At 40.2% G+C, this 139,690-nt stretch overlaps 16 protein-coding genes across 20 annotated transcripts in view; 6 read left to right on the forward strand and 10 right to left on the reverse strand.

Moving 5' to 3' along the window:
- Positions 1-1,971, reverse strand: part of dgcr2 (DiGeorge syndrome critical region gene 2) — a 14,977-nt gene extending 13,006 nt beyond the window's left edge. For both annotated transcript variants that reach the window (XM_022762179.1, XM_022762178.1), the window contains exon 1: positions 1,631-1,971. In XM_022762179.1, coding sequence (XP_022617900.1) covers positions 1,631-1,712 — 82 coding nt within the window. In that variant the 5' untranslated portion in view covers positions 1,713-1,971. The remainder of the gene's footprint in view (positions 1-1,630) is intronic.
- A 1,999-nt stretch (positions 1,972-3,970) lies between these two features.
- Positions 3,971-8,208, reverse strand: ess2 (ess-2 splicing factor homolog). The gene is made up of 10 exons (XM_022762109.1): positions 7,863-8,208; positions 7,072-7,240; positions 6,846-6,929; positions 6,417-6,586; positions 5,943-6,060; positions 5,710-5,843; positions 5,445-5,547; positions 5,222-5,331; positions 5,002-5,117; positions 3,971-4,779 (listed from the first exon to the last, which is right to left on the reverse strand). The coding sequence occupies exons 1-10, from the start codon at positions 8,007-8,009 to the stop codon at positions 4,500-4,502; spliced, it is 1,431 nt and encodes a 476-aa protein (XP_022617830.1). The 5' UTR covers positions 8,010-8,208; the 3' UTR covers positions 3,971-4,499.
- Positions 8,209-14,166: 5,958 nt separating this feature from the next.
- On the forward strand, positions 14,167-16,545 carry LOC111234163. The gene is made up of 2 exons (XM_022762110.1): positions 14,167-14,399; positions 15,828-16,545. Exons 1-2 carry the CDS (start codon positions 14,270-14,272, stop codon positions 16,538-16,540), a joined length of 843 nt encoding a protein of 280 aa, XP_022617831.1. The 5' UTR covers positions 14,167-14,269; the 3' UTR covers positions 16,541-16,545.
- Positions 16,546-16,567: 22 nt separating this feature from the next.
- rnf185 (ring finger protein 185) lies at positions 16,568-20,348 on the reverse strand. 2 transcript variants are annotated; one of them, XM_022762112.1, is made up of 6 exons: positions 19,781-20,348; positions 18,941-18,959; positions 18,729-18,841; positions 18,465-18,519; positions 17,930-18,047; positions 16,568-17,835 (listed from the first exon to the last, which is right to left on the reverse strand). In XM_022762112.1, exons 1-6 carry the CDS (start codon positions 19,957-19,959, stop codon positions 17,741-17,743), a joined length of 579 nt encoding a protein of 192 aa, XP_022617833.1. In that variant the 5' UTR covers positions 19,960-20,348; the 3' UTR covers positions 16,568-17,740. The 2 variants fall into 2 exon arrangements, with proteins under 2 accessions (XP_022617833.1, XP_022617832.1); XM_022762111.1 differs by having other exon boundaries at positions 16,568-17,838.
- Positions 20,349-20,858: 510 nt separating this feature from the next.
- Positions 20,859-23,658, reverse strand: LOC111234212 (chemokine-like receptor 1). Its single transcript, XM_022762177.1, has 3 exons — positions 23,605-23,658; positions 22,669-22,766; positions 20,859-22,557 (listed from the first exon to the last, which is right to left on the reverse strand). Exon 3 carries the CDS (start codon positions 22,541-22,543, stop codon positions 21,533-21,535), a length of 1,011 nt encoding a protein of 336 aa, XP_022617898.1. The 5' UTR covers positions 22,544-22,557; positions 22,669-22,766; positions 23,605-23,658; the 3' UTR covers positions 20,859-21,532.
- A 4,532-nt stretch (positions 23,659-28,190) lies between these two features.
- LOC111234215 (transmembrane protein 119-like) lies at positions 28,191-31,362 on the reverse strand. The gene is made up of 2 exons (XM_022762181.1): positions 31,249-31,362; positions 28,191-29,702 (listed from the first exon to the last, which is right to left on the reverse strand). Exon 2 carries the CDS (start codon positions 29,684-29,686, stop codon positions 28,805-28,807), a length of 882 nt encoding a protein of 293 aa, XP_022617902.1. The 5' UTR covers positions 29,687-29,702; positions 31,249-31,362; the 3' UTR covers positions 28,191-28,804.
- Positions 31,363-32,817: 1,455 nt separating this feature from the next.
- Positions 32,818-36,137, reverse strand: selplg (selectin P ligand). Its single transcript, XM_022762169.1, has 3 exons — positions 35,872-36,137; positions 35,477-35,598; positions 32,818-34,924 (listed from the first exon to the last, which is right to left on the reverse strand). The coding sequence occupies exon 3, from the start codon at positions 34,907-34,909 to the stop codon at positions 33,518-33,520; it is 1,392 nt and encodes a 463-aa protein (XP_022617890.1). The 5' UTR covers positions 34,910-34,924; positions 35,477-35,598; positions 35,872-36,137; the 3' UTR covers positions 32,818-33,517.
- A 1,300-nt stretch (positions 36,138-37,437) lies between these two features.
- On the reverse strand, positions 37,438-50,749 carry LOC111234231 (coronin-1C-like). 2 transcript variants are annotated; one of them, XM_022762199.1, is made up of 11 exons: positions 50,703-50,749; positions 44,896-45,095; positions 42,684-42,806; positions 42,224-42,353; positions 41,821-42,002; positions 41,578-41,697; positions 40,984-41,088; positions 40,020-40,165; positions 39,134-39,191; positions 38,740-38,991; positions 37,438-38,200 (listed from the first exon to the last, which is right to left on the reverse strand). In XM_022762199.1, exons 2-11 carry the CDS (start codon positions 45,091-45,093, stop codon positions 38,081-38,083), a joined length of 1,434 nt encoding a protein of 477 aa, XP_022617920.1. In that variant the 5' UTR covers positions 45,094-45,095; positions 50,703-50,749; the 3' UTR covers positions 37,438-38,080. The 2 variants fall into 2 exon arrangements, with proteins under 2 accessions (XP_022617920.1, XP_022617919.1); XM_022762198.1 differs by lacking the exon at positions 50,703-50,749 and adding an exon at positions 47,935-48,169.
- A 9,675-nt stretch (positions 50,750-60,424) lies between these two features.
- LOC111234154 (protein phosphatase Slingshot homolog 1-like) lies at positions 60,425-73,553 on the reverse strand. Its single transcript, XM_022762094.1, has 15 exons — positions 73,340-73,553; positions 72,014-72,051; positions 68,069-68,169; positions 66,776-66,840; positions 66,517-66,638; positions 66,363-66,431; positions 65,873-65,938; positions 64,534-64,728; positions 64,163-64,256; positions 63,775-63,903; positions 63,528-63,574; positions 62,832-62,978; positions 62,068-62,268; positions 61,233-61,875; positions 60,425-61,069 (listed from the first exon to the last, which is right to left on the reverse strand). The coding sequence occupies exons 1-15, from the start codon at positions 73,418-73,420 to the stop codon at positions 60,425-60,427; spliced, it is 2,643 nt and encodes an 880-aa protein (XP_022617815.1). The 5' UTR covers positions 73,421-73,553.
- Positions 73,554-74,573: 1,020 nt separating this feature from the next.
- LOC111234155 (synaptic vesicle 2-related protein-like) lies at positions 74,574-80,389 on the reverse strand. The gene is made up of 16 exons (XM_022762096.1): positions 80,328-80,389; positions 80,005-80,138; positions 79,192-79,277; positions 79,003-79,101; positions 78,838-78,909; positions 78,605-78,729; positions 78,462-78,525; positions 78,217-78,342; positions 78,009-78,137; positions 77,840-77,913; positions 77,182-77,258; positions 76,986-77,090; positions 76,275-76,386; positions 76,090-76,171; positions 75,912-76,001; positions 74,574-75,210 (listed from the first exon to the last, which is right to left on the reverse strand). The coding sequence occupies exons 1-16, from the start codon at positions 80,387-80,389 to the stop codon at positions 75,010-75,012; spliced, it is 1,638 nt and encodes a 545-aa protein (XP_022617817.1). The 3' UTR covers positions 74,574-75,009.
- A 6,793-nt stretch (positions 80,390-87,182) lies between these two features.
- On the forward strand, positions 87,183-96,781 carry LOC111234171 (unconventional myosin-Ih-like). Its single transcript, XM_022762122.1, has 32 exons — positions 87,183-87,207; positions 88,079-88,240; positions 88,640-88,755; positions 89,425-89,623; positions 89,734-89,814; positions 89,950-90,129; positions 90,226-90,324; positions 90,444-90,557; positions 90,652-90,723; positions 90,815-90,934; positions 91,116-91,183; positions 91,273-91,378; positions 91,496-91,576; positions 91,667-91,758; positions 91,885-91,979; positions 92,287-92,333; positions 92,622-92,702; positions 92,802-92,907; positions 93,062-93,179; positions 93,353-93,466; positions 93,571-93,647; positions 93,738-93,806; positions 93,924-94,008; positions 94,133-94,295; positions 94,442-94,525; positions 94,839-94,932; positions 95,345-95,400; positions 95,477-95,612; positions 95,730-95,800; positions 95,879-95,976; positions 96,083-96,182; positions 96,259-96,781. Exons 2-32 carry the CDS (start codon positions 88,115-88,117, stop codon positions 96,283-96,285), a joined length of 3,075 nt encoding a protein of 1,024 aa, XP_022617843.1. The 5' UTR covers positions 87,183-87,207; positions 88,079-88,114; the 3' UTR covers positions 96,286-96,781.
- Positions 96,782-97,536: 755 nt separating this feature from the next.
- Positions 97,537-107,853, forward strand: LOC111234172 (sushi domain-containing protein 2-like). Its single transcript, XM_022762123.1, has 16 exons — positions 97,537-97,612; positions 98,040-98,238; positions 98,528-98,679; positions 98,783-98,950; positions 99,046-99,220; positions 99,440-99,641; positions 100,703-100,788; positions 101,802-102,070; positions 102,160-102,294; positions 102,429-102,584; positions 103,529-103,777; positions 104,425-104,608; positions 105,275-105,369; positions 105,472-105,651; positions 107,125-107,221; positions 107,378-107,853. Exons 1-16 carry the CDS (start codon positions 97,552-97,554, stop codon positions 107,409-107,411), a joined length of 2,442 nt encoding a protein of 813 aa, XP_022617844.1. The 5' UTR covers positions 97,537-97,551; the 3' UTR covers positions 107,412-107,853.
- Positions 107,854-109,975: 2,122 nt separating this feature from the next.
- Positions 109,976-112,813, forward strand: LOC111234199 (heat shock protein beta-1-like). The gene is made up of 4 exons (XM_022762161.1): positions 109,976-110,079; positions 110,340-111,270; positions 111,415-111,478; positions 111,801-112,813. Exons 2-4 carry the CDS (start codon positions 110,880-110,882, stop codon positions 111,958-111,960), a joined length of 615 nt encoding a protein of 204 aa, XP_022617882.1. The 5' UTR covers positions 109,976-110,079; positions 110,340-110,879; the 3' UTR covers positions 111,961-112,813.
- A 2,713-nt stretch (positions 112,814-115,526) lies between these two features.
- On the forward strand, positions 115,527-124,181 carry LOC111234170 (serine/threonine-protein kinase TAO3-like). Its single transcript, XM_022762121.1, has 8 exons — positions 115,527-115,768; positions 116,628-116,864; positions 117,000-117,128; positions 117,272-117,475; positions 118,270-118,509; positions 119,257-119,469; positions 119,767-119,949; positions 121,680-124,181. Exons 2-8 carry the CDS (start codon positions 116,679-116,681, stop codon positions 121,839-121,841), a joined length of 1,317 nt encoding a protein of 438 aa, XP_022617842.1. The 5' UTR covers positions 115,527-115,768; positions 116,628-116,678; the 3' UTR covers positions 121,842-124,181.
- Positions 124,182-126,185: 2,004 nt separating this feature from the next.
- Positions 126,186-127,794, forward strand: LOC111234238. Its single transcript, XM_022762205.1, has 3 exons — positions 126,186-126,264; positions 126,760-126,908; positions 127,051-127,794. The coding sequence occupies exons 1-3, from the start codon at positions 126,210-126,212 to the stop codon at positions 127,516-127,518; spliced, it is 672 nt and encodes a 223-aa protein (XP_022617926.1). The 5' UTR covers positions 126,186-126,209; the 3' UTR covers positions 127,519-127,794.
- A 1,503-nt stretch (positions 127,795-129,297) lies between these two features.
- Positions 129,298-134,218, reverse strand: LOC111234203 (calcineurin B homologous protein 3-like). 2 transcript variants are annotated; one of them, XM_022762167.1, is made up of 8 exons: positions 134,032-134,218; positions 133,408-133,477; positions 133,061-133,141; positions 132,723-132,862; positions 132,565-132,626; positions 132,029-132,136; positions 131,436-131,483; positions 129,298-131,334 (listed from the first exon to the last, which is right to left on the reverse strand). In XM_022762167.1, exons 1-8 carry the CDS (start codon positions 134,093-134,095, stop codon positions 131,257-131,259), a joined length of 651 nt encoding a protein of 216 aa, XP_022617888.1. In that variant the 5' UTR covers positions 134,096-134,218; the 3' UTR covers positions 129,298-131,256. The 2 variants fall into 2 exon arrangements, with proteins under 2 accessions (XP_022617888.1, XP_022617887.1); XM_022762166.1 differs by having other exon boundaries at positions 133,408-133,507.
- Between the last annotated feature and the right edge of the window lie 5,472 nt (positions 134,219-139,690).

Raw genomic sequence — 139,690 nt, forward strand, 5'->3', positions numbered from 1 at the left:
AGGATTATTCTTTTGCTGAATGTCCTACCCATTTGGGCATCAAGATTTGGAAAACCAGCACTTTATGTGCACCAGCATGCTCTACAAACACACACCCTCCCTGAAAAAACATGTGCAAGAAAACAGGTAGTCCCCTGCAGGATCCCCAGCATGAAGGCCACAGCATCACCCAAACAAGCAGTGGTTTCAAAACGCACTAAGAGAAGGCCAGCCAACACAGACAGCACCCTTCACTTTCAGATTAGTCACTCAAGTTCTATAAACAAAAAGGTCTTATGTTCACTCTTGAACGTTAGCGCAAACACTGAATTTGCCTTTGACAAAAATGAATAATTACAGTTGAAAACACTCAAATGAACCACAAAGAGCCTCCTAATATGGACTTAATGTACACCCAGGAACCAAACCTCTACAAAAATAAAAAATAAGGGGCATGCAGTGGTGGTGAGTGTAATGCATTTTCTTGGCAAGCGATTGCTCCTTTAGATTGAGCCAAACAATACATTTATCCATGAGTTGGACTGATAACAGTTTATCTAATCTACACAACTGTCAGGATCACAAGACTAGACCTAGAGACCACAAGATGCATTTGTCCCCTTGTTGCTTAAATGTATCTGGAGCGCTATTCAAGTGTCTGCATTCAAAGCAAAACAACTGAGACAAGTGACCTAAAAATCATTTGATTTTTTGGTTCATAAATCACTGGCCTTTTGTGACAATTGTGATACCTGAAGAGAACTTTAGTGCGGCAGTATTGTATTCGTAGTTAGATTATTTTAACAGATATGTGCACTATTTGTTTACTTACTAGGGATTTTCTGTTGTTCTAGTAAGTCATCAGTTGTGTTTCCAGTACCTTTGCACTTGTGACACATTTTTATCCTGAGATACAAAAAAAAATAATCTCGATTTATCAGTTTAGAAGTTACATAAACATAGTCCAAAAAATCCTCAGACAGTGTCATGACAGTAACATTATTGTGTAGTTTATCAGTTTGATATGTTTAACTGTGTAGCTACAGGTTGAGTAAAAGACAGCCAGTTTTAGTGATGCAGGAGCCGAGTCTCTGACATGCATTTCAAATTACAGATTCACGGCTGAAGCAGTGACTAACCGAGGGATGTAGTGGAGGGTAAACAGACCTTTTTGGAGAAGATACCCACCTTTTATAAGTCGAAATAAGTATTTCAGCATAATTCCCCAATACAGCTGTATTAAGAAGTGTCAAAGCTATCCAATTATTTAAGAGAAGCAAAGGTCTGTATTTGGAAAAACATGAATGGCGTTAAGAGATTTTTCTGAAAATGAAGTGGCTGTGTGGACTGTGCAGTTAAATCGTAAAGTGTTTGTTGAATAAAGATTGCCAACTGGTGGTTTTAGTTGGCCTATTTTTATTACAATTTACTGCTTCAGCGCCGACTAGCAAGGCGGTCGTCCACACTTCCCGGCGCCAGCAGCAGTAGCACAGCAGCGGTTGTAAAACCATCAGAGTACGTGGTTTATAAAGGAGGCCTCACCGCCTGACCCGCTGCTCTATGCTTCCAGCTGTAATCCCTGTTTCTCCCACTTCCCTGACCAGCCCGCGGTAATGTAAGCAAAGGAAAAACACAACTTGGATTTATTTACCTGTCCGGGGTGGGTCCGTTAACGTGAGGACGAAGAGAAGAGAGAAGAGGACGAAACTGCTGCTGTCAGCCTTAGGCAACATTTATCCTCCATTCATAGTAACTCCTCTATCCAGAAATTTAAAAAATATACCGAGGATCTGCACCGCCGCCGCCGCCCTCTTTGGACTTATAACGTTAAACGCTTTACACAGTTTATACCCATTTCTTATGCATTCAAAACGGCAGCTAACGAAGAAAAAAAACAAAAGTCAAACATAGTCGCGTCGCACAGGGAAACAGATTGTGGTTAATCTGGCCGAGCAGCTAACGTTAGCTAACTGGCTCTACAGTTAACGTCGTCCGTCCGTCCTCTCCCCCCGCTGCTCGGTGTGGAGCGGCGCTGATCCAAGATGGCTGCGGCCTTTCATCACAACAATCCCAAACATGCAGCACACAGGCTATCAGCTGGAGGAGCTGCCAGGGGCGGAGTTAGTCAGATTAAACCCCGGGTGACACATGATTACCAATGTGTATGTGTACCCGATTATGTGATAAATCCAACACAAGATAATGTCACTGGTTGTACGTAGCGGATACACGCTGATGGCTGACGCAGTTTATTATATTACGTGACCCTATGTCATTCATCACTCAAAAACCAATACAACTTGAAGCAGGCATCAAACTAGATTCAGCCTTTTCCATTTGGGATAATTGAGAAACCTTTGTAATAAAAAGGCATAAATGTGCATTTCTACTAATAGGCCACTATATAATTAGCTCTATATTTATGTCTTTTCTTCCCTTTTTGAGACAGTCTGACCTGTTTGACCTTGTGAGACTGCCCATGGGTCAAACTCTCAGACTGCAATTATCATAATGGGTGAGTCAGTGAGGAAACTTTACAGCCTGCTTTTCTAATCATACTGGAAAAGACATATAAATGTCTTGAACAGCAGATTTTGGGACTAAATGTACAACAACAATGTGCACATGATTTCTGTGCAGTGTCCCAATTCATACAACCACTGGACCTCATCTCCTACTTGTATAAATCCTACAAATGCAGTTTATAACTTCTATTACAGTCTAACGCAGTAGCATTTAAACCTTCCTCATTGGCTCACTAATTCACCACAGATATATTGGCATCATATCCAGGGTGCTTCAGCTGCTGTGACAAGTCTACAGGCTGACAGCTCTTGCGTAAACATATTAATGGAGAAACGTTTCACAATAATGATACACATATTCATCCCCACCATTTGTCAATAATCTGACAGTGCCGTTAAATTTTCATTCTTACACAGCTTTGAAACTGGCTTTGAGTCTTTTAAAAGGATGAGTTTTTTTCTGCCTTAAAACAATACTCATATGCCAATATGGACAACATCTATAGTCCTTGTGTACAAAAAGTACACTCTAAAGTTCAGCTGAAGTTAATATAAAGCTTTAGCTGTCTGAGTGCAGCTCGGCAAGGAAACACCATCTGGGGAAACACAGAGAGGGAATTTAGTGCTAAAAAGCCTGTACTGTCAGATGATACCCACTTGACTCAGACTGCTGAAGCCTCATATTAGCCTCCGCTGAGGTTTGAAATACATTTTTTCACAAGAGCACTGTACAGTTTATCCCCCAACTCTTACACTGGTGTTGCACGAAGCTTCATTGTCATAATTTGACCAGTAATTCTTTCACTGTACATATGCGCTTACAAGTTCTGTTTTAAGACTGACTTAACAAGAGATGTGACTTCACCACATAACAGAGAAACCTCATTTGATAAAAAAGATTTGACCTTTTGGAGTTAGGGTACCCTGTAACCTCTAATGTTCCAAAAAAACAGATCGAGTACATGTTGGGGTATTTCTGGCTGTACCTCAAACACAGAGCAGTATGACTTTACATTTTTTTTACTTTTACAAGCTTGCGTGAGAAAAAGAAGAGAGGTATAAAGTTATTATTCACAGTTCTGTTCCACCACCAGCAGGAGGTGGAACAGAACTATTGACGAGGATGTCATCAGGTGAAACATTTAGTATATTCTTTTGCAGACAATTCTTAGTCAAATATGTCCAATTTAATTATAGATATTAAGAAAAAGATTGTAAAGTTTTATAATGCTAACCAGGCTTTGCCTGTAAATTTTTCAACTTTAAATTAAAAAGATGTAGGTCATCCCCTCTCTCTCTCTCATTAGCTTTCCTGTCTATCTCTCACTGTGACTATCGCAAAAAAGACAAATATGCCCCAAAAAATAACATGAAGGGGTAAAAAGACACATTCATCATTTACACTGATAATCAGTGAGTTGTCTAACTGAAGCCCTGTTGGGTTTTTTTTTTTTTTTTTTTTTTTTATTTCTAACACCAACACAAAAATTTTACGATGGGGAAACCGGTTTTAATGTAACACAACATGTACTTCTGAGCAATTTCTATGATGCAGAGACACACACTGAAATGTCATGGCTACATGTTGAGTGAGTTAAAATGTAATTTGTATGTGTGATCCTCTGTGACAATTACTGGGTTATAATCATATTAAAAATCAGTTAAGCATGGGTATGTGGCAAGGATAGCAGAAGTTTAACTGGAAACAACTGTATGTAAATCTATGAAACAAAATATAAAAAATAAGAAACAAATAATTACATAGAATTTGGACACTATATTTCACCGGGATCTACATTAACCCATCTGCGCAAAATAGTAACAAATAAACCCTCAAAAATTCTTCAGTCCACTGTACATTTCTTTATCCAGTCACCCAGCTGGAAGTTGTGCTCTTTAATCTGAGAAAACAGGGTCTGGAGATCTTATAGTGAAGTTATCCACGTTATGATGAGTCTATTTTGTACAATCCCAGCAGAGCGCAGCTTCTCTTGCTTAGAAAAAGTCTGAGGCTTTCCGTCTCTTGGGAAGTTGCAGCAGATTGTCCGTGAGTGACGTAAGGTCCTGAGAGCTTGGGGTCTTGGCTTTGTTTGGTGTTGGTGTTCCTGACGGAGTGGATGGGCCACCGAAGGGAGACTTGCAGCCGACGACTCTGTGTGAGGGAGATGGGGTGTAACTTGCTCTTAGTGCTTTGTCCGTGTATTTGCTAGATGTCCGATTTACAAGCCTCTGCAGGGCTGGGGTGAGGGCTGGGCTCAGACCTTTAGGCGTAAGACTGCAAGACAAAGGATGAGGTGCTCAGTTAGTTTGTGACTGCAATAATTTCTTCAAGATTGCACTAACAAATACAGTGGAAGACTAGTGGTGTTAAATACATTGTTTAAAATTTCAGCTGAACTTTCCCTCTGATAGAAAGGAGTCTGACAGATGCGGTGAAGTGTTGTTACCTGAAGAAGCAGATAAAATAAAGAGTGTACAAAGTCAAAAATGTCTTTACCTTGCAAGGTTCTCTGTGACCTTTCGCAATGCCTCCTGTTTCTTTGCACGGTTTTTAGCTGCAGCTTCATTGGCCATCTTTAAACCCAGCCTCTCTCGTCGTCCCGGTTCTGGAATCTTTTTGAAACAATATGAAGTGTCCATATTTTACAACTTAACAAATAATAAAAAAAAAAAATGTGATTAACAAAGCCTTGCAGCTACCACTTAATGTTCAGTACCTTAAATGATGGACCGTGATTCCTCTCAACATATGGGGTGTCTGATCCATCCAGACGAAATGGGGTACTCTCGATCTCACCCCAGGTCATCAGAGGTGACTCAGATACACCTTAGGAGACAAAAACAGCTTTCAGAAAACTACGCCGCGTTGAATCAGCCATTCAAGGCAACATTTATTGTCATCTGTCATCTATGTGGAGGAGGACTGTAAAACCAACTTACCAGGTGCAGGGGAAGGTGTTCTTTCAAAACCATATCCATTCACTGTCGGGGATTCATGGGGGATGAGCTCTTTCCCATCGGGGCCTACTTTACCCTGTTTGAACTGGACAAATAAAAAAAAAAAGGTTATACATCAGCTGTATCATTCATTCATTTATTCAACTGAAGAATAGACTGCCATGCAGAAACACTTCAATCAAGAGTATGGAGCACATTCAGGCAAAAACAAAATTACCCTAATGCAACATCATGCTTTATTTATTACCTGTGCATTTAGAGCTGCAGCCTGTTGAATCTGGCTTTTGTTTAGAGCTTTGCTGAATGGGTCCCCAACAAAGCGTGTATTCTTGTGAACCACCTCCCTTGGCTTCTTAAAGACAGCATCATCGTCTTTAACACCTTAATTGGAAAAATGTGAAAAGCACATTACATTAAATTTTTTTTCACAGCTAAATGTGATCAATATTGAGGATTCATGTTTTTAAAAAATGATCTTACCCTCTGGATAATACATCAAGGCATTCTTTGCTTTGTATTCCCATGTCTCCAATCCAGCTTTGACACATTCAAGTGCTGCCTTCTCCATCGATGGTAAAGCTAGGTTCTCCTCATGGCGCTGAAAAATATCAGTGTTTATGAATGTTTTCACTGTAGTCTTGGGGTGTGCAAAATAATCATCTGTCTGACAGTGATCAACTGCGACTGAAAACTAAGCCATGAAACCCTCATACCCGTCAGGGATGCAGTTTTCGTGCAGGAACAAGCTACAAACTTTTCAGAGCCACATTTGAGGTTTTTGGGTGGTGATTGTTTGATTTAAGTATTTCAGTAATAAGCTATTCAATAAGTTCTGCTAATCAACAATTTGGTCACAGACAATTTACTCAAAATCAATCTATGATCAGAACACTTGTAATGTAAGAAATCATATTTCATATGCTTTGAATTCAAGTAAAACCTGCACATGCGTACCTGTTTGAATTCAGCCTCGGCCTCATATAACCAGGCATGCTTCAGTTTCTCCTTGTCTTTTGCCAGATCCATTATCTGTTCAAATGATGCATTATCCTCACTGGTATTTTTAGCAAGGAAACGATCCAGAGAGGGCAGCTCTTTCTCCTCCTTGTCATCATCTTTGCTCTCTATAAATAAAACATAGATAGATACAGGGTTAAATTACTGTTCCTTCTCTAAGTCCATTTGTAACAGTATTACTGCCAAATATGTCCACTGATAGGACCAAATGAAGAAGAGAATGATACACAGCATGGGAAATGATTTATGTAAGATGGAAAAAAGGGAGTTTAAAGTGGGATACAGATCTGTGGGTTCATGTAAACACAAAGCTCAGAACAGTCTCTTAAATTATCTGAACTTCAAATTAAAACATGAAATACTTACCCGTATCTAAACATTTATTGCCATGAGTAGAGGAGGGAGACCCCGTGCGGCCCACTGGTGTCTCAAAGCTAGCTGGAGTAACATCTTACACACGAAGAGGACAAAAGGAGAAAAATTGTCATTTTCATGGAGCAGCAAAACAAACAAAAGCTATTCTTTCTCTCTCTAAGAGAAGGAGAAAAACATGGAAATACAGGGTCTAAATTCACTTTCTAATAATACTCACAGGGTGCAGAAGATCGTGGGGTAGATTTTGTCAATGATGATCCATATCGGATGGATATCTCTCTCATTCGTTCCAGGTCTCCATTTTCCTCTGCTTCCAGGTAATCCTTCTGCGCTTGTAATTTTGTCACATCTGGGAAGAAATCCCTCTGTATGATCTTCTCTAAACTCTGTTGGAAGTACACAGGAAGGTACATTTGACTTTGAAAAAAAGAGGATAATGACATACTACACCACAACAACAACAACAACAACAAACAGTTATAGAACTGACCTGTATTTCTCTCACTTTCACTCTGATATACAGAAAAATTTCTTATTTCTTACTAGTGCTCAAAACAAAAAAGGATGGTAAGGCTGCACTATCATTTCAATAAACAATTCATCTGCTGATTATGATGATTATGATTAATCTTTCAGTCTGTGAAATGTCAGAATAGATATAAAGATGCCCACATCCCAATAAAACGTCATATAATTGCTCTTTGTACTGACCAACAGTTCAAAACTCAGAGACAATTAATTAACAATGATATAAAAAGAGAAAAAGCTGCACAATTCATCACATATGAAAAGCTGTTACCAGGGTGCTTTTGCCTTTTTTGTTTAGCAATTTATCAAACTGAGTATTAGATTATCAATACTGTCGCCTGTTTTTTCTATAAATCGACTTAATTATTAATTAAACCAATACCTCCATAACAAACTTCCCAATAATATCAAACCATAAAATACCACAATACCACAGTACTGACACATAAAACGACACATGGTTGTCTATAGCTTAACTACCTCAATGTATTCCTCTTCATCCAGGACCTTTCTGTTCAGTGCCCCGTGCTCTGTCTCCTCGGGTTGCTGCCGGAGAGCCACTGTTGTTACCGTTGAAGGAACGAGGGTCCCGGACAGCGCTTTCCTCACGCTAGCGCTGCCCTCCATTGTGAATCGGCTAACGGCGATCGTTCAACCACAAACGTCGACTGGATGGAAACGCAAGGTGGCTTTTCTACTTGAAGAGCACCATTTAAAAAATGTAAATAGTATCGTAGACACCGTAGATAGGAATAGCTGCGAACGAGACCAGCTGTAACGCGTTAGCTAAGTTTTGGGCAACACACCGCTGCGGCGTACGAACGACGTATTTCCGTACAGTCTGAAATGTTACGTCACAGGAAGTTTATGGACGCTCAGGAAACTTCCAGCATTTGTGTTTATAAGCTTCACTTGATACGTAAAAACAGTTTGTTGTCATTTCTCATTTTGAAAATTGGAATATAGTGCTTAATTCAGCATACCAAAAGAGTGCCGCAGGAATTAGACCTACACCCCCGAAATTAGTTAGCATTTTAGCACTTCCGGGTGTTTTTTAATGGGCTTTTGGAGTGGTGACTAAAATAAGGTTTGTGGTGAACACATTATTAGTTTTTTTCTTTACGACTGGTGGTTGTATTTAGACTTCAAAAATTATTAAAGTGGTGGTTCATTAGTGAAGATTTGTGAAGAAGGTGATGCTAACTTCCAAGTTGATCCCTGCGGCACACTATTGTAACTCTTGTTATAACTTAAAGATAAGACATTGTGTTTTGTGATCAGTGTAATTAATATCTGTTTGTAGAATGTGCATTAGTGTTGTTAGGTAAGATCTACTTGCTTGACAAAAACATGCATCTGAAATTACAGCCCCCCAAAAACGTCTTGTTATATTTAACGTGACAGATATAATGAATTTATAGGCTACCAATTGTACCGTAATTACATTGCTTGTTTAGACAACAAAAATTACGTCATTGCTGATTAGTCCACTGTCACCATTACTTAACATGCTGAGTGTGCAGGAAAGACCCTTTAGAGGAGAGGAGTCACTCTGACTTCTGTTATCTTCCCACCTACAGAATAAATGCTATATACAATATTGTAATGCCTGAGCCACAGGGGGGTTCCTGATACCTAAACTGACTAACAGCTGGTTAGTGAATTGACTGATTGATATGGAGAGCTCAGTTGCTGGACAATTTCCACATGTTCTTTCCTGAACACAGACCCAAAGCTGAAAAAACAGAGTAAAATATTTCAATTATAATTTGAAGTGTTCACTGCATGTCATGTGTTAAATTGGTATGATGTTTTATTGATGAATTGCAATTGCAATGATGGATTGTGTAAAAATGAAGTTCCTCCATCTATGTCAAAAGAACTTTATTTGTTATCAAGGGCACTTTTTCCACAACTGGTGCAAACTAGAACAATCCATTTACAGACTCGAGGTTTACTTTTCAGGATTAGTGTTAGTATATGCTGCCAGTACTTCTATCATACTCAACCAACCAGCTTCACAAATAGGTTACAAAACTGTCTACAGTCACATGATTTGACTGACACAAAAAGCTCCATGTCTGTTTATTTTGTGGAAAAACAAAGATTTTTTTCTGGCTATTATATTTGATAACAATAGCAAGCAAAATTCCTTGCATGTGACTCTCCCACACACACACACACACACACACACACACACACACACACACACACACACACACACACTTCCTCCTTTTCAGTGCTGTCTTCCATATATCCAGTACAAAATTTAGTTTTCTGTGTTTCCCACACCAAATGATAGTCTTTTCTGACGTCTCCACTTTGCTCTTCGGTTTTTAAACCAAACCTAGCAGAAAAGGTAGTTGTAATTTATTTTTTTCAGTTTTTCACATACTGTACTTACAATATTTGACAACTTATTCACCATTATCAAACATAATAACCAACACAGACATTTAATAAAAAACAGCAAATTGACAAAATCCAGTGCTATTATATCCTTTTTAAAATACAGTATTTAAAATTTCATACATTCGTTACTCCTCATTCACATTCAGCAGTTTGTGGCTTACTAAACCTTATTTTACTGTGTAAACAGCGCTATTGTTTATTGATTATTGAGTCATTCCATGTCAATTCAGCACATCAGCACTATCTTAGATTTGGCTCAAAGCCAAAACTAAGGCCTGTAAATGATCCTACTAGGTACCACACATACTATCTTGGTCCTATCAAACTAACCAAAATATGCTACCACATCTTGTTTTCGTCATAATATCTTCATGTCGATTGGAGATAGAAACCTCAAAAATTGGAACAAAATTAATAAAAGATTGTATTTGCAGAAAAAATAATGATCAATATCATATCGGTGCAAAAATATGGATTTGTAGTACCCTAAATCTCACTCGCGTTGACGAATTTTGCACTTTTTTCTCAATCTAGGGCCTTATAAAGATAAAATGACATGCAGTACATGCTTTCAAATGTTTTGGAATACAAAAACATGTTTGTCTTCCATGCTACGAAGTTTGGTGAGGCTGGGAGAAAAACCTGTCAAGATATTAATGCCCAAACATGGCTTGCCAGAGTTTATACAAAATAATAAAATAATATGAAGGCCTGGAAAAATTTAAAAACATAGAATTTGAACAGAAACATTTTTACAGGCCTTGGTTTTGGGACTTATTCATGATATAGAAAAGGTTTGAACAAAATCTGAGACAGTGCCACAACAACCTTATCTTTGACATGGAGTGACCTGAAAGGCTGAATGTGACAGCACTCTTACCTCTACTCTTTCTTCTCTTAAGTGAGTGCGCTGTGCCAATTTCTCCCTTGTGTTCACATCTGGATACTGGTTCTGCAGAAACAGCTCCTCCAGTGCGTCCAGCTGCTCCTCTGTGAAGATAGTGCGGTGACGTCTGGTCCGTCTCTGCACCTGACCGGGTGACTGCTCCTCTCTGTGAGCCTCTCCCAGCCTACATGAGTTTGAGAGCATCGCTGGGGGCCATCCATACTGACAGGCTGCAGGGGGGAAGTCTGATTTGAGGTTAAGGAGAATAAGTGATACTGATGACAAAACCAACAGAGCTGCCAACAGAGCTGACTGTTTGGTCTTACCTTCATGAATGAAATCAGCTCTGAATATGTCTCCACAGTGGGAGCAGTAGCAGCAGCATACACAGGCATGATGAACAGTCTCTGTCTGGTCTCCAACAGGACTCTTCTCTTGTAGTCCAGCACCACTTGTCTCACATGTCCGTCTGTCTCCATTACTGTTTGGATATTTGCTCAATATGTTTTCAATAGTGAAAGGAAACTTTTGTCTCTCCATCCTTATCAGTCCATCCATCTCCAAAGAAATTCCAATATAACACAAGGAACGATGATCACAGGATATTGACACACAGCACTTTTCGATTGCTCAGGCTCAGCTGCTCTTCTACTTCTCCTCTCTCTACAACAGTGTGTCAGACCCTTATAGTGAAATTGGGAGGCAAAAAAATAGTAAAACTATAATCCCCCCTATGGACCAGACACATAAAACGGTTGAAACTTAATTCCTAGCTAATCTGGGCAGTTTTGTGAAGAGGTTAGGGAGGACGGCAGATTCAGTTAATCTTGCCTCATTCCTTTCTCCAAAAGAAATCAGATTTCACTGCATAAAATGAGAAGTGGAGAGCTCCTAAGATCCTTATTGTTGAGGTTTTAGAGAAAAGGGGATTGCTTGGTATTAGAAACCTGGATTTAAAGATGAACGTTTTTGGTGTGGCCAAAGACTTGTGTATGCTGAACTTGAGGATTAGCTCCTAAATTTATTTCATAATGTCAGTTTCCTATTTAGCTTTATCAGCAAATGATCTTGTGCAAATTTGTAGACATGTTCAGTAAATTACACAAGTTGAGGCTCCACTGACAACAATAACAACGCATACTAATTACACCCAATAATTAGGGAGTTGCAGATGAATGAATGACTCATTTTGCCAGTGGTGTGTGTGGTGACACTAATAGATTTGTATGTACTACTCAATACAGATGAGCACAAACGGCAAGGGTAAATCCAGAAAAGAGAAGGCGTCCCTCCATGTGATCTGTATTCACAATCATGCATCGTGTGTATTATCTGTACGGTGCAGTCTTTTCAGTCAGACTTCTCTGACAATGTGCACAGCTGAGGTAAAGCTATTACAGGTTAAATTCATCCCCCCCCCAACAAATCCTGTGATTTCATACAAGGCAATACACGAATTAATGGATTTCTACAATCTGTCTTAAGCTCCTCTTATAAGGGCTTTTGAAAACAGATAACAATAAACACCATCCCATCCTTTTCACCTGGGTTTAATAGCGTCCAGATTGTTGACATATAGTTTGAGGAGCATGTGAGATCATTATCTGCAGTTATTGTGGTTCTCAAAAGAAGGAATTGTGCCACATCCACGTTGGTTCAAACAGTTCAAAATTCATTACTGGGGATTAGAATGATAAAGGTTCATTTTGTTGTTGTAAAAGCAATATTTGGTACAAGAAGTAAAGCAAAGGAAAGCACCGGCGCCCCATGGTTGTTACAGTTTTCTGGATTTTTGAGGAGCTGCTTGGGCTGCTCTCTTCAATTAATTTGGTTTTCACCCGCAAACATTATCAACAGTAGTGGTGCACCAGAAATGGTTCTATTCATCACCACATGATTTTATGATGTCCACGACTATACTTCAAAAACAACACGCTGAAGTGATATAAAAATAAAAACTTACAATACTTGGCAACTAATTTAATTTACTCTCTCACAGAAACAAAAGTCAGCCAAACACCAGTTCCGATATACCGACACAAAAGCATGATCCACACCAGGACGAGGCTGAAAAAGAAATTGCAATTACGTTTCTGTCTCATTGTGTTGTGATGCTGAGTGTTGAAGACAGTTATCTCTGGAGAATATGACATGGTTATCACGCAATTGTTCTGATGGTGCTGCCGTGTGAGATTCTTTTCAGTATAATAATCAGTAACTAATATGCCCACTAGGTTATGTTTTGATATCAGATATATCAGCAACTCAAATAGCAGGTCAGTGGGATATATGAATAATAAAGTACACAAATCAAATCAGCATAAATCAAATAGTAGACACAGGATTATAAAATGTACCCAGACACTGACGATTTGGTAAATGAGCAGAGAACCCTGGCATGAGGCATGAGGCTATTCACATGTAAAAACGCTCAGTGTCTCTGCTTACTGCTGGACCAGAGCCCAAAACCTCCTGGGAAATTGGAGATTGCAGCGGTGTGACCAGGAAATGCAGTGAATCAACCTTCCTCTATGGGGTTTTCAGACTTATGCAGGGAAACACAGTAACTGTTGAAGGTTCAGAAAACACTTGCCAGATAGCAAAACCCTGGGGAGTGGAGAGGAATTGACAAAACCATTCTGTGGATTCAGCAGCTACACAAACACAAACATGTTTCTCTTCTTTCCTAATATCTTTTCCATGAAATCTTAAAATGAGCTCTGGATCTGTCTTGCTTCAACATCACCCTGCAGGTTTTCTGAACTGAGGTGGTATGAACTCACTGTGACCATATGTTTTTTTATTTATATGGGTTTATGTTACCGAAATTGAACTATAGTATTCTCAGCAGTAAGGAGAAAGACAAATCATTCCCATGTGCCAATACATATTGACTCAATCCACTTTTCTAGGCCCTGTTTTTTCAACAGCTTTTGTTACAGTTAAATATAATAATCAATCATTTATATTACACTAAAAAATGCTGGGTTGTTTAAAACACATTGTTGGGTTGCTCATGCTGCGTCAATGGTGTTTGGTTCATCCACAGCTGACCAGATGGTTGGGTTACTTTGATCCCGCTGCTATTCATTTTCCCACTCGTCCAATGTAGAACTGTCTCCTTTCATTCTCAGAGTGTATTTGTTCTTGGTTTACTTTTTGATTTTGTCATTTATAGATTTTGTTTTACACTCAGTTTGGTATTGTTATTGTGTGTTTTAATGACAATGTCAACATTAAGGTAATATTAACAATAATAAAAGTATTAGTCCAAACCGCTATTTCAGAATAACTTTTACATTTAGATTACATTTAAATCTAGAATTGAATAATAACAAAATGTTAATTGTAATTTCTTTTTTTCTCCCACTGTAGAGCAGAGCGGTAATGGAGGCCAGTACACATGTCGTGCGCCCCCCTGTGACAAAAGACTACAATGGCCACCGGTGAACGGCAGAGCGACACAGCGCGGCAGACAGCTCGCCACTCGCGATAACTCGCGTTGCGTTGAAGCAGCAGCTGGGCGGAAAAGGCGGGAGAAGACTGCCGCTTCCGCGTCCGCGCAGCACAGACACAACGGTAGGGCAAAATGGACGATAAGTTAATATTGGCCGTATTTAATTTCCCAGAGCTGTACAATGTCACTTTGCCGAATTACCGCTGCACGGAAAGTCGGGCAAATGCCTGGAGAAACATCAGCATCCTACTGGGTTTCCCATGTGAGTATTGGGTTGTTTTATTTGTTAATCATAACTTTACTGTCAGTTATTATTTGCTGATCTGATATTGGCGTGGACGACTAAACATAAATAAATTAGAAAACACACGTGTAACTAGCAGATAGGGGTGTTTCACGTGTCTCTTCCGGGCAGTTTGTAGTTTTTTTTAATATTTTTTTTTTATCCGCGCGAGTGCAGCCCGGTGGTGTGACTGCAACCGCGCGTACCGTGCTAGCGGTAGCCGCAGCTCGCACGCCTAGGCCGCGCTGCACCGTACGGCATGGTCCAGCTCTGCTACTCCATACTACTGCGCCGCCAGCCGCGTGTCCAACACGGCACGGCGGAGGAGCAAATATGCTCTGAGCGCCGCGGAATCGCTGTTTACCCAGCCGCGTGCCTTCGTCACGCTCCTTAACACGGCGAAGTCCATACAAACTGAAAGCTTCTCGAAGTCTCGTGGAAGCGGCGGCGACACCACGGTGTGTTGGATAAAATGTGTCAGAGCCAGGACACGGAGGCCCTTAGTCTGAAATGTAATCAGGTGCACGAACCCAGGTCAATGATGGAGGCGCATAAAACACGGCTGAACTAACCGTGACCTTCAGACACGGCGCATCAACACCAATATAAAGAAAAATAAGCAGAATAACCTTCAGCCTATCTCTGTGTAACTTTATAGTCTCATATTGAAGCCTTTTTTACTTGGAAAAAGAAAGTTTTGCTATATTTTAATACCCCCTTATAGTTTACACTGGAAATACATCAGGCTGTTCACTCCCTGCCCATTTTATTAGGTACATGTACTATTTAATGTAACAAAGATTATTTTTCAGTTTTTGTTAAAACTGTCCAAGAGGTGTTATTTCAACGGTATGATTTCACTAAGTGTATTGTTTGCAGTCTAAAACCAAATAAACATATAGTGTAATCAACACTAGAGCTGAAATGAGAAGTTGATTAATTTGTGGATGGAAAATTAATTTGCAGCTATTTAGATAAGCAGTTAATCATTTTAAATAAGTCATTTTCAAGGCAAAACCTAAAACATTCCTCTGTTCCAATGTCTTAGTTTTGAGGTTTTTCTGTATTTTTTTCCAACTTATTGTAAAGTAAGTAGAATATAGTTGAGTTTTGGACCATCAAAACAAGCAATCTGAAGATGTTGCCTTTGGCTTAAGGCAATAATGTAATTTCATTTGGCATTTTTGACAGTTTTATTATATTTTATACAGGAAGCCATTAATCCATTAAGGGAGGGAGAGAAAATAATTGAACCAATAATTAACATAATCGTAAATTGCATCTATATTAGACACTTGAGTCCAGGTAGCTTTGTCTTTGTTAATATAATTTTTCTTCACTCCTTGCTAATAATCAGGAGAATCATGTGATTTCTTGCTTCTTACACTCTGATATTTTACTTTCTAGCTGAGGAGTGTAAAAGAAAATGGAAGAACATGAGAGACCGGTACTTGAAGGAAGTCCGAATGGAGATCAAAAGCAAGAAGCAAGGGGAGATCGTACAGAGTAGATGGAAATACAGACAACTTATGAATTTTATCGCACCCTTCACTGGATCAAGAAGTGGGGTGGCAGACATCTGTGGCAACAATGATGAAGACCACGACAATCCTGACAATGAATCTGGCAGTGCGGAGGGAGAAACTGCATCGTCTGAGGCAGTCAAAACGCCACAGTCCATCATGAAGGCCCCTGTAAGTCAACCTGACCTCAAACCTCAAGTAGCATTTGTGACACAGCTTCCTTCAATGTCTCAAGACACACAGATGGCGCAGCTGGCTGTTATGGCCAAGTTGCCATCAAGCCCACAGATCACCCCTGTCAGCAAAACTGGACGGAAACGGCGCCTGATGCAAGAGTCACTTTCACCACCTTCTTCTCAAAGTACAACATCCCCTACAAAATGGCTGGTCAAAGACAATGGCACCTCATTTCCCTCCAGGCCACGGGATGAAGATGAACTGTTTCTGCTGAGCTTTGTCCCCGCTCTGAAACGACTTGCTCCACAGAAAAGGTGCGAGACAAAAATAAAGATCCAGCAGATCATGTATGAAGCAGAGTTCAACATTGCACAGTCAGAATCCCAAGAGAAACAGACAGAGCCAGAAACACAGGACTAAGCCAAACAGACTTTTTTTGTACTTTATTCTCTTTTCTATAAATCTCTTCCATAAAATGGCCAAAATATCTATTTTTCTTTTCTTTTCTTTTTTTTTTACAGCACAAAGTGGTTGAAGTACATCCTTTTTTCATGTGAAATAATTAAGAATCAAAAACAACAAAACTATTTCTCAACAGATCTCAGTATTGTGCAAGTCATTTAAATTTTTCACACCACTTTGGTTTGGTGTGTCTTTATTTGCATATTAATTGGACAAATAAGGCCTATGCGAGAATGAAGCCCTAATAGATTTACAGTTTTATAGGAAAACAAACAGATGATGATTAACTTCTTTACTTACATAACTTTACCATCAATAGAGTGAATTCACATTAAGAGAAATGGTTTCATGTTAATCAACCAATCTCCATTTTAACTCTGTAATACAGTATTTTACATTTAAGTACAGTGACATATGATAAACTGAGCAAAATAAGATGTTGCAATTTGGAGAGGAACACTGTTTCATAAATTAATCTTTCAGCTGCTTATACAATATGCATCAATACAGTTCTTTTAAAAATATTTTTAAAATAAAGAGACAATGTCTGACATTGTTTTGATTCCACAAAGCATGTGAACAATTTTGGTGAATTTTGATGAGTTGCGAAATTTGTAAGCTCAGATAGAGCTAGATAAAAACAAAGAGCAACATTGTCAGTACATTAGTGAACAGAGAGACAACATGCAGGAAGCACATGCTCGTATTCAGTGTGTAACTCAGTAGGATTCTTTGCAACAATTTAAAGATGCCTGTTTCATTTCGGCATTTGACATGTCACAGTAGGAAAAACACAGGTGTAGATCATAAAATTAACTTAAATAATTGGTTTATACAACAGAGTCAGTAATATTATTAGTCCTGTACTTTTGCTACTAAGACAAGTCAAAATATCTTGTGTGACAAAGGCCTAATGACAATGGAAACCAAGGTTAAGTGTTAGGTTAAAGCTACTTTTCTTACATTACATCTTTATTTTATATCAAACCTGCTTCATTCAAATCTCACATAGCTTGGTAAAAATAACAAACAAAAAAAAAAACAAGAAACCAAAACATGTATGGAGGCAGAATCACATTGTCACAAACACATTGTGTGTCAGTGTCTCATCTTTGCTGAATCTTTTGGCTTAACCCAAGTTGTTGTCTTTCAATACATTTATGCAATCAGCAGCCAAAACATTATCACCAGAGCGACAAAAAGGAAGAGTCGAGACAGAAACTGTTCATCCATGTGCTGTGGCGTCCCAGGGGCTGCTGTTTGGGAAATTGTTTAACAGAGGTTATTTGATATGTTGTTGATAAAAGAGACAGAGTGGTCAAGGTGAAATGTGTTAAACACATGTACCTGGTGGAGGTCTTCCATCGTTGATGTTAAAAGCTGTAGCAAAAATGCCAAATGGAAAGGCACCAATTCCAAATGACATTTGGAAACCCCCATCTCCAAAGCCAAATCCTTGAAATCCCTGTAAAACATGAAAATGTGTGCACATTCTTTTAATGTTTAACCACATCTTCACAATATCTGAGGTACAGTTTAACATACAGTTAGTCAGATGTGACGCAACGGGCAGTGCAATTTGAGGTCATTCTCAAGAGACACCTCTGCAACTCAGAGCTTAGCATCTAATAGATCCCAGTGGGAAATATCCTTTTGTTAATGAATAAAACACAGGGGTTGCACCACAGCACCTGCATCATTCTATGTAATGTTTCATCATGAATGCATAATGTTACCTAACAGCTGACATTGCACTGAGAAAATACATACAGCTGCCTAACATGTTTGGAATCAAGAAAACTAAAAGTACTGATCTGGCACAAAATCATGAAATCATATACTTTGTTATTACCATGGATGTATACTTGTGCATAGTACTTACGCCACGGTTTTCTGGTTCAGGCCTTTGCCCTTGTGGTCGAGGGGGTGTTCTTTCTCTATAAAACAAAGCCACAGTTAGTAAAAGCCAGTATAAACACAGTTTAAAAATGCAGTTAAAGTTGTGACTCTAAATTAGAAGTATTGCACTACAAAATGTGAATCGGACATATTTACCACTGTAGTATTATGGGGAGGAGGATTGAGATTACATAGTATGTGAAGTTTAGAGTCAGCCTGAAGTTTAATACTACACAAAACTACCAACCTGGGGTCCTGTTGACCTGTGCTTCCCCGCCCATATAAGGGGATAACTTTGTCTCGACTAATGCCAGCTTTACACACTGGACATACTTGTCTGTTGGGTCTGGTCTCCAACCACTGCATCAAGACAAAGAAATATTAAGATGCTACCTACTTCAGTTATAAAGCATTAATAAAAATACCCTGTTATAAATGGGATTAAAGGGTTCAACTTACCTGATGCAAACAAGGCCAACTGATTAAGAGGAGATGCAAAGGAAGATGAGAGTTGACATGATGGGACAGAGAAGAGATTTGATTAGTGAAATATTACATATGTCCTAGAAATACCTTACTGTGCAAAGAATATAGCATTTACTAAAAATGGCATCCACATCTGAAGTGAAAGATGTGGGTGGGCTCAGCTACTAGAGAGGCAGGGAAAATGGAAGAAAGTGGCATCCAGCTTTGGGATTGCTTTCTCTTTCAAAATGAGTAAATAAACAGTCACCATTGAAATGAGAACAGAAGCTCAAGACCTGACCTGAAAGGTTGGCCAGAGTTATATTTAAAGAAGTGGACCTAGCTGCATAGACTGGAAATTTTCCATGAAACCAACCAAGGTGATACCATCAAAACCTGTTTGCGTACACATGGACTATGTTACATTGGTAGCCCTGTGATTGTATTTAGACTATTTAAGACATTAATCCCACAATATTACTCTTCCCCAAATAAAATGGAAAGCCGGACAAACTGAACAGAGCCCAATTTACCTTTACAGGTTGCTGTTTGAATAAAGATAACACGCAAATTTCAAAAATTGGCCTGATATCAGCAGCCAACTCATGATGGTTGTTGGTGTCAAATGTTTTTCACAACTGATACTGGCCAGCACGATGTGTGCCAATAAACTGGTGTACTTCTTGTTTATTAAAATTAACTCACTCATTAACCACTAACAGTCTCACTAAAGCTGGGGATCTGGACTCCCTCTCATTCGCCGTTGGCCTTAATACCCTGACTTAGGTGGGTTATAATGCAAAACTAAGACACGAGTCACAGACATCAACATACCAGAAGAGGTGTCCACACAGGCTGATCACTGCATCCTTGGCGGTGTCCAAACATATGTTACACTCGAAGGTACTGTCCTGGTTGCCGCTATCGGCCGCAGTCGAGCTGCTGGATCCGGGACTGGGGTTTTCAGTGGCCGCAGTAGAGCCAGGGGCTGGAGGGGGGGCAGCGGTTGCCATTTAAAAATGGATCCGAAAACAAGGAGGGACAGGTGGGGGAAACTCCGCCGGCACCCAGAGCTTCAAAAGAGGCACATGGGGAGGCCCAATGTTTGGGATCTGTGGCTTACGAATGTGAGAAGACGAGAGAGAGAACTTGAAGCGAATAATCCTTCAAAAGAGGAGTGAAATCAGACAAACCCCATCGGCTGCTAGCACGTTACGGAGATGCTAACTTTAGCAAGCGAAGAAGACTGAAACCAAATACACATCAGCGAAAAGAAAAGAAAGTCGTTTGTACAAATTGTGGCTAAACACTTAGTTTTCTTGCTGAAGATAGTAACTTGTTTTGAGGAGTTAGGAAAATATCTTTACAGCTCGTTGCATCACACATCCGTAGCACAAACCGGTAGTAGTTCCCGAGGTGGGGGCAGGGGGCGTGGCTATAGTCATGGGATTTTGTTGCCCTCCGTTTTGCCTGTCAGGAGCACACAGTAAAAAGTTCCACAAATCATTTAGAGATGTGTAAAAATGTAAAAAAAATAATAATTTTGCGATGATTTTGGCTGATATTGCGATTTGAGAATATCATTTGTTGATCGGGCATCTCTGTAGTACCACAATGCTTAATTTATGGTATGTTGTGACACATCTTACCTTCATCAAAAAATTTCAGCTCCTGCGATTTGGATATTGCTCTTGGCCATATCAATAAAATTTCAATTAATTATTCTGCCCTATTCACTTTTTAACTGTGTTTTAGCCTGCACTAACTCTGTCTACTGTTTGGTGCAGGGGAGGTAGTACATTGCATCACAGCTGCAGAAAAAAAACAAAACATGGTGGACATATGAGAACCAACCATTAAAACTAAACAGTAAAACTAAAAGAATTAACTTAAAAACACTAAGAGCATGTTGAATATTTTTATTTGCCTTTGAATTAATGAATTATTATTAATGAATTAAAATAACAGAAAATACAAAGATACACAACAGTACTGCTTGCTAGTAGGGTTACATTTGTAGTACGTATTTTGTTTACTTTCCTTCATAAATTTTAAGCTAGCATCAATTTCAAATAACAAGATTAATAATTAAGACATTTGTTTTTCCAGAACGATTCATAGACGATGGTCACATGAATGTTTCACTTCAGGTATGTTTTACTTAAAGTTAGGTCAACCAAATTATAATGTGTTGCAAATAATACATTTAATTTAATTTAAAAAAACTCAATTTGTTCCACAAGGGGCAATTTGAAGCCCTAAACATAACAACACAAAAGCAATTCATTCACAGACATAAAAACAATCTAAAAATACAAGATATCTGAATGTAAAGTTTTTTTAAGTTGAAAGTAACAAAAATGTATGTCAGTGGCCAATCCACTCTCTAAAAGTGAGTGAGGTTTTATCATTGATAAATAAATCATCAATACATACTGTACATGTATAAGTAGACTGTATAACCCATACTTATCTGAGTTGAAATATGCCATAACATATGATTTTGTTGATATCACCCAGCTCAATAATCATGATCTATACTTTGTAATACTCCATATCATTGATGACAAAGGTTTGAGTTTCATTTTACATAATTTCCATTGACTTAGACCTTGAGTGATTGAGAGCACCTGTACGAAAGTCCTCCGCCATTGCATCCTCTATCCTTGATGTCAAAGACCGCTTTAGAGTTTGTTTAAAGTCATTACCAATGAAGACATATAGAACTGGGGATATGAAGCTGTTTGCTGCGGCCAGGGTGGCTCCCACCTTCAGCCCAGTTTGAAGTACATCCACACGGTGGTTCTTCAAATCTAATTCTAGAAGCACAAAGGTATGGTAGGGGACCCAGCAGAAGAAAAATGATAAGATGAGTGCCGCCATGACCTTGTAAGGCTTTGTTGACTTGATGGTCAAACTTCGAAGCTTCACACCAAGCACAGAGCAGCAGTAAAGAATAATTAGGATAGGAATTAGGAACCCGCAGATGAATCGAGTCAGTGCCACTACCTTGTGACCAGAATGGCCCTTGTAATCTGTGTAGCACTGAGTGACTGAGCCATGGACTATGGTTTGTCTGAAGATCAGTGAGGGCAACGTTAAGAGTGCAGAAAGGAGCCACATGAGAACAACAACTCCAAATGCTTTCCGCACTGTCCGGTGGTTATGTGACCAGACAGGAAATGAAATCATTATACAGCGATCAGTGCTGATCAAAACCAACAGAAACACACTGCTGTACATGTTGAGAAACAGGGCGGAGGAGGTCAATTTGCACAAGACCAGTCCAAAAGGCCAATGTGAGGTTATCATGTAGAATACTTCCAGGGGCAGAAACGCACAGAACAAAAAGTCTGAAATGGCCAGACTGATATACCAGGTGGTGATGACCGTTCTTTTCATTTTCCATCCACAGATCCAGATCACTAATGAATTTCCTCCAAGGCCAATAACAGTTATAAGGATATTGACTGTCACCAGAACATGGGTCACAGCAGACCGAGAACTGCTGAAATTCAGTAGTTCAGCTGTGGTGGTGTTGCTCTCGGTGTCATTGCCTGGAGTGTAATCTTCATATTCAACATAATCCACATCCATGCTTGTTTCTTTTCCTATAATGTTACAATAGTACATATGAACACAGATAATTGTAACAGTTCACAGTTTGATCAGGAAAATATATTTTAGTTTATCATATAAAACACATGAACTTAGGTACTCACGTTTGTCTAGATGTGGAAGCAATAACTGTAAAGTCCGTTTTTACTGAGTCTCTTGCTGTTGGATGCAACTTCTCATTTCTGTTTCCTGGGCAGTGTTTCTGACGAAAATGACGAGAAAAATCAGAAGTGATACGTAATGGAACAAGAGAAAGTCTGCTGTCTGTGATTCACTCATGAAAAAATATTTGTGTTTTTGGCTGACAGAACAGAAAACTGTTGTGTGTTTTTCTGATGCTTTTTGATGGGTGTTTCTGGAATTACAACAGCCTGTTGCGGTCTAACAAAGGGGCTCTCCATTATACAACCACACAGCTCACATCAATCACCCAAAGGTGTGCCTATAGAACATTTTCTGTAGTGAAAAATAAATGAATAAATAATTTCAGATCAAAAACTGCCATCATACATTCGATCACTAATATCACACATCATAAAACAAGCACACACATAGAAATAACAGTTGAGTCAACATCTCCCATTACCATTTACCAATGTCTTATTACTGCTAATATCTGTCAGGAGACATAAACCACAATTGTTTGTGGTAGAGACCACAAAGTTTACCTCATATCTGTACGCAGCCTGCTTTTAAATCCAAATTGCCCATTTGTGAAGAAACATTTGTTGTGGTTTAGTTTTGTGTTCGTTTTGTTTTGCTTTTGTATCTGTGTTCTCTCTTTCCTGCAGTGTTTGTGTGTGTGTGTGTGTGTGTGTGTGTGTGTGTGTGTGTGTGTGTGTGTGTGTGTGTGTGGCAAGAGGCGTGGCTGGTCAACTCTGTCTCCCTGGTCTCTGACAGATGAGCCACACCTGGGTTTAATCTTCTGCATCACCTTCACCATATAAGCCAGGTCATGACTCCTGTGCCAGATAATTCTGTCTCATTTTTGCTTGTGATTTTTTGCTGTGTTTATGTAGCGCTGCTTCAGTGCCAGTTACCATTGTAGCTTTCCTGTTTTTCTTTGTGCTTTTGTAGTGTGTGCCTCACTGCCACCCCAGCTATGTGGTCCAGTGTTCACCAGCGTTCGTCTCCTGTGCTGTGGTAAAGATAATTGTAAGATCCTATATCTAAAATTTGTTCCATGATTTATTAGCATTGGTTAAAGAAGTACTTAGATCATTCTATTGGGTAAAGATACAATATACAAAATATTAAAGTTGCAACTAAATGTTCTACACATACAGTTTTACTTTAGTAAAAGTACAGAATTAATACCACAAAATTACTTAAGCATCAAAAGTAAAAATACAATTTATGCAGATTGGGCCCTTCACTCTCATAATGCATGTAATGGTGTTGTGTTATCATCACTGAAACCTTAACGTGCAAATCTTAGGTCGAACTCATTTTAAGTGCTTTAAATTATTGTTTGATAGTGTACAGAGGTGAAAGGTATTTGCTCAAGACTGTACTTCACAACTGTATTGCTTAATACTTAGTACTCCACGACCATTCAGAAAGGAATATTGCACTCCACTACATTTATCAGATAGCTGCAGTTATTAGTTACTTTGCAGAATAAAGTTTTAGGTAAACCTCTATTCTACATGTCCACAGGTATTTACAAGAAAGAACTATAAACGGCTTGAACTAAAATAAATAAGTATTAATCGATTATTCATTCTTATTGGAAACTTTTAGACACATTTTGCATTTTTGCTGAAACAATAAGCTGATTAATCGATAAGTTTATTGACAGAAAAATAATTAACAACTTGATTATTGTGATGGGTATTTTTTCGTTATTTTTCTGACATTTCCAAGACTCAACAATGAGTCGTTTAATTAAAAGGTGTTGTTTGATTAATTGATAATTAAAATGATAATAATAATCTTTATTTATAGAGCTCTTTTCAAAGCTAAAGTAACAAAGTGCTTCACAAAATCCAGCAAATTAAAAACTAACTCTTAAATAAGAGATAAAACAATTCAGTGATGTAAGATACTGTAAGTGACATAAAAATACAAAAAAATGGTAAAAAAAATCTCTGCTCTCTGATAAAAGTATGTTTTGAGAAGCGATTTGGAGTCCATGAATATGCCTACTCACTGTATGACAAAAAGATGTTTATATAAACCGGACATGCGCAGATATCATTACTTTAGCCCCGCCCCATGGTAGTGACGTGTTGCCTGCCGGGGCTAGATCTACAAAGCTCGAGCTGCTCTTCTCTTTCAAACTGCGTCAGTTCTGCTGTCTCTCAACATGGCGGGTACCGTTGCGAACAAGTGTCTCAGTCCTCTGGCTTTCATCACCAGGAGGGTCTCTGCTCCGGAGTTCATCACCCAGTGCTGTTACCACAAGAAGGTAAAACATCCAGTTTATTTCAGCTTTACTAAAAGATGGCGGACGACAGCGTTTACTCGCTGCTGTTTGGTCTATGTTTACAAATATTACAGTTACAGTTTGATAGTGTCTTCCTGGGTCAGGTAATGAGATGGAGCTAATTAACCACAGCTGTTTGGGTCTTAAAATAATTCAATTCAGTTCTCTTAAAAAACAAAACAAGGGGCTTCTTTAAGTATTAAGAAGTATTAAATCTCATTTGATCGTAAAAGGTGATGACGTTTATCATTAGTTAATCCATATATCTATATTATGACGTTTATCTGAGTATAGTTTGCAATATATAAATTAATTAAAAAAAATTGGCATTAATGTTACATACAAGTACTGAAAAGGGGTTATATTGCTGTTAATGATAAATAATTCCAGTATGTAGCCTATCATCTCGACTGGTTTCCCATAACATTTTCATACCTCTATAAATAGGTCTTTTGTGAATCCTGCAGAAACCCTGTACATAACTGCCTTTTTAAAATGTCCCAGGTGAGGTTACATCAGCCTGCTTCCATGTGGGTTACATATACTGAGCCGAGTGTGACAGAAACAGATAAATTGTTATTTATGATACACCTGAAAGCTTACTAAAATGACAAACATTATTTGTTTCATGTCATAGCTAGTTAGCAAGTTGAAGACTAGAATAACGTCACTAATCTTCCTCCCAGCTGGCACTGCCAAAGCTTTGATACTTGAATCACATCCGATTAATAAGCTTTAAGGGCTGTCAGTATGTTGAAGAAGCACAGTGTGCCACACAACTTGTACATGTTCTGTAACACCTGCGGAAGTGTAGAACAGTCACATTCAGATATTTGATTTTCATTGTGCGACATGAGTGTCTGATGCAACAGGGAGACACAGGGCTGTAGACATCAGAATCACAGAAACATTCAAGTTAAGTTGGTTTATGCTTGTAAACAGAGATGGTTTGTGTTGAAATATAATATAGCTACTAATATATACTATATATTATTATAATTATATATATACACACATAGCTGCTATATATAGTTATTGAAAGGCTTTTTGTAGCTTTGAAGTACTGTAACTATGAGCCATGGCTTTTAAGTCAACATCCCATGTTGATTTAAAAGCCCAAAGAATGATGTGCTCAAAAAAGGTCCTTATAAAGCTCTAACATTATAAGATGTCATTTAACTAGTGTTATTCTACTCCATAAAACATGCTATAAAAAGCTGAAAGATCATAAATATGTGAATAGCTGTAGACAGTTTTGAGAGCAAACAAAAATGCAGAAATCTCAAATCACATGAAATTTTGTGTATGAAATGCAGTACTAATCAGGACATGCACTGCAATACAAGCTCAGGCAGTTTGTGTTGGTCAGAATGACTCAGCAGAAACTATGGGAAGAGGGCAGGATGCAGGAGTTTATATAGAGGACAATGAGATCCGGTCCTAATCTGTTTATTTCAGTGTCCCTTATGTAATGGCGGAAACGTGTCATTGTATAACAGTGATACACCAAATTTATAGACATTTGTTTTCTGATTGTGGTAGAATGGAAAAAGCATTCCAGGATGCTACTGTCATGTGGGTTATAATTTATTTAAGTTTTATGAAATATTGTCAACAACTTTTTCCTATCACGGTGTTTCCTTTCTCTGTTGTCTGAAGGTGGTGGATCACTATGAGAACCCAAGAAATGTGGGATCACTGGACAAAAACTCCAAGAGTGTTGGGACTGGCTTGGTGGGAGCTCCAGCCTGTGGAGATGTAATGAAGCTCCAGGTATGTTTGTCACTAAGCATGGATAGATTATAGCCTTTTGTATGCACACAGAGAACCATCAGGGCTGAATTGTTATAACACAGCAAAAGTGGAAGAAACACACAGAGAGCACTGATATGTTACATTCTTGTTTTAACAAGTAGATGGCGCTAAGTCTTAAATTATTTAGTTTGGCATTGCTGTGAAGCATTTCCTGTGTTTTTTTCTTTTATTTCTTTTAGTAAACACACAGGAGCGATTATTTTAATCAATGATCACTTGTAGTTTCTTCCCCCCTTTGGCATGTGAGTAAAACTCTAATTTGACAGATTGAGGTGGATGACATGGGGAAGATTGTGGATGCCAGGTTCAAAACCTTTGGCTGTGGCTCTGCTATTGCCTCAAGCTCTCTGGCCACTGAGTGGGTGAAGGGCAAATCTGTAAGTGAACTTGTTACAATCATGAAACTGCTTTCGCACTTTCATTCTTCCTCTTTATTCTGCTCTGCTCATGTGTCATCATTGACTGGTAATGGTTGTGTGGTTACTGGAGCTAAAGTGTGTGTTTTCTTTTCAGGTGGATGAAGCTTTGACCATAAAGAATACTGACATTGCCAAAGAGCTCAGTCTTCCACCGGTTAAACTTCACTGCTCCAGTAAGTCTTCAGTGAATCCGTCTAATGAGTTTCTTCTTTTCCAAACTGTCCCACGTATCTGTGTATATTCAACCTTTAATTCCTGTTCCTCCCCAGTGCTTGCGGAGGATGCCATCAAGGCTGCTCTGGCTGACTATCGCCTCAAGCAAGACGATGGCCAGCAGGAGGCAGTCAGGGCCAGCAATTAAACGGAGCACTTCCACTCTTGAGCTGGACACCACTGCTTGCTTCCTGCTGCCAGGAGGAGAAATAGCAGTACTCCACATTCCTGCAGTATTGATAACGCACACCTAATCTGTTGATGACAAGTACAATCGTCAACCCTCTGTAGCAGTGTTACACCAGGCTTAGTCTGTGGTCCTCTAACCCTGCATACTCTGTCTTTTAGCCTGTCACGTAAACGCACAATGTAAGCACTGTTTGGGTTGTTGGTACAAAGTTGAGCCTTATTTTTGAGATTGCGATATATTTCAAGATTTTGAGCTTGAGGAGTGTACATGTGGAATGGTGTGATGGAGATATTGATTAAAGCTAGGAGCTGTTGAAGTATCCTGTCTGCACCCTAAAGCACTGACCTTTTGATATGCAATGAAGCAAAGTGGCTTGAAAAAATGAAAGGGTCCACTGGTTTTTAGTGTCATTTCTAATTATTTAGTAATGCTTCCTTGAAAATCTGCAATAAAACTATCCCAAATCATGTCTTGTGTTTGTTTTTGCTTGCAATTTACTACTTTGAACATGAATAAAAGACGTTTTTCATGTTATGCAGTTTGACACATCATAAATGGAAAAGCACGGTGTATCTAATTTTGGTAATGATGGACAATGCACAATTTAATGGTTATGGAACTTGATTACCTAAATTACATGCATTTGTTCTAAAAACTTATATACACCAGTGCTTCTCCTGCTATTACGTGTCAAGATGGGGTCTATGATTAAAAAGGGTCTGTAATTCAGGAGATGAACTGAAGATATATGAATTTTATTGTGCTTACATAAAACCAAAACTCATCTGTGAAAGGCTGTCAGTGCTCAATGTTTTTGCACAGAAATACAAGGTAACTGGGACCATACCACTACATGTCTACTGAAGTGGCCGCTATGCAGGAATGCTCAAGGATTAAAGCAGACAACAACAACAACAAAGAAAAATAACCCCATAAAAGGAAATATTTTTGTACCAGACATTAGTGCATGAGACATGTTTATAAAATGTCATAATATCCAGTTAGAGGAAAGCTCTGCTGTATGTGCACTTTCCTGCATAGGATCAAATATTGATTGATTGGAACTTTTTTTTTTTACATTTTCCTCTGTAATTGTAAAAATATTTGAGGTTTACTGGACAAATCGCCAACAATGGATTCAAGAGAATAAACTCAGGTCACAGCGTTCAGAGTGGCTAGAAGGCAGTTTTCTCTCCTGCGATCAGCTGAAGTGTAGCAGAGTCATTGTGAATATGCAGAGAGGAGGGCCGGAGACTCCGGCCAATCAAAGGCTCCTGTGCGTCATCTTTGTCTGGATGAGGCTGCTCTGAATCATCTTCGTCTGGATGAGGCTGCTCCAGAGGACTCAGCTCTGAGCTGCCTCCTGCGGTAGCTGCTTCACTGTGAAGGAGCTCGCCTGGCTCCTTTTCCTCAGGGAGAATTGGTAGTGGCAGCTGCTGATCTAGGATGCTGCCATCTGGTTTAGAGCTGTCCTCAGGACTGTGGTCTGCTGCTTTCTGACTGTGGTCATTTTCCTCCACAGCTTCAACAGATTTATTTGGTGTGCGCAGGCTCTTGGCAGCCCTCATGATGTCGGCCTGGAGCTGCTTGTGAGAGTCCACTGGCTCACTTTCCTGTTCAGGAGCTGGCTTTTCTGGCACTTCATTAAAGGGTTTAGTGCCGCCGGTTTTGTCCCTGTGGTCCACATACATTTTTGAGGGGAAGGAGGAAGGGTAGTAGGCGTTAACCTTTCGCCTGCAGCTCATGAAAATTGCCCCACAGATAATAAGGAAGACAAGAAAGATCAAAGTGGCTGCAACAAGGATGAGGAGCATGTTCTGGTCCAGAAAGTTCACAACCTGACTCAAAAAGTCAGTTTTCACATGGTTGGGGCCAACAGGTGTGGTTTGGTACTCAGAGAATGGGTAGCTGGTGGGCATGGAGGAAGTTAAGTTACTGAGTTCTTCCTCATCTGTACTTCCCTCCAGAGCACTGTAAAAAGGTATAGGTGTGGCCAAACTGCTGCTGATGCAAAACACCACACACACACCAATCTGTTGGAGGGCCATCGGCAGCATCGTTTCCCTTCAGGATCTGTAAATAACAGTAAATGTCAGTAACTGAAATGCCAGTGCCATATGTGAAGATAGTTTAGAGCTAAGCATCTGTTTTTCTGAAAAATAAATGATCTTTGAAAAACCTTGTAAGTTGTTTAACAATGTTTATCACTGGTCTGAAGGTATTTCCAGAATCCTCAAAGACTCTTCTGAACATCTGGATGAAAAAATATTCAGTCCACTGTAGGATTAAAAAAAAAAAAATTCTTTTGTTCATCTTTCAAGTTGTGCCCCTGTTGTCTGCCAGAAGAAGATGGTGGCCGGAAATGACACGTGTGCTCAATTTGTATGTGAAACATAACTATAAATAGATTTTATTATCAGTTATATTTGTCTATCTCTGTGTTTCATTGTATTTTCTATATTTAATGCAGGCACAATATGGGACATGAGGTCAAAGTCATATTTATTTTACAGCGGACTGATTATTTTTTCATCCACAAGCTAAGAAGAGTCTGTGAGGATTCTGGAAATACCTTCACAACAGCGGTTAAGTGCTTTTAAATGTTCTGCTTTTGGCAAAAACACACTCTGTAGCTCAAGTAATACATGAGAGGCACAAACTGGGCCTCGTACATAATTATACAGAGAAGCAAGGATCCATTTGTTAAAAACATCCATGTAAACTGAACCAAACCTCCAATATTTCTACATCATAGAAGGGTTCTGCATATTAAATGTAATTCTCATGTACAATGAGCAGTCCCTAGATATGATCATTTTGTATGAAGGTGTAATATGAAGGTGACATACACTATAAGTTCACTGGATTGTACCAAAACAACAACTAAACCAGTCGTTAGTCTTTGCTGATCGCCACAAAGTTAAATACACTCCAGCGCGGCCTGAACTTTTTTACTCGTTCGGATGAGATCAGATGAGTCTACTGAACATACATGCTGTATAATAGCAGAATTCAAAATGTTAGGTAAAAGGTCAAATAAGACAGAAACGTCTGCATGGCATAAGGGGTATATAGGATGGTACAGTTTTTTGGATCACAGCCAGCTCTCTGCTCAGTCTGTGTGTCAACTGGCAGCAGCTCCCACACTTTCATCCTTATTCTACTGCATCTGTGTACAAGCTGGGCCACATGAAACTCTGCTCTCATCTGGAGGATGACCATTTTTGTTTTTTTCAAAATTAATCACCTCCTCACCCCAGACCAAATATACATGACCTCGCATGCCTGTGCAAGCAGATGCATAAACATATGCACATAAGGCAGGCATATGCACATGGATACACACATGAAATGACTCTTCACTCAGCAGATTTTTGTGCAAGTTTTTTGTCCATTTTAATGTGTAAAACTGACAGAAAATATTGTCTTTAACTTTTCAAAGTCATGTTCTTTCTCCCTGAGGCTGGATGTTGCTCTGAAGGCATCATGATGCTGTCAAACACTTGAGCTAATATGATGCAAAGAAACCCAAATTCTGCTTTACAGTGTAACATTCAATGAAAAAAAAAAAGAATTAGTATAATAAAAACTATATGAAATGACAGAACATTTTACTCACCATCCACAGTAGGAGAAGAAGTGTCTCTGTTGGACTCACCTCTGATGGAGGATGAGTGAAACTAGTCTGGAAAAAGTGAACTGAGACAGCAAAGAGTAGCGAATGCTCGGCGAGCCACGCCACTTCTGCAGTTTCAGATTTCAGACTGGAGGTTTGTCTGGATAGTGCAAAAAAAAAAAAAAATGTTGTTAACCATGAGGACAAATCCCTCCTTCTGCCTTTCCTCTGTTCACCTCCCCCTTCAGTTTCCCTCAGAGTGTCTGAGTTCTCCGGCCTGCACACAGATTGTTCTTGTTAGGTAGGAGTTTATAATGTGCTGTGGGGGCAGGGTCTTCTCCTGTACTCTCCTGTGCGGCAAACTGGATGTGCCAGGACAACAAAAAATAAATACTTTATAGCTATATAAACCAACCCTCAAACATCATTATCATCAGCAACATCTCATCTAATATATCTCTCCATGATTGACAGCCTGGCCTTTCCTTTAACCATTTATCTTCTGACACCAATGACTAACAGCAGACCTCTTGGGGGTAAAAAAAGAGTCAGAGAGCAGCTCGTATGAGTGACCGGCTAATGCAGGAAGAGGTTAATGTTTCCTGTGTAACGGCCAGGAGGAGGGGGGAGACTGCCAGAAACAATGCTGTGTTTTTTTTCCCTCCAGAGGCAAGCAATTAAACTCATACGGTGTGTGTGACCACTTTAGGGAACGAGTGTGACTTGGTATGAGTGAGCCTGCAAGTGATTGTGTGTGCGTGTGAATGCATTTTTGGCAAGTCTTGTGTGTTTGCGATCAGTCAAGGCAAGACTTAGCTTTATATGGTCAGCAGGAGCATGAGATGAGGTCCGGCATCCTCCAGGTTTACATTTGTCTCAGCTCTGTTGATAGTCACCGGTATCTGTTTCAACTGCACATTGCTAAACGTTAAAAAAAAAAGGGAAGAAAGAGAAAAAAACAAAAAAAACAAGGCTTCATATCCCTTATAAGCAGTCAGGGCTGTTTTCTTTTCAGAGGAAGGGAAGTGAATATGAAATCAAGTCCAGGGTAGAAAGAAAAGCCTTTTATAAAGTCCACAGAGCGCTCAGAGACACATTAGGACATGGAATAAAAACTATAACTTGTTTTATCCTGTATGTTTTTGTAATTTGAACTCTTATTTTGGACATTTTTAGCACAAATTTTGGATTATGAGGAGTGAACAGCTCTCAAAAAAAACAACTTTTGATGGATTATTTTATGGATGTGTAACGTCTAATCATTTTCTAATAATTTCCTTGGAAGGTTCCTGGAAAGAAATATGTAATATGGGATTAATCATAGTTAAAATACAGAATGTTTTCAACTGGTAAACTGTCAAATAATCACTTCCAATTAATAGTGTAACCTAGACTGCTTTTGAATGAATCTTTTCTTGGGTTTAAATGGAGAAGTTCTTTCAAAATCAACAAATGCTTTTAAAGTCAACACAACTAACTACACTAAAAGTGTTAAAATGTTAAAAGAACGTTGTTCTTTCCAGGAAACTTGCAAGAAATAATAAGGCAAAAAAAAAAAAAAAAAGTCATAACTAAATGTTAAAAAGAAACTTGTTTAATAAATTATCCCAAGACAGAAACTGCAACTCTACACAAGCACCCTTATAAGCAGAGTCACATAAAGTTTATCATCGCTCAAAATACTCAATTACATATACAATACAATTATACAATTAAGCCTCACAGCTGCTAGAATGGCACTTGTAAACTGAACAGTGTCTGTGAAGAACAGTAATCCCTTGACATAATAAGCCTTCCTGTCTCCTGTTGCTAAGTGAAACACCATCAGGGCTCAGTTCAGGATGTTTGAAAAAAAATCTTTGATCATGCTCCGCATCCTGGCTCACAGTCTCCAGAGGAAGGCACGTGTAAAATTATGGAAAACATGTTCATTCTTGCTTAAAATACAAATTTGATGACCCCACTGCATCAAATACCAGATAAGGTTCAATCAAACACCAGATACGGTTTAATCAAACACCAGATATGGTTCATGGTACGTCAAGATGAAACAGAAACTGTTTCTGTTTTTTTTGTGTTTTTCTTTTTTTGCGTGTGTGTGTGTTTGTGGTTTCTATGTCTGCTCCTGCACAAGAGTAGGGTGTGCATTGAAGCTAAACCAACAACATCAAAGAGGAAGCATTGGTTTATTAAAACAGCAACAGTTTCCACATCACTGGCATCAGCCAGATCAGTCCGGCTGATGAAAACATGTCAATACTGATAAATTAACTTAAACAAAACGGTCGTTTTCTGGGAGGAAGCTGCTGAGAGTGAGGTTATCTCCTCCGTCCTCCTCGCTGTCTCCAGCGCTGGGGATCACCAGGACTCCGTTAGTGATTGGATTGTGTTGCCTTGTGTAGGAGTAATTCCTCTCAGGAAGCAGGGCAGAGATGCACATCATCTCAGTTGCCTGCTGAGGTCTCCTGACCCTGTACTTCCTTGCTGACAGCCTGGCGCATAGGATAACGGTAGAGACCATGAAGATGGTGGCCAATCCGGCCAGGGAGGCGACGGCGATGAGGCAGTGCTTCACCACTCCTCGGGTAGAGCAGGGTTGGACCTCAGTGCTGGGTGGGCTCTTTGAGACTTCACGAGTCGCTGCTGTAGGTGCTGCAGTTGATCTGGTGGTTGGAATTGGCAACCTCTTGGGAACGTGAGGGATGAAGATTCCTGCTGCACTGGTAGAGACAGCAGAGGTAGAGGCAGAAGTGGAGAAAGAGGAGTCATTTGAAGCTGTGGTGGCAGGAGACTCGGGGGTAGAGTTCAACCCTGTTGTGTCAGGAAACTGTGATGTGGAGATGTGGGTTCTCGTGCGGGAAATGGGCTGAGATGTAGAAGAAAGCTCAGCGCTGGCGGTGGGTGTCTCAGTTGTTGTTACGGGTAAAAACGTGGGGTGAAACACAGGCGTTGCCTCAGAGGCAGGGCTTGCTGTCAGTGTGGTTGCAGAAGCTGAGGGACTGCTGATTAAGTGTGAAGCCTTATCAGTGGAATTAGCAGAGGTGGTGCTGGATGATAACTCGGATGTAACATCAGGTGTAGCTGTGGATGTGGGCTGCAGTGGAAACGTGGGCACTGTTGCTGAGGATGCCCTAGAAGTTATTGCAGGAGCTGTCATGTGAGTAGAAGTGTTGAACGACTGTTGTTGTAACTGATCTTTAGGTGTAGCTGTTTCTGTCGATGTCGTATCACGGGTGTGTTGTGCATCATCTGCAGCTGGGGTCACCACTGCGGAGGTATGACGCGTTCGTGGACCCAAGCTGCCTGCAGCTGTTGTCACACCGGTCACAGCAAACAAACTGAGAGTTGTGCTGCCGTTTGAGATGTCACCTCTGGTACTGACGACTACCTCCTCTGCTTCCCTTGTGGGTGACACGACGGTGTCTGCTGTTGCAGTAACAGCAACTTCTGCAGGTTTGTGAGTTGGATCCAACATCGCAGACTGCACCTCTGTTTCATTATGAGGTGCGTGTGCAGTGGATAGCGGCCTGTTTGCCTTGTTTGGTTCAGCAGTTGAGTTGCCGCTGCTGGTTTCTGGGATGGAAGCACTCTCCGTCTCAACAGAAAACAAAACAGATATTCCCCACAGGAGTGTCAGACACGCCTTCACGCTGAGGAGAATCATGGTTGAACAAAAGATCTGAAACGACAGGAAAGATTCAAGTTTACAGGCTGCAGTGCAAGAGGGAGGTTGTATATGAAAAGTAGTAAACAGTTGTAGTAAAAAGACACACACATGGGGAAAAATCAATGTGTCATGTGTCTGTTAGTGACACCTTATGATGAAACAGTCATGAGTCTTTCACCACACCCTTTGCTACATTTTCACAGAAAAATACAGAGAACCACTGCATTTGTAGAGTGAATCTAAAACTCACTTAAAAGGAGTCTATACAGAAAAAATAAATCACATTTAATGTTTTTTTTTTTTTTTTAATAAAAAATGTTTAAACTTTTTTTCTAAACTTTAACTTTTGTTGCCAAAGTTAAGAATACAACCTGCGTTTAAGGTAGAAGGTAGACAACACAGATACATTTCCTCTGGTAACACAACGGGAAATTTTTGGAGAGCATTTTTTAAAAAAAAAAAGAAAGTTTATCTTTATCCTATTCTACTATACAAGGAAACAGTTGTCCCCAAGAGCAAAAAGATTCAACCAGAACAAAGATCTTAAATGCGTCAGGGTCTTACCTCGCCGCTGGAGAAGCAGATGGAAGGATGTGAAGATAAAAACTAATAAAAGTCGCCTTCAGCTCATTTCAGTCTCTGTGGAAGAACATCATTGGAGCACTGTTGTGGTGACTGTGACACCGCTTGATAGAAGAAACAGGAAATGTTCACACTCTTTAAAAAAAACAAAAAACAAAAAAAAAACAAAAAAAAGAAGCAGCACTATCTAACATTTTCAGATAAGTCAGATACAGACACACTTCCTTTGAACGCACAGCTTTAGTTTGAATCAGTGAGGAAGTCAAATTTTATCAGAATCTTCTTTTTGTTGCTGAAGACAAAATGAAACTCTACATTGGGTTGGCTACAATGTTTGAAGATCTTATATGTATTTATTGGCAGATAAAGAGTCTTACCTTGCAGATGGAGAGGTTCAGGAGCGGTGTTCAGGTGCAGAGCATGTTTGCTCTGTGTAACTGATGTTCTGATTACTACTCTACGAAGTAGCAGGAAGTACTCAGTTCTGTAAACTGCACGTCAACTTCTGATCAGACTTCTGTCTAAGATTTAAAGCTGTAAGTCATGTGGGGGAAAAAGAGAGGATCTTCAAGGCTTTCATAGTTACCCACAGTGATAGACAATCAGCTACACAAGGTCAACATTATGTCAACTATAACACATGAAGAAATAAAATAAGCTGAAATGACGTGATCAATCAGTCTGAAGCGTGGTGGTTTGTTACCCTGGCGATTAAAGAGTGGTATACAACAATAGTCCAAACACTTTAAGTTTGGACTCTAACATTTGTACCCTGTGACAGAAACGTTTTTTAGTCTGAAACCATAACTGTCACTTCCTGTCCTGATGAGTCATACTGAGATGTAGTCTTCAAAAAAACACTACCAAGATTTGATGAAAAAAATAAACAAAAAAACCCCTCAAAAATTACACAAACTTTGTTTTCAATGTTTTGAACATTTTTCCAGGCTGTAAAAAAAAAAAGACTGACTGGTGTTGCTGCTCTTTCCTATGGAAATTCATTTGGCAGTTTATTAGGTACACCTAGCAAGTGTAACTTCAGTGCTAAATGAGACCAATATAGGTCAAGTGCACATGTCAAAAAATAAATGACTCCCACGTTATGTAAATTCTATGAGTATGAAAAGGGAAAATATACTTTACTATCATTCAACATATTATTGACCTCATGGACTGAAGCCTTAGCACCATCATCAGGCAAGAGAAGTAACAGCTACTCAGGTTGAGCTGGAGCTTAAATAGAAGAACAATTTTGATAATTGATTCATCTTTTTCTTTTTTTAAATCATTTTGGAAACAAATATCTCACAAATAGTGTCCAGCCTCTCGAAAGTGAATATTTGCTGGTTTACTTTGTCTTCTATCAAAGTGAACCGAGTATCTTTTGAGTTCTGGCCCTGACCTTTTATTTGAAGACGTCAATCAAGGCTCTGGGAAACTGGGACGCACATTTTTCACCATTTATGATGTTTTAATAGCCTAACACATTAATGAATAATTAAAATAATGTTTTTTGTTTTGCAGCCATAGATTGAGTGCTTTCTTGTTTGATATTAAGTGCAACCAGTACCCACCTTCTTCTCATAGGATCATAAAATAATGGAAGTATTCTGATCCATAAAAGCAGGAATACCACCCTTCCATATCTGATGGCAGAAGAGAAAGTTGGTAAATCTTAAGCCAAAAAGAGATAGAGAAATAGAGAAAGAGGTTTTCATGTGTAAAATCTTTATTATGTGCACAGAACTGTTTGTCAGGGGTTCAGTGAAACACAAGCTGGGTGAGTGGTCCCTTCCCAACACCAAATATGCACTGGAGAGGGCGACTTTAGTTTGACCCTTAACAGTGACAAGAGGCACCACTACATTTGCACAACATTTACACCAGAGAAATGCACCCCCCCCCCCCCCGCCCCCCCCCCCCCCCCCCCATTAAAACCCAATGTTAAATTTCAATCCCAGAAGAACAAGAACAAAATGTTTTAGAAGGAATTCTTCCACATTCATAAATCTGATGGTTATCAATGAGCAAACTGGTGGGAGGAAAAAAAAAAAAAAGTTTAACAGCTATTGTTTAAAAAAAATCCAGCTTGACTAACTTATTCTACCAGGTTGTGACTGGAATGTACAACAGGAGAGAAAATAAGTGTAAAAGCAGTGCATGAAACCGCACACAATTATATTTGGCAAAACAAACAAAAAAAAAAAGGACAATGGAAATACTGGATGCTACATACAGTTTTTGAGTAGTAAGTACAAACTTCACATAAGAATGTTTTACCACAATCAGAAAATAAAAGTTAAGACTGTTCCTTCAACAAAAATGTCTTTTCTTCAAATGTGTACATGAGCTGCAAGAGTTTTTCCTTTTCTCTGTGTGTGTCAGGGCGAAGTGTGAAACCGGAGGCTTGATGAGGAAAAATAAAGTTCATCTTGGAATGTGGGCCTGGACTCGTCGCAGGGACGATGCCAAGCTGAAGGGATCCGAATCTTGAGAATCTGGGCGTGGCTGACCCCCCCCTCCCCCCCCTCCCCGTCCATTCGATTCTCTCCAAAGCAACGAACGGTCCTGGGAAGGGGCCGCGTCTTACATGGCAACCTTGGCAACCTGCTCTTCCAGTCTGGCGATTCGACGGTCTTGAAGGATGACGCGGTCCCTGAGTGACTTGAACTCTCGGAGTACCTCTTCCAGTTTGTCTTCCATTTTCTGGTCAAAAATGGAAATGCAAATTAGCTTGACAAAAATACTTTAGATTTTTCATTTGGCACTTGAGAGGCTAGAGAACTGCTTAGAGAAGATTTTGAAGGCGATAGCTGTTTACTTTTCTACTTCAAAACAAATTTTGTTGTTAATCTTGGCAAAACAAATAGAGGCTTCACAGGGAATGAAGCTCTAGAGCTGTTAACATTTTCCTTTGCTGCTCCACTGAATTGTGACCCAGTTACCAAAGTATGTGCTGATCCATAACTTCTGTGAATTGTTCCAACCATAATAATTACTCTGAATGGGAGAATCCAAATGTCAGCGAAAAAAAGTGTTGTGCAATGCAACTTTAAAATATTACACATCAGTTTTACTAAAAGGAAACAGAATCTCTTTTTAAGAGGCTAGCTATAATAACACAAGTAAAAATAGACAAAACATAAAATCAACAGTTAAAGGAAAAATAATTTTGAGCAAGAACCTCAGCAGTATGACATGTTTATACAGTACTGCGCAGGTGTTTTCCATCGCTCAACACTCACTACTGAGGGCTGTGAGGCATGCTGAGAGGCAAGCTTCTGGACAGTCGAGATGTTCTCTGCTTTTGTGGCCGGCTTGGTCTCCAGGACGTTCGTCTTGACCACTTTGAGATCGCGGTTCTTTGTGGAGACGTAGCCGTCTTTGAGGGAAATAAGGATGGGGCCTCCGTTCTTGCCAGCAAACCACTCCTCTGCCTCCAGGGCGGGATCGGGGCCGGCTGTGTCCGGATACAGGTCGTCCTGGAACAGATCCGACTGGACAGGTGGAGAGAGGAAAGGTCACGCAGGAAATGTCATAAGGAAAATGGTGAAAAGGTATGGATGGAGGAAAACGACATGGTCTATAAAACAGCAATGAAGGAACAGCATATTTATTACAAGATATAAATGGACTTACCTTACGTGGGACTGTCATGATGATTGGTTCACATTTTCTCTCATGCAATTTGTAAAACCTATAGAGACAACAGGAAGAGTAGTTACATTCATTTAAACTTACAATAGCACACCAGGATATTACTTAAATGGATATATTAGCAGGATTCATCATTATTATTATCATTGTTATTTTTAAGTAATCAGAGAATTTATGTTTATTTAAAGGACCAAAAAAACTATGAAAAAAATACATAAATGACTTGCCGATTTAAACAACTCTGTAGTTTAACCATTTGTTTGTTTTTTTTAAAAAACCTAATTAGACTCCAAGTCATAAAATCAGCTTTTTTCCCCCAATGTTTTCTTTTCTCTATATCAGTAAAAGAAACTGGTTCATAGTTAAGTATAGTCATGTCCAGAGCTGAAATAATTAGGTGATTAATCACTTAGACTGCTGACATTTCATAATCTTCAGTGATACCAGACTGAATATCTTTGGGTTTTGACTTGCTGGATGGAAAAACACAAAAAAAAAAACTACTAAATATGGTACTTGGGTTTCTAGCACTATTAAAAGCCCATGTTCCTTGGAGCTACTTAGGCTATCGCTCACTATTTTCATTTAACATTTTAGAGACCAAAAGATCAATTGTGAAAATAATCAGTAGATTTATTGACAAAGAAAATAAATTGCAGTCTTTGTTATTCCCCCCAGCTGCAACTTCTGGCTGTGTGAATATATGAAATCTAGGCAGAAACTGTTTAAACTGATCTGCTTGTCTAGAAATATGGGCATTTTCCAACAAATTTGGTAATGACCCCGATACTGTATATTACCTGCAGAATCCACAGGATCACATGCTAACTGAACAGCATTAAAAAAAAAAATAGAATTGGTGTGCTACCTCGCAATTTCACATTTGTTGACGTCCAGGCCTCTTTTGGGCATGTATCCCATTCCCCTCTGGGGCTCCTTGGTGGAAAAGGTGTTGAGGTAGTGAACAAACGGTGCCTCATCTGTGATCTCAAAGTACCGAATGCTGCTGTCACCCTGAGGACACACAGTCATAGCTGTAAGTGAGTTTGTGAATGTAACCTAACTATAAATGGAGGAATCTCTACCTGTCTATGTGTTTGTATTTCGATTTTCTCGACATCCCATTGACATTAAACTTCGTGGGCGTATTGCTGAGGACACAAGGAAGTGCAATGTTGACTGTGAAGTTTTTTGGATGAGCAGTTCTTGAGAAAGCTTCTAACATCATTTTTCTAAATGTTACTTAAAGAGAAGAAAAAGGCGGAATGACACAATGAGGGCAGTGGAGCACCCGGACAGTTTACAGGGTGCACATGCCAGAAACTCAACTGCACACTATATTCTGTTGTGCATTGGACATTTCACCCGTGCAACTTTGTATTTACTGTGGTTTCCACATTTAAACCACGTCATGTGGTAGCGCAAGATTTCCAGGTAGATTTAATGCTGTATTGTGCTGTGCATTGGACGTTTCACAGCTTTCAATGTTGTATTTATTGTGCTTCTCACTTTCAAACCAAGTTGTTTGCATCGTTGGATCCGAGGACACAGTTTATAAAATCTGTGGGCACCGACTATGAATCTGAAAGCACGGCTCATAAAGTGTGCACACAGATTCCTAAACCCAGAGCCTACACATTTACACATGGATCTTTTTTTACGTACCTCTAAATTCAGTTGGTTTCTGTAACGGGTAATTTTGCATGCTGAGGCTTGACTGACACAGGCCAAGCAGGAAACTCCTACCAACAGGCACATTTTGAACGAGCACTGCACTAATTATTAAAAACTGGGAAACAAAACAGGAATATCGCTATGATAAGGCTTCTCACCTTTCCACACAGGTAGACTACATTGGTGTCAGAGTCATAGAAGGGCAGCAGAACTCCATTACTGGTGTCCATCTCTTGAACACATATTGGCTCATCCATGTTGTCCTGGTAACACAAAATTCAGCATTTTAAGTAATGGTACAGTTTGGGGGAACCTTGATCATTTACTGCCCATGGTAAATGCTTAAAATCAAATTATTGCCGATTGACTGGATGAGTTGCCCCTGTGTTTAATACATGGCAAACTCTCACATTTTGACAACAATGAACGGGAATAAAATTACATTCTCACAATATTTTAAATTTTCTTTACACAGGGTTTTCTCTTTGTATTCACCGCCCCCTGCTGGAGCTGAGAAGTTACAGACACAAACCGTTCAGAGAAAGAAGCAAAAAGTGAGAGCATGTTCACCACACACGAGCCACTGATGAAGACAACATTTTGACATATATCATGGGCAGGAAACTGTACAACCAAAGCTCTATAAAAAAGTTCACCGTGACTGTAAAAGCTGCAGGTGTCGTATAGAGAGCAGTGTTTCTGTGATGTGTCAGAGTGTGGAGGACTGAATGACATTTTCTATGGTGACGTACACTTTTCCACAGGGCTAGCTGGCGCTCGCTCATGCGGCTGAATCCAGTGGTGAAAATGTTTCCATCTGCTAAAAAGATCGCTCTCATTGGTCGAGCTCCCTCATGGGCCTTGTCCTTCTCCTGAAAAGAGACAAAAATACCTGTCAGATTGGACAGCCATGTTTGTAGGCTTGGTCAGTGATTCTGGAAAACATTATTTCACACTTCAAGCATCCCTCACATCCCCTCAGCGTTTCCACTTACCGCCACAATCTTTTTCTTACGGGGGTCGATGACGCGGACCTTCTTGTCCTTGCAGGCGGTGCAGATTAGGCTGCCATTGCGGCTCCAGCTGACACTAAAGATAACATCAGGGTGCATGTCCTCCAGGTTGATCATGGCCTCTCCTGTGCCCACATTCCAGATGATGATCTGGTTGTCACACCCTAAAATGGACACACACACACACACAGCACAGCCTGACTGCACACACCTCTGTGTCAAAGTCTATTTTCGGCACTTTACATCACACAAAGCAGCGCAACAGAGGGGCAGCCCCCTGAGATAATTGGTCAGATTTGGAGTTCAGCTGTGGACAAATGGCAGACCGGTTACACGTTTCAGGTTGAGGCCAGAGGCCGTACCAGAGGCTTCAGTCAAAGGTTACCTGCGCTGAGGAGAACGTTGCGAGCGGTGGGATGCCAAGACACGATGCCAACCCTCTTAGAGTGGCCCTCTAACACGACCACAGGGTCTGAGAGGGGAGTCTCCAGCCCGTTCTCAGGGATCTGCCAGACCTAAACCAGAAAAATACAAAACAGACGCAGAAAATTAGAAGCTGCAGAGAGAAAATCTGTCAAGTCAATTATTTTTTCATGGTACTAATACTGAAATGGAGAAATAGAGTAGACCAGTCAGACCAAACACAAATGTTTTATATGCCCAGGGAAACTGGTCGTAACTGCTGCTGATAATATTTGCCAAATACAGAGAAACACCACTGGCAAAAAAACATTTAATAATATAATATTTTTAATTTCACTTAACACAGCACATCATGTCCAAGAAATCACAAGCTGTAGGGTTAATTGTTCATGTGATGCTTCGGAGATTAACTGTGTCTTTACCATGACCGTGCAGTCCTCCGAGCCGCTCGCAATGACATGGTCATTATGAGGACACCAGTCGATGTCCAACACTGGGCCCGTGTGACCGCATACTGTCGGGTAGACCTTGTCTATGCGGCCAGTCTACAAGACAAGAAGACAACTGTGTTACAAAGAGGTTAAAGACTGTGACCTGACGTAGAGCAATAAAGTTCGGTAAGCTGATACCTGTCAGAGAGATATGAAAATGAGCAACATACAGGGATAACACAAGTATTCTTTATATAATCCTGCATGACTACACAAGTTTTATTGAGCAACTGACATTGTGAGCTAAAACAATCATTTTACACTTTCAGAACTTGCACTCAGACGTCAACTCAAGTTTATTTATTCTCATATCAAACAACATCTAGTTCTGTAAAACCAGCAAAAAAGAGGACCTGACATGCCAATCAATATTTCACAAAAATTCAATAAACTGTGGTGGTCGACCCTGAGAGAGGAGGGAGGTTTCAATTCGCACTGAACTTTAATTTTAAGCTGCAAAACCTGAAACCTGAATTCACAGGGGACAGGAGACCAGAAGGTTAGTGCCATAAAGACATTCGATCCTCTGGCGAATAATTCTCAGTAAACACGTTTTTACCGCAGTGACCTCATCCATTCTCATCGTGGATGGACATCTGTGATTTCTACCTGAATGTCCTGAAGTTACGGCAGCTTCTCCACAGGCAGGACATTATCCTGTGACTATAAATGAATTAACCCAGTGGCATAAAATAATGACAGAGCACCCAATCCCCTCTGTGAGTATCATGTGCTCAATGAGGCAACTGTAACAGTATATGTATCAAATGCCTTTACTATCGGGCAGATTTAAACATTGATTATCTACGTTTTTTAGTACAGATATGGGCCTCAGGGAACAGCAGGACAGGGTCACAGCAAACGGCCTATAGAATTGATTCACCACATGGTCTGAGGGCTATAATATGACAGCGCACTGCACTACAACCTCTGGATGAGCCTTAAACCCTATGTATCCAATTTTGGTCCTGAAGGACCAGTGTCACACAGATATTTTTATCCCTACCTGTTAGTTAAAGCCTCTGTGTGTAGGATTAGAGAATTTCTGACTCTGGTGTTCAGATGAAAAACATGCCATCAGAATAATTACAAAAAAGCTTCAATCGCATAACAGGACACAGAGTCCTCATGGCAATCCCTGCAAAAGTTAAAGAAACATTCCACTCAAAATCACAAATCAACCTCACGGTGGTGCCGGAGGAAAAGCAAGGGGGTCGTTAAAGTTATTAGGATTCATTGTCTGTGGAACATGACTGTCTGCACAAAATTTCATTACAATCCTTCCAATAACTGTTGAGATATGTCAGTGAGGATCAAAGAGGCGGACAGACACTGCATTCCCATGCTGCTAACATGGCTAAGATTACATACAACATGGAAGGTAGAAATGGGACAGAATCCCAGTGTTATGACTTTCTCTCATTAGCATTACTAGATTGCTCAATATGGAAACTGCCAGTGTTAAATTAATAACACAGTAATGTAATTTGCACAGTGACTTAACACTCTCTCTGGCGTTATCTTGTGGTAAGTGCTGGATGTATTCAGAGGCGCACTGACAAGCACAGCACAGCCAAGGACCACATTAAGTGGATCAGCCCGTGCTTGGCTACCAAACAGTCATTCATGCTGCTGCTGCTGTGAGTAGTAAACTATTATATATAGAGACTACATGAATGTCTATTCATAAAGTAAGTGCCATAGATTTAGCACCGTAGTTCAATATCCTGTACTGGAGCTTCATGAAAAATGCTAATTCAGAGGAGTAATTTCCACTAGGATATTGAACTGTATTTATAAGTTGGAGAAAGTGAGCTTCAATATGATAAACTCTGACTGAGCCATAGACTGAGCAGTTGTGGCTCGTTACCCACCAGAACAGAAAAAAAACAAAACATCAACCTTTACAGGACCAGAATTGAAGAGCACTGCTTTAAACCATGCTACGCTACTCCGTGTAGGATATGGCAACATCGCAGATGCTGTACTTGGACCGTACTTGGACTTTCAGAAACTCCTTCCTATTTAAATTGTATATTTTTGGATACTTCATGCAAATTTGGACCTCACAGCTCTTCTGTAATGGACCTAAAAATAATTTTTTTCATCTCTTGATGCAAACACGAGTAGCAGAGCATCTCACCTTTTGTAGAGGAAGGACAAGAAAAGCTCCTCCCCCACTGGCCTCTATGATGATGGCAACAAACTTGGGGTTGACGGCACAGAAGGAGCTGTCCCACGTGACCCTGGAGACACGGATGTCATCGTAGCACTGGTCGTTCCTCACGGCCTGACCAAACACGTGACGGAACTTGCTCTGTCGCACAACTCGCCGCAACATATCTGCAGAGAGAAATAAGAGAGCGGTAAGCCAAGAGCTCCTGAGTGGCTCTCCCCACAAATAATCTTGTTGAATACATTTTTGCATTACATGTATAAGCACTGTCGAAAGTGGCCATTTTTTCCACAGAAACTGATGCTATAAAATCTAAAAATGAGCATCCTTCTGTCACCACTGAGCATGCTGAGGGTTAAGTTTGGCTTACTGCCAGCACAGTCTGTCTGATCTGAGATTACCTTTATTAACTGTGACTTAGTTTCTTCCTTTGCATGCAACGTAAATAAAATCAGCTCTACCTAAGGTAAAACATGAGGATTTTTTTTTCTTCAGCTGTGTTTACCTCCTTATTTCAGTGTAATTTCTCAGACTTCTGAGAGGAAAAAGTTCAAGTTCTGTAAAGGCTGTCAACTAATAGGTAGACTTAGGTGGGTTTTAGTGAATTTTGGCCTACTGTGTTAATATATGATTCATATCAAGCAATATTTTGCTTTTCTTCCTGCCAGAACATGGGGCCAACTTCTGTAGCTCGGGGTTTACAAACTGGGTAAGACTAAGAACAGAAGTCACTCATCAAGTGCAGACAAACGTTCCCAGAGCAGATTCCATTGTTTGGCATCTTGAGATGGTTAGATCTGCAGCCAGAATATGAAAACCAAACAAAGTGGAAATTCTGCAGAAACTTGACTCGTCTTAGCATTGTCTATTATAACTCTAAAAAACTCTCTTTTTGATACCCGAGGGAGATTTTTCATAATTCTAGTGACATGCTTCGCTATGTAATTAAGTGGAAAATATAGCGCCTCAGGTCGGTAATTAAGCTGCCAGTCTGAAGCAACATACTGAGCTGTTGTACATGATGCTGCAGGATTTTTCTCCAGTTATCCACAGGTCTGTCATCACACCAAACCACCTGCTTCTTCACATTCAACCACAGATTATGAAAATGGAAAAGATGAATCACAGCCTTCTGTATCTTATATAGAAACTTGGATTTTTCCAAAATGGCATTCAGCAACAGAAGAGCATATTTTACAGTTTTGCAAAGTACTGAACAAAACTTGCATCTTTGATTTAAAAAGCTGTCGTTTTTAAAATAGCTTTGTTGCTCAGACTAAGTTTATTTTTATTATATCCACATAAATGTATTTATATACTGTATACACACAGCATAAGGCTGCCTGTAGCCTTAAAACACTTCCATCTGTTACTATTATTATCAGCCGAGACAGAGATAGGAGAGAAAAAAAACAGTTTCAAGGTGGATTACTGGACATGACTCTTTTTATGAATCAAATACTATTCCTGGAAAGGCCTTGATTCACGGAGTAATGTCCAACAGTGCCATACACATTGATCATGTTCTTGCAAGGCTGCATAATGCCTGGACAGCACAGGACAACAGTTTACACTGACCAGAACAGCGTGTTCCCTCAGCTAATATTAGTGCTCCATTCAGGAGAAGCCCCCCTCACTTTAAATATGCATTTGACAAGATGACCTGCTTCAGCCCCTGCCGGGTTTTAGTTGATGCCATCATGCCATACATTACAACATGCTGCTCTCTACAACATATCACCACATCACCACTCAGCACACAGCAGGGCATTGCTGAGCATCATGATGGTGGCCTGGCTGATAGTACACTCAATGAAAGGCCTTGTTACAGCAGTTACACACTCGTGCTAAGATATTAAAGTCCGAGAGGATAAGCTGAATGAGAATTTAATGGCTTCTCTGATATTAATAAAATATAGTCAGCAGCCCTGCGGGGGTCTGCCCCCCTCCCCCGTCTGTTATTTCACTGTCTGGACAATGCGACTAAATGGGTGTGCACAACACAACCGAAGATCCAATCACTATCACTTGAAGTCACTCTAAGCTTATCACAATACCGTGCTGTTACGTTTTTAAATGCATGTGCTAAATACACCGACTGATCTTATTCACCGGAGGTGCAAACAGCTGCACGGTTAAACAATGGTTGCTGGCTAACGTTAGCTGATGTTACCACAAAGCTCGGTGTGCCCCCTCCTCCCCATTGAAACAAGTAGCTACAAACTAGAATATCAAGGTGATAGTGAGATATTTTTAAGCTATCTTTTTCAGTTATTTCAAACCCGTTAATGTTGTGCGGAAGCTTTGGTTAGAGATTACTTAGCTATTCTTGCTAACGTAACATTACCGTTGCCGAAACAAGGGGGTGGACAGAGTATGCAGATTTATATTTTGAAGAGCACGCCCCAGATGTGACTCTCACTTGAAAACGCCAAAGTATGATCTTTAATTTAAGTTTTTTGATTCACGAACATGCAGAATCTTTATTAGCGTAAGGTATAACGTTATAGGAGGCGTATAATAGTCGTAGACCGGGTTCCGCCGCACTGCCCCGGCCGGCAGCTCGGCAGCTGTGCCGGGGCTGGTCCCGTCTCAACAGCCGCCGACACATAGCAACACCGCGAACGAGGATGAAGCAAGCCGAGTGGGGTGTTTTTTTAATTAACATTTTCTTTAAAATATTACACCGGCAGCCGTACGACTTGTGTGTTATGTCCGTGCATAGCTGTCCACTCGGACTACAACGTTTATTTTTTTCTCCTCTAGCCTGCCAGTGTGTTTTGCATCCACGCTTCAGTTAAGCTAGGATAGCGACCTAGCCTAGCTGCTAACCGTTAGCTGCGGTGGACCGCTGCCAGCTGACGCAAGTGCAGATATTTCCACCCAAGGTTTTTGGCTGCTCCCGTTCTCAAACCCATCTAGCGATCTAAGTGGATGCTGCACAGCCCCGACCGATAGATCACATGGAAAATGCACAATGCTAAGAGACTTTTTAGCGTTTCTTACCTCCTAAATCTATGCAAGATTTTCGTAAGCACGGGGGTAATCAATCACAACACATGAATCTGGTAGTTTAGGCGCGCCCTTATCCTGCAGGACGTTGCTCTAGTATCCCTTGTCTCCACAAAAAAGCCCAGCCGCTTTGCTCTTATTCCCCCTCCTGTCTGCAAATGTGTGGCCAGGAGTCAGTGTTTTAAATCTACTGGTATTTCAGGATGCCAGTTGACGAATAGAGCATCTCCTGCCCGCTCCTCACCTGCGGAAGACTAGCAATCGTCTATTCTCATCGTTATTAAATTCAATAGGACACGGTGACGACCGACTACGGCACATGCGCAAACGAAAAGCCAGATTTCATTTCCCAAGGCTGTGATTTGGGATGGGGCTGCAGGAAAACTGTGTTTCTCCCCATGTCATCCGCATGTCTTTTGATGTCGACCAACTAAATCAGTTCATTTTGTTCAGCTGTGTAAAACTGTGAAAATCATAGCCAGCAGCATCTTTTGTGTCAGGGTCCCTCCCCTCCCCCCTGTCCCATCCCATCCCACCCCATCCCACCCCAGCCTGTCCTGTCCAAACACAATAACTCCCCAATACATCACAGGTATTCAGGAGAATCAGCTGTCAGTCATTCCCTCTGTTTGCCTTTTCAAACTGGCCTTGAGTGTACAAGCAACAGTTCCTCAATTCATAGTTCAATTATTCACTTAAATTCATCATACATCCACTATCCATGTAAATCTGAGAACATGCCCACTCATACACAACATAAAAACGCTGCAGTTAAGGCTCCTTTTTAACCACTAGCACAAAGGACATGTCATGGCTTTGCGAACAGAATTTCCTTTTGGATATTTTTAAGAAATAAACTTTATTGTAATGCTAAGTAGAGTTCTCTGTCTTTGGCAACTGATATTGTGACTAGAAATTAAACAAAGAAAACAAAAAACTATGTTGTGAGTGAATGCCAACCTTTCTTCAACAAAGGGGCTTAGCACATAGTAACTGAGGGAGATGGTGCTCCCTAACAATTATGATGAAAGTCTGCAGAATCTGAGAGTGACTGGAAAACCATTGTCAAGCAAGCATGGAAGTTGATTCTTGACCTTGGAAACAGTAGTATGACAAGACAATCTGAACTCAAAGTCCAATTACTAGCTTTTTCCAATGCTGCCAACCATATAGTCTTCATCAAGTCCAAGAGGTAACTTTCATTTGTAACTTTTAGTTAGCTACTGAGCTCACATGTCAACAGATCCATCTCCATGACAGCTGAGAAGACATTTTGGTGCGGTTAAAAACACTGCAAAGCTAGTAAGTGGACCTTGAGTTACAATTTTTTTTAATGAATTGGTCGGCACCTTGATGATGTATAATTTAAACAGGTAAGAGTTCCTGAGTAATTAAGTATTGTAATTCAATCTATACTAATTTTAAGAGAATGTTGTTTGAATTGTAAATGAATGGATGGGAGATGTAGAAGAAAGAAAGAGGATTCATTTGCTTCTTTCATAACCTGCTTACTTCTTTAAGGGCAAGGGCCTTGGAGCCTATCCCAGTATGAATCTGCAGGAGGTGGGGAAACACCATGGCCAGTTTCCCGAGGGATTATTAAGGTAGATAAACATTAATACTCACATTTACACCTAGTGGTGAATTAGAGTCTACAGTTCGCCCCGAGCTGCATGTGTTTGGAGTGTGGGAGAAATCAGATGTGAACAGGGGCTGAGATTAAAAAGAGGAGGTCCTTGGTGACAGGATTAACTTGGTCACTGATTGACTTAAAGGAATATGAACATGAATATGAAACTTGGACAAGCATGTATATACTAAGTCAGTTCAGCCACTTGAAAAGCTGTCTGGGGAAACTTAATTTTTTTTATTAAATTATTCTCCCAACTAGACATGAAAAAGAAGACTGGTAAAAGAATTAGGTATAAAAGTTTAGATGTTGGATATTATATAACTGTTATGCCATTACTGGCAGAGTTGTTGACTTTGTTCACTGAGCATGAATGCATCAGCTGCTTTGAATTAAATGTGTGTTTTAGGGAAAACAAAAAACCAAACATGACGACTATGTTAGCAAACAGTTGCTTAATTACACATCCAGCAGATATCAAGCTGCTAGGTGTTCACCATCTAGTTGATAATTTGGTCTCTCTGTTGTTCAGTGCTGGACAGGAAGCAAACTGTGGGTTTATCCAAGCTTTTTAGCTGAGAGCAGGAGTAAAACCAAAATGATAAACTTAAAGTGGCCAAAATCCCCCTCAGAGCCGAGGGAGAACTTGTTGGAGTTTTGGGTGAAAAAAGTTTTTTTTTTTTACAACAAGCAACACCTTTCACATTACACATCAACATCGTCATATACTTTGATCCTCTGATAAAACAAAATTTGACTAGAACAATTATAATCTGATTTTTGAATATTTTTTTTATTTCAATAACTGCCAGTCAGTCAGTTTCAGAGGGTCAAGGGTCAAAGTCAAGACATCTACTTTGTATCTTCAAAATATGGACATGTCACTATAAAAGTCACTTCTTAACTTGGCCGTGTTTAGAGTTCATCAAATTAGTTTTGTAACTGGTTTCATAAACCAATGGAGAATTGTTTTAACCACAAGTGAAGAAGGAATCCTTCAACTGATGTTAAAGTGTAGAGTTTTTCACATGACAGTGAATGGTATGCAGTCTGGAAAGCGCTCTCTCGTCCTAACATAGCACACATGCTTATATGTGTATAAATGCTTTGATAAACCACAAAAACACCTTACCTTTCTTTGGAGATGGTTGGACTTCTGGTGGTCTCTCTTTGGATTTCTTTGGGACGTCGAAGGCGTTCTTCATTTGGGAGACTTTCACACTTGGACTCTGCTCTGCCACTCGAACCTGAGCTTTGGCCCCCTCAGGTTTTACCCGACCCTGGTGTCTCTGCATTTGATTTGTTTCCTTGATAATTTCTGCCACGGGCTTGTAGGAACCCACCTCACTGCCATTTCCTGCGTCCCTGTCACTACTGTGATCAGTCACATCTTTACGGTAACCGTAGGTAGCATAGTCATTGCCGACCTGTGTGCTGACTCTCTCAGATAGGAGCTCATGGTAGATTTCTCTTTTCCCTAAACATGCAGGTTCTTGTCTTTGGATTTCTACGTCCGACATGACCTCTGGTATGTGTAGAGTCTCTGTGGATGGAAAAGGATCATGGGGCTTTTTCGCAAGAGGAGGAGGTGAGCTTTTATATCTGGACTGTCTCTCTAGGAATACCCGTCTCTGCAACATGTCCAGGTTGTTTGGCTCTTCATCATCTGGAGACAGTTTTGCTATGCGCACACAGTAGTCATAGTCGATCATATCTCCGTACCGTTCATCCATGTCTCCGAGTGAAAGGTGTTGCCAAGGGCCGAGGTCAACTGACAGCCGTCGTATGTTGGCTGGCACGGTGTAAGTGCCTTTTTCATCCCACAGCAAGCACATGTCCTGATTAGTCGGAGCGTTGCGTGGAAGATCTTTGTTAAAATGAAAAGTGTGTCTCCTCTTGACCTTCTCCTCAGAACGCAGATGATCTTTGTTTCTTCTTTGCACATCGGTAGACATTAATTGCGCAGTTTTAAGCTTTATAAATGGGTTTTTAGGTTTTTTGGGGACAGGTGGAGGTGGACCTTTAACTTTGGGCTTTTCTTTTGGCACGGACTCATCTTTAGAATCGCATGAGGTGGACATGGCGTCTGGCGCCATCTGTGAATTAGCCATACTTGTATCGAGTTGTCTTGCCATTGTCGTGCCTTTCTCAGGCAACAGATGAGTTAAAGGTGGAGGTGTGATGACGGCAGAGAAGCAAACAAACTCACTCTCCTTCTTTAAGCTTGCTACCTGTAGCTTTCCATCTAAGCCTTCATTCCCCGGCGGAGGAGGAGAAGGGATCAAATCGCATTGTTCCAATGAAAATGAGAAATTGTCTTGCAGTTGTGGTGTTTCAGAGCGAGGAGACTTGGCCTTTTGGGTGTGAGAGTCTGCTGCTCTATCTAATGCTTGGCTGTCCTCTTTCTTGGTGCATGAACTAAGAGTACCTGCTTTAGCTCTCTTAGAGACAGCACCAGCAAACCTGTTCTGATTCGACTGATCAACTTGTGTTTTTTGTGCAATAAATCCTGAATTGTAGCTTTCCTTATCTTGATTTTGTGATTGTCTCAAAGAAAGATTTACTTTCTTCAAGCATGGTTCCCAGTCTGCTCTCTCTGCACCCCCCTCCTCCTGCGTAATCAAACGGCCTGCCTCATCAAACACGTTTTCCAAATCATTACTGCTGTTGCTTTGTGTTGACAGGTGCTCCTTTTTGATGTGAGTGGAAACTTGCCCCTTGCGGTGGTCATTTGAGTTTTGCTTTTCTCTCCCAGTTGTCTCAGTGTGGGCAGCTCCAACATGACTGACTCCTTTTAGCTGACACCTGCTGCCTGTCACTTCAGCCAAATGTTGACCCATTTCGCCCTCAAGACAGGCAGCGGGTGAACTCTTCGCACGTGCTTTCACACTGTCAGCCGTGACTGAAAGTGTGTCAGATGGTCTTCTGCTTTTATTCTCCAATACTTTTTCTTGCGGGGTGTTCCCGGAAGGTTGTGGACGGTTATTATCACGGCGAGAGGAGTCTTCCTCAACTCTTCTTTTGATACATGATTGACGACTCTCTGTTTTTATCCTGTTGCCGAACGGATTATTTGCTCCATCAGGAGACATCCAAGTTTCATCCTTCTCGAGCACCACAAAGTCCTCGTCATTAGTGGGATCACACGCGGCTGTTAGACCCAACTTGCCACAGCCAGCTTCAGATTTCTTCCTATTTTCCTGCTCCTCCATAGCTGTAGTCCAAGTAAAGGCCACAGCCTTACTCTCAGAGCCTTGCCTTTTGTTTAAAGTTTGTCTGGTGTCCGTAGGGCTCAGGACAGTTTTTGACTTCTCTACAGTTTGAGTGACATGCCGGCTTTCCCTGTCTCCACCCACCCACTCTCTCCTGGTGTTCAGAGGCTGACATAGAGGTCTGATTGGCTGCCCAGTTTGGGGGTCTGTACGTGCAGAAGTGACTGTGTGCTCCTCTGCACGCCCAGCCGCCGGGCCACTGACACTGATCCCACTAATCCCACCAATCTTCTGTGGGGTCACAAAGCTGCCATCGTCCTGATCTCTGCTCTCAACTTGTTCCGATGTCTCCGACTGTTGTGTCTCTGCAGTTTGCTCAGACCAATCTGAATTGTCAAGTGACTCCTCGTCTTTTTCTGACAGCTTCTCCAGCTTCTGGCCCATGGCTGTTGTTCTGTCTTAGCATGAGGAAAAGAGATAGACAAATGTCAAGACACAGCAGCGGATTTATAAGCAAATCACAGTGGCGTAATGAGGATGGCTTGCCTCCTCATCCCAATGAAATGAAATCACACAACAGACACTGCTGTCTATCTTTGACCATCGTGAATCTTTCTCTATTTTTGTATATTCTTCTATACGGCTCACATTTGCCCTCCCAAGGCCTCTCTGTCTATCTCTCCCTATTCTGTTGGAAAGGAATGCTGTGGTGGCTATAATTAAAGTTGGTCCGACTGCTGCCAGTGAGTCAGGAGGCCAAAAAGGAAACAAGACAAGTGAGATAAGAGGTCAGCTGCCAGGTCCCAAGGTCAAATAAAATGTCCAGAGAAATTGTGATCTATTAAATACCGCCAAATGATCTATAAATGATTTCAATCACATCAAAGCCTCTTTTAGTGTGATTTGTAGGTTTAATAACTCATTTTGGGCAAACATGTCCCTTTAGAGCCAGCACAGTGTGAGACATCATGCACAGTCAATTACTGGTTTGGAGACAAGGCGTGTTTGTGCCGCGTGTGCCTCCCATCCAACTATCTGAATGTTTATGATTGTTTTGGTTACGGGGTCTATAGAAAGGTCACCTGGAATACGTGATGCAAGTCACAAGTGCTTTGACTTCTGAACTGAATTGTTTGTCTGGAGCTTGATGAGAGTTTAACCACTGACATGATGGATGGTGGAATAGAGATTATTACAAAGGGAAAACAGCTCAGCCGGCTTTGAAGCGGCATCTGGAGTATTTTTAGGTGGCAAATAAGCAGCTAATGTACAGGACGCATCCACAATAGTTGTTACATTAAGTTGTGTTGCACAAACGCACACTTAAGTTTATCTTGATCGAGCACTTACTTGAGGTATATATGTTAAATTCTAAGATGCAAACACTTTTCTTCCTAAATATTCTTTGATTTTGTCAGCTGAGAGGTCAGTGAGAGAAGAGAGGTGACTGAACCTCTTCACCCTGCGTCTGCAATCATGCGCTCTGCTGCTTAAGCTATTTCAAGCCTGAGAGGTGCTGAGTGACACCTCATTTTTTCATGCCTGTCTATTTAACGAACATGCTTGTCCACGGCACGTAAATAAAACTATTCCCCTTGAAGCATATTGGATCCTTTTTTTTTAATCTATAAATGATGTCTCTTGTTCTTCACACCTCTACCGATGGTTAGCTAAACGTGATGGATAAATGGTTGAAATACATAACTATAAGCAATTAATCACAGCTCAAATTGTTACATAAAAGTAATCAATAAATGGTTAAATGTATAGCTAGCAATGGGTAAACACTTTGAATAGTTCGCTAAAAGTCATGGATGAACAGTTGAAGTTAGCTAAAATGAAAAGAAATGGTTCAAATATATAGCTTAAATAACTGGTAACATGTTCATAGGTAGCTAAAAGTAAAGATAAATGGTTGAAATAAATGGATTTGTCAATACTTGAGTTCTTCTGACAGTACAGTTGTTGCACTTCTGCTTTACATTCACGCGAATAGAATTAGCAGAATTTATTTTAGTATAGTATTTTGCATGGCCTGCCTTTGACTGAATTATCATGATGTGCAGCCAGATCGTCTGATTTTTCACATAAGTACTGCTTAGTTTGTCATGGCACATACTCTCTCCTGCACCTGGTTCCTTTACTTGTAATAGAGCTTTCATCCTTTAACCAGCTGACATTGTTTAACCACAGCTCTGGTTTTCTGGTGTGATGTGGCTCCCAATAATCCATTGCTTGACAGATGCATGCACTTGCAGCTTTAGTGCATCTAAAGTGTTATTTTGGGATGGATGCAATTCAATGGCAGCAGTGGGAGGCATCTGTGACACTGGCTTGTGAAACCCCCCGCCCTCATTCTCCCTCTATCTCTTTCCATTTCCTATTCTTGTGTATCTCATGATTCCAATACTAAGCACACAGTTTATAAGAGACTTGTGACTCAGAGTACACAAATTATTAGCCCGGTCTTAGGATAGACTTTGTTTTTTCCAAAAAACACTCTGCCGGGCCTTCAGAGCAGTAAGTGTATGACATAATATAGCTCAAATTCAAATGGTCAGCACAACAGGATGATATTCAGACGCATAATCTAGTCTGACAGTAAAATTTTCATAGCTTTCTGTAAGGCAGGTCATAAAAAAAGATGACGGTAGATGTTGCTTTAAAATGGGTCGATGGATTTATGCAATATAAAGAGTCATAATAAGAAATTTCTGTGGCTTGTTTAACATAGTTCAATTTACTTAACCACAGATGTAAACAGTATTACTATATACAATACAGGCATGGCTGTGTTTAAAAATTCATCTGTCATTGATGTTAAAATATGAACTTTTTACTCACTTTTAACATTTAAGTTCTCCTCCTGACCTGTTGTTACTGCAGCATTTACTATGACAATCAATACCGACTATTCTTATTAATACTTCCCTTCAAAAACTTGACTGTTTGCAGTTTTAGAAGTTATCTGATAAACAGTATAGTCACACTGATATAAAATCTGAGGGGTAATGCATTAGAATAGGTAGATACTTACTGAGGTTGATGTGTAAAAATGATGCCCTGTCTGCCTCTCGTCCTGTTAGACTTTGGTCTTTCTGGGAGATCTTATCCTTCGGCCGTCACCTGCCCCATGATGTCAGACAGACTTCATTTGCCTAACTCAATAAAATCGCTCCCTGCCCTGTCCGTTTCATTAAAAAGCAAGTCGAAGCCAGAGGCAGACGGAGACGCTTCAAGTCATCAAAGATGTATGTAAGATGTGGATTCTCTCGTGATATTTTTTCACTTATAGAATCTCTAGTCTCATCAAACATCAATCATTATCAGCTGTCCATGTTTTGATGCACGCACAACAATTAAACAGATTATGCAGAGGAAATGGTTTATTTCCATGATAAACATTAGACTGGACATCATTTTAACAAAATGTAAAAAAAAGTGCATTACACATGAACATTGGCAATGTACAGTACAGTACACAAAAGTTAACAAAAAACAATCAACGTAATAAAATCTTACTCCCAGGTAGGTTTATCATGTTCTATAGTTTTCACTCATCTCATACTCACATGCTTTGGGGCAGACTTGTGCTCTTTGAATACACTCTATAAATGCCTGCCCCTCCCCCTTGAAATTACAATATGTCATAATGTCCTCTCTCACACAAAGTCCTCCTCTTCTGGCCCTTAAGTAGGATTGTCAGTTTGATGTCTGCTGCCTGGGAATAATGCAATAAAAAAAACAATCATTGCCATTTTTAATAGAGCCTGAAGACATCTGCCTAAATTAGAGATGGCCCAAAATACTTTTTTTGCTGTGGTGCAAACACGAGAACTTAATTAGAAGTATTTCTCAATACACAGTAGCATTATCAGTGCTTTTCTTAATATTGACCACATCTGCAAGCTAATGTACTCAATAGCAAATTGTAGAGAAAACTATATACAGACTGGTAAATTTCAGAGACTTAAATCCTTCTTATCTAATGTTTTAATGTAAATGATAGTTCTCATTCCAGCAAGTAAGGTTCTTCAGCCAGCTATTGAACCAATACAGTGTACCACAAGTTTCAACAATATCAAACAAATACAATATTATTATAGGCTATTAATAAATGGAAGTCCATCAAGTATGTGTGTATTGAGGGAGAGGAGGCTGCTGTGCATGAGCTTATGTGTGTTTGCATACATTATATTATGTGCCAAGTTATACATTGCAAGGAGCATGGTTATTATTGGGAGTGAGGGTAAGTAATGTACAAAAAAACCAGACCATCAACACACTCACAGAAACTTTGCAAAGCCTGTGATGCTTTATGACAGAGCTAAGGCCGAGGTTAAGGCACTTAAATGCAAAAACAAATTCAACAGATGAAGCAAACAACCAAACATAGTGCTGTGGTCTGGGAACACAAACACAAGGATTTAGTGCGCATAACATCACACGAATGTCAAGCGCCCTCATCAGGCCCACCTGTCAAGAGCGTTAACATACTGAGAACAACTGGCTTAAGTTAGAGTCAATTTAAGAATATATTAAAGGAATTGCTTGAGATTTTGGGAAGTAGGCGTATTTACTTTCTTGCCAAGAGTAAGATGAGAAAACCATTATCACCCTCTTGTTTGTATGGTAGATATGAAGCTGCAGCTGTTTAGCTTAGCATAAGGACTAGAAATGGAGAAATAACTTGCCTCAGTTTGTCCAAAAGCAAAACAAAATCTGCGTAACAGCACCGCTACATCTCACAGTTAGAGGTGCAAAAATGACTAGATGTTGTTTTACACTGGTTTTTGTGCGAATTAAACAAATGAGATATAATGTGTTAAACACCTCACTTCAGTTGTGCTAGTCGGTGGATGTCTTTATGTTATGCTCAGCTAACTGGCAGCTAGCAGTAGCCACGTATTTACCATACAGACAGGACAGTCGTATCAATCTTGACATTTATCTTTTGGCAAGAAAGCAAATCAGCATATTTCCCAAAATGCCAAACTATTTCTTTAATTCTTCTTTCACAGCCTTTAGCACGCTCTCCACTTTGTAACATTTGTTTAAGCCGAAATATTCATGAACTACCTTTTGGTAACTGCAACTTTTTTTCCGTTCGTTTTTTCCGTTTGAAATGGATCTATTTCAGATGTTTGTGGCATCAGATGCTGTCAACAACTTTCTGTAAGTGCCTTATGTTACATCATGCTCAAATGGCCACATGAGGGAAAGAACAGGTTAAAGGCAAAACCTAATTACTTAAATCTAACTAGTGGAGCAAACCTGCAGCTCCCTGGGATCCAGTTAAGGAACAGAGGATGCATTATTGTTGTTTGTCTAAGTTTCTACTGATCTAATGAAAGAAAAGCAAAATCTACAAAAAGATACAATAAAACCCCATGATTAAAGATGATTAAATAATTTGCATTCATTCTTTGCACAGTTTTCGTTTTCTTCTGAAGCACCCAGGTCATTAAACACAGTCATAACACTTGCATGTGCTTTTCCTGCAAACAAACAGGCATCATTCAGTACCATTCTAGCACACCCAGCGTGCCAAAAACAGTAGGAACACAACATCAACCAAACAGAGGAATTTGCAGAGTAACACCCTGTGGCACAGCAACTTTGGATTGAACTTTAACGAAACAGTTTAAAAAATTTGCCTCAAGCTTTTCTGAGCATGTACAAAATGAAAAGTTTAAATAACAAATGAGGAAAAGACTTGAATTAACCGACAGTAGGGATAGAAGAGTTGAGCTGTAAAGCTTAGGCTCTGTGGTTGTCTTGATAGGTTACTTGTTCTGTATTTAAAATAAAGGAAATCTAGTCTTGCCAATTGATTTCACTTTCACAGTGTCAAAGGAAGTTTTTCATTTGGCAATTTCAAAGTCAGAATAACTGGATTTTTATTTTATTTCCCCAAAAACAATAAATTATCAACAAGATTTGCTGCTATTGACTATAACTGTCTGATGATTATTAGATCAAATGATATTATTCTTACAGCGATGAACTCGTAGATTTTTCATTTCTGAGTTCTCTATTTCTGCTTTAGTGTTCTTAAATGGATTCTGACTGAACGTAGCTATAGATCTGACATATGTCTGTGCACTGTGTGAATGGATATTAGAGTTGTGCTCAAGTGCTATATCTATATATGATTGGTGTGCCTTTGCAAATATTTGTGGGTTTAGGGAAAGGTAGTCTAAGGTTTTTCAACAAATTACCAAAAAGTTAACACCTAGATAAATGACCACCCACATTCAGACTGGCTACGAAGGTAAGAAAAGTATGTTGGTCAAAGGAAACTGAGCCGAGCTTCTTTGTCGACTATAATAATGAAGGTGATAAACTGGACCTGGCAACATGATATGGCTTTGGTTACATCATAAATCATCTGACTGAGAGCGATGTTTAAGTTTATGAATGTTTCTTGACGCCTGAATGTTTTAATGTCTCCCAACGAAAGAAAAATATTCCTTCTGTCATTCTTTCAGGCATAAGAAAAAGAGTAAGGATCAATTCAGTCAATTTGCTGATGCCATTTGTTCTTAAACTGAATCACGACTCATTTGAATCCTTTCAGTATTTCAAAAACTCTTGACTCCGACTTTAATATGTTTTCTGCCTAAGCATGTTGAGGATATGTTTTGTGATACTGCAGAGTCATGCATGGCTGAACCAAACACTTAAAGGACATGATTACTTTGGGGTGGGGTGGGGGTCGGGTGGGGTGGGGTCAGGGTGAACCAACCACTGAGCAGAGACAAAAGTCTTTGACCAAAACAGTCTGAGATGCTTGTGGTCCGAGGTACGACGCTTTTCAAAGAGGCATAAAAAGGCTCACATATGCTCACATCCTTTTTAAAAAATGATTATGCTTTCACATGAAATGCCCTCTAGTGATGCAAAAGCAGCTGCAGCAGGGAAAATATAAGTGATGTTAAATGAGGATTCAGTTATCAGTGGTAACATGAGGGATGCAATCAAACAGGCTCAACGGCAAACATTCATTGAGCTCCTTTTGATACTATTGATGAGTTGGATTGAAAAACATACAGTACACTGACAGAAGCATGTTGCTCCAGGTATTTTTCTTTCCATCAACATCAAAGTGTTAACTGTAGCTCTCTCAGGAGTCAGAAAGGGACAACAACTAGATCTTATAAACCTCCATCGTCTCCTGTTTCGGGAATACACCAAACCTGTCTGTTGAGGGTAAAATGGCAGCATAACGCTAATCTCCACTGAGGAAGATGTGGGGAAGTGTGAAGATCCTGTATGTGTGGTGGGGCGGGCAGGTTCGGAAGAGACCGGACAGGTCTGAGGGAAAACAAGAGGGACAGAAGAAAGTCCTAAGTCCCAATTCAGCCAGAAGCATTTAAGCCTTTAGCATATGTTGAAAACAACCAGCCTCATCTGGATCTTGGTGCCAGCAGACAATGTCAAGACACTCTGTAAATGCACAGAGGGCTGTTGCAGCTTGTTACAGTGGAGCTTGAGGCCAGGACATGACAGTACAGGTCAGAACAGAGCTTTGTTTCTGGTACGACACCACAGCGACAGTCATCTAAAGGCCCACAGCCATCATAGTGTACCTGGTGGAGGCAGTGGTAACCCTCCTCCTCTTGCTCCTCTGTCTCTTCCATTAAGGCAGGGGCCCCACTGGGAGCTGGCCCTCCATGGCCAAGCTTGGCAGCTTTTCAAGCTGCTCCGCTCTCTGGCGCATCAGTTCCAGACCAAATTCTATCCCCAGTCCTGGCATTTGCAGCTGGGCCAGAGCCTGCTGCTGGAGCTCCACTGCACCACCAGGTTGTAATTTTAAACCTTCAGCAGTAGTCGCATTGATGGCCCCTGTGCCCTCCCTTGATATTTGTACTTCCACGTTGTCACCTTGCGGTTCATCCATTTCCTCCGTCTCCACTGAGCTGCGGTCAGGAGGCGTCTCCTCGCAGCTCATGGGTGAGACCAGTTTCTGGCGGGTGGATAGTGGGACAGTTGGGACACCTGGGGCGCAGGTGGCACAGCGGTAGAGGTGAGTACAGGGCTGGACCAAGTTAGGTGGGACAACTGCAGGGGATGGCAAAGACTGCAGAATTGGGGTGGAAGCAAAATTTGTCCCGGGCGGATCTATGCATATGGAGGGGACAGTGCAGTGGCGGGAAGGGTTAAGGCGGTGGGAACGACCTCCTGCTGGACGGTCACAGCGCCGACCTTGTGGCAGACGCAGGCAGTCTTTACAGGACTGATAGGAGGGCTTCACTTTTAAAGGGTTTCCTGTGCTAGCACTGTCCTAAATGGAGTAAAGATTGGAACAGAACACAGTATATGGTCAGTGGCATGCAGAATATTTAAAATGTTAATAACATTGCATATATAATACATTTTTAAGATGAAAGCCATTTGTAAATAATAATAACTTTGCCATAGTTAAAATCTATTTTTTCTCAACTCACGTCAAAAGCTGCAGGGCAGCTGCGCTTTGCAGCTAGGCGGTTGCTGTTGTTAGTGTTCAGGTTGGCGAGGCCTAACCGGCTTTCCTCCGTCCTCTCAGCCTCCTCCCCCGCTCTCTTCCCATCTGAATTTCCAGGCGTTTGAGCCAAGGCCGCCATCTCAGCTTCCTCTTTCTTTGCCTCTTCCTCATCCTCTTCCTCCAAAGTACTGAACTCAAGTCTCAGTCTCATGTCCTCCAGGGGGTCAAGACGTCCACACGTCTGGGCTGCCGTGCCCTCGCCAGGCAGGGCTAAATGGGCCATGGGGAAACCCTCGTCCTCCAGGAGGGCATCTCTCTCCACGTCTTCAATCTCAATGAAGACTCTTTCCATGCCCAGCAGAGGGGGGCCCCGCACTGGGGTGGAGGGCTCACTGTCTAGTGCAGAGTCTGACAAACGCCTGAAGTAGTAATTATAGTTAAGCGAGTCAAGGGGCTCCATCTCCAGACCCATACCCCTGCAGGGAGACGCCCCGCAGCCTCCCCAGGCTTCTTCCTCTCTGAGCACTGGTGTCTCCTCCCCACCAGTACAGTGGCCAGAGGCTTGCAAATCATCAGATCCCTCCTCATCTGTTTCAGGCCTCCATAGCTTGTTGTGACGATGTTTGCTGTGAAAGGAAAGTATACTTTTGTTTACATGTGAGGACAACTGACAAACACATAGAAAGCATCACGAAGAAGTGTTACAATTTTAATGCCAATAGCATTTGCGTAATATCTACTAATTTTATAAAACCCTCCAGGTGACTGCTGGTAGCTGAGCGAAGCGCAAACCTGAGTGAAACTGTAGACCTTCTTACCTGGCGTCCAGGATTCCCTCATACTCTGCCAGCTGCCTCATGAAGCCAGGGTTTGGCTGAGCTATACTCCGTTTCTGCTTGACAAAGTTGTAGGCTTTCTCCAGAGACCAGCCGTACTCTTTCATTGCATAGGCAATAACTGAAGAGGCAGACCGGCTCACCCCCATCTTACAGTGCACCAGGCACTTGGAATTGTTCTTCCTATTGGACAAGAAGGAAATTCATTAATATCCCATTTGATGATGAGTCAGGACTAACGATTACATGATTACACCTGTTGGTAAATACAAGAGATTATTAGATAAACTGGATGTGGTGATTGTCAGGACTGTGCTGTATTAGTGCTCCACATTTAGCATGTCTCAACTTTAGCTCCTCCATTTTTATTTGTACAAACATCCTTTTTTACCTCAGGTTAGCATGGTTAGACAGTTGCATAGCAACCAGAGTGACTGCACCATTTCAGCTCTGTCTCTGTTACTGGCAAAACCCACAGCTGTGTCTTTCATTTGGGGAGGAGAGAAATGTTTCCTGTTTGATCACGGCCCCAGTACTCGGAGAGAATGCATGATGTGAGACGGTTAAACTGTGATGACTTAAAAATGATGACTAACAACTCCATCTATTAACACCAAAGCGCTGCTGGAGCACAGTTATGTGGTACAGTCTCTGCAGTTTATAATCTGTATCATTTGTGACTCACATCTGTCAAATGCACCTAAAAAGCACTGGTTCTTTTTTTTTTTTTATGTGTAAGGTCTCACTTTGCTTTGACAATAAAGTTGTAGGTGTCGTTCCAGTGGGCCAGCAGGTCGGTGGCATCCTCATCGTACACACGGACGTTGTGATAAGAGAACATCCCTGGGAAGAAGTTGTCGATCTCTCTGGTAACATTCAGGATGTAACCCACTCTGCAACCAAAGGAACAATGCATTCGTTTTTCCTTCCCTGTTTATTGCTTTAACTGTTACTCTGTGCACGGAGTAGAATTGAATAATCAGTGCTGCGCCGATTAAATTACCGACTGAAAGCCATGCAGAGACATGTCTGTGTTTTCAACAGGTTAACTTGATATCATTTTATTCTTTGCCTGCCAAAGCCTAATATGGCAGTCTGAAATGTTGTTTTACTGGCTACATTTACTGGGTACCATCAATACACTGTCTAGATTCAATTCTGTTTCTGAAATGGCAACATTCGACATTTACATGTGAACACTTGCCTTAACAAAGATTTGTCTAACACTGTCTTTAACACACTGCATATCTCACCTGTCGACACAGTAAACTCATAAATAAATGCATTTTGCTTTTTGAGCTAAAATTTGTGTCAAGACCTTATTTACAAACAATAGTAACTTTCAGATAAAAATATACATGTATAGAATATATTTAATCCTGTATAAGAATACACCTTTTAGTATTAAATCAGGAGAATGTGATATCTGTGTATCGGCTCACCCGCAGTCACGTAGTTCTTCCAGGTTTGAAGCATTCCACTCAGAGCCCTACGGAGGAACAGACACAGAAACATTTCAGTCAGAATGATTCCTGGGGTTTGCTATTAAAGGCTGATTCCACTATACTGAGGAAAGAATAAACCGCAGTGTGACAGTATTTGAGTAACAGCATGTAGGAAAAGTGAAGAAAATAATGTAAACGCATGATATAATACTATGCATAGGTAGCATAAAGTAAAAACTCTTACCAAGTACACATGGTCAAAGATAAGTGTGGCCTTGTCCATCTGACCCAGGATCAAAAGCATCTCGTTGTCTATGAACTCCTTGTACTCTTTGAGGTTACAGCTCATATGCTGCTCCAGCTCGTTACGGATCTGAGGATCAAAAGCATTTTGAAAAAAATCTATCTCCTAAACAAAGTTTTACAGCGTATTTCCCCACAGCGAGTCATACACTAATACTTCTGTTTTGAACTTATTTTTGTTTTCTGCACTCCTTGAATTATCTATGCACAATGTCAGGGTGAATGACTTCTAAGCCAAACTATATATTTGACAGGGTGTATCTTTATCCTGCTGTATTATAGACAGATCTCAAATCGACACATTGCCGAGGTGTTAATTTGGCACATACCTCCTTGGACGTGATGTTCTCCAGGTCTTGAAACGTCATGATGTTGCGTAGCTTGGCTTTAATGAGACACTCTGTTCTCTCTCGCTCGGTTGGCCTGCATATAATGAGTCAATACATCAGTGGTGCCTTCTGAAGGAAAATTAGCATAACAGTGTAACAGCTGGTGTCTAAAGCGTTGTAATCTACTCCATGACTAAGGACATGCACATGACAGGGACTGTTTGCTCAGGTAAGACCAAAACTTTGTCTCAGTCCTCTTGCAGCACAAGCAATAATTAAATCAGGTGTGTGTACTGTAGATGAATGCCTAAAAAAAACTACAGCCTGGTTCTCCTACATGTCATGTTACACTTGCTGCTCCAGGGTCTCACCGGTCAACAAACATGGTGGGCGAATCGGGCCGCGTGGTCTCCAGGTCGGTCATAGCATTCCACTCATTAATGCAGCTCTGCTCTGAGGTGATGCAGCTCTCATAGAAGGCCATCCATGTGAGGGCAATGCCCCCCGGGAAGTAGTTGAACCGGCGTGACACCTCGCATGCTTTGTGGAGGACCTGCAAGGCAGACCTGTGGCAACACAGGGCAAAAAAAAAGCTTGACCACCAGAAATGATCAGAAGCAAGATGGACGTAAAGTGACAGGAGCAGAGCCAATAAGAAACCTGCTCCCAGGAAAGAAAACAAAGCAGACTTGTTTTTTTAGTGGTAACTCTGAGAAGTGACCAGCAGGTGGCATGTGGATACAAGAGGATGTCTTTGAACAAACAGTGGTGATGGAGAACTGTGGCCCAAATAGTAAACACTGGACAGGAGCGTCATCACGCTGAGGAACATAGTGGTAAATTAATATCAAATGTCCCAGAGTTGAACCAAACCAAGAAAACATTTTAAACATTTTAACTAGATTTCAATGTGGTGGATGGGTGAGGCCTAATAAGTTAAAGGGACAATTCAGTTTTAATGAGACGGTACTTTCCTCCTGACTTTCAGCGACAAACTTATGGATATCTTTTTGTTATGCCTGTGTGCAGTGAAATGAACCTGGTTTCCATTAAATTTTGGGTAGGGAGGCCTCTCCAATGATGGATGGCTAGTCTAACAATTTACATGTTGTAAGATATTTACAAATCTAACCATCGAAGAATTCTGATTAATGTCCATCCCTCTTATTCACATGTACCCACAGGGATGACAGAAACATTAATTAATAATTCTTTTTGTTAAGAAAAGAGTTCACACTAGTCTAACAAATACAAAGCCTCAATGTTGGAGTAAGTCTTCACAGTCATTTCTCAACCTTTCTGTGGAGCTGCTACTTGATCCCATTATTGAGCTAACCTTGGCTAATCTCAGTGTTTAGCATACTGCTCCTTCACCCTGTGCACATCTAGAAAAAGGATCTCCATGCACCTATCTAATTAAAAATTGTACAAAGTGGGATTTATATTCCCACTAACTGAGGCAATAATTAGAGCTGGACATGGAAAAAAAAAAAACAAAACAAAAAAAAACACAGAAAACTCTAATTAACTTAAACAACATGTCCTGACGGTGGTACACATGCTCTACAAACCGTTTTGATCTCGTTAATGTGAGAGTCTAAGACAACATTTCTACACTGCGGACGATGTATAACCCCTCTGTCCTGACACTAGCTCACACACCACAAACACACAACACCAATCCCAGGTAAACATGAAGAATTTCCTCACCACATGGCCTGAACAGATACAGGCTTGAAGACATGTGACCGCCCTGCTGTGTTCACGCTGAAGCCTCTGGTGAGGAAGAAGAGAAGGAGGAGGAGGAGGAGGAGGAGGAGGAGGAGGAGGAGGAGAAGGAGGATCAGTTTGAGTCTGGATGGAGATGAAGAGTGATGAGCGGGGATGTAAACACAGACTGGACGGGGCTGGTTCATGGTACTATTCAGGCCACAAACCAGTGGAACATTCCTCTAGCGAACAGACACAGAGACAATGTTAACAGGTCAGCAAGAACTGTTCTCACGGGGAGAGAAAAATGACTGTAATTCACTCCTCTGCCACTGGTGAGCAGTAAAACCTACAAGGCAGAAAACAACCAAAACCCCATGTTCTGACTTGTGCAAAGAGGCGGCTTCAGACCTGGCTGAAGTTGTGCAGAAAGTTTTGCCAGCTGATTCAAGCGTGAATTATTTCCAGCTTTTACGAAACTGACACTTACCCGTCTCCATCTAAATGTATGTTGGTATCACTCCACAGTGGCAGCACCATCCCAATGGAGCAATTTTTACTGAGGGTCAGAAAGATTAAAGAGTTTAATAAATAAAATAAACAGATTAAACCGTGCTAAATGTAAGGCTGCAGAGATGAATTACCTGTCCTTGTCCGTAAAGTCCATTCCCAGGACGATATTTTCCTCTGTATCTTGATGGCCATTGGTGTAGATAACAACCATGTAGCGCACCCGGTCCGACCATCCACTCTCTAACCGCACAGCCTGAGGAACAAACAGAGACGCTGTAAGAAACTTGGATTTCTGACCCTCAGTAGATGAGTCTTTTCTCAAAACGGTTTTAACTTGAAAATGAGCATGAGAATCAACACGTGTACAGTCAAGTCAAGTATTACACAAACCAGTTTAATGCGATCTTCAGACCGGAGGATCTTAAACATGACCTGCAGGTGCTGAGGTAAATCACCTGAAAGTAAGAAAGATTGATTAGAAAACAAAATGACTTACAGTTCAGCGCAGTCTTTTTCTAACATGTTGTTTGATTAGACCAATTAGAAGGCTTTAGACAGAGAATATGTACAGTAACTAAAACTGCCATTATTGATCTGAAAAATACTACTAAGATCCCACCCAACAATATAGAGAATATAACTCTACTCAGTAACAGGCTTCACTACAGAGACGCTCTTTATAGGCTTTGTCACAAAAAAAAACTTAAAGGTCAGCTACAAACTGATCATTCATCATCTCTTATTGTGCATTCATCGTTTTTATTTTCTTTTCCAGTGGGAGGAAAAATGTTTGCAGATTTCTCTCAATGAAGACAAATCTGAACCCTGCAGCTAGCGCTGCTAAGCTACGGTGTCGGTGAGTAACACCTGAGTCATGTGCGGACTGACTTCTGACTTTGTCCTGCGTTTGTTCCCGAATGACTTCAGACTCAACAGAGACGTCAGACACTTGAACAACAGCGAGGAGAAAAAAAAAAGAAGAAAAACTAAACTGATGGGCTGTACTGAGCGTTTAGTTTATTTTTAGATTGTGCAGGACTTTGATAAATGTCAATGTCACTTTGATGTGCAGACAAAAAGCGGCAGTGTGATTGTGTAATAACAGTTGGCTAAATCTGTTGGAGCCAATAAAAAATACAAAAAAAAAAACAAAAAAAAAAAAAGTTTGGATGACACAAAACAACTATCTGCAGCAATTTAGACAATACAGGTGTCGTCATCCAGCTCTCAGCGGCTGACAGCGCTGATCAGCACTGTCCTAGTTAGGAAGCTGAAAGGAAAGAGTGATAAAAGTCCAAAGTACAAACATGTAAGTCCTCTGATCATCTTATATCTTCATTATTTTCATATTAAGATATATAAGACCAAACGCCAATTTTTAAATACATCCAAAGAGCTTATACACAGAAACGGCCAATACATTCCTTTCAAATAGCTTTAAGCAAACTGTTTCTCGTTTGAAATGATTTGTGGGCGTCTCTGGTGCTGAGCTGCGGGTCAGTTCAGGTCAGACCCAGCGAGGTAACAGTTCAGAATAAACACAGACAAACCCACAGAGGAAAAAGCCACCTCAGCTAAGCTACAATTCTCCTTTTGTCTGGAGCTCATTTGTGCAGAGAACACGAGCAAAAAGAACAAGACACAAAGCTTCTTGTCTGAGTGTGGTTGCGTGTTTGTTCCTACCTGCATGTTTGTGGTGGGTCGGGGTCTTTGGTCCTTGTGCGCTGCCGCCCTGCTGGAGGAAGAGGGCGGCTCCTTTGACCATGAAGAAGCTCTCACTGAGGCTGGGGGGGGGGGGGGGGGGGAACAAGTGGGGTGGAAAATAAATTGAAGGCAACTGAAGTCTTGACAAGAGTATAAACTTTGGAAAATGATTCCCCTTCAATTTCCTAACAGTATAAACAGGATACGTCCAGATTCCAGTCATAAATATGATCAGTGATCGTCTTAAAAAAACTTGTATCTGAACTCTCACACACACATACTGTGCATGCTTTCATGCCTTATGCCACTGACCACTTCCATATCCCATATCTCTTTTTTCTGCTTCAGAAACCTTGGCCCTTTCGAGACGCTTCCTCTCATGACATACAAGAGGACGGGTCCTCAACACATTAAAATGAGCTCAAACAACACCGTTTACCTGGATTCAAAATGCTAACCAACCTCTACTATTCCAAAATAAAACTATCCGGGTGTTTCTTCCATATGTGACAGTACTGATGCCATTCCCCCTTGTCCTGTATTCTCAAATTCAACTCTTTCACCTCAGCATTTTAAACATTATTTCTACAGTCATTACCTCTAATCTAGAACCGGATCCTCAGCCCCTTGTTAAGTACCTCACGGCTTGAAATGAGAAGACAATCTAAATTTGTAATATTTCACAGAATGATAAAAACACGAGTGAACGATGTGCAGGGAACCAATTTATGATGAGATTATCTAGGCTGAGCTACTGTAATAATAACTGAATCATTATTATTTGTACGTGAAAATAAATTGCTAAATAAAAGGCGTGTATGGTAATAAAAATTTTCGTCCACAGAATACAAAACAATTAGGCTGCAAATAATAATTATTTTCAATAGCGATTAATCTGAACATTACTTTCTTGACTGACTGATTAAATGTTCGGCCTCATCAGTGACCGAAAGTCAGCAGAGACCTGATCCAGCGACTTTTACAGCCCTGTGTTTTTACAGCATGATGAACAGGCTCCACTCGAGTGGGTTTGCTGACTGCCGATGAATCGGGCGTTACATCACCACTGTCCTTCAGCGCTCAGGCTGTAAAACCTGCTCTCCTGTCCTGCCCGTGTTGGATGCAGCACCCCTGGGTCATGACCTTGCAGTGAGCAGGAGAAGAGCTGTAGCGTCTTTTCTCACATAGGACAGGGTGCAGCTTTGTTTAACCACAGTCTCATTCTCCTCTCAACACACACACACACGCACACACGCACACACACAGAAAGCCTGGTATGACTGAGTGGGACCATCACAAGGCCTTTTGTTCCAGCTCTTCTTCTACGTGCCAGCATTGTTTCTTTTCAAACTGATGCAGAAGACTGATGATTTTAAATTAACTTCAAAGCTTGATGTGCAGTGGTAACGTGAAACTGGAAAAAATAACTTTTTCTTGAACAAACTGGCGCTGCACTTGAGAAAAGGCTTGAACATTATGCTCTCATTTGTTACCAGGATTAAAGCTTTAAAATGTAGCCTGCGCGTTTAGAAGATGATCTCCCTTCCTAACAATGTAATGTTTCATGCTGTTATATCAAATGAATCACTGATACGAGACGTCCCATACATCTACTATAAAATCTTACTGCTTGTGCCGCTGTGAAAACTTACATGCGACAGATCTCCCTCCGAGTCAGAGCAGCTTTGTCCACAAAGTGAGGCAGCACGGTTAACATGGCTTTATGAGAAGGTTTCATGACCAGATGCATCCTGATGGTTCTTCTGCTGTTCACGCTCTCCTTAGATAAAATTCTCTCTCCTCCAAAAAGCCCTTCTTTCTTATGAACACCTTTCCATTCATCCTCTAAACCTGCATACTGACTGCCGCCTCCCCTAGCAGCGCATTCTGGTTTAACGTCTCTCATCGCTCTCTCTGTCTTGGCATGTTCCTTCCTCTCCTCCCTCCCACAGCTTTCTCTCCAGCTCGCTCCTCAAATTCTCCTTGTCTGCGCTGCTCTTGCGCCTCGCTCCGTCTCTCTGCTCCTCTTCACAGCGCGTGCTTCAGCAACCAGCACTCCCTCTGCAACGCTCGGCCACAATGCCATCATTCATGCGAGTGCTGGGAGGCGGTGGAAGCGCTACTTGGCGTCAGCCTCAAGTTTGACATGCAGAATCCTAAATTAAGACTCCACGCTGATGAATCACTGAGCCACAGAAACATGTTACTCATTGAGTCGGACAAAGCATGACATGACTGTTTCAACTGTGAGTGACCCACACACACACACACACACACACACACACACACACACACACACACACACACACACAGTGAGCACAATGACAGAGTCTGTGCCAGAGCTTTGCTGACACAAATCATAGCTTCTGTGACGTCGTGTTGATGAAAGAAAAGCTATGTGACCGAGCAGGATCAGGTGTTTATGCATTCTCTCTTATGTAACTGAGGAGAGGAAGCATTTAAAAAATAAATCTGTCACATTAATCAGCAGTACCTCCAAGCAGGTTTTTCTCCTTGACAACAGTGAGAAACTAAGGGCCATTATAGAAAATAGACTGATGCTCTATGGCCCTTGAGAGAGCCGGATTCGCTGACATCACTGAATCTCCAGGACTGAGGACGAGACAAGCAGCTCATCACAGGCCAAAAGAGTTTTTAATCATCAAGGAGGCAGGGGTCTTTGACAGTGAAATAGACTGCATAAATATCAGAACTACTGCGAAACGCACTAAAAAAGGTCAACGCTGTGACAATGTTAAATCAATCCTCAGTAGGTAGTTTGCTGTTAAAACCTTATTTCCATTAGAGAACCATTACATTCGCTGCAGAGTCAGCCGCCAGGTGTTTGGCACAATCACAAGCAAATCATACAAAATATATCAGCAGCAGCCTTTGAGATGAAACTCTAATGTAAAACTTCGGAGTACTGTATTTCATGATGTCATCCTTCAGCAATGATTTTGTTCTGTGCTGTTTAAGCCTCTGGAGTCGGCCTATTGATCGGTGATTACACTGACTTCATTTAGACATCATGTAGAGACAAGATGAACAAACTGGTTCAAATTGCTGAAGTGGAGCTTCCACGTACTATCACATTTTTCTCTGACATGGAAAAAGGTTTTTAAAAGTAATATTTTCAGAAATATTTTCAGTGCTTTACACAGACTTGCAATGAAAAAAGGCAAAAAAAAAACAGCCAGGACAGAATCACTTTAGATGTAAATACACATTTTCCTGCTGTATTTCTGTTTAGGAACAGTGAAAACTATATTTTTCACAATGTTGAACTGATCTTAAATAATATTTTGGGTAATTGTCACTAAAAACTTGTCCTTTTTTATGGCCACCTGTGTCTTTTCTTTTGTATTTTAGGTTCCTGGCAGCTTTACGTTTTGTTGAATTGACTAAAAAAGAAGTCAGACTTATAGCTGAGTTTGTGCTGAAAATAAATGCATGTGGAGTAAGGATGGTTTAAAAGTTTAAAACAAATCAACCTGGAGGGTTGATTCCAGCTTTCCTGTGCAATAAAATTGTATTTTATTTAACACTTTTTAACTTAGCTTTTTCACCAAATGTTACAAGCCAGATTAATATAAAATAAATATATTTAAACGTAAACGTTTCAGCCTGAACTGTTCACTAAGAGAATTGACTGTGTTGTTGTTAAGATTATAATCTCTCTTTGAGACCTTAAAATGTAAGACACTACCTTCTCAAATACAATCAGAGACTGAAAATTACAGCTTGCGGCATCACTACCTGTTGGGATTGCTACTACAGACTGATCCAGGGTCAGAGGGCCCGCTGACCACAGAGACAGAGCAAAAACACAATCCACAATAAGAAAGACAATGAATTTATGTTTCCGTGTCTTTGTCTCTGCAGAACTTCAAATGCACAACTTTTTAAACAGACAGATCTTACCTCTGATTATTTTTCCGGTCATCGTCGCTTCCGAAGTCCTGAAAGACAAAAACAAGGCAGACAATTTAACGACTGACACGGTATTACGCTTTGTGAGGAAACCATGTGAGGATTTTACATTTATGCAACTGCTGTTTAAGCTTTAGAGATCATAGTACAGTAGTGCCAGGACTAGTCAATCGGAATAAAGTGTGCCGGCGCCATCTGCTGGTCCTCTGCAGTGCCTGCTCTGAACGTCCCATAGAGCTGTCAGCTGAATCATTAGGACACCTTCAAACAGCACAAGTTCAGCAAAAAACACATCCAAACATCACACCCATCCACTTTTTCTTCCTGCAGCGCCGGCTGACTCTGGCGGAATAGTGAGAAGAAAGTGATATTAAAAACCCACTTATCACCAAAGGAGGAATGTCACTGCTTATTTTTGTGCCTCAGCTCAGTCAGGCCTTCTTATGAGCACATAATCCACTTTCCTAAAACTAGAAAAACTGAAGCGCTAACCCTGATGTTATGATTTCACTGGGATATCAAATCTGGCACTGCTCCATATTTGAATGTTGTCTGTGTGCCGCTAAGATGGGGTTTAATTTCTGCTTCCCATAATTTCTGTTGTCAGGAGCTGAACCTGACTGCAGCTTCCTTGAGCTAAAAAACTTGTTACCTATTTTTTCGTCTGATGATGTAAAACATAGGCTGTCGATGAACGCTCACACATAAGATTGTTTCGTGTGGTGCTGCATACAAATAGGGTTCAAATTCCCGATAAACATGTGACACCTCAGCATCTCACATCACTTGATCGTGCACCTCAGTGGCATCACTCATTAAGTGTTTTCTGCAAGTTCATAAACATTTGACCTTCCTGTCCTGGGGCTGCACACAGTTCTGAAAATTGGTGGCATTTCCCTTTAAAGTCTCCTTCCCAACCTTCAGGCTGCATTACAGCCAATAAAAGCCCAATAACAAGGAGGGAGGACAACCTGAGTGCAACGCAGCAAATGTTTGTGCAGCAGCAAAATGAGCACTTTGTTCTGGACAGCTAACCAGCAAGGCCCCCCCCCCCTTCTCCCCCGCCCCCTCCCCCTGCTGCAGGATTTTGTTTACAAATCCGCTGCCACAGTAGCCACAAACAAGTCTCCGCTGGTAACAGTGCGACAATAGATCAAGTTTATAACACACGCAGCAGTGGCGGAAGTAAGGTTAACCATTCCCGCAGGATTTTTTAAAACACCACCCAGGTTGTATTGATACGGACTCATTCAGGCGCATTCTCGGCGTTTCCTCATACCGCGCACACAAAGACCGAGCCCCGGCTTTTCCACTCACCTCCCCCGCACTGCTGTTGGTCGTGCTGGCCGAAGATGCTGCACTGGGGGTGGGAGAGCGCTGCAGAGTCACCAGGGCCATGGTCGGTGGGCTGCAGCCGTGGAGGGCAGCAGCAGAAGAGGAGGAGAGGAGGAGAAGGGAGGGGAGGAGGATCTGGGAAGATGCGCCGCTGAGATTGTCTCTGTCACCGGGGAGAAAATGCCTAGTCAGACTCTCATCCAGCAGCACCTGACTCCTGAGCCCCGGCGGTGCTCCCTTTCGGTCCTGCTCCGTGCGTCCTCTGCGGTCACCGGAGTCCTCATGAGCGGGAAGTCGTGAGAGACTCCCTCCGTTTGTACCGAGCCAGCGACGGACCCCGAGATTTCATCGCTGGTGCGCAGACAGACAAACAAAACACGGTGCAGGTTGCAAGCGGGGCAGAAATGACATGCAGCTCTGTCGGCTGCCTGTGATTGGCTGGCCTAGTTCGCGTGTGCGCTGTCATTGGGCCAATGTTGTCAAGGTGACTGGCCAGACTGAAGAACTCCCAAATACAAATGTGGATCAAATCATATTCTGTTCATGTTATGAAACGCAGCGAGGTTCACAATTATTTTCACAATCGATCAATTTGCTTATTATTACGTATATTCATTGTTTGGTCTCTGCAACCTGACACCAGAAAACGGTGAAAATAACGTCATAATTTCCTACAGTCCAAGGTGATGTCATGTTTTGTCCAACCAAATGTTCAGCCCCCCCAAATAATCAATTTACTATAATGTTAACATGAAGACACACAGCAAATCCCAGAAGATTAAACAAGAGTATTGGGCTTCATATAAAGTTATATAATAATAGTCAACTAACTTTCTGTCAGTCTAGTGTTGCAGCTAATGATTATTTTATTGACTGATTCATCTTCAGATTAATAATTAACTAACAGTCCAAAACCAAAACATGTTCAGTTTACTATCATGTGCGACAAATAAAAACATCAAATCCTTTCATCTGAGAAGGTGGAAGAAACAAATGTTTGGTATTTTGCTTCAGAAAAATAACAATTATTTGATTATCCAAATAGTCGCCAATTCATTTTTTTGCATCGATTTATCAACTAATTGTTGCAGCTGTAGACCAAACAATTAATCAGCTATAAGAGCCATAACAGAACCAAGTCTCTCCTATTGTGCAAATTAAAATACAGAGATTTACTGACAAAACAAAATAAAGCCTAAAGCAGATTGAACGACTTTAATGGACCAAAGGTGCATGACTTCATACTAAATAAATACAAGGAGCCATTTTTATGCAAAATTTATAAAATAAAATCCTCAGCCTCTTGAGGGTAAGGCTTAAAATGTGTAGCTCGAAGCAGAGTCTGCAAAGCGCATCATCATTTTCCAAAATGTCCCTCTGTTGGTTCTCATGGCCTAAATGGAAGAGAGGATAAACAAACCAGTCCAAGCACAAGTGTGCTTCCGCTCTCATTAGACATGGGCAGTAGGCCTACCCTCAATTATCACTCCCTGCCTGTAATGAGATTGTCCCCTGCTGCTCTTCACCCATCATCGCTCAGATGATTCAGTCCATAGTTAAAGAGACAACTGCGGCATCTGCAGCATCCTGGGAGGTGACCAAACGTCCTCTCTTTTCCATCTTTTCTTTCTTTTTCATTCCTCCTGGTCGATCTATCGGTCCGGGGAGGGTGCTGTAGCATTTGCCTGGCTGGTTGTGGTGGTTGTCTGCCTTCCGGCCTCCTGGTCAAGACCGGACTCCTGCAGACCCCTGCCTAATGTCTCAATGGGCAGCATCAAGGACGCAACGCCGGCCAGGAGACAACAGCCGAGGTACACCGACAGGGTCACATACACTGATGCTCTGAGCATCACCTAGAACCGAGACACAAACACTGAGATCAGACCGCTGCTGGAAAATATTTTCTACATCAACACCTGCAATACAGCACCATAAGAATTCACAATGTATACCAGCTATTTAATAAAAATTAGAACATCTTTATTAGATACGGCATATTGCCAGTCACTAACAGTAAAGTTACACATATAACACACTAATCTTTAAGTGACAGGCAGCAGCACAAGATGCTGATGTCAGTACAATCTGCCAAATACTGAAAGCTACATTTTATGCAAATAAATATAAAGCGTATAAATATAAATTTAATATAAATACCCATGATTCCCAAAGGACAATTCCTAACGATCTTGGTGACCCTCTGGTGTTTTTGTTGGACACCACTGTGCGGTCAAAATTCCCTCTCGTTACGCGGCATCATGTTTCAAACTCATGGTCAGATTTGCACAAAATTTGCAGTGAATATTTTGTGGTTGATGAATCCTAATGCTTTTGTTTATCCTCTGACTGTTACCATTGTATTGTCTTAAAAAGAGGGAAATCAAAATTGCAGATACAAAATGGTTTGTCCACACACATGAATTTTGAAGAAATATATTTCCAGAAACAGTGAGGCAGACTGTCTATAGACTTTCCCCGTCCTAACTGTGTTTTAGCTCAGATGTTTTTGAGTTTCTTTTGCAGAGTACCAACATTGATGGCCGCTCCTTCATACCTGTGCAACAAAGGGAGTGATCAGGGCGCCTACCCTGCCCATCGCACTGGAGGTTCCCATTGCTAAGGCTCGGTTTTCTGTAGGAAACACCTGATGCCAAAAGAGGAGAGAGCATTTTGTTTAAACGTGTTAGAAAATATGTTTTATGTAAAAGTGGTGCAATGGTATGTAGACCTACCTCTGGTGTGTAAACATAAACAACTTGGAATCCCCCAGAGATGAAGGCTCTGGCAATGAAGATGAAGACCGTAAGTGCCGTCCTACATGAACAAAAAGAGAAACGCAGGAGAGTGGAGCAGAGCGTCTTAATGAACTGCTTTTGTTTCCGATAGGACAAAGTAAAACACACAGAGTCAAACTTACCTCCCAATACAAGCGTACGCAGGCAGAATGCACAAAGAGAACATGAAGAAACACATTGCCATGCTCTTCTTCCTGCCAATATACTCAACTGCCAGAAGGACAACTACAAGACCTGAAACAAACATGAAAAACAAACAGCAAACTGCTGCAGTCGGTCACTGTAAAGATACACTGAGGATGAAGTACAACTCAGCTTCCTAAGCCACTCCCTCAAACAACACATTGGTGTGTCTCACTCTCCTTAGGCCTAAGTGCTGCAGGCCTGGGTGGCTATGCAAGCGGATTTCTATCAACAGGACTAAAACACGTTAAGCCTGTTCCCTCGTGAAAGTTAAAATCATACATTTAAAAATATAAATGTAATATTGATTTATAAACAGTAACCTGCTTTATTGTTGTGGCTGATTGGTGGAAATCCGTGGCCATGTTTTAAGAGTTCCTTCTGAACCATTAGTAATTTAGTAAATTAAAACTTAATTTGTAGTTTCAATTATTTTCCATGGATTCATGGTTAAACAAAAAATACACAGATCAGTCACAACATTGGAGTTTCTACGTTGTTACAGGATGATTTATGGATGATGAAGAAATGAGGAGGCACCCTCTGTGGATGGGCTGAACACTGCTCTTGGCCACAGCATCGTGAAATGTCTTTGCATTGCTAATTTACACCCTACAGCTCCCTGAAGATGCTAAAACGCAGCATTTCACCTGGGAATTCAGCCAAGGTCGTCCATAAAAGGTCTTTGTAGTCAGCCGACGTCAAATATTTGCATTCCAGACTACAGCTCGGTTCAATCTTGGCGCTTTGGGTCGCTGTAAGGAATGAGGGCAGTATTATTTTGGTATTTACTCGAATTATGACAAAAGGTTAAAGGCTGATTCACTTGGAGTAGATGTTACTTACCCCCACATGTATCTTTGCTTTGGAACATCTCAGTTGTTAACAGTACTATCCCGTAGTAGGAGAAGGCATTTGCAAACCTTTGGATGAAATGATAATGCAGTGCTCTTGAAACTAAGTGAGGAATTGAAAATAAAACAATAAATAAATGGGGCATCAACTATGGGCCCCTCTGACCCTCTGTTGCTTTCACTCGCACTCTCAGTTGTTCATAATGTACAGTGCTCACAACAGACTAGACTATTATTTTGTCTGGTGCTCGACATACCAGCCACTACTTTCATAATTCTCCCTGGCCCCAGGTTTTGCTGTGTGTCTGTCAGATTAATTTGAACAAAGATTTATTTAGGGAAATGTACAATTGAAGCAAAACATCCACTGAAAGAACAAACATCTTAAAACTATATTATGGCCCCTCGCCAAGATAACATAATAATCTAAAGGCTCTTATCATTTCAGCTCACATTGGGATGAAATAGTTCATACTCCAAACATTTTGTCCAAACAACTGACCACAAACAAACACACACACAGTGAACCTGCAGGTCTCCAGGGCAGTTGCTTTGCCCTATTGGTCATCCAGCCTTGATTAAATAATCACCTTTCATCAAAATGCCTGATTATAAAGGACAAAGTATGAAAATGTGTTACTTAAACTAACCATATAAACCACAGAAGAAGAGTAGTCTTCCAATACTGAGGAGTGAAGAGATCTTTGATCTGTCCTCTTTCTTTCTGTAAGATTAAAAATAAAAGGTAGAGCTGTTAATATCAACAATCAAGCATTGTTATCTTCTTTTCCATATTCTGTAATACATCTTCAAGCTCACCTGTTTATAAGCAATCAATACCCCTCGAGGCATGGCTTTGCCGTTATCTTTGGCGATGCGTGTTAGAGTTCTCATGGCTTTTTCTCTATTTCCCATCAACACGTCAAAACGAGGACTTTCAGGCAGCCACTGTGTAACACAGAGAGTTCAGCTGAGAGTTTGACTCCAGCTGCTTTTATTTCAGGCGTCTCTATCAAAACATACTTACAAAGCAGAAGCAGACAAAGATTGCCATCGGTAAAGTGGACAGGCCGAGCAGCCACCTCCAGCCGAGAGTGGGCATTACCCACAGGGCCAGGAGGACCTCGAACACAGAGCCAACGGCCCAGAAAGCCTGATGCACACAAACACATCAGTCAGGTGGGAATTCATGAGCGGTGTACTTAATCATGTTAAAAGATTCAATACTGAAATACAGTAAAGTCTGCGTTAACGACAAAATCGCCACAGTACCGCAATCAGCATGACGCAGATGCCTCTCGACTTCACTGGGAGGAATTCAGAGTAGAGTGTCACTCTAAACAGAGACAGAAAATTTGTCTTAGCTAATCATCATTAAGGAATCTCATCAGATATGAAGGAAGCAGAGAACTTACGACTGAGGAGCTCCTCCGATGCCAAAGCCGACGAGGCCCCGCAGGACCAAGAGCCAGCCGTACACTGGAGCAAAGGCACTCAACAGGCCGTAGTACAGAGTCCAGCACATACAAATCGTCAGACCCTGTTTACCACAGAGACATATACAGGAAACAACACCAGTTAAACATGAGGTAATGTACGAAAGTCACAAAATGATATGTGATAAACCCAGATATTTGAGACTACTCACAATTTTTCTGCCATATTTGTCGGACACATTCCCCCATACAGGTGAACTGATCCCCATCCCAACGAACACCACCTGAGGCAAAAAAAAAAAAAAGCATCTGAGTACAAACATTAACACACAAACAAAATCAACAAGCTGTGGAACAACACAAAAAGGGGATTTTACCGATGTGATGAGAGCCACCTGATAGCTGGGCAGCCTCCACTCACAGTGCAGCTGCGGGCCCAAGATGCTGAGGATCATCATCTCCATGGCGTCTGCTACCTGCACTCAGAGAGGCACGGCGCCGCATGAGAGACGCACAGTAACTGGGAATCAGAGAGAGGACTTGTCCGTGTGTTTTAGGATTCTTACCCATGACAGTCCGGTGAGGAGAGACATCTTCCACTGGAACTTTCCAAAACCGATGGCCTCCAGTGCATCGTCCACTGTAAAGGTTTCTGTAAAAAGGGACAGGACAGTCACTCTAAGTTCACTCTCACCTGCAAAGAAATGCATGCAGTATCTTTTAAGCATCAAAACAAGTATATGCAACAATATTGGGTGTTACACATTCAGACAATTGGCACATCTCAAAAAGGTGCTATGGGATGATGCTAGGAGCTGATGACTGAGTGACTCCGTCTGAACAGCAGAACTAGTTGTCAACAGAACTCAGATCAGTACACAAACTCTGAGGAGAGTTGTTGACTGAACTGGATTTCAGGATTATTAATAATTACCAGTGGTGGAAAGTAACTCAGTACATTTTACTCCAGTACATTAATGGGGTATTTGTACCTAAGTATTTCCATGTTATGTTACTTTATATTTCTACTGCTCAACATGGCTCGGACAAACATAGCACGTTTAACAGTTTTGAACTTTTCTCATTTGAATTTTTACATACAAAATATATGATAAGTTAATCAAATATTATGTTTTTTTTTAAACTATCAATAAAGTGGTTAAAATGACCTCTACCCTGTCCAACTACAGAATCAAAGTACTGCTCACATGTTATTGCATCAACAATAATGATCCAGTAATATAGAAATGAAACACTGACAGCTGCATAATAAATTACTCTTACTTTTTATGGTTTAAATACATTTCAAATGCACTTTTTTTTGGAAAAACAAGGATTTAAAAAACTGGATAAACTACAACTAATGGTTTTGTACAAACCTTCCTCTTCATTAGATCCATATGCGGGTGCAGAGCGTCCGGCCGCTGAGTCGACTCTCGCTGAGGTTATAGTGCAGATCTCATTGTCTGTGCCCTGCGACTCATCGCTGTGACACACAAAGTTTGTCTCGCCGCTGATGTCAGCACACAGGAAGGAGAAACTCCGGCATTATTAAACATTTGAAAATGTGTCACCGTTTGTCATGAAATAAGTTTGCCTTGGAGGGGACATGAGTCTGTGACAGCAGTCTGGTATGTAAATACAGAAAGCAATCACTGGCATCTGAGGGAATTACAAATATCGCGCGATTCTGTTGTTTTACCTGTGATCACGGTTCTTAAACCGCCGGTAGATGATCTCAGCTGGTCTGCTCCAGCGGCCCATTTCAGCGTCAGTGTCGGAGAGAGAGACAGCTGAGATGCTCAGCTCACTACACGGCGCTGTGTTGTTGTGAAACCTGTTATACCAACTCAGTTTTCACTAAGCCCGTTTACAAGGGCATACCTCAGGCCTCAGTGAGACGCCCAATCAGACAACAATACCTGCAGATAGGACAGGGGAGGGGTCACACCAGGAAACAAAACAGAGCTATTTCAGGAGTGAGTGGTCAGAAGTTTTGTAGGTTAGTTTCAGACGTTGGAAAAACAGGTCATTCACAACTACATCTCTCGGGTAGCCTAGATTCATTTAAACAATACAAGAAACGATGAGGCTGAAAATAGAGAATCAACACTTTGCATATATCAGCCTTATCACACATATGCTCTTGATTGTTTATATGTTAAAGTGGAAATAATAAAAGAGGAAATTTTAGTCAATAAGTTGATGGAAACAACCACCAAGCCAGATTTTAGATATGTTGTTTTTATTGTGAATGAATAAATCATAAACACAAATATAACCAGCAGCACAAAGAATGTGTGTGTTTCTGTTCCTGTGAACACAGAGAGATTGTATAGGAAAAAACACAGCCTAGAGCTTCATGTTAAGCAGCTCTGTGGCTGGGTAGCTGAGTAACTGTTGTAGCCTGTAGCTGACAGCAGGTTGTGCTCTCATACTGCGGGTGTTGGTGTCATTAATAATGTGTCTGAAAAAGTTGCTGTTGCCATAGTTGTGTGTATAGGTTTATATTCACAAAGATGATCAAATACTTAATTACACTGCCCAAAGCCTATTTTATCTGCAGAGGCCTCATGAGAAAAATTAATTACATTAAGATGAGGCAGTTTTTCTAAAATGCAGTATGGACTCAAGATTACCTACTGTATCTCAAACAAGTGTCTAGTTTCTGCAGACTGAAATAAATAACTGAAACCAGTGGCTAAAAAGAACGCAGATGAAACACTCAGAAATTCAAACCACTGTGGTAAGAGGTGAACGGTCATCAGCAAAGTGAAAAGTATATGGGACGTTCAGAAACACTGGTAAAGTACCAATACGAAAATGTAAAAATTCTCCACTACAAGTGAAGATTTTGCATTCAACATCATACGTAAAAGTAGAGATGCATTATCAGCTAAAATGCTGTTAAAGTATCAAAAGTAATGTGTGTGAGAGAAATGTCCCCTGTGACTGATTTATATAGTATTAGGCTGACTGGGAACATGGCTGCAACAACACAATTCACAGTTGTAGCTGGTCGAGGTGACACTAGTTTAACTACTGTAGAAAGTTATTCCAGTAACTCCCAACCTATAGGGGTTGGGCCCCTCCAAAAGGTCATTTTTTAATATGAGGCAGAAAATGGTTAGGTTTAATCTTTAACAATTCTTTTTTTTTTTATAGGATTTATTTTATACTTCATTCTATACTGATATGTTTTTGGAACTATAGATGTCAGATAAATGTAACGGATATTTCCCTGAAATGTGGTGGAGTAAACCTATAAGTATAGCATTGAATGGAAACACAAGTGAAATACAGTTGATGTCAAAATTGTACTTAAATACAGTACTTGAGTAATGTACATCCCATGACTGCTTGGCGGTGTAATATCCTGGTCTATAACGTATATCACACAAAATACCTAAAAAAAGAATAATATTGATTGATATGACTTGAACATTTAAATTGCACAGTTATTTACCGCCACAGTGAGGATATCTTCTAAAATTAAACATTTGTCTGGAGTCTCTCAGCTCTCTGCACCCCTACAAGTGAACAAGGCCAACCTATTAAAAAAAAAGCTGTAGAAAAGTAGGACACAGTGAGGACATGCTGAGGCTGCTGCATTATGGGACGGTCATAAATACACTACAGGTAGAATATACAGTACAATCCCTCGTCCCCGCATCCTCTGATCACATCAGCTGCTCGGGCCGGGCTCACACAGAACCACACAGAACCCCGGCAGAGCTTTTCAGATTTACATAAAGAAAGACGACATGGAATCAGAGGTAAGCTTTGATATCTACACGCTTAAAAACTAAATGTCACAATATTACAGTCCTATGAATTTCATTTTCATTTTTGGACATGAATCAGTTAAAATTTCATTTGCATGCACAATCCGTTGGTGGTTGAAATCACTAAAACAGTTGGTTTGGTGATGCTGTACTTCAGCTATTGTGCCATTTCTTCACTGGATTCTCCACTTCTGAAGCTTATATCATCACAGCTTGTTCTGGCCTTCAGAGTCCGGCCCCTGCGACAGCAATCTGTTTATTCACACCAATAAAGGATTAGTGGAAAGCTAAGTTGTTTTGGACTAATTGAGCCAGTGAATATTTATTTGGACAAGCAGCAGATCAAGGACAACTTGTTCTTCACTCTTTAGAAACAAGATAGCAACTAGCCATATCGTTTAACTCTTATCAGGTGTTGAGGTTTGAGGTGTATGTGTGTGCTTGCACGTGTAAGTCCTTACTCAGTGTGTAGTTTGAAGAATGAAGTATTACGCTTGTCCACTTCCTGAGGTACGCTATCATTATGAGCCCTCAGTGCAAGAGTGAGACCATGAAATGAATGCAGAAGTGAAGAAGATAATTACTCACTAGATACTTTTGTGTTTTCCTTAGTGCGGGCATCAACACCACAACAGTTTTCAAGGACTGAATCTTGACCACACCAAATATCAAATGTACTGCATGTTGATAGTTAATGCTCAGATTCTTAGTCTTTTTACAACACTGTATTTTATCATATTATAGTGTATTTTATTGGGCAAAGTTATTTTAATGGAGAATTTTGCTAATACAGCATTGAAGTTTGGCTTATTGATTCAGTGAAAAAAAGTGTTTATGAAAGAATCTTAGTGTACTGGTACCATAACATCGATCTCACATCAAACAACTTCTAGTAATACCCATCCCCCTATTATCAGAGCTGTTTACTGTTGGTTCATTTTTATTTGCGGAGGGAGAATATCTGACATCCTGCAAACCACACAACCTCTTTTCTTTTTGGACTCTCTTCTTTTTTTTTCTTTGACAGTAGATATCTGGTGGGTGGCAAACATAAGACTTCAATATGTTATATATGAAGAATTGGTCAAGTGATAATACTCAGCATGAACACTAATCCTTAATGGACCAATTAGGTTTTTCATGGATGGACTGTAAATAAATAAGATGTGGCCGTTAGCTTTGGTAAGCACGGTGTGTGTGGCTGTGTGGTTTTATTGGGTGCTCACTATTTGTTTAATGGATTACATTATGTTAATGATGGTTTTTCCAGCACGCTCTCTTATGTCACCGCATGTTTCGGGCCAATCTTCAGGCAGTAACGTAAGATGCCTCTGCTTGATGCCTACAGGAAGCCCAATGTTAAAATTTAAACAGACGGAATTAGAGGGCAACGTTACGCTGCCCACAGGCCTGTCACAACTGAACCAGCTGGACTGTGAGAAACAGATGGGATAAAAGCACCAGGATGTATGATTGTTAATATTATGATGTTCATTTAAAAAAATGACATAATGTATTTATTCCATCCTTATCTCTTCTCCTTTCATTTCCTGTCACTCTCTGGTGTACTTTTTTAAAAGAAGGCAAACACTTTGTGGCATTTCTGTTGATTTCTTGAAGTAGTTGGTATAAACTAATTATGAAATCTGTTCTGCCATAATTGTTTGAATAATAATTTAAATCTTTATTTGAGGTTTCATTTAAAACCTTCAATATATTGAATATGGCACCACAAGGAATTGACTATAATTACAGTACAACAGCATATGACTGATCTGTAATTAATCTATGGCTTTGACAACTGATGTCAGAGGATTTGAAATATAGTTTAATTGCAAACTGGTTTGATCATCATGGTTCTAATGAGAAGATAGTAATTAGTTTGAAACGCATCTGTCTAATCAAAGATCAGTAATTGAATACCTGTGCAGTAATTTTGTGGGGTGGAGGGTGAGGATGGGTCTCTGGTAGGATTGAGTTACCACATCCTTGTATTACATACCCGATCTCACACACACACACACACACACACACACACACACACATACACACACACACACACACACACACACACACACACACACACACACACACACTCTCTTCCTTAAACACATAGTGCTGTTCAACACTCAGGTGAAGCGCTGAATGAACGTTTGCTGCCTGTGCTCCATGAATGTTTAACCAGCCCAGAGCCTCCAGAGCCAGGTAGCTCATTACTGCCTCATTACCTACATGCAGGGACACCAGCCGAGCAGGAAGCAGCACTGCCACCCTCCTCCTCCCCCTCTTCAGCCTCTCAGTCCCAGGCCGTGGTACGGGACCTGCTCCAAGCCGTTATTTGAATCAGGGACGGATGCAAACCTGAGCAGCACAGGAGACAGAGTAGATTCTTGGTGATATATCTGTGCTGACTTGAACAGACTGCGCTATGAGAGAACTTCTCGGCTACTAAAACCGCCGTCACAGGCTTTGTCTGTCTGAGTTGTAAACCTGAAGACTGAAGTTCTGAGTAGTTTGGATTTATCAGGGTCATCACACAAGACTGATTCAACCATGACACACATGGCTTTGGAAGGAAAGGAGGTAATTATATGGACATGGCTTGTTTCTATACTTGGCATCTGTTATTGTACTTCAAGCCACTAATGTAGATTTTTTATTTGATTGCAGCATCTTTTAAAATATTGTAATACACATTTTTTATTTGCATACAAATGAGAAAATACAGGTTAAAATTTCAGCCCATTCATCAGCTACACATAAAGCTGCGGCTTTAAAGCTGCACTAATGAATATTTGTATATTAACAATGAATCAAATGATTATGTGTAATGTTAAAGGTGTCCCTTGTAGTGACAAATCCACAGACAATTAGCACCTGACTCTGCTTGTGCCCTCAGCTCTATTGAGGATTTTAGCCTCTTTTAGCTCACTGTTTACTGACTCATTGTTCACCAGCATCATTTCTGGCCTCAGCAGCTGTTTAAAAAAAAAGGTGATGAAGCCATCATACAGTACCTGGTCAGAAACAAACAGCAGACAAAGTTAGCAACTAGCTGGTGGAGCATTTAGCAGCTAATATTTCCCTCATGAGTTAGTGAAGATTAAAAACAGAGCTAAAAGGAGAGTTAATATTGGACTTACTGTACCAGATGGCAAGAAACATAACTCCAAATGAATGCTAATGTTTCCCAATATCCTATCTACTGGATGGGGAAATTCCTTGCTTACAGAATCAAAACAACAAGTTTCCATGGCGATAATGTGTGAATGTTTTCAGCATATTTCACTGCCCAAGAGACCAATAAAATTAATTGATGTAATAAAAGTGAACTAGATTTGATTATCCAGAAGTAGGCTAACACATGTTGAGTCTATTCTTTACCATTCAGCAATACAATAATTTAGCCAAACGGTAATAAGTTGGTAGCATGTTATGTTAGCATGAAAAAGTAGCAACAGAGGAGGTACTGTACTTGACTGGTGTGATGGAGGCCTGTTGACGGTCAGGTTTCTCTAGACACCCGGAGCCCCCTAAATGTGTGTTGCCCTGGGTGATGTGTGGTGTCAGTCAATGGCCCACGAGGAGTGCTATCTCTTTCAGGAGCCTAACTGCCACTTTGTGGCTGCGTAACAGGATCCTGCACCATACTGGATAGACAGGGACAATGGAGTGCCCTCTCGGGTGATGGTCCTCGGGTCAGATAGACTTTCCTGTTCCGCTGTTGCCTGACATCAAAATTTGATGTTTACAGTTGTTGCTCATTTTGGATTTTTTATGCAAGTGACTGTGTTTTCTTCGTCTTTGCCTTTAAATCTTGAAGGCTAATTCCACTTAAACAACTAAGTCAAATGCCATTGCTGCCAAGAAAAGTCACCTCTGATATTGTGGTTGTTTGCTTTCGTGAAATTTCCCATCCCCTTACAGCATAGTGTTGTCTGTCCATCTGCCGTTTGTTCAGTAGAGGTCACATTTCCTTTGAATGGCAGAAAATCTCTGCCCTGCGCTCGGTGCCCACAGCGTGCCAACAATAGGGCAGAGCAACTGAGCAAGGCCCAGCTGCTCACTGCTCGACCTTTTTTTTTTTCACCTTAAGTCAGTATGTAATGTTCATGTTGGGCATTTTGAAGTATGTTTTAAAAGGATTTTGATTTCTAAAATTAAAGAATTGCTGTTATTGGCACTCTCTCCTCTACAGGCAAGTCTGTATTGTGTTTGGGCAACTGAGGGGAGACTGTGTATAAAAACATAAGTGCTATAAAAAAAAAAAAAAGTTAATATTCAAAGGTTATTCATTGTACAGAGTTGCAACACTGGCAGGGCAAATTTTTAATATTCTGTTAAAAAGAATGTGATCATGGACATTGTTTGAGTTTTGCTCTCAGTTTTTTTTTATTAGCAGGGTGATGAATAACCTAATATGTTGCAGTCTTTCCCTGTCCTCCACAAGCCGAATGCAAAGTTTGAAATAATTTTGAAGAAGCAGAAATGTCATTCAGTAAATGGAGACCACCACACAAGCATATTGTGTGTGTTCAGGAAACATCTGATTCATCTTTCTCTACACACACACACACACACACACACACACACACACATACATATTTAGAATGAGGTTTGCTTCCTTTCTTACACATGCACTACATTATTGATGGTTTCCTATTGAAGGAAGTAGAAACTGTGATCTATCAGTGTTTCCTGTCATACTACCGTCCTCTCCCCTCAATAAAACCAGATGTTCAGCTCAGAAAATGCACTGAGGCACACACACACACACAGCGAGGACCTTTAGGGCAGGTAACTTTTTACACTTTTTTTCCTTGTTGAACATTTGAATGATCACATGCAGTTTTCATGATTTATTGTGACGTTTTGCTGTGAATTCGTGGGTCTGTAGAGCAACAGCTTCATTCTGGAGAATGATTGTCATGTACTCCAACTTGGTGTCAGGTCAACTTGGCAGTGATGAGAGCCAAGCTACTGAAGCATCATACCGGGTGCCTCTCTCACAGCATCGTAATTAAAGTGCATTGCGTTTGCTGATTATTTTACCTGGCACTTCTTCAGTCGTGTATTAAGTAGCAGAGCAAATCCTGCATTGTATAATGAAAGTAATTACTTCTGGATTACACTTAATTAAGTTTATATTTGTGTCAGTTATTGTTGAAGCCCGTATTGAATTGTCGTACATGTTAAAAAGAGGAGGTTATTGGAGTTTCTAGAGTAGGTGGGTATTTGGTGTTCGCTCTGTCCTTGCCATGAACATGACTGATGGCTCTTTGGAGAGCACAGAAACAGATTAGATAGTGGTGGCTGAATTTAGGTTTGTCCTGAGCATAAAGGATGCAGCCAAGGCCACTAACAGCTCTGACTGGAAGTCACAGATATAGGGACAGACAGGCAGGAAATTAGTCACACTCTGGGAAATATATATCCTAGGTTATACATAATTCTGTGCTTGTGTGTGTGTATGTGGTCTTGAGTGACAACTTCAACAAAAGCAGATAACTTTTGAGGAAAACAGGACACACAGGAAAAGGACGGGACACATAGGCCGGGTCAATAACAATATAATATTATCTGTAGAATATATAATACGGCTTTGTCATGCTACTTGGTTTTCTTGTGATACCCTGTTTCCTTATGTCACTGATGTGTTACTGCGCAGAGCCTGGAGGTGCGGTGTAACCGGATCCTGAGGAACATGGAGGCCTCCCTGACAGCCCGGGATCGCGTGGGCATCCAGGATTTTGTTCTCCTGGACGCCTACACAAGTGAGAGTGCTTTCCTGGACAACCTAAGGAAGCGCTTCCACGAGAATCTCATCTACGTGAGTCTTTCCTGTGTGGTTTAATTCTGGATAACCACGCTGCAGTCTTTCTCTTATACTCTAATTAAACTTCATGCCCTCGACCCTCAACCCGACAAGGCCTTAATGCTGCGTTGTTTCTGCTGAATCTGGCACCTTGTGTTGCTGAAACAGCAGCTCCTGTTCTTTTCATTTGCAGAGTGAGCACTCTAAAGGTCACCGCTGTCTGTAAGGTCATGACAACTGATTAACCAAACTTATTGCTTTTGATAAGAGGAACAAAATTACTTATCAGTAGAATGATGCATTCACACTGGACTGCTGGAGGCCTTTTTAATGTCATGTCATCTTTAAGAAAAACTATTATCAAATGTGCAAGAGCTGCAGGCCATGACTTCCTTTCCTTGTCTTTCTCTGCAGACCTACATTGGGACTCTTCTTGTGTCGGTCAACCCATATAAAGAGTTAGACATCTACAGCAAGAAGCAAATGGATACCTACATGGGAGTTAACTTCTTTGAGCTGCCACCTCATATGTGAGATTTCCTTTTACTGTGAACTGTACATTGTCATACAGTTTGTACTATGGATGGGTCTTCTCTATCCTAGATAAATCAGTTCTAACATAAAATAAAACTTTATTATTTATTTATATATTATTCAATTTATTTTTATTATTGCTAGCAAATGATAGCATATATTGTAGCAAAAATAATAAACATCATACATGGTACAGTTCAGCATGTTAGCATTTTCATTGTGAGCATCTTAGCATGATGATGTCAACATTTATTATCAAAGCACCATTGTACCCAATACAGCCTTACAGAGTTGTTAGCATGGCTATAGCTTCTTAGTCTTCTTATAGGTATATTCAGCTTTTAATTGACTGAAACATTAGGAGAAGAAAAGACAGTATGTGATTTTAAAATGTATGTATGTTGGGTGCCATAAACCGCAACGTCCCTGGTTTACATCCAGCGAGGGCCATTTCCCATCTCTCTGTCTCCCTCATTGAGCAGTGTTTAGGATAAAGCTGTTAGCTATGACAAGTAACAAAGTTCTGAATAAGAAGGAGAAACATATTTTATACAGGAGTGTTTAAATTGTTCAGGACAAACATGTAGACGCAAGTTGTAAGATGGCAAAAGTCAAAGTCTGAATGTTAAAATGTGGCTGAATTTGAACCGTCACTGTACTTTCAGTTATGCGCTGGCAGACAACGTCTTCCGCACGATGCTGTCCGAGTTCAACAACCACTTCATCCTGATCTCAGGGGAGAGCGGGGCCGGCAAGACCGAGGCCTCCAAGAAAATCCTTCAGTTCTACGCTGTCAGCTGTCCAAGTACCAGACTCCTGAACAATGTTCGAGACAGACTGCTCCTCTCCAACCCAGTGCTTGAAGTCAGTGACATGATGATATAAGTGCCAAACCTTCTGAGACCATTTTTTTTAGAGAAAAACATGATTTCAAAATCCAGTTTTTATCACCTTTTTTGTTTTATATCTTCCAGGCATTCGGAAATGCCAAAACCCTTAAGAATGACAACTCAAGCCGCTTTGGGAAATACATGGACATCCAGTTCGACCACCAGGTGGACTGAAATATCTTCTTTGTGTTGCATTAAAGTGCAAATCACAAACTAAAGATGATATACCACAGCACAGCAAGACCTTTACGGTTCCCACTGAGCTCAGACTTGAGGTTAAAGATTACCTTTCTCCCTCAGGGTGGTGCAGTCGGTGGCCATATCCTCAGTTACCTGTTGGAGAAGTCCCGTGTGGTCCACCAGAACCACGGAGAGAGAAACTTCCATATCTTCTACCAGCTGGTGGAGGGAGGCGAGGAAGAACTGCTCCGCTGGCTCGGCCTGGAGAGAAACTGCCAGCACTACAGTTATCTGGTGCAGGTCAGTGTAAAAAAAACCAAAACAGACAATACTTAAATTTATCTGGTCTGACAAAAAACCTCTTGACTCACACCTTTTATTGTTTGTCTTCTTCAGGGCGATTGTGCCAAAGTTAGTTCTATCAATGATAAAAGTGACTGGAGGACAGTGAGAAAAGCGCTCTCTGTCATAGAGTTCAGCGAGAGTGACATTGAGGTGAGGTAGAAAAGTAAAGTGCTTTAAACACTCAAACTGGACAAAACTTCATATAAAACTACGCTTGATAACTTTTGCTAGAAATTCATAAACTAGTTTTCTCTCTGGTTGTAACGCAGCACCTGTTTGGAATTATTGCTAGTGTGCTCCACCTGGGAAACATCAAGTTTGAAGCAGATACTCGAGGATATGCCACTCTCAGCCACAACCAGGAGATGCACTGGGTGTCAAAGGTGAGACCCCAAATGAACAGCAGTTTTATGATAGATACTATGGAGGGAATCTGGTGTTGCATGTCAGGTGTTTTGCTTTGCGTTTGCTGTGCAGTTGCTGGGGATTCCTGCTCAGGTGCTACAACAGGGCTTAACCCACAAGAAGATTGAAGCCAGAACAGAAGAGGTGACTTTATACTTTAAAGTCATTTAAAGTATAAAATATGTTTAACTTGTTCATGTTTAATTGCAGTATCCCCCTCATTCTGATGTTCAAGGTATTGAGTCCATTCTCTGTGGAACATGCAGTATACGCCAGGGATGCCCTTGCCAAAGCCATCTATGGCCGCACTTTCAACTGGCTGGTCAACAAGATCAATGAATCTTTGGCAAACCAGGTGAGTTTCTCATCTTGCCCAGCCAGACCTGTCTCATTAATCTCACCCAAATGGAGAGAAAACTGGTGTAACAAGACTTTTCTTTAGGCTTATTTTCTTTCTACATTGTAATTTTATTGGTTTAAAGTAACACCGACATATACAAAACCAGAAAGCATGATTCTGTGTAAATGAAATCCAGGATTCCTCCAGAAAGATGGTGATTGGTCTGCTGGACATCTACGGGTTTGAGGTTTTCAACGTGAACAGGTGAGACCAACGACAAATCAGATTATTCTTCAACACTAAAAGTGTGAAATGAAGGGTCAGATACGGACAGTGCTTATGTTTTATTTCAGCTTCGAGCAGTTTTGCATCAACTATTGCAATGAGAAGCTGCAGCAGCTTTTCATCCAACTGACCCTCAAATCAGAGCAGGACGAGTACGAGATGGAGGGGATTGAAGTAAAAACACTATCCTTCTTTGTATTTTCACGACATTAGTGGCTCACACTGCTACAAATGAAAACTTCAAAAATAAACTTCAATACGATGAAAAAACTATCCTTTTTATATACATAGTGGGAACCAGTGCCATATTTCAACAACAAGATCATTTGTGACCTTGTGGAGGAGAAGTACAGAGGAATCATCTCACTGCTGGTAAAGACGTGACTGAGTCAAAAAGATTTATAATACTGTGCCACAAAAGTGAAACATGGCTGAATTCCTGATGCTCATCCTCTCACGTAGGACGAGGAATGTTTACGCCCTGGCGAAGCCACAGATCTCACCTTTCTGGAGAAGATGGAGTATAAGATTGGTGGACACCCTCATTTTGTCACGTGAGTTCAACACTTTAGCTTTACAGGAAATGCACATTGAATTCACATAGTTGAGGAACATGACCCAGCACATCCCATAACCATAAACATCCTAAAAAGCCACACTAACTATCCCTTTTCCTGCAGACATAAACTTGCAGACCAGAAGACGAGGAAAACACTGGAAAGAGGAGACTTCCGCCTTTTGCACTACGCTGGGGAAGTTACCTATTGTGTTGTTGGTGAGAGATGAAATACTTCCTGACATATTTCTGTACACGTCTTTCCAATGTGACAGTGGCCAAATTATAAAATGTAGTGTAACAGTGGCAGAAGTACAAATCAGAAAACTGTGACGTCAGTTACGCATTAGCTACCATATGCTACTAGTTACATCAAACCAAATAAGGCTGCAGCTGCTTTTTTCCTGATTATTGCTTATGAATTAAATTTTTCATTTGTAAGAGGAAGAATGTGTTGTTGCCAAAAAAAAAAAAAAAAACATAATCTTGAAATTTCAAAACTTCGCTTTGTTCTTTAAACTTTCAGGATTCTTGGACAAAAACAATGATCTCTTGTATCGAAATGGGAAAGAGGTAATTTCACTTCATTTCTATCGTCTAAAAAGTGACACCCATATTATCTTGGTTGGTGAGTCCTTGAATATGAACGCAAATGTATTTAATTCATGGCATTATACAAGTGCACTGTGTTCTCAATATACTGTATGACGTCTCATGTCCTCCACTGCTGCTGCAAAAAAAGCAACATAGAACTGAATGTATATTTAAGACTAATGGAGTATATCTCTAACGTTACATTATTATTTAAGGACGTGTGTTTGACATGTCGGGTAATGACAGAGGTTTCCTTTTCTTCTTAAGGTCATGCGACAGTCCAAAAATGCCATCATCAAGCACTGTTTTCCTTCCACTGAACCCGACAGCAAGAAGAGACCTGAAACTGTAAGAAATGATTCAGATGATGTTCAATGAGCCACTAGTTTCATCATTTACAAAACTACCATAAAGAAACTATTAGTTCTCATTCCTGTAACTCCTCAGGTGGTAACTCAGTTTAAGAGCAGCCTGGTGGGTTTGACAGACATCCTAATGTCCAAAGAGCCCTGGTACGTCCGCTGCATTAAACCCAATGAAGCCAAGCAGCCAGGTGAGGCATTGTGTCCAATAAAAAAAACCCCATGCCGCTGCAAAGAGCCTAGAACTTTAGCCAAGCTAATACTTACACTGTATGTTCAGCTTCCTAGCAGCCGGCACATAGACCAGACACTTTTGACCCATGTGTATCGTGGTGTCTCCTGCAGGACGCTTTGATGACGTGTTGGTGAGACATCAGGTGAAGTACCTGGGGCTGATGGAGCACCTGAGGGTCAGGCGCGCTGGATTCGCTTACCGCCGTAAATATGAGATCTTCCTCCAGAGGTATCTAAGCACACAAACTATTTCTCCGCTTGTTTTCAGTTCAAATTTGGAGGAAGTTACTCTTTTTCTTGCAGATGACATTAAGCGTGTTCTCATTTTTTGTCATGGCTGCTGCTGCTACTGGTATCAAACACACAGCTGTGCGTGAGTGTGCGGTATTCTTCTGTGCTCAGGTATAAGCCTCTGTGTCCAGACACCTGGCCCAACTGGAGAGGTACGGCGGCAGAGGGTGTGCGGCGCCTCGTCAAACACCTGGGCTACAAATCTGATGAGTATAAGATGGGCAGGTAAGCAGATATTAATGGATGGGTGTCACTGACTGTCAATGACGGGTGCTGGTTCATCAAGGAAAGAAATAGAGGATTGATTGTCTCTCTGTCTTTCCCTCAAGGACAAAAATTTTCATCCGCCACCCTAGAACTCTGTTTGCAACAGAAGACGCCTTTCAGGTCTGCAAACATAAGCTAGGTGAGATATTGTTCTGTAAATCAATTTGTAACACTACAGTGAGCATTAAAAACGTATTGAGGGTGAAACCGTCCACTGTTACTGTTGCAGCAACAAGGATTCAGGCCAAGTACAAAGGCTACAGGGTGAAAGGAGACTACATGAAACAGAGAGAAGCTGGTGAGTTGTGATTATGGCAACACGTGGTTATAGGCACAAACTAAAACGTCCTTTCCTTGATTAAATGTAGACATGTCTGTTTGACAAACTTTTAGTCACCTTGTCGTATCTAAACAGCCACGAAGATTGAGAACTGCTGGAGAGGTCTGATGGCCAGGAAGGAGCGAGAAAAGAGAGCGTGGGCTGTCAAGGTCATCAAGAAGTAAGTCACCACAATGAAATCCATTCTGAGGTTTAATGACATGAGAGTTACGGCAGTAAGGTCTTGACCGAACAGCCTGATAGAGTCCATGCTGTGGGGTCACCTGTGTGTTGACTTGTTGTAGGTTCATTAAAGGGTTCATGACCAGAAATCAGCCAGCCTGCATTGACAACAGTGAGTACCTGGCGTATGTGAGACAGAACTACCTCACACGGCTGAGGGAAAACCTTCCCAAAACCGTCCTGGAGAAAGACTCCTGGCTCACCCCGCCGCCTATAATGCATGAGGTAATTTTTCATCTATTTATTTATTTCCACAAACTGCCTCTAGTTCCAAAAGGCTGCACACAGGCAGGTGGTTTTGGCTGATGGCTGTACACTGTAGTGGTGTCAAATCATGTAAAACTGTTTTTTGTGTTGTTTTTTTTTTGTAGGTGTCCCAGATCTTGAAGAAGCTCTACATTCGCCACATGGTACGGAAGTATGTTCGAGGAATTGCTCCACAGAGGAAAGCACAGGTACGATCCACAATCTGTCACGCACAGTGCTTCTATACATAAGTGTAGAAACTGTGATATACGTAGGAAGGATATCCAGTCTATGTTTAAAATAACCTAACCGTCCCCTGTCAACCTAATTCCACAGTTAGAGTTGAAACAGTGCCTCCTACATTTACACATACACTTTACATACAGTTGCTAAGATTTTTGGGGTATTTTGTGCTTTATTTCTTGAAGCATTTTATTGATGACACTTGACACATATATATTTATATATATTACTACAGGTATTGTCATACTTTCCATTTTAACATTGTGTCCATGTTTCCAGCTTCTGTTGAAAGTCCAGACGAGCTCCATGTTCAAAGGAAAGAAAGAAAACTACCCCTTCAGTGTGTGCAGGCCATTCCTGGACACCAGGATCGGTAAGACTGCAGAAGTGTTTTCTTGTCAGAGTGTGTTATCAGGAATATTGTATTTAACTGTTTTACTTCTGTGATTTTGTATGCACAAGTACTGTGCTGTATACTTACAACATGATAAAACACAATAGTTACTGTAGCCTGTTAAGGCTGCAGATGGCAGCAGTACTGTACATTACAGTAGATGAAGAGTTTTTAGATATTGTTAAAAATTGATTATAAACTGCACATTTTCATTAAAAAAATTAAAGAATAAAGTCTGATCATGCATGTTGAGAAACTTTGTGAGGCTGTTAATGGACTACTTTGCACATTGATTAGCAAGTTATAAGGGAATTGCTGAGACATCACGTTATAGTATTCAGTTTGTGAAATCCTCTGTCATGGATTCTCAGTAGTTTGTTATTTTATTAAGGTGCAGAAGACATAAGCATCAAAGTGCTTCAGATGATACGGCATGAGCACATCAAGGTAAGCTTACATTGTAATTTACTTTGCATTAATATCCTTTTTATCCACTCTGAGCATGTGTTTCTTCTGCCCACAGTACAGCGTGCCAGTGGTGAAGTATGACAGGAACGGGTTCAGACCTCGTCTCCGGCAGCTCATCTTCACACAAGAAGCCGCCTACCTTGTGGAAGAGGCCAAGATCAAGCAGCGGATAGACTACAGCTCTCTGAAAGGTGGCGAGTGAGACAATTAGACAAAATGAGCACTATAACCTGGAGGGAGAGCTATACACACTTGCTATTAAATACATGCTTGATTCAAGCTTTAAAAGGTTACACTTCTTCTTATAGGCGTGTCTGTGAGCAACCTGAGCGACAACTTCCTGATCCTTCACGTTACATGTGATGACATCAAGCAGAAGGTATACAGTACACCTATGAGACTGGTGTCTACAGTGGACGATGACATCAAGATAACAAAATCTGAATGTTTCTCTCAGGGGGATCTGGTTCTGCAGTGTGACTACCTGTTTGAGGCCCTGACCAAGCTGTGTGTTGTTACCGACAAGCAGAACTGCATCAAAGTGGTCATGGGCAGGTACAGGATCTGGAATTTATATAGTAAGATTAATTTCAAAGATAGACATCTAAGTGGTAAGAACGATGGGTGAGTCTTAATGTGAAATTGTTATTGTCACTTGTAGTGTGCGATTTGACATCCAGCCCGGCAGAGAGGGGTTTGTGGACTTCAAGAGCGGTCAGGAGTCCATGGTCTACAGGGCCAAGAATGGCCATTTGACGGTGGTGGGTGAAGAGCTCAGACAATATTAAATTATTATTAACGCGACCAACAACTGACCAAGCTCTTTATCTTTTTTAGGAATCGACGAGAACCAAGTCAAGATGATGAAGCCAGTAATGTGGGATAATGCTGCTCCTCGAAGTCTCAGAGTTGCAAATGTTGAATCAACAGCCATGCTCGTTCTATAATCCTGCTCCATGGCTGTTGCCAATAGCTTGTGTTTTATGTCAGCTGAATTTTTACTCAATACAATGAAGTAGATAAGTAGATGCTATTATTTCACAATTACTGCCAATACCTTAGTAGTAGAGAGCCCCGTACATGCTGATATCAGAGCCTAGCCACAGTATCAGAGGCTCTGCTTGTTCCTAATATTCGGATTTTAAATCATCTCCGTGTGAAAAAACTGATTCCAGCTCAGATTCATGGACATTAACCATCCTTATTATGAAGGGAAGCACTTATAATTGTTTTTTTTTGTATTAATTGTATCTGAAATATTGTCCAGATTATAGCAGTAAAGAAAAACATTACATATGAGTGCAGCCATGGACATAATTATGTTTATACCTCACACATGCTGTACCTTTACATTAAAACATGTTACACCACAACGGACTCTGGATATGTTAAGCCTCTGTATTTCTTTTAGTCCAGTGCTGAACAAAAAAAAAAACTGAATGATTTTAAATGGGTTCTTGACAAATAAGTCACTGATATGACACTGTGATGGCAGCAGCTCCCCCTACTGGCCTTTTTTTTTTTATTATTAGTCCCATGAATCATTCATTCATTATCCATATCATTTATCCTTATAGGGTCACGGGGTGGGGTGGGGTGGGGGGGCTGGAGCCAATCCCAGCTGACATTGGGTGAGGGCGGGCTATCCTATGAAACAGTGTTACAGCGCAAATATTGTCCTCCCTCCTCTATTGTCAACCTTCAGTTCAAGAGTTCAACATGCTCAAACTTAGCACTTTAACATACTTGTTAGCTTGTTACTGTGGCAAAAGGCTAAATACACAGTATGGTATATGGTATATCATCATTGTTTATTACTCATCAAGACATGAAGGTTTCTTTTATTTTATGTAGTTTCTCCATATCTTGATAAGTTGTATCTTTGTCTAAATATGATATCTGAATGTAATAGGCCAAGATGAGCATGACAAGGCCACGTAGGTAGTCATGTGAGGTCAGATACAGTTGAAAATGTGATCATAATGTGTGCTGGCTGATGATTACACAGATGTTTGTAACTGACTGTGATAAAAGGGTCAAGGGTTAGGGTTTGGAAAAATGCTGAGTATATAAAGAAGCAGCAGGGAGTGTGTGACAGAGACCGTGGCTTGACAATTTCACTTTGCCAAGATGGAAAGATTTACTGCTGTAATATTTGTCCTTCTGGTTTCATGTATCTGCAGGACATTAGGTAAGTTCCCACAAACTTTAAAATTGTTCAAACTTTACATACATCGTATTCAATCTCTGACATTTGAATTACCCTTACTGCTGTCTTTAGTTTAACCAGCACAGTGAGAGCGTTCCTTTAAATTAAAGCAATCACAAAAGAAATGTAAAAAAATTTGTTAAACATTAAAGCAGGAGATACCTGAATTATTAAGTGGAACATTTTTAATTATATATGGGTAAGTTGAATAATAAAAAAGTAGAACATAAAACTATTTAGATCTCAATTTATCATTCAGAGAGTTAAAGTATAGGTTAAAAAAATTATGTATCATTTAATACAAATTTAATTTCATTGACAGATAAATGGCATTTTAATGTAAGAATGGCAAAAAAAAACTGGTGGCACACTGCAGACTCCACGATTAAGACCTCTTTCTTTTGCACAGGACAGACATGTGAAAGAAACTGTGGGAAAACACTAGACCTCTGTTCATGTCAACCAACGTGCAAGTCTCTGAAGAACTGCTGCACAGACTATAGAGAGTACTGCGTGGCAACCTCTCCATATTCTGGGAGCTCTTTTGGTGGGACAGATTTTATTGTCCTTGATGCAACCTTCAATAAGAGTTCCAACATAGTCTGCAGGTAAGTCTTTCTTTTATACCTTACCTCGCCTATATAACATTTTCTTATATATACACCTTTAAATGACTGATTAAGTGAAATATGTACAATAACTTGTTAGACATTAATAACACTGCACAAAAAAAGAAGAAAAAAGCTTAAAAGAGGAGCTTGCAGGAGGAGCACAAGCACTACTGTTTCCAATGTCAAAAATGAACTTTCATTCTCAAATATACTACTTGTATTAGAGTAAAATCATACAGTTGAAGTACAGTATAAAAACTTGCTGATCAATCCTTTATAATGGCAGGTTCAACAATGAGACCAATACTGTGGGGTATGTGGATGAGAGCAGTAGAGGCCATTGCATTTCCCCACTGCTCTATGAAACAGGATGGATCCCTTTGCACATCTCCTCAGATAATGGCACTACATTCAATAGAGTTGGAGCCTGGCTTTCAGGTACTATAACTTCCTGCATATTCTAATGAGGATTACTTTAAAACACTTTCTCAGAATTTACCAACGTGTTTTTTTTTTATTTGATTCAAATGTGTTGCCACAGTACATACTGGCAAGTTAGATTCCAAGTTCAAGGCGATTCTGGTCAACTCAACAAAATGGCAGTACTATGGCACACCTAATGTTGGAGGCACTCTTGAGATGACTTGGAACACCTCTCTGGTCAGAGCTGAGAGGGTCAATATAGAGCTCTGGGGATACAGGGAGACAGGTGAGTACAACCGCAACATATATACACTTCAGTGGTTAAATGATCATGATTTAGTTGGTGAAAACACTGAATATTTGCAAAATGCTTCTCTGTAGGAGAGCCCTATTCAGTCTCCTGGCACGGTCAGTGGGAGTATCTGTACTCACTCACAAAGGATCAGACCAACAATGGTTCCTTTAGCTTTTTGCCCAAACCAGCAGAAAACGGCTTTTCAAGCTGGGAGCTCGGCGCTCTGCGCGTCAGCCCCAGTACTTACCCTGATGGCATGTGGTATGTACAAGCACTTTCTATATATTATAAATGAGTGTGACCAACATTATTTTTCTTGCAATTGAATTATGGTTTCACAAGATGTAAATCCTCCAAAGTTCATTATGTAGTTGTAAAAAACTGATAATTTACGTCTGATATTTCACCAAAAATGCTCATGTAAATACAAAGAAATCACAAATATAAAAAGTGGTTAACAGCTGTACTTGTTTCATGTAGGAATGTCCAAGCTGCATGGACTGAGGATCACGCTTTAGCTTGGCATCTGGAGGAGAGGTTCAGGCAGGACTCAACAGTTTGGGCCCAGGAGAAATGTTTAGCATGGGACCAGCTGGAAAATCAGCTGCCCAACTTCCTCAGTGAGATCATAGACTGCCCCTGCACCCTGGCTCAAGCGAGAGCAGACACCGGGAGGTTTCATGTAAGTGTGAAGAGTAGCAAGTTCAGGTTTGCCTTCAATCACTCGAAACTGCCTTTAAATAAAGATGTAATGATTAAAAACTGGCGCAAAATATTTGTGAGGTGCTCCAGATTGCGTTATACACATAAAGGCAATAAGAAAGCACAAATGACAGTCTAGCTAGCAGTCAAAGACAAACAGAAGCTGTGTTAGATAAACATGATGGAACTGTATAATTCTAACAAATCAAAGCTGAAACGATAAGACAAAAATACATACAATCAAAAAATGATAAAGATATGGTCATAACAAACCAAGTATCAGACACAGACTTGTGCAGCAGCAGTTCAGTGGATTAGAGAAAAGAGTCATTGCACAAATGACTTAGGTTACCTAATCAACTTCTCAAAAAAAAAAAAGACTTATATCTTGTGCGTGGGCCGAGAGGCACACATGGATCAATACTACACATACTTTGTATTATTATGCCACAGTATAAGATAAAACTGTAATGACCATGTCATTACTTTATGTCTTTATGATAAGTCAGTGGCCCTTGCCTGTTGCTAATGGTCACAGATTATCAGTTCAAAGCCAAGGAGTTCTCTCTCTCGTATAGATCTTATTGCCTTTTATCTTACAAATGACTTGGTGAGGATTGAGAGTGAAGCATTTGTTTATCAACTGCTGTCAAACTGTGGACAAGAAAACTAACTGATTAACCAGTTGGTTGCCTTTGCCTATGCATCTGGACTGGCTTGCACCAGCTATTTGGAAACTCATCACTAAGTTTGTGTGTAAAGTTTAAATTTTAAGTAGTAACCAGTTTCTAAACAGAAATTCAGTTTATACCATTAAACTTAACTAAGTCAAGTCTCTTTAATCTAAACTCACACCAGCATTAGTTCTGTCAGAAGTCTGAGTCAGCTGTGCGACAGTTTGTGTGTAGATATTTAGTAAAGGTAAAAACTAGTTTGTGTCATGCAAAATATTCTTCTCCATAAGTTTTAAGAGCTGGTGCAGGCAATTACTGAGCTGAACATCTGGCCGCCTGTTCACAGAAGCTGTATCTCTTTCCTCAGACTGATTACGGCTGTGACATAGAGAAAGGGAGTGTGTGCACTTACCACCCTGGGAGTGTTCACTGTGTGAGGGCTATACAAGCCAGGTGAGTCCTTGACTGACACCGTTATGAACTTGTTGTCATGATTGGGTTACAACATCATATGTTGATATACTTGATAGTATTGGAGTCAACATTTGCGGCTGATTGTTATCAGTATATCTGAATCTGCAAAGAGGGTACAACCTCCAGTGGCCTCTAACACTTACAGTAGTTAACTTAGATTCAAATGGAGAGATGTGTAAATTCACAGTGAGCAAAACAAAAACTAAGATCTTTTCAGGTTCTGAAGTTATTGGTTATTTATTGCTTAAAATTAGATTTAGAGGACAGGAAAAGCAAACAGCCTCTTTTTGTTCTTTTTGTTTTTGCTGCACTTTGTAGCCTTTAGCCGCCTTTTATTTTATCTGTACCTATAACTTCAATGACAAGCCCACACTGGCCATAACTACCTCACCCTGATAGAATTGGCAGTAAATACCCTACTTGTCCTCTGTGTACTCACTTGCATAACTGTACATAAAATACTGTCTAAAAAAATTCTCAAATTGATTTATGTCACCTGCAACAGTAAAAAGATACCATGAGGAACTGCTGAGACAAAGAGCGCTTGATCATTACTGTATATGAATACCAAAAAATATCAAAACATCCTGTAAGTAAGAGGAAAAATGATTGCGATTCATTGCTTGGTATTGATATGAGTTAATTAAAACTCTAATGTAACTATTTAGTATACAGTGGATTTAATGTAAAAAAAAAAAAAAAAAAAAAATTTAATAAGTGACTTTTTAAACTTAACCATAACTTAATAATAAATGTGCTCTCTTTATTCCAGACTGAGATATCTTAGCAACCATTTAATTTCCCCAAGCATGAATATTAAAGTATTAATGTATGTTAAAATGTCATTTTATCTAATTCTTTGGTTTATTACTAACTACCTGCAAAACCAATCCCATTCCTGAACTTTGTCTTTTTTTTTATTTTTTATTTTTAGCATATTAACATTGTCATTGTGACACTGACTGACAATGTTTCTGGAAATCTCTCGACAGTCCTGTGTATGCAGCAGGACAACAGTGTTGTTATGACAGCACCGGTGCTCAGGTCCTGACAGGAGACTCCATCGGGGGTAGTACTCCAGACCGAGCACACGACTGGGGCTCACCTCCCTACAGGAAACCTCCTCGAATTCCTGGACAGTCCCACTGGGTCTATGACGTCCTCAGCTTCTACTACTGCTGCCTGTGGTCGGACAACTGCAAGTACTACTTCAAACACAGGCCCTCAAGTGACTGCAGGCGTTACCAGTCCCCCAGCTCAGGTGAGTGAACCATTAACCACAGAGGACTTGATGTGCTTTTTAAGATTATCGTTTACTGTCATGTCATAATGTTTTGCATGCAATGCCAGCTGTGGTGTTTGGAGATCCACACTTCATAACATTTGATGGTGTCAGCTACTCCTTCAACGGCAAAGGAGAATACACTTTGGTGACCTCAGCGAAGAGAGGGTTGACCATCCAAGGCAGAACAGAACCTGTGAATGGTGAGCAGTGATCACGAAATGCTGCCAGTAAAGAATGATAACGTAGATGTCTATATATGCAAAACACACTGCTAGTGAACTGTTAACAACAATTCCTTTTCCCTCCATCATTGATCGGCTTCTCTCACCATCAGCAACAATAAAAGCAACGATGTTAACAGCCGTGGCCATGAAGGAAGCATCCTCTGATGTTATTGAGGTGCGGCTCGACAGCGGCCACAGCGGCCTTCAGGTGCTGCAGAATCAAAAAACCCTGTCCTTTGCTGAGCAGAGCTGGATGGACCTGCATGGTGAGACCCTGACTCACCTAACTGCTGCTTACGATGACTGATTTGATTTTACCACTCCCGCTGAAATTTTGCAAAAATACATTTGTGACATTGTGATTTCTCTTTGTGGTCAACCTTTGAATTTGGTGACTCATAACTGGGTGTGAAGATAGTGCAAACAGAACAACAAGAACAGTCACAGCAGTGGCTCTCAACCTTTCCCAACTCCTGGCCCACTTGAAAACCTCAAAAACGGCCCATCCAACCCTATGACAATACGGAGGCCAAATAATTCCTCCTCAGAGCACTTTTTACTTTAATGATAATGATCAAACATTCAGGACTGAACTGAAAGCAGGGTAAACATGTAGGAAGCTCAATTTTTCTTTTATGTTTGAGAGGGGGTCACTTGTCAATTCATCATCTGTCTCTCTTTCCTTCCCTTCCTGTTGCTAACCAGCCATTCATTTTCATACTCCAGTTTTTGCAATGGATTGCACAATCAGGCTGAGATAGCAAACAAGAAAACGATGTGGCAACAACATAAAAATTCCTATCATTAAATTATCACAGTGAAAGGTCTTCATAAAAAAAAACAAAAAACAAAACAAAAAAAAAAAAACAATGAAAGGCGTTTTTAAACATTTGTAATGTTTTAATGGCTCACTTGCAATACCTTTGTGGCCCACCAGTGGGCCCTGGAGTATTGATTTATATTGGCAGTATTGCTATAAGGCACTCTTGTCATCGTTAAGCCCAAGAAACATGGATTGAAATCTTAAGTATTTCTTGATAACATTAAAGAACTGTATTAAAATTATTATGTATTTGATTTCATAGAAAACTCCTCAGCACTATATTATCCCCTCGCCAGCATTATTATCATCATATGTTTTCTGGGCCTCCAGAAAAAGTTCTTGATATAATCTTGTTATGACTTTACTTTGATCAAATCCCTCCTGTAGGTGTGTTTGTGTTTTCTCCTACCTCGGCAAATGTGACCGTGATGTTCCCCACTGGAGCTGGGGTGGAAGTGCGACTGAGAGAGGGAACCATGACAACCACTGTGCTCTTGCCAGAAGTGTTCAGTGGCTCTACTCTGGGATTGTTGGGAAAGATGAATGGTGATGCCAGTGACGACCTCGTCCTCAGCAACGGTCAACTTGTGCAGAACCTCAGCAACCCAGAGGAATTGTTCAACTTTGGGGCAAGCTGTAAGAAATCAATAAGACCTCAGATTATTGGCTCAGAATTCACGTGACGTTTTCATCTGTTGTGAACCTACGTATTTATATATGCTGTACATGTTACACTCACAAGTTTGGGACATAGACTACAGAAGATTATGTTCTCTCACCGAGACTTGGATTATGTGATGGAAACTTGATAAATCACCTACATAATGAGGAACAACATGGTCACCATTTTATTGTGTGAAATGGGAGACTAGCTACAATGAAACAGCTTTAGTAGCTACTGAACAAGAGTAAAGACTTTGGCCATGGTACAGTGATTGACTTCAGTTATTCTGTACTCACAGTAGAAATTATCTTGACTGACTGTGAGTCAGGAAGCTTTAAATGCAGGTCGCAAAAGTTGAAGGACCTTTCGCCCATTTCTTTGTCATACTGCTTCCTGTTAGGGTCATGCCCCCTTCATGTTAGCCTTCCACAGTGGGAAAACACATTTCTCTTTACTGTCTTTTCATGCACAGAACAGGTGCTTATTATACAGTATAATAATAGAAAATCAGGCTCATTTTCAGGAAAAAGTTAGCAGATGATGTTGCTACATTTTTTACTTTAATTGAGGCACTTTTAATGGCATGTAGTAACTGGATGTCTTTCTTTTTGTCTTACAGGGGCGGTATACAACAAATCTGCCTTGTTCACATATGATTCAAAATATCTGCTGGACACATATTATGATGCTCCCAGACATGACCACACTTTTATTCCAGTGTTCTTTGTCCCTGAGACTCCAGATGATCCATTGGACAATCAGGCATCTGAGATATGCTCTGGAGAGGGATCCGAGTTCTGTAGGTATGTGAGGAAAACTTTCATCTACTTAGGAAGTACAGATGAAATGACCGGTCAACTAACAGGAAAATAATTGGAAACTATTTTTTTATTAACTGTTTCAATCATTTTACAAGAAGAAATTGTGAAAAGATGCCAATCGCTCTCTGGGTGCAGCTCTCCTTGCTGTTTTTCTTTGCCATACATTATTTCAAATCAAATATTTGAAGTTTTTGAATTGTTCGTTGAACACAACAATTCATCTGTAGACATCACCTCAACTCTGGGAAATTGCGATGAGCATTTTTTTCCCCACTTTTTTTGGCATGTCATAGACTAAACAATTACTCAAACAAATTACCAGCAGATTAATCAGTAATAAAAGTAGCCTAGTCATTAGTTGAATTCAGACAGAATAAGCTTGATGATGCCACAGTGATGTCATCAGGGTTATCTTGAATAAGACTACAAATTTATAACCTTACCAGGTAAAGAGTCCCTAAAAAAAGAAGAGGAAATGCAGGATATGGTTTATAGAACTTGACCTACACAGGAAATAAAAGTCATGATAACTTGGTTTCTAATGATTTCATTTTCAACCTCATGGAAATTATCATCATTTCTGTTATCAGTGAAATAATTGTGTTGACTACAGCAGCTGATTTCCTGATCATTTCCTCTGTACTGTAGGTATGATATCCTGGTAGGTCGTAGTCCAAGGATGGGAAATGCTACCAGGTTGTCTTTCCAGAGTCACATTTCTCTTGTGGATGATCTAAAGTCAGGTCAGTGTACATGAGGAAAAAGTCTATGAAAATGTCTGGTGTTTTTTATGTACGAGATTTGGTATTTGGTTTCACAGTGTTGGTTATTGTCATACTATGCAGTGGTATCCTGCGGCTGGCTTTCACCGCCAAGTAATGGGAAGAAAGAGGGGACCACATATTTACAAGGAGCTAAGGTTCGGCTTTCCTGTGATGATGGCTACACTCTGAAGGGATCAGCAGAGCGTGTGTGCCAGGAGAACGGCCAGTGGTCTGGAGAGGAGACGAGCTGCGTGGTTCCCAGTACGAATAAATGATAAAATCAATCCCGTCCAAATGATTTTTATCTTCACAAATCATGTGCAAGTGTGTGTGAGTGTGAGTCTCTTTGCGGGCGTGATCTGATCCATCCAATCAGCTCTGAAGTGTGATATGCACAGAAAATTAAATCACTTTCATCGCCTCTTTACCTTTGATGTTGCCACTCAGATTCACTGATGAGACTATTGATTCTAAGAGGAATAAACACAACAAATTGGAAATGAAAAGAATTTAACAATGCAAGATCTCCATGGGTCAACATATGAGGAGGGACACTTTCATAAACCACAAAATAGGCCTATCTTCAACCGATAATTCAGTTTCCTTTCTAGGTTTCTTAGAATCAGAAAATAATAAGGTGAATGAATAGGGTGAAACAAATAAGCAGACACATTCCCACCATGCTAATGCTTTTTGCTCTCTGCATTACTGCAATGACATATTTGTTGAAACTAAAAAAGAGCTGCTTTCTATCACACACGCAAATCTCTTGTTAAAGCAGCCATTTTTCACATTAATAAGACCTTAACACAATCAGTTTTGTTGTAGTTTATCCCACTCCTATGATAAACAGATCCCTTCACATCAGGCCTGTTTGGAAAGCTTTTCTCAACGGTTTAGATTCCTGGAAACAAACCCCTTCAGCTCTTAAGTGACCGATTGTACAAGCCATCAGCCCGAGGGGGTGGCGCTCTTTTTCCAAATCTTAGCTCAACCTTTAATGGCGCTAAATGAGAAGTTAAAGGATCATCCATTAGGGGCAATGAATGTCTGTAGTTGTTGAGATATTTCACTCAAAATCACAAATGCCAACCTCATGGTGGCGCTAAAGGAACCAAACTGGGCAACATGGATAAATGTACCAAATTTAATAATCTATACAATTGCTTCATTTGCTTTCAATCTGGACCCAAGTGGTTGACAACCAGCACACAGACTGATCAGATAGAACTGCATTACCATCCACAGTGGCATGCTGCTAGCATGGCCAAATTTAAGCTTGCCGCATTACTGTGAAGTATTTAAAATGAGGTCCCCAGGACCTTGTAGCATAAGGACGTTCTCTCTTCTGCCTTGTTCCTCTCCACTGGAACAGCTGCATACATACTTTCCATAGGAAATACTGGTGCAACATTTATCCAATATGTGCCACTAACTGGAAAACGATCAAACAACTAAAATACAAATATGAACACCTTCAGGAAGAACATGTGAGAACAATTTTAATGTGAGAACATGCTGGATGTGTTGCGAAATTGGATCAAACGTTTGAGGGGTCCTGGAGGCCTCGATGCCACCAGTTTGATTCTGGTTGGGCACCTTTGTTGCATGTCCTCTCTCTTCCTGTCTAAGTCCACTATCTGGTTGAGGCAAAATGAATAAATTCAATCAATTAATAAATGGTTTTGATTCTGTTGAAAGCTTCTGGTTTCAATACATCTTTGTTTTTTTCAGGTAATATCACAGGAATTGTGGTCGGGTCAGTCCTTGGAGGTGTCGCACTTATTGTTATTATAACAACAATCGTACTCCACTCCAGAAAACAGAAAAGGTGCAGTACAGTTTCTAAAATCTACATTCCTAAAATGAATTCACTCATTTACTTGAAATGAAAAAAGTTTGACAGATGACTGTGTATTTTAGTTTCCCGCTATGAAGTGAAAGTAATTTTTCTCTCTTTCCTGTTCTTATTTTTTTTTTATTTCAGAAAAGCTTCAAGGGAGATGATTAATACCTTCTAACCACTATTTTTGCTTCACTGTGCATGCTCATATCTTCACCTATTGAAAAATGAAAAACTTTAAAATGAAAACATACATAACTAACACTTACATAAGAGATAATAGATACTAGATCATAAGGTTGACAAAAGGTCCCTGCACAGTTAGAGAGTAACTACATGCTACGTCTTCCAAGGCAGAAAAAAAACTTCTGATCACAGCCACAATCACTGCACGGCATTCTGGGCTTAAAATGGCAGATTAGTTTGTATTGTAAAGTGAAAACACATTGTTGATGAAGGTTTGTTGGGTTCATTTTCACAGCAAGTCACAGTAGGCCTTATTCATCTGTATAACAACTGGTCTGTTCAATAAGCTACCAATAACTGATAACAACCCTGTGATACATGGAGCGGAGTCCTACCTGCAGCTATTTAAACACTCCATTATCATTAAAGTCATAGACTGAAAATATCCATAGAGTTTTAAGTGTTTGAGCCACTGAAGAAAAACAAAGTCTTCGGTCTTCAGATCACCTGTGTATGTGCAGGTGACTGTCAAATTAATTGAACACTGCTTTGTATGTACTGTTTGTGTATTAAACTGTTTATTTTTAAATTTGTTGGAAAATAAAGTTATTCTAATACAATAACATTCTGTAGCTTCATATCAGGGTCAATTTTGTGACTCTCTTCCTATTGACCTGAAAGCAGATTACTGCAGTTTATGGAGCATATTAAGACTGTATGATTTTTTTTTCTTATACTGTGCATATAGTATTACAAATCACATGGCAAAGCTAGGGGCGGGGCCCTTCCAAAGCATCACAGGATAAATCTGAGGGGTCATGAGATGATTAATGAGACAGGAAGTTTTGATACATTAATGTCAATTATTATTTCAGACTTTTCTCCAAGTCTGAAGAATTATTTACATGAAACCAGCATTTGGAGAGGAAATGTCTCTTTAGTGGAACCGACAACTTCTCACAGACATATGAAATGCAAGAAAAAGAATGAACTGCTGGTTCAATTTTGAATTACTTCATTACTTCTTCCAACTATTATACAATATGTATCAATTCACTGTAACAATGAAAATAACGCTGAGTCTACCACCACAGGGTCCCAACACACAAAGAAAAAATTTGCTTAGCTGCTGCACTGACATGGCTAACAACAACAACAACAACATCACAACTTACCCCAAAGCAGAGTTCATTAACAGCCGTCTCTCCCACTCCAACCATGACCCTCTGCGTTTACATCATTTCTGCTTGTTTACCTGCAAAATACAAAAGACACAGCAGCACATTGTTATGAATATTTCCTTTTTCAACATTTCCATGCAATAATGACCTCACTCTCCTCAAATTTATGCAAATGATAGCTTCTTTTTAAAACCTCAATTTAAAAACATAAAGGTCTGTCATATTTACTCTGCGCCCGGCACTCTAATGATGGGATTTATGGCCTCTCTAATGAGCTGTTTATCAGATATCAAGGCATTGTATAAGAACAGAAATGTTGTCAGGACACAACAGCTAATAAAAACCAAGTGTGCCAGCTGATTGCACAGTTGTCACTTTGGCTGATACAGCCTGTTGACAGCTTTTGTTTTCTAATACTTTTCCTAATCACTCTAAGCATTACACATGTAGTGATTTAAATTGTAACTCAGACTGATATTCTTATTTCTTCAGCCTGGGACACCACGCAGACAGGTAAGCGTCCAGAGTAAACAGGACGGGAGGCAGGAACTTCAAACATAAATAGAAACTTTAGAGAAGAGAGCAAAAAAACGACAACAAAAAACAAATAGGGGGTCTCTGAATTTATATGAAGCCTCAATCAATCACAGTTAATTAAGCTACTGCTCAGGGATTGCACAGTGCCTATCATTAAAATACCACACAATGTCCAGTTTAAATAGAAATTAAAGAGAAGAAAACAGAGAAAACAACAAAAAAGATAATTATATTACAGCAAAAGGCCCATAGGCCTAAAACCAAACCTTCACATGGGAAAAAACAGTGACAGTCACTGGCAGTCCTATTAAAAATACATATAATATTAAGCTGTGAACAGACACATTTTAGCAACAACATTTTCATTATGGATTTCATTAAAGGAAAAAAGGAAAATACAAGGAGCACCTTGTTTGACAAACAAATACTCTGATATTTATCCAACTGTGTGACAGTGACTGACAATCATATCCTCCACTTCAGGTGCGCATCCTATCTCTAACAGGCAGATTGATCAGATGACTGGGAACTATGATAGAAATAAAAACCACATTGATTATTTGAGTGTTTTTTTTTTTCATTTATTGGCCAACTGAGGTGATTGGTGGCGTATGATATCACAATAATATTTGCCTACCGCAAAACCAAAAAAGTTTGGCGTCCCTCGTGCTGTTGTCTGCACCACGCCGCACTCCGCCGGCCACGGACACGTAGGAGAGAGAAAAAGAGAGCGGTAGCTTCCGTTGTCCCCTAAATAATCTTCCCCAGTGCACCTAAAGGCATCCCCGTGACGTGTAGTTACTTATTCCAACTAGCTGCGTGTTGACGTTGTATGTCTACCGTGTACTGCCCTGGTTAAGACCTTTGACTGATGCTTTGGATGAACGCTGATGGAAAGGCTACAGATATTGCCTCATTAATAAATATCACTCCTCTCCGATGGTAAATAGCTCATTGATTTATTCCTCTACAGCTCGTTTCATTATTTGTACAACATAACACCCATGAGGATGTAGCGCTACATGTAAAATTCCTCACCACCCCTCCACTGCGTCAGTCTTTCAGTCCATCACTTTGTCCTGGATGTAAACTTCTCATTATCCTTATAATATAGAATTATTTGTCCCACATGCTCATCACATGATAATGTTTGTTTGGTCTTGAGTTTTTTTTTTTTTTTTTTCCTTCCTTCTTGGGTTTAGACACCGGCAGTAACTCCCAGAGTTGTTTACTGTGTGACTCTGAATGTACGTGCTGTTCCTTCACATAACACCAGGCTGTGATTTCTATGGACAAAGAGCACCAGTATGTGACAAGACTGCAAAGGCCACTGCTGAATAAGCTGTCCGCTTGCTGCTTCCAGAGTCATTCACCAACAACTTGCCACAGACACTCCAGAGATATAAATACAAATAATTGGCATTATCCTCTCCAGGGCAACGGAGGAGTAACATCCCAGCTCAGGACATACCAAGACACTCTCATCCCTCAGATCACACTTACTGCTGGACAAGTGTTGAATCAGCTGGGTATATAAAGTGTGTGAGTGGAGGATTACCGATGCCAAATCAGCCTTTTCCTCAAACCTTGTGCTCACTTTCTGTTAGTGTTTGAGATTAAAAATACAGCTGCCCTATTCTTTAATGTCCCGGTCATCAATCTAGACTTGTTTGTCAGGGTGGAGCTACAGGCTTTGCAGTCTCAACATCCCTTTCCTTCATTCTGAGCTTACTTTCTAGGATATGGGTGAACAAAATAAAATACTATCTCGTCCCATTTTCCGCCGAGATGTCAGCTGGGATCCTTTCCCAAACTGGACACAGCCGAGCCGTATCTTTGCGCAGGATTTTGGCCTGCCTCCTTTCCTGGAGCCTAGTGATCTGGACTGGATAGACTGGGCGAAGAAGAGACTGGCATCTTTCTCCTGGCCAGGGTATGCACAAACCCCCCTTCTGCCTCCACTCAGAGGTCAGCACCCTGCGGCGATGAACGAAAAGGACCTGAAAAAACTCACAAGCGGAGTGTCAGAGATCCGGACAGGGCAGCACAGCTGGAAGATCAACCTGGATGTCAATCACTTCTCGCCTGAGGAGATTACAATCACAACCAAGGAGGGCTACCTGCAAATATCAGGTACTGCACAAGCTTCTTTGATAAACCATTTGAGATGAATCATGTCATGAAAACTAAGTAATAGCAAGTAGTAAATGGACTGCTATGGATGGACTACTATTTCTACAATGTGTTTTTCTTACTATTTCTGCTTTTCATTTCTAGGAAATCATGAAGAGAGGCAAGATGAGCATGGATTAGTTTCAAGATGCTTCACTCGGAAATATAAGTAGGTTGCCTCTGAGAATATGAAGAATTTCGAGAAATAAATCTATATAATATCACATCTCTGGGTGATTTTGATTTCAGTGTAGCTACTGTATAAGCAACCCTACTAAAGCAAACAAACACTGAACATCTCATGAGGTAAGAGGTCAATAAAGACGCATGATGATAAAGTATCCTGGAGCAACAGTGTGCCACGTATTATCACTTGGTCTGTCAACGGAAAAATATACACACAGAACGTTTTTCTCAGCTACATGCAATGACTGCACTTTACTTGAGTTGATGTGTTCAGTGCTGATAAATATTGTCTTCATGTGTTCAAGGTTGCCGCAGGGGGTGGACTTGCAGCACATCAGTTCATCATTGTCTGGTGATGGAGTCCTGTCAGTAGAGGCTCCTGTTCCTGGGACATCCATCAGCGGCCCGGCCAACGAGCTCGTCATACCCGTTCAGACCAGACAGAGGCAGGACGGTGAAAAGTGAGACCAGCTGAGCAGAACTTGAAACCAGACTCAGATGTAGCCCAAGTTGTGTGTCGCGACCTTAGTAGCACCGACATTAAAAAAAAGAAAAACCAGTTTGTTACAGCTTACTAAATGTGATGTATGTATGTAACAACAGGCTTATTTTCCAGAGATACTGTCTGCCACGGTTAATGCATGATCACCGCTGCAGTGCCTTGTCATAGTTCCTTTTGGTTTTAAAATTAAATGCAAACTCATCAAAGTAAAAACAGAACTGACTTTGAAAATGAGGAATAAGGAAGGAATCATTTTTGCATGGCGAGGCATTTCAAATAGAATATGGGTAGTAGTTTTTCATGCATTTCTAATGTCATCATGTCTTCTGTATAACAGGACAGTATAGCGACAGTGAAGATGTCATATGATCTTGAACAAATGTATTAAACAACTCCTGCCATATAAATAAAAAAGATTGTAATTTTCTTTATTTATTAGCAGATTATAAGATTAGTAGGAACCAGTTAAATTATTATTAGGTTATTTGTTCATCCATTGCTCATCTATACCTGAAATCATGCCCAAAATATTTGTCAAACATACTTGTATTTCCTGTTCATGAGATGGTTTATTCTATAGTATTTATGTCCAAGTTTATTTACTCATGTAGCCTGTCATCAATAGTTTATCTCAATGTCAATATAATCAGCCACAATAGATTTTAACCAATCAGCTGTAAGAGGTTCTTGAAAGATAATTTTTGGGTTCATGTTTTAAATTAAATGGTAAAGTTCCTAAATATGAGACATGTGATGCCAAATGTCTAAGCAAATGAAGCCTAAAGATGAATGAAATAAAGTTATTTGGCAAGTGCGAAGTTACACTGTCATGTACGCAAACGTAAAATGCAGGTGCCATGCTCGGCTGATGAAGGCTGAATCATTCAAAAGTAAGCAGTGACATCTAGTGTTTGTATAGAGTATTGCATGGTGTCCTGTATGCCATCACATGGATGAATGCTATAATGGAAAAAATTGTAAAAAAAAAAAATACAGAAGGTACAATAAAAACACGGAGGAGTTTGTCTGAATTACACTCACAAACATAACAGATTCTGATTATTCAATTGCTTTCTTGGCTTTGTTTGTTGATTATCTAACAAGTTGTCATGAAGTGAAATGGGCAGTTTGATGAGTGATTTAACTGAATAACTAAGTGTATTTGATTTCATTTTAGTATAATTTATAGAATGGCAGTCCACTCATTTGTTCATATTTTTTTACAATAGGAAAATAATAGGAGATGGAGGTTAGATGTTGTTCTAAAAGCAGAGAACCTAACCATGTAACCATCTGTGGCCGAAGTTTCATTCTTTCATTCATTTCTTCCATTTGTTCTTCCTCACCAACAAAGAGGAATCTTCACCCCAATTAACAATTTGTCAGTTTAAATAGAGGAGAGCTTAAAATATTGTGCAATCACCTTGGACAATAGCTTTGGCCAAAAGACCATTAACATGCATTTATTCCACGTTCAACAGTGGCTTTGGGCAACTTGGTGAGTCAAGGCTTTCTCTGCCACAGCCTGATGCTCATCCACAGATGCTTCAAATAGCCTGTTATTCTTCCTCCATCCATCATCAACCTCACAGTCACCAGCAAGAATTAAAGCATGTACACTAAACATTACATCACTGGACCTGTCAGCCCTCAAGCCAAAAAAGCATGCTCAGGAACAGAAGACCCCAACAACTATACAATAATACAGTGGACCTCTTGCAAATACAATTCACAGTATTAAAGTCCATTTTAGAGTGGGTAGGCTATACACTGGTCTGTGACAATATCTCTAAGCTAAATTGGGATTTATGCAGGATAAATTACAGTGATGATTTAAAATATGTAATTTAAGTCTTAAATATTATACAGCGATCAGGAATTAGACTTACAGCCACACAAATGGGAAAAAGTAAAAACCTTCAGAAGAAACTTTAAGCATGATTTCTGCCTAAAGGAAAATTACTTTTTTTTTACTACAAATTTTATTGAGGTGCTGCTGTAGGTGATTGATAGGCAACTGCTAGGTGTGGCTTATAGACTGTCACTAGATATCATCTCTGTGTTTGGACAAGTTGCTATGGTGTCACTAGCTTGTTGCTAGGAGGTTGCTGTGCTGTTTAGAATGTCTGTCTAGGTTGTTAGGGTCTTTCAAGGTAGCTGCTAGCTGGTTGCTAGAGTGTTCTGCAGGGTTGCTCAGGTTGTAATAGGTGGTTGTCTAGTGGTTACTAAGGTATTCATGGCAGTTTCTAGGTGGTTGGCAGGCTGTATGATGCGGTTGCCATAGTAATTCCCTGTGGTTGCTGGGAGTACTGCATGGTTGCTAATGTGTACTTGCAGTAGCCTAATCGTGGAAGTACCAGCAACGGTAGTGGTACAATGAGATACTATTTTCAGCACCATGGAGAGAGACACTAAGTCTGTATTTAAATGTTTGTCTGTTTGTCACTGTCGCCCTCCAGCGGCCACATGAAGCAACGACAGGAACAATAACAGGAAAAAATACTAATGTTTATGCTATATTTATGCTCTCTTTGCTTCATAATTACTGCAAAATACAAGCAATGTTCACAATCCACAGAGGATGTTTTTAATCTGAGTGCTAGTTGGTGTGGGTCATATTTTCCCATTTCTCCCTAATGAAAAGGAGTTTAAAAAAAAAAAAAAAAATATTATTATTATTATTATTATAATAATAGTAATAATAATAAATTTCCTCAAAAAGTAAGAAACCTATAATAAAACTATTCTTAAGTATGATGTGGGATTTCAAGGGGAATTTAGTGAAGATGTTTACTAATAATATAATTTCGACACATTTTTACGAATGCTGATTTACATGTACACATAAAGTGGACATTGTTCTTCCCATATGATGTAATTCCATTATTGATATTTGTGATTTCTGATATATATACTGTGATCGAGTGTGATGTTAAATAGCCTAACTTTAGGCTTGCTGAGATGTGCCTGTAGTATTGCGGTGTCTCTTTAAAGGAAGGGGGAGTGTAGAAGAGGGACAGAGGAAAGAGATGAATAGAAGGCACCAGAACCACCTACCATGACCAAGTGCGCTGTAAATGTAGGACAGAAATTCGAGTGGAATACAAACGGATCATCAAGCGACATATTCGAGGAAAAACCATGTTTGGATGTGCCTTATCTGATTCAAATATTTTTAAATATGGTACCACATGCGATCATGGGAACACAGGAAAAGTATTTTTCCTCCCAAACATTTCTTGCATTTTGAAACGGAAAAGAAGAGTGGCAGTAACATACATCCCTGTGCTATCTTTCTCCGATTATCAATGGTAGGCATTGCATAATTCACCCTTATCCACCGGAGCCATTTGGTTCCTCCTCTTTGGGAAGAGGGGGACGCCAGAAAAAAAACCGACTACATCCAGTAGCTGCCTTTACGGTGGTGCCTGCAATTGTTTGGCAATGCCCTTTTCTCTCTTAGGAAGGACTTGCAGACAGTAGCGGGGGAACAAGCAGGGGAAGGATGCATTTAACGCTGGATGTGTGCTGCATTCAGGGAGATTCGGCAGTAATAGCAGCTCTAGCAGAAACAGCGAGTGCGGAGGGCCTGGGAAGCACCCAGCCCCACTATCTCCTCCTTTTCCTCCCCCCCTGCAGGACCATGCTTGCGTGAGGGATGAGGCTGTGCACAGGGACACCAGGCCAGAGCTGCGGCCTACTTCTCACAAGAGCCGGTCTCTCGACTGCAAGATCTGTGAACACATTGCCACCATCAAATCAGCATCTTTGGTACGCAGCTCCCTCTCTCCACCGTTTGCATAAAAAATACGTGTGTGTGTGTGTGTGTGTGTGTGTGTGCGCGCGCGCGCGCGTGTGTATGTGTGTGTGTGAGCGCGCGCGCGTGTGTGTTAGTGTATGTGTGCGTGCTGGCGGGGGGGAGGGGGGTTGTGAGGAGGGGAGGGAAGGGGTGTCTGTGTTCTCAGCTGTACATCTGTAGTCATGGCAACCAGATCCTGTTAATGGATGTCATTTTTTCCATCCTCAGCTTCCCTCTCTGCCTCTGCTTTTATGTGTGTGTGCATTGCATTTATATGTATTCCATGTAAATCTCTGCCTGCTGTCTATTACCAGTGAGATTTCATTCATGTCATACATTGTAAAAGGTGCATTTCCACATCTGCTCTCAATAGTCGTCTTAGATTGTTGTCTCATAGACTGGTCTTGATCCTCATCATGACATCATATAGATATCACTTGCTTATTGAAAAGGACACTGGAGTGATTGATTGATTAATTTGTGTTGCTTGATATTCTCATGAGTTATTCTATGCAGAATTTTAAATGGGATTCAACAACAGAGCCTCTGTAGATTGATTACACTTAGATTTCTGTATCACTTATAACCCCTCTTTGAATTCTTGGCTTGTCATGGACGTGTAGTAATCTGCAAACTGATTACTTTTCTTTGAAAGAATTGTTCTTCACCACCACTACCACCACCACTGCACTTTATGTGGTCTGTTTTTAGGCCATAGCCTCTCACTTACCAGCTGTCTCTCTTCTTTTACTTCTCTCTCCACCATGGCACTTGTTTCTGTCTGCCTGCTCTGTGTCTTTTACTTCCCATCTCCTGTGTTCCTCTGTCTAGGTCATCAGGTAGATCCAGGAGCATGAGCAGGACTTTGAGCTGCGGGAGCAGATGTCTGGGTATAAGCGCATGCGGCGGCAGCACCAGAAGCAGCTGATCGCCCTGGAGAACAGGCTAAAGGCCGAGATGGATGAGCATAGGCTCCGGCTGCAGAAGGAATTAGAGACACATGCGAACAACACTTACATTGAGCTGGAAAGACTGGCCAAACGCCACGCTGCTCAAACAGACAAAGAGGTAAAGCCACTACAGTAGGTGTTACTTATGAATGAGGTGGAAACTACAGAGTGATTTCATTCACTTTAAGTCAAACAGTGTGTGTGTACAGGCATTTCTGGGTGATAATTTGAATATTTTGATGTCTCCTCACAGATGAAGTCAGTGGCAGCAGAAGAGAGGAGGATCCAGCAACAGATTGTTGCTCAGCAAAAGAAAGAGCTGACTACTTTCTTAGAAAACCAGAAAAAGGAGTACAGGCTCTGCAAAGACAAGATCAAAGAAGTAAGTATCATGAATAAACACAGCACAAAGTTTATGAGCTTACACATCATATCTCTTAATATTCTCAGACAATTTTGATGGGATTTTTCTTTAGATCATACAAACTCTATTCACATTGTTCTGTTGTTTGTGTGTTTGTCAAGGAGATGAATGAAGACCCTTGCACACCCAAGGAGGAGAAGCAGGAGCGTCTGTCCAGGCACAAAGAAACAATTCAGCGCTCTCAGGCTGAGGAGGAAGCTCATCTGCTGGCCCAGCAGAGGCTGGTCTACGACCGGAGCTGCAGGGCCCTAAAACGCCGGAGTCTGGTCAGGAGGCATGAGTTTGAACAGGAGCAGCTGAGAGAGGTAGAGAGACTTCATGACATTACATAACGTTATGTGTCAGACTATGAAAACAATCACAAAAGCTTAATTCCTTCATATGGATGACTTTTCATTTACTACAATGTCAGGAAAAAGGCTGTAACTAACACTTATTTTCATTATGAAATCTTATTTTGCGGTAAAGTATAGTATGAAACAGAAAACACAGAAAATCCTCACATTGGGAATCTGGATCAAACTACGGTTTGGGATTTTTTTGTCTGAGTGCAAAGCTCCCCTTCCTCAGTAGGAGAGGGTTTGAACAAGACAATAAACACAGTGGCCTTCGGAGAACCTGTAGCATGCTGGATAAAATAACTCATTCGCTCCCTATAAAACATGTTCAATCTTGAACTTAAGAAATGATTTTTTCCTAACACTTCAAACAGTGACATTAAATGAAGCCCAGTTGGTGCACTGACTAAACTAAAGGCAGATTTTTTTTTTTTTTTTACAGCAGACTTAAAAAAAGACCACTCCTTACATTTAATGTGGTCGTCATTCATTAATTGAATTGATCATAAAACGAGTCAGGATCTAGGTCAGATAAACAATTTCCTATTAGATTTTAAAGATGTATGTCATCTGCATAGTGTATAAAAGGACAAGTGGTCCAGATGAATACCATAAGCAACTACTATTTGTGCAACATAGTGCTCACATGAAGCAAAAAACTGTACTTGCATTACTCCATAAAGTAAATGGACCAGCCTTATTCCAGCAGAATTTGTGTATATTGGTATTAAAATGGCATTTCATCAAACTTCCTTTTCCAGGAGCTGAACAAGAAGAGGACCCAGAAGGAGATGGAACATGCCCTGATGATCCGGCAGGACGAGTCCACCCAGGACCTGGAGCGAAGGCAGCTGCAGATGCTGCAGAAACTGCGTGTTGAACTCATGCGGCTGCAGCACCAGACAGAGCTCGAAAACCAGGAGGAGTACAACGGCCGGCGGCAGAGAGAACTACACAGGAAACATGGTCTGGAGCAGCGGCAGCAGCCCAGAAACCTCAAGGTACCTGAAGCATTCTCTTTCCCACTGTACTGTATATGGTTGTTTAGTGAAAGAGATATACAGTTTACTTCATTTCAGAAAAGCTTCTAGGAGGAACAGGACTTGTTTCATGATAGAAGGATTATACTGGGTTTAAAATGAAAGCTCTGCAGGTACTGAACATCTGTACCATCCTGCACTGCTGACATTTAACCGAACATGTACCTTGTATTCTTTTCTAAATTTACAAATAGAAAACTGTAGAAAAACATCAACCATGTTGCCATGAGAACTGCTTCTTCCAAAACATTGCAGTGATATTGTTCACAAATTTGAATATTTCTTTATATATTAATTGACAGTATTTTTTTACTTTGAGTTACTCTGCAGTGGACAAGTGAAAGCTCACGCAGGCAAACTGAAATTATTTCATTATTAATACCACTTAACCACTTTAAGATTATTTACTCCAGATTGAAAGGTAGCCTGAGAACAAAGTGAAAGTTTGTCTCTCGTCCACAAACAAAAAATTAATCAGTTAGTCAAATATTAAAGAGAAACATTAAAAGAGATTCATACAGCTGTGTTTTTCTATTATTGTACAGTAGGATTTATTCTGCATCCATCTCAAAATGAACCAGTATCAAAAACTGTTTTACGCCACATTCGGGTGACTTTTACCATCCGAATGTGACGTGAGAAAACAAGACACAAACTTTTTTCTTTTCTTTTTTTCTTTCTTTCTCTCTTTCTATTAACCCTCTGCAGACGCTGGAGATGCAGATCAAGAAACAGTTTCAGGATACTTGCAAGGTGCAGAACAAGCAGTACAAAGCTCTTCGGAACCATCAGCTGGAGGTCTCCCCCAAAGGCGACCATAAGACCATCCTGAAGAGCCTGAAAGAGGAGCAGACGCGCAAGCTGGCTGTACTGGCCGAGCAGTACGAACAGAGCATCAACGAGATGATGGCTTCACAAGCGGTACGGGGATCCCGAAGCATCTTGTCATGAGTTGCAAAAGTGGACCTCATTCATCATTTGTATGTTGTATATCTATTTGTGCAACACATTTGCCCTTCACACAAACCTAATGGTGGCAATGGCCTCTGTATGGGCATCAGTTTCTTTTCACCGTCGTTGTGCATTTGAAAATAGCAGAATGCTGTTTAATGCTAAAGCTTTGCTAAACGTTGTTGGCCTGTAGTTTGACAAATGAAGCCCAACCTAGGCCTTGCTGCTAATGTGTTTGTGACCACCTCTGTCCTGCTGGGTCTCTAGATGCGATTAGAAGCAGAGCAGGAAACAGAGTGCCAAGCTCTGAAGCAGCAGCTGAAGCAAGAGATGGAGCTCCTGGACGCCTACCAGAGAAAAACCAAGTCACAGATGGAGACCCAACATGAGCGAGAGCAGCAGAAACTTGAGCAGAAGGTCTCCATACGCAGAGCGCACCTTGAACAGAAGGTAGGTTTAAAATGGAAGCCATTCAAAAAGACTTGATATAATGCAGCATAATACCAAACTGTATTAGAAATACCTCAGCATAGTAGGCAAATAGACGAAAGTGCTGAAGAAGACCTAACATTATTATGGTAGCAGTTGCAGGTGTTAGTGGCCCCTAGAGGCTGCAATGTTCATTACAACCACAAGTGCCAGACAAACTTAAACTTTTACTGCTCTTTGACCATACCAGTAGTGTAGCTAATGCTAATGTACATTTTGCGGCATAAACCTCAGGTTCTGTTACTTCTGACCTGGAATGAATTGGCAGAGTTTACAGTTTGGTAGGCAATGGATAGCTTTCACCAACTGTCGGCGGTTGGTTGGGATATTTGTATAGTTGGAAGTTGTTACTGGTAAAGCTCGTTGCTGGTAGGTGAGAAGAAGAGGCTGGTGACCACAGAGCCCTGCAGTCCTCTCCACGTCAACAGTAGAGTTAATACAAGGGACTGACGGGTATAGGAAACTGAGCAGAAAACATGGATAAAAATCAGCTAAAATAAATAAATACAAAAAAGTTTGTTCTTGTGGGTGTTAGAATAAAAGTCAGGGGTACTTCTGAAAGGCCTGAATCAACCCTTGTGTTTTATTGACACTGGCTTTACTTCCACATTGTGGGGAAATCCCTTCGTCCCCAGTCCTGTATGTGTAAAATACAATGATTGCAAAATCAATACATTTAAATACTTCTAGCCATGCTAATGGCAATAACAATAGCAATGTCGGTCAGTCTGTTGTCAGTCCTCTACATTAGTGATGAGTGAACAATCTCAGCAACTATTATATGGATTGCCATGATATTTTGTAGAGACATTCATGGTCCCCAGAGGATGAAATCTGGTTGACGTGAGGTTTTAAGTGACATGTCTCAACAACAACTGGATGGATTGCTATGAAATTTAATACAGACGTTCATGTCCCCCTCAAGATTATGAAATTCAGGATTATGAATTTGTTCGATACTTTGGTTCATGACATACCTGCAAAAATAATGATATTCCCATCAGCCTCAGCTACAATTTGTGTGTTGTGCTTATTACCAAATGTTAGCATGTTAACATGCTCAACTAAGATGCTGAACAAACATCATACCTGCCTGGCATCAGAATGTTTACACTGTCATTGCAAGCGTGTAAGCATGCTGACTATAGCATTTAGCATAAAGCACAGTTATCTCTAAGTATAGCCTCACAGAGCTGCTGGCATGGCTCTAGACTCTTGGTCTTACTTTTCTTATCTTCTGAAAGCGTGTCACCTAAAGCTCAAAGAAGCATCTTGCTTTGTGTGACCAACAGTCCGAAAAACCAAAAATTTTCCATGACATACTGTAGGACAAGGAAAAACAAAAAATCCTCACATTTGAGCAAATGGACTGAAAATCACTTGAATTTTAATTGATAATTAAAATAGTTGGATATTACTTTCATGTTGATTGTCATATTGACTAATGATTTCTGCTTTAGAGGTGGTGCTAAAGGTCAGGAGAGCCACCGCTGACAGTAAAACTAATCCTTTAAGAATCCATATTAAATGTCACAGCAATCTGGCAAGTGGCTTGTATGATTTCTTACTCTGAAAGTGTTAGTTACTGACAGCAATGATGCCTCGCTAGCACGACCAAACACATGCTCAAATTTGGTGTCTATATAACGAAATAACTACCATATTGTTTTTTTTTGTTTTTTTTATTGCAGATTGAGGAGGAACTGGCCGCACTTCAGAAGGAACGTACTGAAAGGATCAAGCACTTGTTGGAACGTCAGGACAGAGAAATTAACGCTTTTGACACAGAAAGTAGAAGTCTCGGCTTTGGAAGCCTGGGATCTCTGGACTTCCCCAAAGAAGACAACAGATGAAAGTGGACTTATCTTTAGAGGACAACATATCCGTGCCCTTTTCATGTCCACTTGACCGTTTGTCACATCCACGGTGACAAAGCTGGATAACTTTCTCTATTGCTTTTCTTCTTCTCTTAGATATTGCATCTTTGAATCGAGGTGTTACGTGCAATGAGAACTTCTTTTGTGAAACTTGAAAGGGGGAAAGTAAAACAAAAGAAATCTACAACAACATGTCAATAAAAATCAAACCTAGTCAGTGTAACTCAAAACTTATGTGTTAAAAATAACAGACTCTTTCCTCCATGCCATTTCCTCCTTTTGGTATGAAATGAATAAATCAGGAAATTTTAGTAAAATGGGCACTTTGATATGTTTAAGTAGAAACTCATCATGTTCATATGATGCTTAATGTGTGTGTTACATGGAGGGACATTGTGGAATGTGAGCTGCGGACTCCCCCGTGGTGTTAAGCTGCTTTGTCTTTTTTTTTTTTGTATTCGTTTGGTTTCATTTTGTTCTATTTATTTTATTTTATTTTATGCTCTGAATGTGAATATTACTGTATGGGGTCACTGGATAAAGTCAGAGTTTATTCATTTTTTAATTTTTCTTTGGTCATACTTCCATATTGTGCTTATGCATACAGTATACTGTGGTCCCTCACTTTTCTAGGCAACAGTTCTTACCTTTTCTTTTATTTGATATGTAGGATCAATTGGCATTAGCTTGATCAACCCGTTTATCTTATCACAATTCAAGATCCCACTTGGTAAAACTGCTTATTATTGCATGCACTTTAAGGACAAATTCAGGTTGTGAAGTGAAGCATGAATCTGTCAGAGATTTTAGCTGTTTGTAAATAAAAGTGGTCATAGCATTTTTTTGTTTTAAGCCTATGGATACTGGACATAAGCGCCATATTTGATATGATAATTTCACAAATGCCTTTATTTAAGTTGTGCCTGAAGCAGATTTGAGTTACGTGTTTGTTATATCTATATTTTTATTTACTGAGGCCGGCACCATTTTGTTTTGGTTTCATCTAAACTTGTGAATCATTTAATGTTCACTTATCAAAGTTCTTGTAAAGGAAAATGGTGAGAATTGTGCTGTATAACTTTTGATATGAATATTTGTACATGAGAATATAGCTAGAACATACAGAGACACTGGTCTATTACTGATAACAGAGCTTAACGATAAAGATTTTGCTTCATTTTTGTTTTATAATATAGAGATATGGTCATACAATAGCTCAATATATTGCTAAGTCAAATCACTAGACTCTCAGATTGTATAAATGCTGGTCAATGGAACCACAGACTTCTTATAATATCATTCCGATGATCTTTTATTGATCAGCGGTTCTACAAAAACAAACACAACAACACGTGGGTCCAGATTGCATTTGAGTAATTAGTGTCTAATGATCAGATTTACATATTTTTTGCCATGTTCATTATGGTCATTGAACAGGTTGCACAATGTTTCCATTTATACTGAATGGAAAGATAATTGTTTGGTGCTTAATTTCTAATACCACCTTTAGCCTTGTAGTTTTTTGTCTTGGAGAGACGATTGATTTTTACAAAATGTAAACATGAAGCATTTTGAAACCCCCTCTGAGTCAAAACACTACTAAGTTTTTCAGACACTCATGACATATTTAGAGTACCCCATGCAGTGAAACCCTCTAAAAATGAAGTATATGTATGAAAAAATAAACACTATTTTATCACGGGTCAGTTTTTGAAACATTGTTTAATGTGGTGGTCTTGAATGCAACCCTGTTGTGTTTGACAGGTATTTCATGACCGGTTTTCTTTCTTTTCATTTCAGAGCCACGACTTGTATTAATGTTCAGTCATGTTGCTCACAGGGCTGAAAGGTGGAAGGTGTCCCTTGAATTGATAAAGTATTTTAAATGGAGGTATATAATGACATTCAAGTACAATTTGTGATGGCAATAGAACTTAAATGCTCTTGTTTTACACATAGAAACTTAAATTCTGAATTTGTTATGTTTGACCAGAGTGTGTTCTGAAGTTGAATGGCTCCTATAGATTTTTCAGCCTTTTACATTTTCACAAACTTTCTGAAATTTGATGAAAACGTTTCTCATATGCAGTAAGGCCTTTTGTCTGGTCACATATAACTGAAGCCTTGTGGACAAACGGTTCCATATAAAAGTGCTACTGGGGTGCTTGAATAAGGTTTTGCCTGACAGCTTCAGAACAGTTATGAACCTTACAATCTGTGTGGATTTTAAGTTAATAGAAAGATGTATTTAGTTAGAATAAAGGGGACTTTCCTAAACAACCTTATTCACCATTTCCTGTGCAGTTAAAAGACAAAATAAAAGAGATTCTGTTGAAAAAAAAAAGGAGTCTCAGTCAACATCCTGCATCTTATGACAGTGCATTTCATATTGTTTGTGCTTGCATTTCTTTGTAATGCTTTGTTATGTGGTCTAGGTGTTCTCACTTTTGCTTTTCTCAGGTACAGTATGCCCGCAATGACCTGCGTTGTGTTGAATGCTGATTTTTTTTTTTTGTTTTAAAAAAAAAATCATTTACTGTAGATCCTCAAACACACATGCAGGTCAAAGAAAACTTGTGAAAACCACAACTTTGAAATGGGAACAAGAGGTGTGAGGGAAGTTAAACTGCAGAGCGTCAAGTGCCACTTTCAAAGACTACTCGCATTTCAGGGTAAACTTGCTTGATTTAGGTGTTGATTGGCGGGGATTTTTTTTTGGCATGTCTTTACTGTATATGCTGGCAGGAATCCCAACTGAAGTTTCCTTGAAATGTCAACGTTTTGCTGCACCATCTGCAGCAGTTGCCTGCCCCACCACAACCCCTCTATTATCCCCTGGGGCAACTGGAAAGCCCCGAGGATAGCATACAAGTGGTTAGCCTTTACCTGAAGTAGTGCTGACAGGGTTGTGGTGTGTTGAGTTCCCCCTGTCTTTTCTCAAGTAGACAGTGGTTAAACAACAATACATCATCGAGTGTGGATGCTTGAAACCAAGACGTGATTACCACAAAAAAACAATGGAGATCATGTCAGCTCTCAGTGAGCTATTAAAGTTTATCTATTGCTCCCACACATAGCAATGTTTTTCTGTCCTGCAGTCTGACCTGTCATCAACCCTGTGATGCAGACGGCTGACTAAACACATCATCTTGTGTCTCCAAGCAGAAGTGACCACCATTCATAGAAGTTAGTAATGATAGTGGTGACGATGATGAGATTAGACAACACACGAAAAACCCAGTTTGTGTTATTTTGATATTTTGTACGTCCCTCTAGTTCCTCCATCCAATCCACCCAAACCAATCACAGGCCTGGAGGATGCAACACCATTACATATCTCGCACATGTAAAAGTTTCTGATTGAGAAATGCATTTCCTGTGACTTTGCCAGCTTCCTGCACAATGCTCATACGAAACACTGCTGCAAAAAGACAGGAGTGTTTGAAGAGCAGTTGTTACAGTTGTAATGATACAATTCAGTGGAAGTGTTTATCAGAAACAGGAGGCTGGTGAAAATTCCCTCTTACGATTGTTACTTAGACTTTTCACTTTTCAGTGAAACTGAATTTGTTGACTACCTCAGGGTAAACTTTGTGAGGTAACCATTGTAGCACCCAGGCACCAATAGCTGCATGAGTGTCTTTTGCTGTTGTTGAAATATCTAAGTCATATTTAACTGAAAGATCCGCACGAGACCCTGGATGATTTCTGAATTAAAGGAATTTCTGTTTTATGATGGAGAACGTGCATGAGAAACATCATCACTGTGAAGCTTTCTGCACTAAGTAAGTGATCTCACTTTTACTTTTTTCATTCCCACTAAGTTCTCACCTTCTCACCCACTCTCTCTAGAGGGCAGTAAAAAAGCATGTCAGTGAACTGTGTCAAGGGGTAGGCTGACCAGAACCTTCAATTATTTTCATGCACATTTGACACAGTTTTTTTCTAAATTCAGCAGGTTAACGTTCCTCAAGCGATTTAAATATATCAGATACGAGTATATTTCTCCATGAACAAATAAAAAAAGGAAGTGCTGTTAAAATGTTTTTTTTTGTTGCAATGGTCACACATGTAATAATAATAATTAGACAGTGTCCCTACATGCCTGCTCTGTGCACAGGCATGTAGGGACACTGCCCATTGCAGAGGAAAGAAGAAGAAAAAAAAAAAAAAATGCACATCTGAAAAAAAGGAGAAAATTCTGGGAAATTTGGTTGCCTCACAAAGTGCACGTCATTTCCTCCTATGACAAGTGTGTGGTTTCTGTTTTTTTTTTTTATAAAAGTTTTAGAGCAGTGTGATTATGACAAATCGGTACAATTTGCCTGCGATACTGAGTGGAGAATGAATGGTCATGTAAAGAGCATGTATTTTCAACAGTTTATGGAGCTAGCAACAAGTAAGTTTTATATCATTTTTCCTGAAACATCAACAAAACAATTAAACACAAAAGCATATTTTTCTTGACATTGTGCATGCTGGTGCTGTTGTGGTTATGTTTAGTGCCTTTTAGCTGCTGTTAGACTGACTCAAGGTTCATATTCAACTTTAGTGCTTCACAGTTTTTTTAACATTCAATTTCAACATTAAGTTTTGTTCCTGCATCAATGTAGTAAATTAGTTTTTCAACTGTTTGGAGAATCTGGCCAAAATCTAAAAAGACTGACAATGTATGATGGCATCTGAGCACATCATACCTAAACTCAGCTGTTGTATAATATGTCTGAACTGACAACATAGCAGACTTGTGGTGTTCTGTTTTCACTTGCTGAATGTTTGCTAGGTGGAGAATCTATTTTTACCTCTGCTATTCGCCGCTCGTGGCTTTAAAATGCAGTTCCCCTCACTGATGTGATGCAGGATAACCATAACTGACCAGTTCCTTTCTCCTCAGCATTACTCTCTGTCCTGCTGCTTATGGCTGTTGATTCAACACGAACGGTGGCAGCGAGCAGAAACCAGCAGTGTGGGAATTCTCTCCAACAGACTCTGAAGCTCACCAGACTTGCACAGAAAGAATCTGTCGATCTAATCAAAACATATGTGAGTACAGACATAAAAAGCTATAGCTTATTTTGCTGTGTTAAATTCCCATGTGCTTGCTCAGTATTTTACATACTACTGTATATGTGTGTGGTTTAATTCATCTGATTATATTTTTGTCCTTTGCTGTGTTTTTTTGCAGAAAGCCTCTCAAGGAGAGATTTCAGAGCTCTTCTGCAAGGTGTCAGTTAACAACGTCCCTGACCCCAACATCTCTGGCCTGGAGCCCTCAGAGAGGATCGTGAGCATCTACACACACCTCCAAGCCTTCATCCCGCATTTCAAACGGGTGTACGAGCAGCAGACAGACTTGCAGTTACCCATGAGCCCGCTGCTGGCCGAGCTCAGCGTTGTCAAAGCTCACAGCAGGAACCTGGCTGCTCTCATCAACAGCTTTTATCAGAGCCTCTTCCCAAACCTGCCTGTACCAGAGCCAGCAGGGGGGGCGACGGCACTACCTCCGCCTCAGAACGTGTTCCAGCAGAAGGTCTACGGCTGTGTGGTCCTGAAGACCTACAAAGAGTTCCTGTCAAACGTCTCCCGAGAACTGAGAAATCTAAAGAGCAAAGTCTGCAGGAGGAGGATACAAATAAACACACCCTTCTTCTGAGGACGATCCGAGGCTGACCTTAGACAGTCGTTTTCCAACAATATATATATATATTTTTTCTTTTGATAAAGTGAAATAAGATGTCTGGTACATCAGTGTAATGACACCTACAGTATTTATGATATTTAATATTTATTTTCTTGTATGTTTCGGAGAAAACGGGACACTGTTAAAAGATGAAGACTGTAAAGGTTATCTCTATGCAACTGATGTATATTTAATATATCTAATATGTTATGTACTGGTTCTACTTTGCTGGTGTAAACTTATTTACTATGACAGAAGTATTAAAAGATACTTTACATATGTACTTATTTGTGAACTCTGATTTCTTTGCGTGGTTGCATCAATAATGTACAATTTCATCAACACGCGAGAGTCTGGAAAAAGACAATCGCAACAAACTAAATTGATTTTTATGTTTTACTTAAGTCTTCAATTGAAGCAACAATACATACGTTTCTACAGTGCTGACAATTTTTTCCTACAAGTTTAAAAGAAACACAAAAACAGTATGATTCGTGCTCGAAGCATCATGTGCTGTTTTCTGCACAGAATCAGTCCATCAAGAGGAGTTAAAAGAAAATCAGGAAGCTGCTGAGACGCTGACTGAGCTGATATCAGCTCAGAATGACGCATGTGTTCAACACAAGGCTGCATCAGATAGGAAAGATTTCATGACACTGGCGGGCTGTCTGGCCAGTCACAAGGTGTGGGTGGGTGTGGGTGGGTGTTGGTCAGATAATTGTACGTGGTATGCACCGGCTTCATCATATCAACAGAGACGCAAGTGTGAAGTTGACATTCTGCAGAAAACCCCTCCCCTTTTTTTTTTTAAATTGATGAATAATAGACGCTGCGAGTAAACTTGTCTTCTATATATATATGGATCATAGATACCAAATATATTTGTTGAAATGAAGTAATGCTTAACTAAACTTTCCTCAGATCACAAGCTTTCAGGAAACTGGAAGTAGATGGGGGATTCACTCTAGGTCATGAATCAAGTTCCTCGTTATAACTCTGCTTTATTTAAAGCACAAAGCCAGAGGGTACCTCAGGACAACAGCAATTCTTCAGTCTACATTATTTATTCCATTTCACTACCCACTTAATGCTTTACAGGACCTGATAGGTCACTCATAAGTCCTCACCGTACAACACTTTTTTTTGCCTGCAAATACGAGAAAAGATAACCTGCACAACTTCAACTGGAAACAAACGGAATAACGTGCAAACCTCGACAGAAGTGGACAGGGCTGGAGATTGAACCCAGGACCCTTTGCAGCTGCTGTAACCACTGACCCACCTGTCATCAATCTACAGCTCAACACTAAGACAGTGTGTTGACTTCTGCTAAACTTCAATATTTTTTTTCTCAAACTAGTGTTTCCAAGGTCAATAATATAATTTTCTGTAGAGTGCTTTCTGAGTGAAGGAAAAAAGAACATGATAAACTATTCCTTATTTAGACAAAAATACAATCAGCTTAGCAAAGCTTGATGCTAACTATATGCAGCAATACTAACATTTGTTGCATTAGATTAAATTTAAATGCAAGATTTTTCAACTAATATGAGGAAAGTTATTATTGCATTAGCTGTTTGCATTATACACTGACAACAGACAGCAACGACATCAGTGACCTCAGCTAAATTTAAACTAAAAAGATCATGTTGACCAAATGTTATACACTCAAAGGTTTTAGGGATTTATATACATGGAAAATACTTATTAAACTGCTGTTATATGATGGATCATGTAGTACATGTGCAGCAACATTTCTCTACAAATAGGCCGCCTGTGATCAGGACTGAAATACAGACCACTTTACAACGTGGTCTGTACAACGATGAACAATTAAAAATCAGACCCACAATCAGGCTACATGTCATATTTTATTGCAAAAATATGGACAGTTTAAAAGGCCTTAATGATATAATGTCATGAACAGTATAAGTGACAAATCTAATAATTTAAATGGATGAGAAACTGCATAAAAATGACCCAGAATGTATCATATTGAAAAGCACTATATTATACATTTTACATAATCTGAAGATGTATAAAAAAATGTCATTAATGAATCAGGTGCAAGTTCAATTTCATTTAACATGATTTATATGTTTTGACCTATGGAGGGCAGTATACACTCGTCAATGAGGATGTTGACTAGAGTATGAAGTCGCAGTGCATCAGAAGTGCCGCTGGGTATCTTGCATTGTATGTATTGCATTCTCGACAGTCTATCAGGAAATGTTAAAAAATGAAGTGTATGTTTATTTCCAACATACAATACATATTCAGTGCCAGACTGTACAGTAACACCAAAAGCTGGGGACTTAATTAAAAAGTCACGACCAATGTCTTTAATGAAGAAACTACATTAGGTTGTGGAGTCAGTGCAGGTCAGTATAGATAAGAGTAGAGCAGCAGCTTTCCATAAAATGAAAAAAAGATTTGTAAGATTAGAGATCTGCTTCTGACTGCCCATTTATAACCCACTTGCCTTAATCTTCATTATTTTGAGCCTTTCTGAAAAGGCTTACATGAGATTACTGTTCTTGATGTTTTGACCAAAAAGTGGGAGTAATAGGACTGATAATATCTCTTGAAACATCTGGTATGATGAAGCTGCAAAGAGTTTGGTCACACTTGTATTATATGTCGGAATAAAACAAACGTGGTTTTAAGTGTAAGTTACAGCAGACATAAAATGTTCAACCATCAAGCATGACTTCCTCATGATTTTATGATCTATGAAGGCTCAGACTGAGTAATATTTAAAGTGTTCATAAATATAATTAAGAGTGAGCATAATAATGCGTTTCCATAATCTCCAACACACACTCTGTTGTGACTTCTCTGAATTGTTAAAGAGAATTTTCCAAATTTAAAATATTGTAATGACATCATATACCACAGTTCACTTGAGTTATTTCCATAAGTAGTTTGCTCTCTTGAGGGTACACTGACTTTTCTGAGAAAGCATGGTGTGAACTGCTGGTTGTTTTGTTTTCAAGGTTCATGTAAACTGAACTGCATTAGTTTGTCTCTAAAATCAGACTAAAATCTGATTATGTCACTACTTACAGTACATCACCCTTCTCTCCTCTGAATTAGAACTAATCAAATTTTGCTTTTTAGCATTTAATCTTGCATGACAGCACTCCCATTTCCTTTTTATCAGAAATGCACATTGTGAACTGGAGTCAGACCTGCTTCATGGGGTCTTTTATTGTGCAAATGTGGTGCGCAGAGCATGCATCAAGTTAAATATGCTGCAGAGTGTCAGAGTCAAGGCATTTCAAGTTATTGTCTTACTGTTGTTTGACACATATAGATACTTTGACAAACCTGTATATACCTGATTATTTAGAGTTATTGATTTATGGCATTAACATTTGTAAAGGTTCATCTAGCATCCATATTTGCATGCATAGTCATACTGTCTTTTACTCCAGACGTGGATATTTGATTATTGCTTTGTCGAACTACTAACAGCCTGATTGTGGTGATTCACTGATCCACTGATTATCTAATATTATTGCTTACAGTTAAATAAACTACCCCTAAACATCCACAATACACATATTTTCTTTGGATTTGCATAGTTATTCACTAAGTAAGGCATATAGTCAATGCAAGCAGCAAAGGTTGGTGTTGGAAACAAGCAATAGTTGCTGTTATAATTAATAGAGTCTTCACAAAGTCACTGAATAGTGAAGTGTACCAACCTCACTTACACAGAGTTGTCGTGTCCATATTCAAAAAGCGAATGTTCATTCTTGATTCAATTTCAAAGCCGTCCAGCAACTGCAAAAGAGTTTGACATTAGTTAAAACTGAAACTCCTTCCAACGTCATTCATCCATATCAACTATATTGTATAGCATAGTGTATATTCTGTGCACCTACCTTGAGGAAATGCTCAAATGTAATTCCCTCATAGAATTCATCAGGTTCCTGTGTATGAAAATGTGAGGTTACTGACACTGTACGGGCAAAGAGTGATTCAAACTTAAAGGTCCCATATTTTACACTTTTTTGGTATCTTTTATTTTATTTTTATTTTTAAGTGTTGATATCTATAAGAAGATATATTTGTGATTTTAAGTACCAAAACCCATCTCAGTGTACTTTTACATGATTGATTGGCTGACTGTTTTCTGAGTGATCAGATAAAATATAGCAGATTTCAGGTAAACACTCAGAGAAACCAAATCCTGCAAGGTTGAATGTTGGTCTGGGTGGGCTGGGCTTGGGGGATGGCTGAGGGCGGCGACTGTTTTGTTGTGACATCACAAAGTTACAGACGTCCTGGCAGCTCGTTTTAAGGCTCAGTTTCTGGTTCCAGGCTGTGTGCATTTCTCTGTGGACTGAGCACTTTAATACTTTCACAGTATTAATATAGAACCTAGACCTGCTTTATAATCAAAAAAGACATGGAAATCTCACTTTATACAATATGGGACCTTTAATGTTATCTTGAGATAATTTAGCTGACATACCATGTGTCCCATAGAAATACTAGCCACCTCCAGCATGGCTGCATCAGCAATGCTTTTGGCTGTTTCCTTCCCCAGTGCCCCACTGCGAGATAACAGCTCCTCCACCACCTGGACAGATGTGAACAACAGCTGAAATGTAATAATATTTCTACAATGACTTCAACATTTGCAGATCTTCTAAGGCTTGAGGAAATGGCATGCCTCTTTCCTTCCCTTATTAGCTGGCAATTATTATTTTGCAGGAAGGCAGCTTACACTCAAGTGTGGGAGTAAGAGATGCCCAATAACCATCAGTGGAGTTACATATAAAACACAGAGACAGCTTTGTTCTACTATGGCTAATCTGAATCATGCTCATAGTTCAGCTGAAAATGATCAAATGATGGTGATTAACACAAACACAGATAACAGTAAAACCCACATGATAAACTCATGGTGACCCAGGATGATTTTACCATTTGTTATCTTTTCTGGTTACATGCAGACATAAGTTCAGAGGCATTTTTTTTCACCCATAGAAGTAAACAGAGGCTTACATGTCTGTATTCTTCAAGAGTTATTGTCCCGTCGTTGTCTGTGTCATGCATGTTGAATAAAACTGCAGAGGAAAACACAACAGTCAGTTCAATAACAGCTCTGTCTCAGTAACAGATAATGTCAAGCATGCGATCATGGGATTTGTTTTAAGACACACATCTCAGTTTCTCCTTCCTGACACTCTCACGCTGTTCCTCTGTCATGTGCAGAGACGGGGGCCTGAAATGGGACATGACCACCAGGAACTCCTCAAAGCCGATCTCCTCAACCGTCCCCTCACCATTCTGGCGATAGTTTCTGTTGGAGTACACAAAGACCACATTAAAATCCCTCAAATATACTGATGCAAACTATGGAGTTCTACCTACAATTTAAGTGAAATTCCTAAATTTAATCCAACAGCATGTGAGATTGTGATTTAACTGTTTGTGATACCTTGAAAAGAAAAGTACCTAAGTTTGTGTAACTTTCAAACTTAAGGTGTCGACACTGTACCTTCTGTCAAAGAAAGCCTCTATGATCTGTGCACGGATGGGGTTGCATGCAAGATCTGGGATTTCATTGAAGTGATCTCTCCTGAGGGAGTAAAAAGGTTTTTAAGGAGTGGCACTGGAGTGACATAATTAATCATATGTTACACACTAACATGAAGCCTGTTAGGCAGGTTTCCAGTCACAAAGAAAGCTGGCAAACGGCCAAGCTGAATTATTAAGAAAAGTCATTTGCTTAAAATAATAAATCACAAGAAGACAGAAATCCGAAGATGATTTATTAAGAAAATGACTTAAAAAATAAAATAAAATAAAAATAAATCAGTACTTAAAAATGTTAAAACAAGTTACCGTAGACTTTCTTCATTGTGGCTCAACTGTTTGAATCTTTTATGCAGGACTGCAATCTGTTCAAGTGAAACTAAGAACAAACAAGAAGCAAACCTTAGGGCTAATCACCTGAGGTGATTTCCTGCACATGCAAAAACAGACAAAGCAGGCATACAACTCTTCAAAGCAATTAAGCATTACTCATATTGACATTTTAAATAAGTAATTCATTTGTTGAGAATCTGATGGCAACAGTTCTTTAATCCCTCAGAAGGTTTACTGGAGGCTTTCAAGGCAGTAGATTTGGATATGCAAAACACATTGCTGCAGTTTGGTGTTGTCTGTTCCTATGCAACTATCACACTCAGTGAAACTTACACTCCCATTAAATTCAATTATTCATTGCTACTGCACCAGACAGGCTGGTTTAACTAAGCCACGGAGATGCTGGTACATGTGTAATCAAATAAAAGCCTAATGCAAAATAATGAGCACTGCATTGCTTAACACGTGGTCGATATTACGTCGAATTCCCCCTTTGGGACTGAGTTAAAATTAGACTTGACTTCAAATTATATTTCCATCACGCATCATACATGTCTGACTGTCATTTAAAAAGCCCGTGCAAACAATAACAGTACTCACACCCCGTCTTTTCCGCCAGATCAATGTATTCTGGCTGACCAGGTAAGGACTGTAGAGCACCCATTCCTCCAAAAAGCTCCTACCTGACCGGTCCAGTTTTAACGGGACCCGAGACACAAACGAACCGAAAGTGTAGGAGCTGAAACGGATCTCAGAGGATCATGTTTCGGAATCATCCATCTCCACCTGGGCGTCTGTGTAACAGATGCAGCTCACACCTCCTCTTTCCTGCGCTGTCGCAACTTCCGCAACTATCGTCTTGATGACGACACAGTTTTAGGAACAACAGGCTGCAGCTTGAATTATTTATTCAGACTTTTCTTTTATTATTTATTCAGTGGCTGCGAGCATTGACTGTGACCTATTTGTTTACTGTTCATGCAGGAAGGATGGAGTGCAGAGATAGCAGGTGCGCAAGTAATTCTCAAACATCATAATACAGGCGTAATTGACTGAAAGATGAGACATATTGTTACAAACTGCACATAATTCTGAAATATTTCAATTATTTTTATATTATTTCACCATGAATTATGATTACACCAATTTACTGCTTTAATCAATTTAGACCTGCCTGTTCCACAGGTGGATCCACCTGTAAAGGCTCAAAGGGGAGAGTTGGGCTGGTTGCAAAAAGTCCTCCAATCAGAAACATGATAGAGGGATGGCGCTCGTACTGCACATGCTCAGTTAGACCCTCCTCCAACCAGGAAGTCAGCAGAAACACTCAACATCTGCTGCTGCATTTATTGAAAAAGACTTGTTTTGAAGGTATGAAAGTAATTTTTTTCATGAGTGGTATTTTTTGTCAAACTGTCCGGACCTTGTATCAATTCATCAAAACTTACTTAGCTTGAATCATTGTTTTGACATGGTTAGCATGTGTCAAACTAAGCGTATCCAGCTAGCACATGATGCTCTGTCATGGCTGATAGGATTGGGATGGTTGCAATAACTTATTGTAACTGTCCCCAAGTTAAGCAATCATATCAAAACAGACCACACAAGAGTATGTCTCAATGGTTTTAGTTCAAAATATGCAGTATATGCAGCTAAATTTGTCCCATAGCAAAAAAGATGTAACAATAATTGCTCATTTTAATGTATAAGAGAATACAAACAAGTTATTTTGGGAATTATTTTGTCTGCCTATTATGGTATCCTAGTATATATTTTTAATGTATATTTATATATTGGAATACCATGGTTATTGAGACAAAAACCAAAAGTTAATTAGTGAAATTAAATGTATTTTGAATATTTTGCAACTATCCCCGATCCGTGTTGCTACTGTCCCCAGGATTGGGGTCAGTTGCAACGTCGGAATTCTTCCTTTCAAATAAATATTGTGAATGATATGTCATATGTTATCATTTTTTGATGGTGTGGGTAATTAGCAGACAGATCCTAAAGGAGTTTTTTTATCAAAACGCAACTGGACTTTGATTATTTGTCTGGGAAGACGTTTCACCTCTCATCCAAGAGGCTTCATCAGTTCGTGTACGCATCTGACCAGGCTGGGACTGGTCTAACTTTCTGGTGTGGAGACCCAAGTATTTAACCTCTTGTGGGCGTTCACAAGGCTGATGATGTCATTGGTTTCTGTTTGTGCTCCAAGTGTCAACGACAGTCGTTTGCACGACCGTTGTTGGTGGGAAGTTGGTTTGTGTGAACGCCCACAAGAGGTTAAATACTTGGGTCTCCACACCAGAAAGTTAGACCCGTCCCAGCCTGGTCAGATGCGTACACGAACTGATGAAGCCTCTTGGATGAGAGGTGAAACGTCTTCCCAGACAAATAATCAAAGTCCAGTTGCGTTTTGATAAAAAAACTCCTTTAGGATACCATGACCTGGACAAATGAGAATATACACAGGCTAGCAGACAGATGTAAGTTTAATATATAAAAGTTTGATTGGTCTTGTCCAAATAGTCTCTGAGTAACTGAGAGAAATACAAAAAGTGTTGCAATCATCCCCAGTCTCCTCTACTGTGGATTATACACCTACAAAACCTAATTTTAAATTCTGGACATTTCAAGGCGTCCAAAATTATCAAACATGTCAAGCTGAACTAAAATGATGTACAAGACATCTAAGGATGGTTCTATTTGATATAGTTGTGTAGCCTTAAAAACATGGCACTTTGATAGATAGAAGTTTCCAGCGTCAAGAATGAACTCTGAACCTCACTCATAGAAGTAGGTCAAATACTGTGTATTGTTTATTGTAGCCTTTGCTGCTAAACTGACAGTGCGTGACTTTTTGCATCTTGCTAGGAGTTTAAATATTTGTGGTAGTTATCAGAACTGAATAGCATGTCCATTGTATTTGATCAAGTTGGAAGTTTAAACTTCTGACCTCTGCTTCTGACTCCATGAGCAGACTTGTCATCTACTTGAGCTTAACTAAACAATACACATCCAACTGTGAGACCCAAATGACTCCCTCCTCTCACAATACTTATGGGGGTGTGGCTTGGAGTTGAACATGTTTGAATATTGCAAACCACAGTCAGTAAGCATCAGGTTTCTGCCATTTGTGAGTCACTGTAAGAGCCTGGACTCCTAAAACTTACTCAGACACAACATGTAGGGAGTGATATCATCCACATATCCTGCATGAGAATCTTAGAGCTAAAATGTCTTTTGTTTGTCAAAAAAAAAAAACCATAAAGCTCATCTTTCTTTAGCGATTCATATGATGTTTTTGTAAAACCTGACCATATGTGATTATATCCAAAGCTTATTCTATTTTTACTCAGACCTGCAATGTGAAAATCTAACTATACACATGGAGGATGTGTCCAAAAATATGTTATTGATTAAAACTATGTAGTGCTAATGTAGACCACATGGTGGTAGTGTTTTATCAACAATTGGATGAACATCAGTTACTGAAGTTAAAGAATCCGTTCTTGATGTCATTTTGTCTTGCTTTCATCACAGCATATATATATGATGTGTGCATGTATGTGTATTTATTTTATACTATGTTAACTCTCAGTCACTTGAGAGTAGCATTCATGGTTCCACATCGTGTCATTTCCTCTACATTAACTTGTGTTGAATGTATTGTTAATCACAGGGTACTCATTTTCAGTATTATATCAACAAATTATACCCTGTCAGTCCTCTTTCCCCATCATTTGTAAGGCATTGTGTGGCGTTTCATCAAATTGTAATGAGCTGATCCCAACCCATTCTATTTCGCAGCTGCTTCCAGAGCTGTCAAGCCCCACAATGTGTAATGGTTACATCCTTCAGTCATGAGGAATAGCTGTCATCGTTATTGGTGAATCAAGAGGCATCATAAGTACAACACAACTGAACCTTTTTAAATATATATGATCTTATCCTACAATTTTAATCCTGTTACCTTCCATCAGACACTGTTCTTTTTCCACCTCTTGAATTTTTTGTTAATCCTCCTTTTAGATACCAGATTCTATCACAAATCGACAGAAAACGATTCAAGCTAGACTTAGATGTGTGTGTGTGTGTGTGTAAGTTTCCTGTACAATGCTACACTTTACTCACACTTGAGGGTTTATTGGAATTGTCAGTTTGTAATCTTAATCACTCAACAGGTTTTATCACCTTACTGTCGCCTTATACACAGTCTATTGAGAAATCTGAAAGCCTTATTATGACATTTCCCAATTATGAATTACAAATTAAGGTGCAGTAACAGAATGTTCTGTTAGAGGACTATTTCTATGTGTTTTGATACACCTTGGTTAATTAAGAGTTCCCCCCTCAAGCTATAATCATCTGCTCATAAGAGCTTTTTATGTTCTGTGTGTCAAGATTGTGTGACTGATAAAATGCAACCTGTGTCGAAGCATTAGTCCTTGCACCACGGTCAGATCAATCAGTTAGAGGGCCTCAGGGTAATCAGTTGTTGTGAGGCCCCTGTTGCCCACCCATCCCCCACACCCTCATACTAGGAGACCCACAAACCAACAATTGCTCCTATACTGGAACACTACTTGGCCTCATGTTTTCTGTGTGCCATTCATTGCCGGTGCAACATAACAGATGAGTACAATATACAAAACTACAATTTCACACAAGATTAGAACAATGCAGGACAGGAATTTGAAATTTGCATACAACCAGTTGAACTGAGGGTCTCAGGAGGGCCGAGCCCTGGGGAAGTTGCCCATTTTGACAAGCTGGTAATCCGTGCATGATGAAGCAACATTTAACATTTTATTGTTATTATCTTTGAACCCAGGGTGATGCACTAGGTCAAAGTTCATATTCTTTATGGTTGACAGGAATATGGACTATAAGCAAACTCCAACTATTGTCAATTAAAAAAAAATGAAAAAACAGTTAAAAACGGTTTGATTATGTGTAAGCCACTGGCCTCTGGCAGCTCAGAGTAAAAGAGGATGTTTGTGGTCGAAAGAGCTCGACCGAATCAGAACGTTCATTTATTTTCCCTGTGCGGGGGAATTGATGCATCTAGTAGTACACAATCAATCTGGTCTGAAAAACAACAATACATTTTTGGTCTCTGCCCTTGAAATGTTCTTTCTCATAAAATTGTCTCACTTGCTGCGTGTTGTGTTTGTGCGTGTTGAAGCTATTACCGAGTGCACTACGTTTGATGGCTGGAAATTGATTAGAATAAAGACTCTGCTTCAGAGAAGAGGGAGGAGAGAATATAAGGAGGTGCCTGTTATACATGGAGACAAAAAGGGGCGGAAAAGCGTGGCCAAGGAGAGAGGGCAGCCTGAACCGGCAGCCTGAGCCTGAGCCTGTTTTGCATGCACGGGGGCTTCTGTGGGAGAAGGAGTTGACAGGGCGCCGCAGTGCTGCCTCCAGCTCTCAGACAACAGCTGCTCAGAAAGAGGAGACGTCCTGAGGGTGCTGCGACATGTCTCGCTCTCTCTCCATCTCTCTTTTCACCTGTCTGCCTCTTCCTTTCAGCAAGCAGACATACGCTAGACACATGTGCAACTCACTGCCTTCCCCACATTCACACAAACACACACGTCTCTTTCTCAATGACACACACGCACTCGCATCAGAGCATGTGGGTTGTGAGATTCATAAGAAATTGGCAGGCTGCCTCTGCTCAGACAAAACACTCAAAATAAACCAGGTATAGCTGAGTGTTTGATGGATTCTGTTTCTTACTCGGAAAGATGCTTATGAAGAACAATTATCAGCAGTTTAATGGAAATGAAATGCTGTTCATCCATTGCTTTCCAAACTGCTGATGACAGAAATTTGAGTAGACAAGCCTTAGTATTAACATCAAAAACACAATTTTGAAAATTTGCTTTGGTGTAATATGGTTACTTATTAAATTTGTGATAGCTTTTGATCCATTTCCTCATGCAAAGAACAGAAAACCAACTTATACTGAGTTATTTTATTCACCACACACAGCGACAGTCTTATTTTTATTGTCACCAATACTTTTTATGAGACTGGTGAATTATATCTCACAATAACACTGGAGATTGTTTGATGTGACAGCTCACATGTTTTATGATTGATGAGACTTTTCTTTTGCAGACAAAACCCCATTAAAGGCAGAATCTGCTTTGTGTTAAAGTATCAGTCTGTTTCCAACAGAAGTTCTTGGTCTCACATTAAAACTTAAGAGAACAGTTGGTTCCAAATTAATGCCAGTTAATTAATC

The sequence above is a fragment of the Seriola dumerili genome, unplaced genomic scaffold (genome assembly GCF_002260705.1).
Source record: "Seriola dumerili isolate Sdu_G_001 unplaced genomic scaffold, Sdu_1.0 BDQW01000442.1, whole genome shotgun sequence".
NCBI lineage: Eukaryota > Metazoa > Chordata > Actinopteri > Carangiformes > Carangidae > Seriola > Seriola dumerili.

Excerpts from the sequence above, each read along its gene's own strand:
- LOC111234172 (XM_022762123.1), top strand. The coding sequence starts at position 97,552 with ATGGAAAGATTTACTGCTGTAATATTTGTCCTTCTGGTTTCATGTATC. Across the intron at positions 102,295-102,428 it reads CAGAACAGAACCTGTGAATG|CAACAATAAAAGCAACGATG; the intron begins GTGAGCAGTGAT and ends TCTCACCATCAG. Across the intron at positions 102,585-103,528 it reads GAGCTGGATGGACCTGCATG|GTGTGTTTGTGTTTTCTCCT; the intron begins GTGAGACCCTGA and ends TCCCTCCTGTAG.
- LOC111234170 (XM_022762121.1), top strand. The coding sequence starts at position 116,679 with ATGTCTGGGTATAAGCGCATGCGGCGGCAGCACCAGAAGCAGCTGATC. Across the intron at positions 116,865-116,999 it reads CTGCTCAAACAGACAAAGAG|ATGAAGTCAGTGGCAGCAGA; the intron begins GTAAAGCCACTA and ends GTCTCCTCACAG. Across the intron at positions 117,476-118,269 it reads AACAGGAGCAGCTGAGAGAG|GAGCTGAACAAGAAGAGGAC; the intron begins GTAGAGAGACTT and ends TTCCTTTTCCAG.
- LOC111234238 (XM_022762205.1), top strand. The coding sequence starts at position 126,210 with ATGAATGGTCATGTAAAGAGCATGTATTTTCAACAGTTTATGGAGCTA. Across the intron at positions 126,265-126,759 it reads GTTTATGGAGCTAGCAACAA|CATTACTCTCTGTCCTGCTG; the intron begins GTAAGTTTTATA and ends CTTTCTCCTCAG. Across the intron at positions 126,909-127,050 it reads TCGATCTAATCAAAACATAT|AAAGCCTCTCAAGGAGAGAT; the intron begins GTGAGTACAGAC and ends GTTTTTTTGCAG.
- LOC111234231 (XM_022762199.1), bottom strand. The coding sequence starts at position 45,093 with ATGTTGCGGCGAGTTGTGCGACAGAGCAAGTTCCGTCACGTGTTTGGT. Across the intron at positions 41,089-41,577 it reads AGCTAGCCCTGTGGAAAAGT|GACAACATGGATGAGCCAAT; the intron begins GTACGTCACCAT and ends TTGTGTTACCAG. Across the intron at positions 39,192-40,019 it reads AACAAATGTGAAATTGCGAG|GTTTTACAAATTGCATGAGA; the intron begins GTAGCACACCAA and ends TTGTCTCTATAG.
- LOC111234155 (XM_022762096.1), bottom strand. The coding sequence starts at position 80,389 with ATGGGCCGCTGGAGCAGACCAGCTGAGATCATCTACCGGCGGTTTAAG. Across the intron at positions 80,139-80,327 it reads TTTAAGAACCGTGATCACAG|CGGCGAGACAAACTTTGTGT; the intron begins GTAAAACAACAG and ends TGCTGACATCAG. Across the intron at positions 76,387-76,985 it reads GACCTTGGCTGAATTCCCAG|GTCTTGTAGTTGTCCTTCTG; the intron begins GTGAAATGCTGC and ends TGTTTGTTTCAG.
- ess2 (XM_022762109.1), bottom strand. The coding sequence starts at position 8,009 with ATGGAGGGCAGCGCTAGCGTGAGGAAAGCGCTGTCCGGGACCCTCGTT. Across the intron at positions 6,587-6,845 it reads CAATAAATGTTTAGATACGG|AGAGCAAAGATGATGACAAG; the intron begins GTAAGTATTTCA and ends TTTTATTTATAG. Across the intron at positions 4,780-5,001 it reads GTCACAGAGAACCTTGCAAG|TCTTACGCCTAAAGGTCTGA; the intron begins GTAAAGACATTT and ends TTTGTCTTGCAG.
- LOC111234215 (XM_022762181.1), bottom strand. The coding sequence starts at position 29,686 with ATGCTGCCGATGGCCCTCCAACAGATTGGTGTGTGTGTGGTGTTTTGC.
- LOC111234199 (XM_022762161.1), top strand. The coding sequence starts at position 110,880 with ATGGGTGAACAAAATAAAATACTATCTCGTCCCATTTTCCGCCGAGAT. Across the intron at positions 111,271-111,414 it reads GGGCTACCTGCAAATATCAG|GAAATCATGAAGAGAGGCAA; the intron begins GTACTGCACAAG and ends TTTCATTTCTAG. Across the intron at positions 111,479-111,800 it reads TGCTTCACTCGGAAATATAA|GTTGCCGCAGGGGGTGGACT; the intron begins GTAGGTTGCCTC and ends CATGTGTTCAAG.
- LOC111234163 (XM_022762110.1), top strand. The coding sequence starts at position 14,270 with ATGGACGATAAGTTAATATTGGCCGTATTTAATTTCCCAGAGCTGTAC. Across the intron at positions 14,400-15,827 it reads CATCCTACTGGGTTTCCCAT|CTGAGGAGTGTAAAAGAAAA; the intron begins GTGAGTATTGGG and ends TTTACTTTCTAG.
- LOC111234203 (XM_022762166.1), bottom strand. The coding sequence starts at position 134,095 with ATGGGTGCTCTACAGTCCTTACCTGGTCAGCCAGAATACATTGATCTG. Across the intron at positions 133,508-134,031 it reads TCTGGCGGAAAAGACGGGGT|CCCTAAGGTTTGCTTCTTGT; the intron begins GTGAGTACTGTT and ends TCAGGTGATTAG. Across the intron at positions 131,484-132,028 it reads GTATTTCTATGGGACACATG|GAACCTGATGAATTCTATGA; the intron begins GTATGTCAGCTA and ends TTTCATACACAG.
- LOC111234171 (XM_022762122.1), top strand. The coding sequence starts at position 88,115 with ATGGAGGCCTCCCTGACAGCCCGGGATCGCGTGGGCATCCAGGATTTT. Across the intron at positions 90,935-91,115 it reads ATGAATCTTTGGCAAACCAG|GATTCCTCCAGAAAGATGGT; the intron begins GTGAGTTTCTCA and ends AATGAAATCCAG. Across the intron at positions 91,980-92,286 it reads AGTTACCTATTGTGTTGTTG|GATTCTTGGACAAAAACAAT; the intron begins GTGAGAGATGAA and ends TTAAACTTTCAG.
- rnf185 (XM_022762111.1), bottom strand. The coding sequence starts at position 19,959 with ATGGCAACCGCTGCCCCCCCTCCAGCCCCTGGCTCTACTGCGGCCACT. Across the intron at positions 18,048-18,464 it reads CTGAACCAGAAAACCGTGGC|GGATTTCAAGGATTTGGCTT; the intron begins GTAAGTACTATG and ends CATGTTTTACAG. Across the intron at positions 17,839-17,929 it reads CGATGGAAGACCTCCACCAG|CAGCCCCTGGGACGCCACAG; the intron begins GTACATGTGTTT and ends TTTCCCAAACAG.
- LOC111234154 (XM_022762094.1), bottom strand. The coding sequence starts at position 73,420 with ATGGCCCTGGTGACTCTGCAGCGCTCTCCCACCCCCAGTGCAGCATCT. Across the intron at positions 66,841-68,068 it reads GACCCACCACAAACATGCAG|GTGATTTACCTCAGCACCTG; the intron begins GTAGGAACAAAC and ends TCTTACTTTCAG. Across the intron at positions 61,876-62,067 it reads GAGGGAATCCTGGACGCCAG|CAAACATCGTCACAACAAGC; the intron begins GTAAGAAGGTCT and ends TTCCTTTCACAG.
- LOC111234212 (XM_022762177.1), bottom strand. The coding sequence starts at position 22,543 with ATGGATGTGGATTATGTTGAATATGAAGATTACACTCCAGGCAATGAC.
- selplg (XM_022762169.1), bottom strand. The coding sequence starts at position 34,909 with ATGATTCTCCTCAGCGTGAAGGCGTGTCTGACACTCCTGTGGGGAATA.